Source organism: Rhinolophus sinicus, chromosome 2, assembly GCF_057876585.1.
Source record: "Rhinolophus sinicus isolate RSI-liver-muscle chromosome 2, RSI-T2T, whole genome shotgun sequence".
Taxonomy (NCBI): domain Eukaryota; kingdom Metazoa; phylum Chordata; class Mammalia; order Chiroptera; family Rhinolophidae; genus Rhinolophus; species Rhinolophus sinicus.
In genome coordinates this window covers 85,696,637-85,840,815 of record NC_142502.1, presented here as the reverse complement: position 1 = coordinate 85,840,815, position 144,179 = coordinate 85,696,637, and the positions used below count along the sequence as shown (strand labels likewise).

The 144,179-nt window shown below is 34.5% G+C and overlaps 1 protein-coding gene and 1 non-coding gene across 2 annotated transcripts; both read left to right on the top strand.

The window, feature by feature from the left end:
* Positions 1-33,364: 33,364 nt before the first annotated feature.
* On the top strand, positions 33,365-130,613 carry HCRTR2 (hypocretin receptor 2). The gene is made up of 7 exons (XM_019734592.3): positions 33,365-34,076; positions 94,047-94,225; positions 102,650-102,893; positions 107,412-107,527; positions 123,277-123,497; positions 126,190-126,311; positions 128,362-130,613. Exons 1-7 carry the CDS (start codon positions 33,854-33,856, stop codon positions 128,589-128,591), a joined length of 1,335 nt encoding a protein of 444 aa, XP_019590151.2. The 5' UTR covers positions 33,365-33,853; the 3' UTR covers positions 128,592-130,613.
* Positions 97,236-97,339, top strand: LOC141571932 (U6 spliceosomal RNA). Its single transcript, XR_012496974.1, has one exon. It is a non-coding gene; the product is annotated as a U6 spliceosomal RNA (small nuclear RNA).
* Positions 130,614-144,179: the final 13,566 nt, after the last annotated feature.

Here is a 144,179-nt window from a genome sequence, read left to right as displayed (position 1 = left end):
ATTCATGAATTATAACCATTAGAATTTAACAAATTGAGGCACCAAAGGAGGAACTGGAAAAGACGAGTACTTGCTCAATTTCAAAACACAAAATAAGATTCCAAGTGGTGAGTTTAAGCTCAGAAAGAGTGAGGTGGACTTGAAAAAATTAGCACCATGCCATTAATCAACAAGGTTTAAGGGATAACTTCAAATATACCTAATACACGTCAGCGTTTTCCACATTTAAAAATCTATACTTTGATAACATCAAGAAATCCATACCTTTAAGGTAGACTGTGAGTAACTTTACATATATTATTATTGTTGATAATAAATACACAATAATTTGCCTTTTATAAGATTCTAACTTTTCAAATTTTTTTCTGCTCTAAGAATCTGCTCAGTAGATCCAAAGATGACTTAATTTGTTTAAAATGAGTTTTGAACTCCTTCGAAGATACTTGCAAGTTAACATTCTTGTGTGACTATTAAAACTTTACAGTCTCCTAAGCCAATTTATATGATTTTACAAATTATAGCTATTAAATACTAATTTTACAATTCAAATTAATTAGTAACATTAAATCAATTCATTCAGAGAATTAACACTTAGGTCACTTTATTTAATTTTTCAACAAACAGAAAAAAGGAATTTTCTTCAGGTGAAATATAAATTTGAAAATAGTTATTGTACAAAATGTCATCAGAATAAAAAAAATAAAATGCTTTGGATGTGCTAAGAATAGAATTAATCTCATGACAACCACGTAATATAAGATCACTTGTTAAAAAATAAAATCTCTTATTCATTCAATCAGTTACTCTTTCTATAAACATTTGTCACATCAATCTTATGTGGAAAAACTCTGTATGGGGTGCTAAGGATGTAAAGAGAAGTGAGATACTCCTGCTTCCAAGGAGCGAGTCAGTGAAACAGGAAGGGAAGCAACTACAAAACAATGCAGCAAATATTATAAGCAAGCTATAAACACAGTGCATTTAGGGAGCAAAAAGCAAAGAATGTTGCTCCAAGTCCATACTCTCAGTCAGCTATTTCTGTAGACGAACATAACATGCACATGTATCTGGCTTTTTTAAAAACAGAGAGAGAGATCTCTTTAATAAAATCATCATCTATAGCATTTTCATTTCATAAGATTTGTGAGTAAACATATATAAAAGTCAATGACTGTCATAAGGATGAGTATACATACACACATACACAAATTGTTAATTTAATGAGGAATATTTATTAAAAAAAATTGAGATCCATCATTTTGTCTCTTGAACTCTTTTTTACAATACACACATTTTAAATGGGAATGAGTATCCGAGGAGTAGTGAGTGGGCTTGAGCCCTGATTGATTGCTGTTGACTATCTGGAGTGCAGTGATGCTAAGAATGATAAAGATGTCTGGACTGAGTGGGAAAGAATGCAGTGATTGATTATCTACATGTGCTATGGGCAGGGGAAAGGGGAATATTGACACTGTGCATACCCTCCCTGGAGTGGGTTAACAACAGAGATGTTACATGATTAACATCAAGGACAAGGAAGCACAGGGAGTGTGGCATATTCACATTAAGTGTTGCTGGGAAAATTTAGGTATGAACAGCATTCAAAGATGAGGTACTCCAGTAGGACACCTTTAGAGTTTGGGATCCGCTCTTAGGCGTGAGGGAAGGAGGAAAATGCTTGAGGGGCAATGGAAGGGAACAGCAGAGCCTTGCGGCAGACCAGCTCGTTTACCCTCCTTTATGTGCAACCTGCAAATCGTGAGAGGAAACAAAAAAGTATTTGGAGCTGTATTGCTTTATGTTTGGTTGGGGTGATTTTCATGAGTTATCCTTTAGCAGAAAAACACACACACAAAAAAACAGCTTTTTACCAGACACCACAGATCCATTGTGGCCATAGATTTCAAGTCACAGGAGACTTTTGGGCAGCACCAGGGGACAAAATAGTGTGCTGTGCACTTACATTCAAAGATTTTTTTTTTTTTTTAAACTGGCATGAATGACAATCACAGATTCAGAGCCTTGAAATGCTGAGCTCCACTGAGCAACAGAAGTCTTCGCTTGGTAGAATAACAATCTGGATGTAATCTAGATAGATACAACATATTCATGTTGAATATAAAATCAAATTAACACCAGTAGGTTAAATGGTGGGACTTCTTTTTAGAGTAAATTTTTTCTCTCAGCGTAACCTATCAAGCTTGACATTTCCTGTCTCTTTGCTCCTGAGCTTTCAGTCCCTTTCTTCATGAATTTTTAAGCATACAAAATTGAAGCTGACAAGCATATTTCTCTCACTTGCTTTATTTCCATAAGTGTGTATATGTGTGTGTGTGTGTGTGTGTACACACACATTATGGAGGCTCTTATAACATTAAGAAAGGGTATATGCATCAAGTCAGAAATAAGAAATGTCCAAAGTAAAAATATGATGTCCATTTCAAAGCTTTCTTTAATTGCTGCATGGTGACCTGTGAATGTCAGAATTTCTTATTGGATCTGAAATCACTACTAATGTCGATTTTCATGCTAGTATGAATATCTGTTGGTGAAGAATCATTGTAGTTTTTTGTTTGTTTGTTTTTTTTGGGGGGAGGGGAACAGGACTTTATTGGGGAACAGTGTGTACGTCCAGGCCTTTCTTTCCAAGTCAAGTTGTTGTCCTTTCAATCTTAGTTGTGGAGGGTGCCGTTCAGCTTCAAGTTGTTGTCCTTTCAGTATTAGTTGTAGAGGGCGCAGCTCATCTCCAGGTCCAGTTGCCATTGCTAGTTGCAGGGGGCACAGCCCACCATCCCTTGCGGGACTTGAAAAATTGAACTGGCAGCCCTGTGGTTGAGAGCATGTGCTCCAACCAAGTGAGCCATCCGAGAGCTCAGTGGCAGCTCAGCTCAAGGTGCCGTGTTCAATCTTAGGTGCAGGGGGCGGAGCCCACCATCCCTTGCAGACTCGACGAGTTGAACCAGCAACCTTGTGGTTGAGAGCCCACTGACCCATGTGGGAATCGAACGGGCAGCCTTCAGAGTTAGGAGCATGGAGCTCTAACCGCCTGAGCCACTGGGCCAGCCTCAAGAATCATTGTAGTTTTGAAGAAGAAAAAGACAGTTACATGTATGCCCCATTATGTATATGTGTGTGTGCCTATTTAATCTCCAATTATATAAATAGGACATTGCTATTCTTTTAAATTCATATATGGTGTATCATATTAGGAATAAAACTACCACTTGGTTACTTTAATGATTTATTTCTTAAATAATATAATATTATAGTGGTAGAAGTGAGTCCAAATGGCTATTTTCTGAAATCTGTATCCTTGGAAGGAAAAATGAAAACCAGCTCTTCTATTTGCCGTAGCAAGGGTGAGTTGAGCCTCACTGGTAGCAATGAGTGTGGTGGAAAGCCCAGAGCAATAAGGCAGTGGAAAGATGAAGGCATGCATTTGTAGATGGCAATAGAAAGGGTGTAAAAAAGACTATAGTCAAAATGTCTGACCAGTTTTGGCCACCAATTGGGTTTGAAAATGAGAGATATGGTGGATCAAAAAAATAAATAAAAAGTAACACTGAGGTCTCATGTTTGAGTAACCAGGTAAACACTTAGACTTTTATCAGAAATAAGGAAAGAGATGATTTGGGGGACAAATTAAATTTCAGTTTAGATGTAAACCATAATTGGTTCACCTATGTGAGGTGATCCATGGAAAAAAACACAAATCTGAGCTCAAAAGATTGAAGAGTCCTATAGACGTCTAGTCAATCATGAAATCATGAAATGTAGCAACATCTTTCATCACCTTCTATTGCTTCATGAAATTTGCTCAAAAACTCATTCCTCTCTCTTCCCACAAACTCTCCCCAGCTTTTAGACCATCCAAGTCCTTCAGCTTGTGCTAGAACAACTTGGGTTTTGATTAAAAGGAGACAATAGTAAGTAAGCCTTATAGTGTTCACTATGTCTTGGTTCTTTTCTAAACACTTTACATATATTCACTTTCAAAAAAAACTGTTATGTGCTGTTATTATACCCACTTTAGAGATGAAAAAATCTCAGGTATCAAGAAGTTACATGCTCAAGTTAATTCAGTAAGTTATGGAGCTGGAGTTCAGTCTGGCTTCAGAGAGCCCACTTGTAACTACTACCTAGAGTGTTTCTAATAACTGCACTGTCTTTGTTCTTTCAATGGAGAGAGAATCAGATGAGAGCTTGAAGAGGCACATCACATCCCAATTATCTCTTATGTTGGGAGGACACAAAACATGGTCAGACTTCATGGCTTAAAGTGTAGAAAGTTAAGTTATATGCCTGTTTCTCTTCTTAGTTGTGCCCATTCAAGCAGTAAAGGAGATATACAATGAGTGCCTACTGGTTCTGCTGGTCTTTGTGCTTTGTTAGACTGAGCAGTCAGGTTTAAGAATCCAAGGAATAATAGAAACTGATTTGATTCACTCTTCAGACATAGTTTACTTTGTATTGCACATTGTGCTGAAGAAAATATAAAGGGATCTCTTAGTTCTTTGATGCTGAAAGCTAGTTAAAGAGGAAAAGCATAAACAAACTTGAAACAACTGGATGTCAAGGAATTGAACCTGAGACTGAATCCCTGATTCTAAGAAATCTTGATTTTAATTAGCAGAGCTACAATATGATTATAATAATGAATTAAAACAGACAAAGACTGGCAACCTGCTTATTCTTACACTCTAACTTTCGTCATCCTGTCTACTTTTTCTAGGGGGTTGAATGTGGGAGAATAGCAAGAGGAATTCCTTTAATCAGGAAATCACAATTTCAAAGGAATCAAAAATATGTCACCACATTTATGAATATAAATTGCAGAGTGACTCAACTTACACTATGCAATTTGATTTTCATAGTCACTCTTTTAAGTGGATAGGAAATATTTTTATCACCTCTATTTTAGATATGAAAAATATGAAACTCAACAAATTTAAGTGTCTTACACAAGTTGACAAAGCTATTAAATTGGATGTTATCGAGATCTTCTGAATCTAATTTCTGTCCTTTGATATATAGCCTTAGGATTTTTGGTTAATTAGGATAGGCATTAGCAAAACAACCCCAAATCTCAGTAGCTTACCCCAAAAAGTTTCTCTTCTCACTCTTGCTTACATGGCCCACATGGTTTGGCAGGGTGTGCTACTCCATATGGGGACTCTGGCTGATGAAGCTTCTCTACCTTGCGGCTACACCATCTGGAACTTCATGTCTCCTGAATTGCTGAAGCACAGGAAGAGAGCTCTGAATGGTCTCATACTAGCAATTAAATACTTGATAATTTTTTCTCACAAACCATTATTCAGAAATAGTCACATGGTGGAAAGTCTCAGCCTTCTGTGAGCCCAGTAGGGGCAGAGAATTGGATGTGAGTAAGCATTAGAAGTCTTCTGCCATGGTGACCTTGGATAAATAATGATCACAGATATGAAAATGAGCATTAAAAACCATTATGAAATAACTTCCCATACCTGGCTTTTCTGCAATTAATTTCTATTTTTACAAATGAAAGAATCAAGGAATAAAATTCATTTAAATTACGTCCAAAACCTATCATGCATACCAGCCACATTTAAAGCGCCAACAGCCTGCAAGGCAACCAGTGAAAATCTTCCTCACACTCTGTGAAAACAACAGTCTGTTTTGTTGTCCTGAGACTGACAGTTCTTTAGGAACTGAACTTTTACGTGGATCCAACTTAATGTCAAAATGGAGCGAAGGAATAAGTATAGCAGCCTATTAATTAATTAAGTTTGCTTACTAATTAATTAAATTTTTTTCCTGGTAGCACAGCATTGAAAACTCCCAAGTTCTATTGTATTACTCCAGCTAGGTATATTTGTGACATATGTTGTAGCTAGAAGTATTGGACAATTGTAAGAGAGGGTTATCATTCAGTATTTTCCTGAACTCTGGAAGCTGGGTAAATGACCACGGCAATTTTACATCTTCGAAGTCAAAGAAACAGCATGATTTAATGGAAAAAAGGTGAACTGCACAGTTAAATGTCCTTGCTTTGGTTCTTGATTGTGCCATTCATTAAACCTCAGGCTGGTTGAATGTAAAAAAAGATACAAACATTTGCACCTGTCTTACTGGATAATTGTGAGAAATCAATGGGATTTTTTTTTTTTATGAAAACACTCTGTCGACTGTAAAGCACTAAAATAAAACTTAGTTTTTCTTGAAAATGTATCGGGTTGATATAGAGGCAGTAAAAAAACAAATTCTAAGGCACATGACAACAGGGGTCTGATCATTAAAAGCATGGTGAGAGAAACTTTTTGCTCTCAAGTTTCTTCCTTTCCTAGTTCTTATTGCTGATATTCTAAACACAGTATACTTTGTTCTTCCTTCCTCTATCCACATACAAGAAACTTAGAGCTCATTTTAGGGCTAGGAACAATGATCATTTTTAGAACCTTTTTTTTTAACATAATCAGTGAAAAACCCATGTATGTAGGAAAAAAGAATCTCTGTTTTCAAGCATGCTGAAAAGATGAAATAGTTAAAGTTATTTTGTCCTGAGACATTTGCCAATAAAAATATCCCATATGGTCAATATGATGAGATTCAATCTATTTTAAGGAAGATATAGTTTGCATTTTTGTCTCCAGCAAGTATCACGAACTACTTTAACAAAATGTATGTGAGTGGAATCCTGCAATTTAAATTGTAGAGGTGAACTTGATCAAATATAAGAATAAGATAATCAAATAAAGAAACTAATGATTCATTAAAATTAAATCTTTACTGGATACACTATGTGGCTAGTATTGCAAAGCAATATGCTTCTGTAGCCCTCATGCTAATGGGTCAAGCTAATGGAGTGAGGAACAGATGTTGAAAGACTATGTGTTTTTGTTATAAATACTGCTTTATGTGAACTGATCCTTCTGAAATATAATCCTTATCTTTAGATTTTTCTAGAGTGAAAATGTTATATGCCATTTTAAACTGCTTAAAAAAACAGAGGGTTAGAGATTTTTCTGGAAAGAAAGTGTTTTAGGAAGCAGGTACTTACGTCTCCAGCATGCATGAATATTTCCATATGGACAGCCTGTCACGGGCAAAAACCCAACCTTGCTGTATCGCTGCCCTCTCAACTGTTTTTTCCATTTATTCATTCATTCATTCAACATACATTTGTTGAGAATTTCTTTTTTTCAAGGCACTCTTTCAGGTGCTAGGAATATAGCAGGTAAGGGGATGGAAAATGAGTGTGGGTGTGGGGAGCTCTTTAAAGACAGAAGGCCCTCTGAGGAGTTGAGAGGAAGCAGATACCTAAATCAATCAGCCATACAAAATTGGAAGTGCAAATTGCATTTGTGTCTGGAAGGAGAGTATTCTACACAAAAGCCCAAGGTCAAAGTGCCCTTGGTGCATTTGTCAAAGAAGCAAATATAGTTACCTTGGCATAAGGAAATGAAAGAAGTGTTCTTAATGCTAGATCCTGGAGGGCCTCATAAGAAGGTTTCATAGAATGAAAATTGTGGATTCACTTTTAGATATCATGGCAGCTATTGAAGGTTTTGGGATTGGAGAGAGTGACATGACTAACTTAACTTTTGTTTTAAGAACTACTCTGGTCAGGGGTGGCCAGATGGCTCAGTTGGTTAGACAGTGAGGTCTGAACAGTGTTGCTGGTTCGATTCCTACATGGGCTATTGAGCTGCCCCCTCCACAACTAGATTGAAAACAACAAGCTGAGGCTGAGCTGCTGGAGGGGAGGCCAGATTGCTCAATTGGTTAGAGTGCGAGCTCTTAACAACAAGGTTGCTGGTTCAATTCCTACTTGGGATGGTGGCTGCGTCCCCTGCAATTAAAGATTGAAAATGGCAACTGGATTTGGAGATGAGCTGTGCTCTCCATAACTGAATTGAAGGACAACGACTTGGAGCTGATGGGCCCCGGAGAAACACACCATTCCCCAATATTCCCCAATAAAATTAAAAAAAAAAAAAAAAAGAACTACCCTGGTCATAATCTGAAGACTAAAAAGGATTAGTATGCAAGCAAGGGAACCTGTTAGAAGACAACTGAAGCAAGCCAGAAGGCATTAATAGTTGTTATTTAAAGGACAAATTAATATAGGAAATTACATAAAGACTGGAAGCTCAAGAAGCCCAGTTTTGATATGGCTGAACTTTATGACTCTGGTTACTGGTTTAATACTGTTTGAGGAGGTTGACAAGTACTGAGATCTTTAAATTCTTACTTTCATGTATTAGTAAAACAGAATGATAACTGACTTTCCCTCCCTATGCAATTGTGACAGTATCAAAGTAGATAATGTATAATAAAAGCACTGGGAAAACCATAAACTTCAAAGCATGGTGCTCTACAAATGCAGGGTATTATTATGCATAATTATTGGTTCTGATTTGATTTTTAAAGAACTGTTTGTGTTCTCTAGATTGGTCAAAGAGGAACCAAACCTCATTCTAAACTACAAGTAAATCTTGTTACCTAGTACCCCAAGAAGAGTAAGTGGAATCTGAAGATGGTCATTAAAGACTTTTTTTTGAAAGGACATCTTTCCTTGAAATTCGGGAGGCATAAAATTGACCAGTTTCATGGGGTAACTTTTAAAAAGTACCTCTGTGAAATGTCACTGTTGTCATTATAAAAGTGAGCCATGGTAAGGGGGGTGGTGGGAAAAAGGGGTCAAATATGTGGTAATGGAAGGAGAACTGACTCTGGGTGGTGAACACACAGTGCAATACTATATATAGATGATGTGTTACAGAATTGTACACTTGAAACCTATACGATTTTACTAACCAATGCCACCCCAATAATGTAATGAAAAATAAATAAAATAAAATAAAAATGAATCTTTACAAGCAAAAAAAAAGACAAAAGTGAGCCATGGTGGTTTCATTGACTATATTGAAATTATAGCTGTCTTTCAAAAATCTGTCTATGCCTGGGCACCCTGACCTGCTGTTTAGACAAACAACAAAGCATCATAAATTGGTGCGTTTGATTTTGAAGAATTTGATCTAATCTAACTCTTTCTGAGTGACCAGAGAACCAACAGGATATTTCTCATGGTCTCCCCATCCTTTCTTTTGTCTTATTCATCCACTCTCCTTTATTTTTTCCTCACTATATTGAAAATATTAAGGCCTACAAAAAGTTGAAATGATCGGTTAAGAAGTTATAGCTCGTTTTTGAAGAGTTTAGTCTATTAGGGTGTCCATTGCTCTGTATTTGACTAATTGTTCCCTCATAATTAGATTCAGTCCTTTCTCCAAGCTCTCCTCACTCAGATCTTCTTGCCATGGTTTCCTGGGACATGACTCCACAATCGAAAGCCTTTCATTTTAGAAACAGGCAGTGGTGAGGAACTGAGTAAAGAGAAAACCATTTTTCCAAATGTTGCCCTTCCCTCCCACCACACTTTTTTGGGTAGCATCACAATATATTATTTGCAATCACAACTCATGTTTATGAAGATTTAGATTTTATAAAATGCTTTTATATGTTATTTGTGTTTTTAAAAACATGGACACACACACACACACACACACACACACACACACACACACACACACTGTGAAAGAGCTAACATTTTATGATGTAGAAACCGAAGCATGTATACAGAAGAAAATTATAGAATCAGAAAATTAACCTATATCTTTCAACTTTCATTCCAATCTTTTTCTACTGAATCACAGTTGCCTAGAAAAAGTATATTAGTATTGTCTTGCAAATATATATTTACAAGGAATTCAATATTTTAAATTAGACACAGGTGTATCTGCCCAGACAGAGGAGGAACACAGAGGAAAGGACGGTTTAAGGAGGTGGTTACACCTGGGTTGGAATTTCTCTTGCCCCTTCCCTCAATAGCTGTTTGATATGTGCTTTTTTATTCAAAATAATACTTATTGGTCACTTATCAAGTGATGGGCATTGTGACAGAAACATGTGCCAGAAATAGCTAAGACTCTCATTTCTAGATGAGAAAACCAGAAAAGAAAGCAAATTAGCTAAGTGTACAAAGTAAAGTCAGGAGAAGGAAATACTCCTGAATTCCAGTTAATTCTTTGTCCATTATGTCCAATTGCTAATAGATATACTGATTTTATTTTTTTAAAGAATGTGACTTCTGCAAAATACATTCCTACAGAAGAGCTTAGTATTTCTTTAAATTGATACATTTCGAAAGGATAAAGTAGTTTATGGAATCAAGCTGTTGGGTGTATAAAAATCTATAACATCTATTCCCAACATAGTATCTATTCCTAAACAACCACAAGTAGACGAGTTAGAAAACTAAGGCAGGAAATAAAAATTATTTTAACAGGTAACATATTAATGGTGACTGTTATACATACACGTTTTCTAGAAGATTACAAATATGAGATATGTACAAATAAACTATTGCCAAAACAAGAGTAAAAAGTCATCAAAAGCCATATAATATACATCGAAGAATTTTTCTTCATAACTTATAAGACAGAATACCAAGAGGGGAAAATATATGGTAAAATTATGTCAGTAAAATGTTTTACATTATAATCATTAAAGACAGGACAGAAAAGTCCAATGTGGTTAATGAAGGAATAGAAGCAAGATATGATAGATGTCAAAATAGTACATAAAGTAAATTAAATGGTGAGATTTATCATCACCAAAGCTTAAAAGAATTAATAAAGATAATTAACTAAAGAATCTTTAAGAGAAATGATGGCACTTATTAGAGTACATTTCATTGGACCATATAATTTTTTTAAAGTAACATTAGTGCACATTTATTTTCTTAGACACAAACCTGTGTGTCAAGGGCTTTTGAAAACCTTAACATATAAGCAGTTGATAGAAGACAAATATATAATATTTTTTGTTTTTGTAGCACAGTTCTCCAAGTGTTTGATTTTGCATCTTTTAAATTAAAGTGGTAGCACTGAACTAAAGTGGATGCACCAAGATTAAATAATAAAGTATATTTTTCCAGCTGTGCGTGCTATCCGAACTCTAATTCTGAGTCATCTTCATTATTCCTAATCAAGGAAACACCTAAGACTAAACCCATTAAAAGTGATCAACAGAATATTTTGAAGTAAGAAGATAACATTTTTGCAGTGCACATACTTCTATTTCCATAACATTTCACAACCTGTGCACAATCTACAAATAAATAGAGGCAGATGATAGGGAGGTAGGTAGTTAGGTAAGTAAGTAGTTTGATAGATGATAGATATATAGATGAATAAAGATGCCCTTGCATTACATGTAAAACATTATAAAACGTATTACTTCAAGATAATCAACAGGAGTTTAAAACTATTGGGCACAATGTGCCACTTCAGAAATACTTTAAGTTAGCAGAACAGCAGTTTCCATGATTTGTCAATTACCATGTAATTAAAGAATGTTCTAAATAGCTTGAAAGGTCATCCCTCAAATTATCTTTAAAAAAACAAAAACAGATTTACTGAGGTACTACTGATATACAAAGAACTATACATATTTAATGTGTACAGTTTGATGAGTTTGGATCTCTGAATTTCTTACAGTATGCTCTAGAATCCCAAGGGTGTCAAAACTGCGGCCCACGGGCCAACTGTAGTCCGTAATCCATTGTTAATTGGCCCACAGCAAATTCCAAAAATATATTCAGTTTACTTAAATAAACCAGGTGAGGCAATATGTACTTCACCTCGAGTGAGTGGCCCGGCTGTTTGTGTATTTTACTGCATATGGCCCTTGGTAAAAAACATTGTAAAAAGTTTGGATATCCCTGCTAGACATTCAGATTTTTAGTTTAGGAATACTGCCATCCTTATCTATCATCACTTATTTTGTATTTTTCTTTTTTTTCCCTAATTTTATTGTTTTTAATTTTTTAATTAAAATTTATTAGGGTGACAATGGTTAGTAAAATTACATAGGATTCAAGTGTACAATTCTGTAATACATCATCTATATATCACATTGTATGTTCACCACCCACAGTCAGTTCTCCTTCCATCACCATATATTTGACTCCATTTACCCTCATCTACTACCACCCCCCCTTACCCTCTGGAAACCACTAAACTATTGTCTGTGTCTATGAGTTATTGCTTCTTCATTTGTTTGTCTTGTTCCTTTGTTACTTTCAGTTTTTTTATATCCCACATATCAGTGAAATCATATGGTTCTCGACTTTTTCTATCTGACTTATTTCACCTAGGATAATAATCTCAAGATCCATCCATGTTTTCACAAATGGCACCATTTCGTCTTTTCTTACGGCAGAATAGCATTCTGTTGTGTATATATACCACATCTTCTTTATCCAATCATCTATCAAAAGACACTTTGGTTGTTTCTATGTCTTGGCCACTGTGCATAAAGCTGCAATGAACATTGTAGCACATACATCTTTACAGATAAATATTTTCAGATTTTTTTGGTATATACCCAGGAGAGGGATTGCTGGGTCATATGGTAATTCCATTCGTAATTATTTGAGGAAACTCCACACTGCCTTCCATAGCGGCTGCACCAATCTGCATTCCCACCAACAGTCTATGAGGGTTCCTTTTTCTCCACAGCCTTTCCAACACTTGTTATAATTTGTCTTGTTGATGATAGCCATTCTAATCAGTGTGAGGTGATGTCTCGTTGTGGTTTCTGTTTGCATTTCTCTGATGATTAGTGATGTTGAGCATCTTTTCATAGGTCTATTGGCCATTTGTACGTATGTCCTCTTTGGAGAAATGTCTTTCTATGCCCTCTGCCCCTTTTTTAATTGGATTGTTTGTTTTTTGTTGTTGTTGAGTTGTATGAATTCCTTACATATTTTCCTTAGAAGGTGAAATAAAATGCTTTCCTCCAGTTTCTGTAATTATTTCAATACAATAAAGCCCACACACCCACATTTTGGGTTCTGCTATTGCCACTTTCATCCCAAATGTTAGTGCCTTTCCTAATGCAAGGTTTAAAAAACTACAAAAAAAAAAAAAAAAAAAAAAAAAAAAAAAACACACAAAACACACACAAAAAAGAAACAAAACAAAAACAAGTCATTCAACAAGGAGTGTTTGCCAGAAACTTACTGACTTGCTTCAAAATGCTTCCCATTTCTTTTCCTTTTTTGGCGGGGGGAATTGTGTGACTGATATAAACTTGAGGATCCTAGCCAACCTAAAGAAACATTTTGCTTACAGTAATAGCTAACATTTATTTAGTGTATGTGCTTTGTACCAGCTCTTTCTAAACACTTGACCTTAGCATCTCATTTAATCCACACAGTAATTGTATGGAGGTTGGTAACAATGATACCCACTTAATGTGGGAAAATGAGACCTGGAGGTAAGTACCATACTCAGGATCACTACATACAATGGGCAGAGCCAAGTTATGATCCCAGGTAACCAGTCTTCTTGCCTAAAAGCCTCACACTACCTGTTCTGTGATAGGGACTAAAGCCAAGTTAAACAGCACAGAGTACTTCACTAACAATTTTTGTTATCAAATCTAGGCTCTTGTATTCTTTTTGTGTAATTATGAGGCCCTTAAAAATAGGAATAGAATTCACAAATTAGTCAAGTATCATGTTTGGGAACACCAAACGGCAACAGATCTTGACTGGCACACGTTTCCTCTCAATTTTCTTAGAAAAATTTATTGGTGACATTACTCTTTCCTATCTCTCTCACTTTATCATAGCTCTTTCTCAATGTCATCTGCAGAATCATTTTCTTCCATGTGTTCTTCAAATATTGATAGTCTATAGGATCTTAGGCTCAGGTCTCTTTTTCATCAATTTCTAAGTGATACAAACTATTCAGCATCAATGGCCATCTGTGTCCATTAATGACTTCTGAACTCTTTTGGCTGGACCATGCTTTTCTGTGAGCTCTGGATTAGTAATTACCATTGTCTCCTTAAGAGCAATGCTAAGAACTTCCACAGGGATAAGATATGAGAATTAAACTCACTAATGTCTTCCCTAGCCAAAACTGCCTTTTCTTCCTATTTTTCTCTTTCAATTATTAGCCTTATCACCAGCATATTACCCCATGGAAAAACTACTAGTAGATTTGTTGCCTATCTCACTACATTTTCCTTTCATAGTCTCCCAGCAATTAAGCCCTGTAGATCTAATTCCCCAAATGCTGTTTTAATGTGCTCCCTCCTTCCCATTTATTTTATTACTGATGTAATTTATGTTCTTATATTCTGATACATACGTAGACTACTGTAATAAACCCCTACTTGGTCTTCATTGATTTTTTCATGTTTCACTTTAGTATCCTTTCTAAAACAAACAAACAAACAAAGCACTTTTCTTAATGTTGCTTACATGTTACAACCGCTGAGAATTCCACATGCCAAGAAAAATGGTCTGGCTCTTTCATGCGGCATATAAGGTCTCATAACAATCTTTTCCAACTGCCTTTACCTCATCTCCTCTCATACTGTATTATAGCCACACTAAACTTCTTTCTTTTCCCTGAACATGATATCCCTTTCTCATTATTATTTTTTTAATTGGACTTCACTCATATGTGGGATATAAAACTGAAAGTAACAAACAAACAAAGAAACAAAAATTCATGCACACAGACAACAGTCTAGTTGTTACCAGAGAGTAAGGTCGGGGGGGGAGGGGGTGGTAGAACAGGGAAAAGGGGGTCAAATATATGGTAGTGGAAGGAGAACAGACAATCGAATATATAGATGATATATAAATGTACACTTGAAGACTACATAATTTTACTGAACAATTTCAACCCAATAAAGTTAATTAAAAAAACAAAACTAGTATCCAATTTCTCTGATCTCTCCCCATTTACTAAGAAAAATCCTACATCTTTCATATAAATTACGACCCCTCCATAGAATAGCCATTGGTAGGGAAATTACTATCTCTTCTCTGCTTGATAGTACTCTGTTCTTCCATCTACTGTTGCAGTTGGCATGCTGAATATTTTTCTAAATTGATTTTCCAACGTAAGTTTATTGTTTATTTTTTTCCCTATGTTCATCAGGGATAGTGGCCTATAATTTTCTTGTCCTTTTTCTTGTTTGATATCACAACAATAGTAGTCTCATAAAATGAGTTTAGAAGTCTTCTTCCTCTTCTGTTTTTTGGAAAAGTTTGAGAAGAATTAGTATTAATTCTTCTTTAAATATTGGTAGAGTTCACCTGTGAAGGCATCTAGTATTGGACTTTTGTTTGTTGGGAGGTATTCGGTTACTGACTCAATGTACTTTCTAGTAATTAGTCTGTTCAGAGATTCTATTTCTTTATGATTCAGTCTTGGTAAGTTGTATGTTTATAGGAAATTATCTATTTCATTTTGGTTGATCAATTTGTTGGCATGTAATTGTTTATATGGTATTTTTTTTTATTTCTTAGGATCCTTTATATTTCTGTGGTATTAGTTGTAACATCTTCTTTTTTATTTCTGATTTATTTGAGTCCTCTCCCTTTCTTGGTGAGTTTGACTATAGGTTTCTCTATTTTTGTTTATCTTTTCAAAAAAAAGAAACTCTAGCTCTCAGTTTTATCAGTCTTTTCTATTGTCATTTTAGTCTCTATTTCATTTATTTTTGCTCTCTTTGTTATTTCATTCCTCCTATTAACTTTGGGGTTAGTTTGTTCTCCTTTTAGTAGTTCTTTTAGGTGTAAAGTTAGGTTGCTTATTTGAGATCTTGTTTCCTAATATAGGCATTTATCACTACGAAGTGTCCTCTTAGAACTGTTTTTGCTGCATTCCAAAAGTTTTCTTATGTTGTATTTCCATTTTATTTGTCTCAAGATAGTTCTAAAATTCTTTTTTATTTCTTCATTAACACATTGGTTGTTTAGTAGCATGTAGTATAATCTCCACATATTTGTGAATTTTTCAGTTTTCTTCTTGTAATTCATTTCCAGTTTCATACCATTGTGTTCAGAAAAGATGCTTGATATGATTTCGATCTTCTTTTAATTTATTGAGACTTGTATCATCACTTAATATATGAACTATTGTGGAGAAACCTCTGTGTGCACTTGAGAAGAATGTGAATTCTGCTTTAGGATGGAATGTCTGTAAATGTCTGTTAAGTCTATCTGGTCTAACAGGTTTTTTAAGTCCAATTTATCTTATGTGTTTTCTGTCCAGATAAACTATTCAGTGATGAGAGTAGGGTATTGAAATCCTCAATACTACCGATATTATGTATTTCTGTCTATTTCTTCCTTTGGATCTGTTAATATTTGCTTTATATAAACCTAAGTTTAAAGATGAACAGTATATGGTAGTAATTGTATGTACTTTGTGAAAACTTCCTCTGTATTAGTGTTCTGGTACACAGTAGACAAGCAACAAATATTACCAAACTAATAAATGCTTGAATAATGGAAAATAATTATGATTTGTATGGAATTGTCATACATTCAATATTCATCTCAGAAAATGATATACAATGTAAGATATTTAGTTTATATACCATAATCTGAGGAAAGGATACTTGCATCAATGCAAAAGCAGTAATTTATTCACATAATAGCAAAAGATGCCACATTGTTAAAAAATTCTTATTGCTACACTGAAAAAGACTTACAGTCATTAATTTTCACAATACAGATCTACAACAAAACTGACATTTTAAAGTCAAAATTGCTAATTGATTCTTTGGCAAATGCAAGATGTCTTATTAGAAAGAAATTGGAATAATTAATCTTGTAGATAAAGTACCTGATGTTTGATTAATAAAACCAGAATATCAGCTAGGGCAAATGTCAGTGAAAAGAAAAATGAAGCTTTATCTTTTTTCCTCAAGATTACTGTTACAGACATGTTTGATGGCAATATTTTTGCTCAAACTATTTTCTGTATATGTTACTCTACTTATGAATTTTGTTTAATTTATAGTTCACAATTTAATCAGTATTTTTAAACTTCAGCACACATATCAATCACCTGGAGATATTGTTAATAATATAGGCTACTCTGACTTAGTAGGTCTGGGGTAGGCCATGTTTCTGCAATTCTAGCAAGCTCCCAGGTGATTCCAATGCTGCTGGTCTGAAGACTGCACTTTAAATTGAGAAGATTTAGGACTGTGGTTCCAAATTTTGTTACAATATTGGTATAACTGGAGGATCTTTAAAAACTACTACTGCCTGAACAATAAAAGCAAAAATCAACAAATTGGGACTACATCAAATTCAAACACTTCTGCGCAGTAAAATAAACAACAAAATGAAGAGTAACTTATGGAATGGAGAAAATATTTGTAAACCATATATCATAAAAGGTTAATATCCAAAATATATAAAGAACTCATATAAGTTGTGGCGACAGAGACAGGAGTGCAGTTCCCAGGCTCTCGCTCTCATGAGGAAAGGTGCTGGCTCAGGTAGTAAATGGCCATCAACTGTGATTGCATGGCCATCAGCTGTGGCTAGTTGGCCATCAGCTGTAACCAGTGAGCCATTGGCCACTAATATAACTGCTCTTGGCTATGCTAGCAGAAAAAAGGGGACTAGCAAGAAGATGGTGGCTGAGCTAGCAAGAGCGGATTGCAGAGAGGCGGATGCCACCAGCGAGAATATAGTGGTATGACTCCCCCATCTATGGCTCCATGGGTGTTCCTGTTTGGCCTCACCATGCCCTGCATTCTTATGTAGGGAGCAGGAGCTGAGATCCCGCATGACACCCTGCATGACACAAGTCAATAGCAAGAATATAAATAATCCAATTAAAAAATAGGCAGAAGAACTAAATAAACATTTTTTTTTTTCCAAAGAGAACATCAAAATGGCCAACAGTCATGTGAAAAGATGCTCAGCATCACAAATCATTGGAGAAATGCAAATCAAAGCCATAATGAGACACCAACTCACACCTGTTAGAATGGCTATCATCAAGAAGATAAGAGATAACAGGTGCTGGTGAAGATGTCATCAAAAGGGAACACTTATACACTGTTGGTGGGAATTTAAATTGGTCCGCCACTATGAAAAAAAATAGAGGTGCCTCAAAAATTTAAAAATATACATACTATAAGATCCAGCAGTTCCACTTCTGGGTATACATCCAAAAGAAATGAAATAAGACTTTGAAAAGATATTCACTGTCATGTTAATTGCAGCATTATTCACAAGAGCCAAGATATGGAAATAACCTAAATACCCAACAGAAAAATGGATAAAAAAACATATGTTGGACTATTATTCAGCCATTTGAGAGAAAATGGATGGACCTTGAGCACATTATGCTAACAGAGATAAGTCAGAGAGTGACAAGTTCTGCATGATATCACTTATATATAGAATCTAAAAAAGTCAAACTCATAAAAAACAGAGTGTAAAATAGTGGTTACCAGGGGATGGTGGTGAGGATAAGATTGATGTTTAAGGGTACAAACTTGCAATGAGTAGTATTAATAAATAAGCCATAAAGACACAATGCACTGTATAAAGAATATAGACAACAGTGTTGTACTACAATCATCAATCATCAAACTTGTTGAGTGACTAAAACTAAAATATCCCTGTGGGGACAGAGCCAGGAGTGCAGTTTACAGGCTCTCGCCCTCACGTGGAAAGGTGCTGGCTCAGGTAAGAAATGGCCATCAACTGTGATTGGATGGCCATCAGCTGTGGCTAGTTGGCCATCAGCTTTAACCAGTGAGCCATTGGCTACTAATATAACTGCCGTGGCTGCGCTGGGAGAAAACGGGGCTAGCAAGAAGATGGTGGCTGAGCTAGGAAGCGGCGGAGTGAGGGTTGTGGATCGAGGGGATCCTGTTTCCTGTTTCTCCAACCCAGCCGCCAGCAAGACTATAGTGGTATGACTCCCTTACCTATGGCTCTGTGGGCGTTCCTTTTTGGCCTCACCATATCCTGCTTTCTTATGTGGGGAGCAGGACCAGAGACCCTGCATGACACCCCTCATGACAATCCCAACCACTAAAAAGAACGTATAACTATGCAATATAATAGCAGTGCTAAATATCACTAAAATGGCAATCATATACAATATATACATGTATAAAATTAACACATACATTTTAAATTTACACAATGTTATATATCAAATATGTTTTTAAAAGATGGATCCATTTTAGTTGCAAACACATTAATAGATACAGAAATCCTAAATAAAACAAACAAACAAAAAACCAAACAAACACAGGAAAAAACCAAAGTACTGGTACCTGGCTGTCATTACAAAACAATTTGATTTAATTGAATTGATATGGGATTTACCTGGTCATTGTGATTTTTTTTTCTGTTTTTTGTTTGTTTTTTTAATTTATTGGAGTGTCAATGGTTAGTAAAATTACATAGGTTTCAAGTGTATAATTCTGTAATACATCATCTATATATCACATTGTGTGTTCACCACCCAGAGTCAGCTCTCCTTCCATCATCACTTATGTGATCCTGTTTACCCTCGTCTACCACCCCCTGCCCCCTTCCCCTCTGGTAACTGCTAAGCTATTGTCTGTGTCTATGAGTTTTTGTGCCTTTGTTTATTTGTCTTGTTCCTTTGTTATTTTCAGTTTTATATCCCACATATCAGTGAAATCATATGGCTCTTGACTTTTTCTGTCTGGGTCATTGTGATTTTTAAAGTTTGCTGGTATTTCTAATAGGGAAGAAATTTGGAAACCACCAGTTTCAGAGATATTTAAAACCATTGCATATTTATTTTCTTCAAAACTATAAGTTAATTCTTTATTTTGGTTATTTTCATTTATTAGTTATATTTGAAGTCTATATCAATATTTGCATTAAAGTATAAAATATGAGTTCATAATATTTCACCAAAAGTCTACATAATTGATGAAAATAAATACTATATCCTGGTTGTCTTATAGTGAATGTACTGGGAAATATATGTTAATTTGACTAATAATTACATTTGTTGGCTTAATAAAAAATGTTATGTTAGGTTTGCATATACACATGCACACACAAATAGTTATTAACCTATCATTTGTTGGTTGGAAATTATAGGGAAAGACATTCTATCAAGTGACCATTGGGCATGCCTCACGATTCACCTATCCACCACCTTTTTCTCCAGGTGTTTACATCAAATACTTGAATGAAACAATTGTTCAGTAAGTAGAGGGCTAGGGTAGATTGCAGGTTGGTGGCTAGAGAAACCTAACTCTGAGATGTGATGGGAAGCAACTTCCATCCTCCTATTCAGTCTTAGTTTATGGATGCTCCTTAATTTATGGCAGGAAAATTGTGTATTTCTGAGATGCTTCCAATTGCTAAGACTTTATAAGTCTGGGGTTCTGAACTTTGTAGTTCATGGATGGGTTTCAGGTAGTGTGTATGTATGTTTATATGACTATTTCAATGGGACTGGGATTTAGTGCATATAATTAAATGCTTAAATATGTATGGGAATCACCAAATTTTAAGAACCTCCATTTTAGAGGAATACTGCATTCAAATGCCATTTGACAGACAGGGAAACTGAAGTATTAGAAAACAAAATGCCCATTTCTTGTAGAAACATTTTTTCCCCTGTTTTATTCACAACTAAGTTGTGAACTTAGATATTGTCGTGAGTGGGGAAAGTTAATATCTTTATTCAAAAATGTTTGCATGGCTACTTACAACCTAAGAACAATTACATAGTTGAATACACCAGTGTGAACATAGCCAGAAGACTTTATAAAATTGAAAATTTCCCTGTTATGTAGACCTTCAAAGCTTTTTGTTCCCTGTCATTTCTTACATTTGTAATTTTTCTAAAGTTCTGCTTTATTTTCTTTCAACCAAATACAGAATTTATTTGTAGAAAAAAAATCACTTTAATGCTAAGACTCCAAAATCTATTTGTTCATAATTGTTATTTTATTTCAAAAGAGGTCATCAATGCATTTAAACATTTAGACTAGTGTGGGCACCCAACAGGCTTCAATATTACATAGGAGGGCTTTTCTCTGAGATAGAGCAGATGTGACCACTATTTTTCAGGATCTTACCAACAAATGCAAGTGGACATAACAGGATACAAATTGAGATGGGGAAATTGTTATTATGATTTTTTTTTATCTGTGCTTTTGCTCTTCTTTTTATTAAGCATAAATACAAGAAAGATCAAATGAGGATATAGGAAAATATTTTGACAAAGCCAAACATGCATCCATAAATGAACAATAAATTAGAAATTAAGCATAAACTCTTTAAACACGAGTTTTAAATAAAGTATGTCAGCCACCATTCACACTTAGACTTCATGATATCAATGCCTCAATCATGTAAGCAATTTAAATTTGTTTCTAGTGATGAAAATGAATTTGAATGATTTAAAGTATATTCTAAGAGAGGAGGGAATTTACCAGTCCTGAATCTCTACATTTAATCATATCAATATAAAATTTGTATATTATTTTCAGAAATTGTTTGTAATATATTACTTAAGCAAGACAAATGTACTTGGCTCTCAGAAATTTGAATTGGAAATCATTTAGAATATTTGAAAAGGTTAGAGCACTTCAATGCTACACTTTGCTAAACTTTGAATTTCTTAATTCTGAGAACTATCTTTCATAAAAAATTTTTTAAAAAATAGTGATTGCAATCTAATAATGAGCATGTCTTTTATAAAAGCACCTATGAACAGTACCAGTCAGGATGTCTCACCTCCACGTCCAGGATGAAACCGCAAAGCACACTCAACTCACATTCTGTTAGCCACACATTGATTACATATATTTAATGCTATGTGTTTAAATTGATTAAATGAATCCATGGTTTTACTGCCAACTTTAATTGGTTTTATTTTGATGATTTGCCTCTACTAAATTTCAAAGCTTGGTCCCTAACTGTTATGTAAAATACCAAATAACAAACTCAGTTAAAGAACAGAAATACCTTAGAATTCTGAGTTTCTTTTAATTGTCAAATTTGTATTTGAATAATGTTTTATATGTTAGCACAAAAATCAGTCAAGGATGTCTAAAGCCTATTTTACATCATTACTAGAGTGCTAAGAAAAAAAAAGAAATAGATACTGTCTTTGTTGTCTTTACGGGAAGATATTCAGCCATTGGTATTAAATGTTTTCTATACATGTGTAGTGTTTTATTTCAGAAACACTTGTCTGAATTGCCAAGGCCTAAGAGCTATTCACTGCAGAAGTGTGCAAGGGTGGTGGTTAGACCTTTTCAACAGGCATAATGTTAATTCCTTCCAACATTATGGAAAAAAGTTTTAAAAGAAGTTGCTTTTCAAGGTGATAGAAAAAAAATAGATTGATTCACTCTTATTTTATTTTAAAACCATTGATTATTTCAGAAAATATATAAAGTTTTTGAAGAATATCTCAACAAAAGTTGACTCATCTTATTTACATAAACATGAGAGCAATTCCTAGAGGAGAGTAAAAAATGACTAACTTTATTAGTATTACTATGTCACAGACTTAACTGATTTTCCATGACTTCCAAATTGTGTGACCTTGGAAAACTATCCAAACTTTAGGTACCATCCTCACTTAGGGAATGAGGTATTGTGAGGATAACTAAAGTAATATATGTGAAGGGCTTGGGCAATACATACTCAATATATGTAGTATTAGTAATGTATTATTATTATATCATTATAGTTATGTTATTATTGTTAAGGTACTTATTGTAACACAATTAGAATTATTGTGACTCATTTTATAGATACTGTGATGAAAACTAAGAGAAATAAATTGTAATAATCCTAGTTAAGGTACATGTTTCTTAATCTACCCTTCTACTCCCTGCTATTATTCTTAACACTGACACCAACACTTCTTATAATTTAACATAGATACTGTGATTTACAGTTTACAAAGTACACATAATCTTATTTAACCCTCACAAAAATTTGTATGTAGTTCCAGAGATTGAGAAGTCTGAAGCATTAAGTTATTGAGTGACTATCTCAATTTCAAACAACTAGCAACTAGTAAAACTGAAATCAAAACCAGAGTACTCGATGAGGCTATTACTACTCTGATAGTAACCATACAAAGATATTGCAAGAAAGAAAACTACAGACCCATATCTCTTATAAATGCAGATGAAAAAATCTTCAACAGAATATTAGCAAACTGAATTCAGCAAAATATTAAAAGGATTGTATACCATGGACAAGTGGGATTTATCCCTGGAATACAAGATTAATTTAAGCATTCAGTGTAATACAATCATAGTATAATCATAGTGATAGCACAAAGGGTGCTAAAAAAATACACATGTGATTATTTCAACATATGTAGAAAAAAGTTGGCAAAATCCAATATGTTTTCATGATAAGAAAAACTGAACAAATTAGGAATCGAATGGAACTTCCTCAATTGGACAAAGAAACGTCTATGAAAATCCACTATCATCCACCTAGCATGATACTTAATGATGAAAGACAAAAAAGTTTCCCATTACAATCAGAAAAAAGATGAGGAGGTCCACTCCACTTATTCTATTCAATAATGTACAGGAAGTTCTAGCCAATTAGGAAAGAAAAAGAAATAAAAGGCATCAAGATTGGAAAGGAAGAAGTAAAGCTATGCTAGGCAGTTGACATAATATTATATATAGAAAGTTCCAAAGATTTCAGACACACAAAACTGCTACAATTAATAATGAGTTCTGAAAAGTTTCAGGATAGAAGATGAATATGCAAAAATTAGTTATATTTCTATACTCTAGCAATGAACCGTCTGAAAATGGAATCAACACGAGTTAAACACAAGTTAAAATAGCATCCAAAATAATAAAATGTTTAGGAATAAATTTAACTAAGGAAGTGTTTTATAGACTGAAAAAAGTAAAATATTGATGAAAGTAATTAAAGAAGACCTAAAAAAATTGAAAGACATCCCATGTTTTTGGATTGGAGGACTTAATATTGCTAAGATAGAAATACTGTTCAAATTGATGCAGTCCCTACAAATTCAATGCAGTCCCTATCAGAGTTCCTTTTTTTTTTTTTTTCCAGAAATGGATAAGTTGATCCTAAAATTCATATGGAACTGCAAGGGATCCTGAATAGCTAAAACAATCTTGAAGAAGAAGAACAAAATTTGTGGACTCACACTTCTTAATTTGAAAACATACTACAAAGCTACAATAATCAAAATATGGTTATACATGTAAAAGGATAGAAATAGAGAACAATGGAATAGAATTCAGAGTTCAAAGATGAATATATAACATCTATGGCTAGTTGAATTTCAGGAAGAGTGCCAAGACCATTCAATGGGAAAGAAGAATTTTAAAGTAGTTATAATGGTTATAGACTTACTATAAAGCCACAGTAACCCAGTGTGGTACTGGTGAAAAAGAATAGGGGGAATATATATCATGGAACAGAATAGAAAGCCAAGAAATAGACCCCTATATAGTCAAGTGATCTGTGACAAAGGAACAAAGGTAATACAATGGGGCAAAGTTAATCTTCTCAACAAATGATGCAGGAAAAACTAGACATTCATGTGCAAAATAATGAATCTAGACACAGGCCCTATGTCCTTCACGAAAATTAAATCTATCATAGACTTAAATATAAAATGAAGAAATATAAAAGTTCTAGAAGATAACATGGCAGAAAACCTAGATGACCTTTTGTATGTCTATGACTTCTTAGATACAATACCAAAGGCATGATCTACAAAAGAAATCATTGACTGGACTTCATTAAAATTAATTACTGCTGCTCTGTGAATTACAACATCAAATGAAGGAGAAGACAAGCCACAGAATGGGAGAAAATATTTGCAAAAGACACATCTGATAAAGAAGTGCTATTTAAAATATATAAAAATCTCTTAAAACTCAACAATAAGGAAACATACAACCTAATGGGCCCAAAATCTTAACAGGCACCATACTAAAGAAGATATACAGTGGTAAGGAAACATTTAAAAAGATGTTCCACCTCATATGTCATCAGTAAAATGCAAATTAAAATAAGATACCACTACATACCTGTTAGAATGGCTAAATTCTGGAACACTGATAATGCCTAATGCTGGTGAGGGTGTACAACAACAGAAACTCTCAGTCACTGCTGGTAGGAATACAAAATGGCGCAGCCACCTTGGAAGACAGTTCTGATGTTTCTTACAAAACTGAATATAGTTCCATTATATGATCCAGCAATTCTCCAGCTTGATATTTACCCAAAGGATTTTAAAATCTTTGTCCACACCAACAACTGCATAGAGAAGTTTCTATCAGCTTTTTTCAAAATTGCCAAAATTTGGAAGTAACCAAGATGTCCTTCAGTAAGCAAATGGATAAATAAACTCTGATACATCCAGACAATGGGATATTATTTAGTGCTAGAAAAGAAATGAGCTGTCAGCCATGAAAGATATGATGGAACCTAAGTGTATGTTCCTAAGAAAAAGAAGCCAATCTGAAAAGGCTACATAGCATATAATTTCAACTATTTGTCATTCTTTTAAAAGGTAAAATTATGGAGAATGTAAAAAGATGAGTAGTTTCCAGGGATTAGGTGGGAGGAAAGAATAAATAGGTGCATCCATGTCATTGCAAATGGTAAGATTTCATTCTTCTTTATGGCCAAGTAATACTCCATTGAGTAAATGTATCACAGTCTCTTTATCCAAACATCTATTGATGGGCATTTTGGTTGTTTCCATGTCTTGGCTATTGTGAATAGTGCTGCAATAAACATAGGAGAGCATGGTTTTTTTTTCTTCAAATTAGTGTTTTGGATTTCTTTGGATAGATACCCAGGAGTGGAATTGATGGGTCATAAGGTTGTTCCATTTTCAATTTTTTGAGGTACCGCCATACTGTTTTTCGTAGTGGCTGCACCAATCTGCAATCCCACCAACAATGCACAGGGGTTCCTTTTTCTCCACATCATCACCGGACTTGTTGTTTGTTGATGTATTGATGATAACCATTCTGAATTGAATGAGGTGGTATCTCATTGTGGCTTTTATTTGCATTTCTCTAATGATTAGATACCTAGAAAATATTATGCTAAGTGAAATAAGTCAGATGAAGAAAGACAAATACCATATGATCTCACTTATATGTGGAATCTAAAGTACAGAATAAATGAACAAACAAAACAGAAATAGACTCAGAGATATAGGGAGGAAAAACTGATGGTTGCTAGGTGGGAGGAGGGATAGAGGAGAAGGTAAAGGGATTATAAAGCACAAATTAGTAGTCATAATGTTGTCATGGGGATATGAAATACAGTTTGAGGAATATAATCAATAATGGTGTAAAGATTATATAGGGTGCCAGATGAGCACTGGATTTATTAGGGAAACTATTTCATAGACTGTGTAGTTGCCTGACCACTGTGGTATACACCTGAAGCTGAAACTGAATAATATTGAATGCCAACTATAATTACTCTCTCCATGTTATATATGGAGAGAGAGAGAGAGAGATGGGATGTGGAATACAGCATAGGGAATAGAGTCGATAGAATTACAACAGCTGTATATGATGTCAGATGGGTAATGGGTAGTAGATTGGGGAGTATCACTTGTGAGGGGTGTAAATGTCTATGACATTGTTTTGTACACCTGAAACAATAATAAGAAGAATGAATAGGTGGAGCACAGAGCATTTTTAGGGCAGTGCAAATATTCTGTATAATATAATGATGGATGCAAGTCATCACACATTTGTCCAAACCCACAGAATGTACAACACCAAGAGGGAACCATAAGGTAAACTATGAACTTTGGCAATTATGATGTGTCAATGTAGGCTCATCAATTGTAACAAATGTACCACTCTGGTGGAGTTGATAATGGAAGAAGCTGTGTTTGTGTGGGGGACGGAGGTATATGGGAAATCTGTGAACCTTCTCTCAATTTTGCTGTGAGCCTAAAACTACTCTAAAAAAAAATCAAAATCTTTAAAAATTAGAATTTAATTAATTTTCGTAACACAATAAAATGGAAAATTTATTTTATATGAAAAATTAGATCATGTGCCTTAATTGTTATATGCCAAACTCACTGATTACTACTAAGAGTAAATTTCTGTTAGCCAAGTATCCAAGTGTTATTTTCAAGGAAGAGCCCATTCAAATGTGCTCAAGGAAAAATTACATTTATGGAAAAAAACAGGGATATCTCAATGAACACAAGCCCATAGGTATAGCAGGATCTCATATGGACCAAGGAATGATATTTGGAAAGGCAGGTCTTGCACTCACACTTGCCTTGGGAGGCCAATCTTCAAAGTGGCTGAGACTAATGTTTGTTCTCAGGGAAGGGTGTTAGAATGGGCAAGCACCCCAAAAGTTTTACTTTGCACTTTAGGATTGCATTGAAACTCATTATTATTTTTTTTGTATTCTGTATTATTTTTTCTATTTTAACCATTTGTCATTGTAACAAGGAAAAAGAATCTTTAGATATGGAAAGAGTAATTGAATAGAGTAGCACATTAGACAAAAAAAATAAGTTCTTTCCAGGCAAAAGACTTAGTAATATACACGATATACTTACACATTCGAGAATTTCCATGGTTCTACATTACCAAAGGTGACAGATAATGTATACTTTTTCACATAATATTCACTTTTTGAAAAGGAGTCCCTCCCTTCAATTCAGTTCAGATCAACAGATTGACCAATAGCTACATGTAAAGTGCTGTGCTAAGTTCTGGAGAGAAAAGACGAATTAGACAACATTTATGCCATTAAGTGTATAGTATAGACAAAAACATTTATACCTGAGAGAACAAAGAAGGAGATGGATATACTTTGGAGGAGACATCACCTTGAGGGATATATAAATTTCGTATGTAATTCTGCTCTTCAACACTACTTAAAATAAAACTTTTTAAAAATATATATGAAATTTATATAACTACAAATGTGATTTTTAAGAATCAAAACTTTGCGATATTACTACTACTAATAGAGAAAATAGCTGATTATATTAAACTGTTTTTGTTTCTTTGTTGTGGAAACAGAATAGAGTAATGCCAAAGAAACACTTTGGTAATTGAATCATGACAGCTCTTCTCAAGGACTCTGCCACTTTCTAGCTGTGTGGCCTTAGGCAAATTACTTAACCTCTCCACATCTCACTTTCTCTATCTTTAAAATTGGTATAACAATTCATAAGACCTGCCTCCTCGCGTTCTGAAGGTCAATTTTGTTAATACATATAATGTGCTTGGCACAGAGCTTGACCCAAGTAAGCCCTCTATGAATGCTGACTATTCATGTTGTCGCCCAAACAAGTCACTTGCTTCTATCTGGTACCAACTGTCTCTCCCAACCCTTCCATAATCTGGTTACCACTCTCATTGTTCAGTTCTGAGCTTAGATAACATCTCGTCTGGATAGTCTTCTTGACCCCACTTTGATAGAGTAGATGTCTCTTTCTGCATTTTCAATCCCTTTTAGGTGTACACCTAAGGACATTTGCTTTACTGAATTATAAATTACTTGCTCACTCCTCTATGCTTTGCATGAGACAAAAACTGAATAAAAGAGAAACAGTGTCTGTCTGTGCTCAACATGGGATAGGAATAGAGAGGGAGTTTCATATATTGTTAAAGAACCGTGATGGGAAAATGTCATACTTGATAATGCAGGATAGGAGACAAGAAAAGCAGAGAGAACCTTATCTGAAATAAGACATAATTAAAAGAGGGAGGGGGTAAAAGAAGGGTGGGAAGAAAAAGAAACAGAAATATTTCATAGAATTTTGCAACAGATGACTTTGTTGAAGTGTAAGATTTTTTTAGGGCAGGAGATTATTTTATTCTTAGCAACAGTACTCAAGAGTTACTCCTAATAGTAACAAGCTATCAGAAGTCCCTTTCTTGTTTTTTTTTCTTTCTTTTCTACCCTCCCGCCAAACTTTGACGACTGTGTTTACTGTACGTGTACGATGCACACCCACCAATTTCAATGGTTCTGTTTATTTCAGGCCGATTCCATGCCTGTAGTGCGTGCCTGGTGCTGACTTGGGAGAAGTTTTTGCATGCATATGGAAGCTGCTCCTGACCCTGAGGCACACCAGCCTCTGGGAAGTGCCTTTTTCAGGAATTGCCTGACCAACCTCTCCTTTTCTTTGCTCTGCCCTTCCTTGCATGTCTACGAAACTTTTTTGTGGTATTAAGAGTGGGAAGGCAGTCTTTGTGAGATGGAGTCCACTGTCTTCCCTTAATGCTGGCATTTTGGAATAAACCTGCTTTTCTTTCTACCAAAAAGAAGAAGAAGAAGGAGAGGGAGAGGGGGAGGGGAGGGGGAGGAGGAGGAGGTAGAGGGGCCAGGAGGAGGAGAAGGAGAAGGAGAAGAAGTCCCTTTCTCCCTTTTTGTCTGAAAAATAGATTTCCAGGCATCCCATGATTCAGAGACTTTTCCAGAAAGATTTAGCTCTAGGCCATATTATAAGAAAATGTGGTGTTTGAAGCCTAGAGATATCAGATAATTTCTTGCAAAACTAATGCATTTATTTGGGGAATAAAAAAGCTCAGTACAGTCATTACTGAGATTGCTCAAAGTTAACTTTCGTTTCATTCTGACAGACAAAAAGGAAGGAAAACAACTTCTTTTCAAATATCAGGAAGTCAATAGTGGAACACCTCTGTGTTTCTTTCTTCAATTTTTCTTCAAAATATACAAAGAAAGAGAAATAAACTTCAAACATACTATTTCCATGTAGACAACCTTCCTCAACGAAGAAAAAATACCACAAAAAAAGATGCCTGCATTCTAAATGATGTATATTCAAACTGTTAAATTTTGAATGATACCAAATCCCCTCAAGCCCCACAACCACTACCTTCCTTGTGACAAAAAGATCATTCTATTAATCTACACAGAATCCTTATCTTCTGTCTCACCCTTCTCTAATCCATTCTCCACATCACTGCCAGAGATTGTTTAGAAAGCCTGACTTTGCTTTCTTTACCTTGCGTTTGCTCATGCACTGTTTTCTCCTGCTTTATGAAATGCTGTTCCCTCTATCTGAACACCTCCCACACCTAACCACTTAGTAATCTTCTCCTTCTCTTCAAGTGGTCTGCTCAAGAGTGACTTTCCCTGTAAGGGAGCCATCCATTTAGACTGTCTCCAAGCTAAAAATTAGGTGCTCTTTCATGTTTTCATGACACTGTGCATTCCTCTGCTCTAGAAACTCACAGTGATTCCATAATTCCAACTCTTCTAATTCACTAGTGGACTGTGAGATCATTGAGGCTGAACTATGTCTTATTGATCTTTATGACCCCAGCTCTTAGCTAAACTCCTAGGCACATCTGAGATACTTAAAAATATTTATTGAAATGGATCCATAAAGTTATCCTATAGTAAGTATGGTCTACATATCAGAGATAAGAATGTAAAATCTGAGACAACCCATACAGTCTGAGATCTCTGAGCAACCTAACCACAACCACTGAAAGAAAGAAGAAATCTGGTATTGAGTTTTATTTTCCTTCTCTTTCTCATTTTTAATATTTCAGGTTAGTAGGGGAGCTAAAATAAAGTGACAAAAATATAAGCTGGGTAAACAATTACTCAGACTATTGTGAGCTACATCTCTTTTTAAAAAAAAATATATTAACACTTAAAAAGAGTAATTGATATGTATAGCAAATGATATTCACACCATGAGATCATATAGTTTTAAATTTTATACAGCAGACATTCTCAGATCACTTTCTATATACCACATACTGTTCTAAAAATATCAATTCTTTTAATTCTTATAACAACCTTAAGAGGTCATCACCAGACAAATTTGGAACATTTTTTTACTGTCTTGTGATAATCAGTGTCATCCTTCTCCTTATATCCAGCAGAGAGATTCTGAGTTGAAGAGAATAATAATACCTACAAAACTAAAAATTATTTTCAGATGTCCAAAAATGTATCAAAAGATCTAAGGAAGGAGATCACATCAAATGAGTATTGTAATAGTTATCATCTCACAAGGTACTTGCAAAAGATAAAACAATAATAATTTGAAGATTTGAGTGGAATTTGTATATGGCATTGGAGTACCACATATTTAAAATAAATCACCTGATCAATTACAGAGAGAAGGAAATGGAATATTTATAGGACCAAGATAAACCCATGCTTGTCACAACATAAAGCAGATAACAGAACAAAATCTTGAAAATAGTCTCACTTCTCCTTAAACTTGGAAAAGAGTGATGATTAATTGTAGATGAAGACTTTGAAAAGAGCAGATTAAAGTGTAGACAAGTTGAAGAGGCATAAAATGAAAGCTAAGGGCACTGAATAAATAGCACACTGGGTCCATATTTATGAATTGTCAATAAGAAGGATTTGCAGACATTAATGAATATAGATTCATACTAAAGTTGCAACTACTTTTCCCATTTTGAAAAGTATAGTATAGGAAAGAAGAAAGTGCAGATATTAATACATCAGAGGAACCCATTATACCACAGGATGAAGTTAGCAGAGTTGTACCAATGAACTTGCATGAAGCTACAGAAGGCCTGCTTGTCAAATTTACCAAAGACAAGAGGTCTGGAAAAATGGCTCATGCTTTGGATAACAGGTCAGTGTTTAAAAAGGTCTGGTTAAACATCAAGTTAACAAAATTATATCAATATGTGCATATTTCATTCGGATATCCAATTTATATGTCACCTCTTCACATAGACCCTTTTGACCATCTATTTCTAATATGGTCTTTGGGATTCTCTACTCACTATTACTTCGCCCTGTTTGGTTTTCATCATAGCACTTATCTCTTCCTAATGTTACTTTTTTTTTTTTTATGTATTTATTAGTTGATATTTTTCTGTCTAACTTCACTAGAAAGTAAAATGCATGATAGTAGTAACTTTGTATAACTTAAGTGGAATAGGACAACTATGTCAACATTTGTCAAAAAAATAAAATGCCTATTTATTTCCTTCTATTAAAAAAGAAATTTGATGAGGTCAGAATGGGAAAATACCCTAATAGCATTTCTTGTGAAATATAATATGTGTATAATAACAGAAGCACCGAGCTGGGATCAGAAGAACTGGGTGGTTTTGCCACTGATGAGTTACTTGACTTATGGTAAATCATTGAATTCTTCCAGGAACAGTTTCCTCATCTGTAAAACAAGGCTACTAATAGCTCCTGAGAGGTTTTAAAATAATGTATATAAAAGAATTTTGTAAACCATAGTGTGCAAAACAAATGTGAAGAATGATGATTGGGAGAGGGGGCGGGTGGTTGAGTAAATGCTCAATATGAACCAACAGTATATTGTGACTTCTGAAAAAATAATTAGATACAAACATTGGTTGCATCCAAATAATAGTAGACATTGTGTACTGGCAAGACCCAAAACAGATTGCTGTTTTTCCTCTCAGTAACATATTATGCAAGATATTGACAATTGTCTAAAGGAAGACCGAGCACATATAGGTTGTAGAGATAGTGAAAATAATTGGAGAAAAAGTAAACATAAGGAGCATGGACGGGGGAGGGGGGCAGTGAGGCTTATTCTGAATATGTGAAGAATTATCATGTGGAAGATTCATTCTATGTAGCACCAAGATACAAACTAGGAATTGGTTTTAAAAGACTAAGAGGGACAGGTGCTAGTTTAAGACCTTGTTTTCATGTAAGAAACAGTTTTGTAAACTTTAGAGCAGTCCCATGATGGCGGAGGCAGTAAATGATGGTGATCACAGCCAAACCAGGGGGGCATATCCACAATGTTATCAGGAGGCTCTACTCTCAATCTGAAGTTCAGCTTAGGTGATTCCAAGGTCCTTCCCAAGTCTAAGATTATAATCAATCAAATGTGATATTCCTGTCACGCTTAATGAGAATGGAAGGATTCTGAACTCTCCCTCAGATCCCAAAATACTCTTCTTAGAGACAAAAATCAATAACTGAGAGAATGGCAGGTGATATCAGTCCTGAGTCAATGAGAAGAAAGAGCAGCTGGGTGTGGTATTCAGCAGGGGAGAGCCTTTGTGCTTTTACAGCTACATCCTACTGAGAATGTTTAATGCTGTTTTGTATGTTATTGTCTCCTTGGCTTGACACCATGAACTATTATGACTCTTGGTGTCCTTCAAGAATTTGTTGCTGTGCTTCATAGGACACCGGCTGTTGCAAATACAAATTCCAGCTGAAGATCTCTTTCAATTCAAATAAGGTCTCATTCCCCAGTTTGGAGGAGGGGAAGAGGAAGAGAGCCTTAAAGGTTCAGCAAGTGCTAAATTGGCAAAACCAAACACGTTGCAATATTTGCCTGAAATGACTTTTGCATAGTCCTGCCGGAGGAATACAGAAGCTCCTCCTCGTTCCCGTTATATTTACAACACAGAGACAAATGCATCAACAAATCCTATATTAACCAAGTGCTGACGTGTTTGTCATGTCCAGAGACCTACACATGTCTGTGTATGGTTTATAGAGACTGCACGTGAGAAATGGGAGGCGGGGAGTAGAAAAGAGGCAGATTTAACTCACAGAGAAACAGGTTAAAATAATTTTCATGACTTTCCCCCACCCCCAACTTCAGCCTCGGCTCTCCCTCCGCGGGAGGAGGCTGTGGGCTGCGGACTCTGATGGAATGAGGAGTAATTGAGCTTGAGCCCAGCCAGAGGTAGCTTCTCCTCCGGGTGTCACTGCTGCAGCCAGGTGCTAGGTCCTCAACGGCCGCTCTGCCCGGTGCAACATCGACTGCAAAGACAGCCAAGCCGCCGCAGAAGTTGCCGGGCATAAGACTCGGGAGGCATTGGCTCAGTAACTTTTCACGTCATTTTCTGCTCTGGAGCCCCTTCTCTCCTCTCCGAGCAGCCTTTGCCACCGCGAATTATCAGTGCTCATGGGGCAAGGGAAGAGCAGCTTGCAGCACTGAGCGGAACCGGACTCGAGCCCGTGATGTCCGGCACCAAATTGGAGGACTCACCCCCTTGTCGCAACTGGTCATCTGCTTCGGAGCTCAATGAAACTCAAGAGCCGTTTTTAAACCCCACCGACTATGACGACGAGGAATTCCTGCGGTACCTGTGGAGAGAATACCTACACCCGAAAGAATATGAGTGGGTCCTGATCGCCGGCTACATCATCGTGTTCGTGGTGGCTCTCATTGGGAACGTCCTGGGTGAGTCTGGTCCCGGGCAGCCCTCCAAAGGACTGGAGCGTCCCCTCCACTCCCGGCTGCAGAGTCTGAGACCCCTCCCTCCTCCTGGGATGCAAACAAAGAGGTCGCAGCTCTCAGGGTGGGGATTTTCTATTAATAAAAAAAAAGAAGAAAGAAAAAGTTTTCTGGTTTTAGGAACCACGACTGAGCCCAGAAAGGGTGATTCTTTTTTTGCAGGGAGAAGCGGGGAATCGCGTTTCTTTTGCGGGCACCTAGGTTACAAGTGCAGGGAGAGGGGCAGCGACTCGGTCTCCAGGTGGATTTTGAGTGCGGGGGAAATTAGTCAGCCTTTTGTGTAACGTGGCTGGGTGTTTCTGGGGTTTGGGAAGAGGTAAATCTGGCAGAATGCAAAGCTGTACCTCTAAGGAACACGCTTGCTTAGGCTGTTGAAGTCACAAAGGATTTGTGAGCGAGGCAGAGTGACCTTTGGCAAGGAGGTTTAGGCTCTGTCTAGAGGTTGTCATGAAAAGAAGGCAGAGTGGGGACAGAGGCAAAGCAGGAAGGTGCACTCACACACTGAAGCTGAATTATACCCGTGCTGGGAGCAAGCAGCTTAGGAAGGAGGGGCATTTGAGAAAAGTACCAAAGAGATCCCAATCATTCATCCATTCATTCGTCATTCATTCATCCACTCCATCCATATCTATATCTATATATCTATATATCTATATCTATATCTATATCTATATCTAACTATATCTATATATCCCCCACCCAGAGCGTGCTTGTTGCCAGGCTGGGGAAATATTGGTACCTATTTTTTTTTCCCCCAAAGAGGAGACCAAGCTTAATGCTAGGCTCTTTCTCTTTGTCCTTATCTAGGTTTTGCATGCAAACATACATTTCCTCCCCACTCCCGACATTTGCATAATTTTTGAGGGTTGGGCAGAGGATGCAATAGCAATTTGGTAGCTGGAGTTTACAAAGGCAGCTGAGGAATCCACTTAAGAAAAAGGAGTTTGGGAAGGGAGGGACGGGAGGGCTTAACATGAACTGTGAATGGAAGGAGCATGTACCTTGATGAATGGAGAGTGGGAGGTGTTTCAAATGTAGAGGGCAGTGTGGTGGGAAGGGCTGTTGAAAATGACAGGAGGGGGTGGGGGAGGTGAGGAGCAGATGATCTGGATTTTCAGTTATTAAAAGGGAAGAAGATGAGTGAGCTGAGATAGGCTGGGAGACTTTGAATTCCAAAGCAGATAATTTGTAGCTATAGTGGAAAAACTTACCAGGCTTTCAGCACCAACCTCATTTTTACCTTCTTTCCCCAAATGTGTCAGTCTGGACAGGAAACTTTCAAAGTAGTCTCTCACCAATTTAGCAGGCAGAGTAGTTGGAAATATACGACTGAGAGGCATTCTGGAGAAAGTTGGTAGAATAGTATTTGATAAGAGGGCTAAGACTTCTTTGAGAACTTTAGTTTGCTCTTTCTGTACTGTTTTCAGGCTATTTTTCTTTGTGTTTTTTTTTTTTTAAAGGTTAGACAGAAAGATAATCTTTTGAGGATGCAAAAAAGGTGGAATACACATGATTGGGGTCCTTTGTTATAAGAATATGTCTGCTAATAGTTATATCTTTCTTATTTCCGTTCTACTTGTTATCTATTCCTTAGGATTACAACTATTAAGACACATCACCACTTGTATAGCAACATTTCACTGCATCATGCCAACACTTAATGAGAAGTGAATGATCCAAATTGAAAATCTGCTGAGAACCTACTGTGTGCCAGACCCCTTTGTATATACTGTCTCACTTAAACCTCAAAGTGACCCACATGTGATAGATAAAGAAGCAAGACTTAGAGAAATGAAATGACTTGTTAAGGAACATGATTCAGATTCAATTCCATTTCTTTTGACCTCAGATCCAGAATTCCCCATTGATATTCTACTCTAGAGCTAGAAAGCATATAAAGAATGAATTATTTGCTCCTGGTTGTCTGCAAGCTATTAAATGTATTTCCTGTTCTCTTCCGCATCTATGTCCACTGTTAATAAATTACCACAAGGGGTTAATGACTCTATCATTCTCTCCAACCAAAACCTATCCAAAGAAGAATGTTATTGCATTGCAGTAAAATTTTGACATGTTTAACTACAAATCATTATATTTCCCTTTAATTTTCTCTCAGGCTTATGCTCTGTGAGAAAATTTGTACCTCTTGGCTGTTATTTCATTCTGGCTTTGCACAGACCTTTGCAAAGAACTGCATAGTCTTTATATCTTAACTGAATGGTTTAGGGGTCCATGCTTTCTAGTCTGGGGAGTGTTTTACACTCAAGAAGGAAACACCTCTACAGTGAGACAAACTTGTTTCATTTTGTCAAGAAAGAGAGCACTGTCCACAGCCCTAAGTGCTGAAATGGCCAATCCCGTTTAGCTTAAAAAGACAGATTTACTTAAAACACTCTACTCTTAAGATACGGACAGCTGTTTTCCTCAGCACTGAATGACACTGAAATCCTCTCTGGCTGAACTGAAACCCATTCTTACAAACATATCCCCTGAAAGTTTATGAGGTTACGTTTGACATTTAAACAAATGAGCAGTGTTATTACTCACAAGCCACTTCCTGCTCTTTGATGTCACTGTCAAATTTGCAAAATGGATTCGATTGAGACCAGTTTGTGGGGTTTTTTTGCCCCTCTGGTGTAAATAATTTTATTCAAAAAGTGGCAGGACAAGAAATCACATTATTCGTGCAAGATAAAGATGCATCGTTAGTTTTGAAGGTGAAATACCACAGTATAGGCAGCAGATGTAATCACTGACCCTTCAGGTCCATCCACCATTTGCACTTGCATGTAACTGACTACCTGGGAAATCTCAGCCTTATTGAACTTACACATAAAATATACCAGTTAGAAGTCATTTCGCCCACAGTGTCCTTTTGTAAAGTGATGTAACAGGATATGCTCTGAGCAGAATGACCAAGTCTTGCTCATCCCCACCTTATTTTCTTGTCTCCACAATTCCTCTTTCTCCTTATGCCCCCTCTCCACTATCAGATGTTTGTTTCCAGAGATCGAAAGCAGTTTCCTGGCAAAAAAAGTGGCATTTTCAAAATAAAATAAATGTTACTCTACATAGAATTTTATAGGTGTATGTGTTCTAATAAAAGACACACATGTTTAACTATAGAATTTAAGTCCTAGGGAGGAAGATGGTTATTTTTGGAAGCAGTATTTTTCTAGTATCTTTAAAATTATGCCCCATACAGCCTATTCCTATGTATATCTTGCACTATAGCCAAGTAGATGCCTCCAATTATTTGACCAGTGTATTTTGAACAATATTACGTTTTTAAAATTAATGTGTTTGGGGAAAGAGAACTCTTGGGGACATTAAAAGGAATATATTTAATGTAATTCTTACTTATTCCTTGAGTTGAAACTGGATATACAGATGGATTCCAGTCAGTTCAAACATTAAGCATTTGGAGGAAATGAGCAATTCTCTGCCTCTCTTACTTCTGCATTCAAAAAAATCTTAATTTTCACCTGGATTGTTTCTATCTTTCCTGTTGTTATCTCCATATGAAAATGAGAATATTCAACAGATTACATCAGTTCAGCTATGCTTCTCCCTTCTTGTGTGACCATTCATAAATTATTGAACTCTCCAAGTCAGTTATTTTTCCAATTGAAAATTAAGGCTGATAATGCCTGCCTTGTAGAGAACTTACGAATATATAATATATAGATATATAGAGATGTATGCACACAAATATATATGTATGTATGCATGCAGTAGATGTGTGGATATATATATATATATATATATATATATATATATATATATATGGCAAAAAATGCATGCAAGTGGGCACTTTGGTCAACATTGCTCAAGCACCATAAGCAGAAGCGTCTATACACTGATGGCAACCACTTTGAGAACCTCTTGTAATTGCAGAAGTCAAATGTGACTTGTATTTATCCTTTGTGATCGGTATATGTTGAGTATTAAAAATTTTAATAGTTTTTTCCTTTCTTAAAATGTGTATACATTTTTGGCACTATATATATTTTTAGTGTGTATATGTAGTATGTATTGAGGGGAAAAATATATATGTATAGTGCCATATATTTTCCCCTCCCTACATAGTAAACACTAAATGCCCATTTCTATTCCTTCATTCGTACTGTTGAAGTCTCTCCCTGATGTGGTTTGCAGCCATCTTCTGTCTTCATGGCCATTCTGTGTTTCTGTATCTCTTTGTCTCTTTATGTTCTAGCCTTTTTTCAATTGAGTGTTTTCCTAAAAGCTATTAGCAAAATGGAGTTGGCACATTACTCTGCTTTCCCATACCACCTCCACCCACCCCATCCCCTGACAGGTGTGTTTAGTGCCTTTTCACTAACTACTTAATAATGCCTTCCCATCTCTCTGTAAAAGTCATTCCTATCATGATATTTTTTTTCTTTCTCTCACAGTTTAAATTTGCCTGCACTGGGTACCATTCACTGAGTTTTTAAATTGTTAATTGGTTGGTCTATCACTGTTAATGTTTTAAATAACGCCCACATACACACAGACAAACACACTGATAATATGTTGATTTAACTCAGTTAAAGCACACTGCCTATTAAGTAATTTACCCAATAACAGTTAAGCTAAGTTGGGTGGGTGGGATGGGAGGAACATCTGTAATAAGGTTGCTTCTTACAGAGTTAATCTTATGTCCCAGAGATGGAAATGGCAGAGTTATACTGTATGGAGGGGAAATTCTCACTACTTCTAAGCCTAAGAGATTTTTTTTCTGCTTCATCTAATGTCTAATTCAGCTTTGTGGGTGTTTGTAAACCCACCCTTTCCTACACAGGAAGCAGAAAGAGGTTAGAGATAATACATTACTAATCTCTGCCAGGACTCCATAGAAGTCATGAATAGTGACAGTAAAAGGTAATATAAATATAGCCATTAAGCTTTAAACCTGTATGGTTTTAGTTACAGAATGCAAAACATGCTTAGCTGAATAAGAATTAAATTGATGCCTCTACGTTTTTACTAAAACCATAACAACTTAGTTTTACCAGGTAAAATAAGTCATGTTTTCGACTTAAACAAAATCTCAGTGATAACTTTTTAAATGTCTGTCTCATAGATAACATCAACATTTATCATGGATAGACACTAATAAGATAACATGTGCTACTGGTAATTTGAATGTAATGGAGTCTTCCTATATTTGAAGAAAATTATGAGAGAAGTAAAATAATGAACATGATACCAATTTTCAAAAGAGGCCAAATATAATATTCAAATACAAATACAGCATTCCAGTTTCAAGTTTTTTCTTGATTTTATTAGGATATATATATGAATTTTATATGTATTCATACGAATTTGTATTATTTCATATTTTCATATATTAGAATATATTTGCAAATCCTCAGGTACTGCAGCTACGTTAGCATTCCAAAGTCCCTGAATCTCGCTCAGCAACTCAAATTTCACAAGTATCCACTGCCGGTGTTATTTCACTGGTCAGGGAACATCTTTCCATCTTTCTTCTTGTAGCATTCTGACGTATGCCACACCCTTAGTGATGTGGCTCCAGTAAGCGATGGCTCCCTGGTAAGGTTCCGTCAATGGCATGTGATAGGTGAAGCTCACGGTATTCATCTCCAGTTCCTTTTCTCACTGCAAAGGTAAATGAAGAAAATTTATCGAGTACTATATGCCACGTTCCACAGTGAATATATATATTTCACTGATGCCTCATAACCAATGTTTAATGAGAAGATTAATAGCTTTATTTTACAAATGAGAAAAATAAAATTCCAAAAGCTATTTTAACTTAATCCAAAGTTTAGTCATACAATAAATAGCATCATTAGGTTTCATATACAAATTTATCAGATTCTGTGGCCCACTTGTGTTCTATACTTCATCCTTTCTCTCTCCCTTGCTTCTAATTCTGATTAAAAACACAGAGGAAAAGAAAGTGGAAATGATGCTTAGGTGTGCCCTCTAGACAATTTACGGAGTTGTTCTGGCATGTCGTCATGGTATTTCTCCTGATAGTTCAGCTGTGAGTATGAGCTCATTTGATAAGTTAGTCAAGGTCAGACTAAAGTTACTTTACAAGAGAAAATTTCCAGGTAATATAGGTGCTGCCAAAACTGCTTTTGCCGGTTCAGGGGGGTGACTCACTGGATAAATGTTAGATAATTGTGGCCGAGGATCATTTTGTCATTTATAGTACAATCCTTAGACACAATTTAAGATTGAGGATCTAAACATTGAATATCTCAGATAATCTAATGATCTTTTTATTTTCTTTTTCAGTTGTCAAACGCATACATGCATTTTGTTTTATTTTCCCAACATAATTAATATTTAAAAAACAATCAGAAGTCTCTATTTATTTGACTGAACAGGTCAATCTTTATATCACACAATAGTGTTCCTAAAACATAAGGTGTTATATATGTTCAAAAAGGCATTCACCATCACAGTAGACATAAAATGACCTTTATGTACTGACAGTGGAATCTTTTGAGATGCTATTGGATAAAATACCTGACATATATAACCTGTATTTTAAATAGCTGACTCTTAGGAGTGAATTTGTTCATTTCACCTTTGTTCTCAATGAGAGATGACCTCTTAACCAAGTAAATATATTTGATATAAATTTCATATAGCAGTCAATTCCTTGCCAATAGAACTATTTTCTCATAAACAAAAAAACAAACTGTTCAGAATAAATATGTACTTTATTCTTTAAAATATTTTGGGATTATTGTGATTGACTATTTTCCAGTAATTTGCTTTCATTATTAAATACATATTAATATTATATTTAATACTTATGTAATATTTCACTCTCCAAAAGACATGTTGCATACATCATCTCATTTATTCTTCACAACAATCTTGCAGGTAGGTCTTATTTAGTGAAAAAATTCAAGTACTTGAAGTGATTTAAAATCTTTTAAAAGAAAAGTTTGAGTACATGGACATATCAAAGGGTTGTGTGTCAGCTTGGGTAAAGTTTATGTTTTCTGTATTAGAAGAGGCCAAGATAAAGGAGGCTAGCTATCTTTGTCTGGCCTTCAGCAATGATGTCTCATACCTGATTTTGGAAACATCTGCACATAGATACATAGTAACTAAATTCACAAACCTCAAGAAAAAGAAAATACAAAAGAGTTCCAAAGTTTTCATGTTAAATAAGAAGTTGCTGTTACAAGTCCTAGAATACTTCAAGTCCTTTCAATCATCATAGTCTCTTTCTGTAGACATATCTTTAAGATAGTTTTATTGGTCTGAATAGGTAGGCTATGCCATAGTACCAAATAAACCCTGATCACAAAAGTTTATTCCTTGCTTATTTAATAGCTAATGTGAGTTGGAGAGTGTTTCATCCAATAACTCATGATCCAGGTGCCCTCCATGTTTTATGTACCAACTTAACAGGTGGCTTTTGTGGTAACCAGCCTCTAAGATGGCTCTTAATGTGCCTGCATCTTCTGGCATTCACACCCTTGTGTAATCCCTTCCCACAATGTGCCAGGATTGATCTGGGTGACCAACAACATACAAGATTACGTGACATACGTGAGAGTATGTCACTTTCAAGATTACATTATAAAAAATTACAGCTTCTGCCTTGAGCCCCCCCACCCCACCCCACCCACTCTCTTGCTCTTGTATTTTTTTGCTCTGGAGAAAGTAAGATTCCTTGTTATGAGCAACCCACATAATAAGGAATTGAAATATCCATCCAACAGCCATTGTGGAAATGTGGCCTGCTAACAACTTCATATCTGATCTTGGAAGGAAATCTTTCTGCCAGATTGAGTCTTGAGATGACTGTAACAGCACCGTTCCCCAGCCCCCAGCTAGAGTGAAACTTAATGACAGATTCTGAGACACGGCAATCTAGCTAAGTTTCTCACCGATTCCTGACTCTTTAGAAGCTGTGAGATAATAAATATTTGTTGTTTTAAGTTTTTTGTTTGTTTGTTTTTAATTTGGGGATAAGTTATGTAGTCTCTAAAGCTGTCATGGTAGGAAAAGAGTGAACTGGAAAAAAATATACTGACTTTTAAAGCAACACATATCAATCATGTCCATAATCATTCGGCTAAAACCAATTACATTGTGTCACCCTAACTGCAAGTGGGGCTGAAAGTGTAAAGGAAACCTGTCTCTGTCACAGAAACCATACAATAGTTAAAAGTATTTTTAACTTGCATAGACTCAGAAAAAGGGAATTTAGAGGAATCAAGTATCTAAAGGCATAAGCCTAAAATAAGCTGATAGATAGATGCACTCAGCATTTTGGATCTCTGCCAATCAAAGTAACATAATATTAAGAAATGCTGTGGTAATTAATGTGCCAAGCATCTAGGGTACAAAGATAATAGAAACCAAGGAACCTACTTGCCAGTGGGACAGACAAAAATATTGATAGATTATTTCAATATAATGTGGCAAGTGCTCTGATTGATGGGTTACAGGGTGTAGTGAAAGTATATAAGAAGAGCACTTAGTTCCATTTGGAGGATTAGAGAAAGACTCAGGAGGAAATGACACCTAAATTGAGTTTTAATGCATAAATTCAAGTTATACAGGTGAAGAAAATTGGGTAAGGATGTTCTAAGCAGAGGAAACCACATGAGCAAAAGCAAAGACGCGTGAAATAGCATGGACTGTGAAGAGAATGTTAAGCAGTTGGGTAACTCAAGTGTACCTGTAGATAAAGGGAGTCTAGAGACAAAGCTGTAGCATTAGACAAGGGTTCAGTTACAAAAGACCTGTGTTTCCCACTGAAGAGCTTGTCTGGCTTTGATACTATAGTTTAAAGGAAGCCCTTAGAAAATTTTACGGAGAGTGCCATCATTGCTTTGCATTTTTCATGAGAGCGTTTTGGGGTTAATAAAGGATAAATCCAAAGGGAGAAAGATGTGTGAACATTTTCACATTAGAGTTTGTGTCCTGTTTGGGACTCATTAAATCAAGCCTACTTTAATGGAAAAAAAAATGATAATAAAAGATGTAATCAAAATTCTCTAAATAATTACTTCTTTGAGGCTTTCTACATGCTGCATAAGGAGGAAAGAAAAGAGAGAAAATGAGGAAAAAATAAAGAAAGGGAAAAGGAAGACTAAAATATAGACAAAAAGTGTAACTATTTTCACATTGGTGACTGTTTAAATTTGAGAAGAAATTTCTCTTCAAATGACTTTTCATATTTCTTTCCTGAAAGACGTATGCCTGACTCTTGTATGCCATGGTTCTATTAATATTTTCCAATATTCTATAATGTTTTCATTAAAATTATTTTTGTAATAACATATTTTGGGGGTTTCAATCAGTCACCTATACGCCTACTCATCCATCATTTTGGCCTTTAGATCATTTTATGACCTCACACTGAAACCCAAAAAATGAAAAATTTGAGATCTAATGAAATCCCCAATTTTTTTACTCTAAATTACTTGCAACTCCCCAAATATAGTCATTTGAAAATTTATCTTAAATGGCATTTTTGTCATTCAAATAATCAATAAGATATCACATTGACCCTAGGTCAACCATTAGGGAATGACAGAGAACATGTCTCTAAAAGTTGACATGATAACACTTCAGAATTTATAAACCTGTGATTAGTTTAAAAGACTTTCACACAATGGAGTATACAGATGTTCTATTATAAAGTTGTATACACCTGAAATTTATTAACCAATGTTACCCTAATAAATTCAATTTAAAATGTCCATATATATATGGAGTTTTAAAAGTAGAAATTAATTAATTAAAATATTTGCTATTACTAGCTCACAATGGGAATATGGCAATGATTAAAAGTTTTAATATTCTTTTCTAGATTTTCAGTGAGTTTTTATTCCTACTCAGTGACTCTAAAATGAATTTGGAAATCATATGGTTTACAACCATATGGGGCCTTCATTTTATCACTACAATGCTATAAATGGGGTCAAAAAAGCACTGTCAATAATAATTTATTTCCTCAGTTGAGAATGAATTTTATGAGTCACCCACTTTGGTAAAGAACTATATTGCCTATAAATACTATTTTGAAATGTGCAAATTGTGCTAATCTTTCTGGGAAAGAAGTAGAGAGTTATGGTTAAGTGCTTTCTTGAAATCTGCAAATTGTGCTAATCTTTCTGGGATAGAAGTAGAGAGTTATGGTTAAGTGCTTATGAGACCATTTTGTCATTGGGTGAAACTGAGTCAGCTTTTCATTATGAAAAAATAGCTTAAAACTTAATCTCTCCAATTAGGATACTTAATATGGAAGTTTCCCAATTTTAGAAAGCTTAAAAACAAATATATTAACAAATCTCACCAGCTGGTGCAGGAAAAGCTCTTCATAGTTATTGGGACATGGATGTGCTGAGGCTTGATTTACAGTTCAGAGCAGGAAAGCCTGGGAAGGCCTTGTTCTTAGAAGTCATCAGAGATGGTGATGGTGATTCATAGATTCCTGAAAGTCAGTAAAATTACCCTACTTTATGGATTCATGTGTTCCCCTCCCACCTAGCATAATGAACTTTGCAACTAATCACTGAAAGAAACCCAAACTATCTCAGTAGAAAAGAGAATAAGAACTTAAGAACTTAAAAACACATAAATAAAAACATGCGCATGCACACACACACACACACACACACACACACACATTTTGGGGATTGCATTGTATGGCTAATAGGATTTTAATACACTCTTGTGGTGTTTTTTTTGTTTGTTTGTTTGTTAGTTTTCATGCAGGATGAAGAAACTACCTTCTAAACTTTAAAAATGCCAAAAGTAGATATAAAGCCTTGACTTTCCCAAGGTCGAGATATTTTCAACTATTCCCTGAGTAAATGAACCAACTTTTAGGGAAGCAAAAATGATACATTCACTAGAGATGAGAAGGTCCTTGATTTAACATTCACGTAAGAATGAGCATCTCTTGATCTCATTGATCATCGTAGCATAATTTATTTTCCTTGATCAGACTCAGTATATTCCTCCTTTAGAGTCCTCACAAATCTCCAACCTCCTCTGACCCTCTCATGTCTAGCTACTTCTCGGTTCACATGTCAGATCTCCCACCAAAGACTGGCAGAAGGCCCAGTCTGAAACATCATCCCCCTCACGTGCTATGATACCATCCCATTTGATTTTGTCATAGAACTTATTACTATTTGAACTTATATTCTTGGTTTATCTGTTGTTGTTTTTTTCTGTTTTTTTTCCCCTAAGTACCATGTAAGTTCCATGAGACGAGATCCTTTATTTTTCTTTTTTGTGGGTGTATCCTCACTGTCCTGAACAGTGCCAGGCATTAAACAGCAATATTTCAGTTCTAAGAATTTTGTTTTTTTAAATTAGTCACTGTAGGCTTTAACATTCTTCGATATAAAAATTTAAAATAAAACCTCAGTAATTTGAATTATGTTTGTGATACTGCCAGTCAATATCTTTAGGAATACACACATTAAAATGAGTATTACATAACTACTAAAGTAATGATTCAGGAGAACATTTGGAAATCTCTCCCCAGTACTGAGATCCCCTTGACATTATCATGAAAGTATTTTGCTCTTCTCATGAAAAGCAAATGGGATTTACAAATTGTGTAAGTTTGTTTGTTTGTTTTTTTCCTCAAGGAAGTTATACCAAGATCTTTCCAAATAACACGATACATTTCTGTAATAACTAGGGAGAGCATGTAATGTAAAAAGTCCTTACTTAACCCCTTTCCTCTTTGTTTCAAACTAATTCTTAGATGTTTTTTATGTTTTTATAAAAATCTAAGGAAACATTTGACCATTTGTGTCCCAAATGAGGTAAGAAAACTGAGACTGTGTGTTACCATGACTTCATACTTTCAGCAATAAAAAGGGCCATTATCAGAGCTCAGGATGTTTCGTGAATGCCCACAGCTTTAGGATTCCTTTGTCATTCTGCCCACTGCCAGGGACTTATGACAATTCTGCTTGTAGGTCCACTAGATGAAGCATACAATTAAAGAAAAATTGTACTTTCAGATGGAGCGCAAGAGCAGTGTTGCTAGTAACTGGATGGTTTTAACACTGCATTCAATGGGGAATGAGGAAAACAATAAACCTTTTTGACTAACTCTGGTCCTCAGTATCTTGAAATATCCATCAAATTAAAAATGTATAAGAGTGATGTCTGGCCCAGAGAAGGGAGGCTTTGCTAATTGTAGTAGACCCTAGACCAATTGAACCAATTTTATCAATGTTTCTCTTTATTGTGAATCAAGTGAATTACAGTAGAATTTATATGTTAGGCTTTTGGGAATTGTTATATTGCCCTATTTACATAACTTTTCAACAAATGTATGCATTTGTCATTTACCATCATAGTTAATCCTATAACAACCTGTGTGGCTGGACTACTATTCACTTTTTTCCCAGGTAGTGAAATTTAGTATTAGTTGTTTGAACAGATTTGCATATTATTTCTTGGCTTCCCCATTCCTGAACACTAAATAAATACAGTGCTCTGTTCTCCATTTAATTCCTCCATGGATCATCATTTCTGCTATTAGTGTGCATAGCAAGTTGAAAACTACAATATGAGCAATTTAAGGAAAACACAAATTCTCTTGTACATTTTTTTGGTAAACTGAACTGTAAGGGACTGGAGTTTGAGTGACTAATCACCACTACCTCAGTGATCTATAAGTCATTGTAGGTACCTGGCCAGAGAATGGGAAAGAGGAGCAGCAGCAAATGTCAAACCTGGCATAAATTTTCTCTCCTGGTGTATAGGAGTTCATAAGACTTCTCTGAGTCACATTAGCAACAATGGCAATATCTACAGTTTGTTGGTTTGAAGTCATGAAAATACATCTTCATCATCCAAATGGAGGTAAAAACAGAATAGAGAAGCAGAGAGCTCTGTCTAACTGTACCAGCAAAAGGTGAAAAGAAAAATAAAGCAGCTTGAACCAAAGACACTGGTTTTCTAGGGCTTATCTAATTTGGCGCTATTTCCTTATTTCATTCAGCAAATACTTATTGAATACGCACAAGGTGTAATATGTTCTAATACACTCTGTGAAGCAAACACAGAAGTGAAAGAGGCATGGTGCTTGCTTACAAGGAATGTCTAATCTGGTGGGAGAGACTAACATGTAAACAATAGACCATAGCATGAGAATTATTGAAGAGGCATACACTACGTGTTAGAACATAGAAACATAAAAGTTGGATCTGACTTGGGGTAAGAAGTACTCCTGCACTGAGGAGGTAGCATTTGAGGTATAGTTGGCATGTGAGTTTAATTCTGAAAAGCTCCAAAGGATGAAAAAACACCTAGCTGGTGAAGTAGCAAGAATGAATTTATGATTGCTTGCAGGTATATAAATAACTTTGCTGAAAATATCATTCAGGGAATTCCTGTAAAACGCAGGCTTCATGAACTTTCCTGGGTAATTTCAAGTAATAGAGACTTCAAGTAATTTCCTCTGATGCTTTGCATTGCTGTTATGAGCGTCTTTATTTTGTAGATCTCTGCCACACAGATACCTATTGTGTTATCTCATGGTGGATTCAATTTACAAAGTTTGAAATCCTTGTGGATTTCTTTGAAAGTGAGTCTTGATATACCAGAAGTCCCAGAGGAACATTAGTCTGCGGCAGTGGTAAGCATGAGAGGAAGTTGTGAGAGACGAGGTACTGGAAATCCAGTCAGGATCCTGTTGAGACTTTTCAGGAAAGAGTAAATGTGAGGGTAACACCAAGGCAGTGGAATTGAACAGATGAAACAAACAAAAAAAAAGATATTCTGGAGATAGATATTGGCAATTCATCAAATGTAGGGAATTGATGGGAACAGCAAACAATCATATGATTAATAGACATGTTTGCCCAAAGAAAGAATATTGATTGCCCATTTTTCTTTTTCTTCATATAGACAAGACTTATAGAAGAAAATCAAGTGCTGTGTGTAGAAGGGTCAGGATGAATTTGGCCAAGGCAGGATGAATTACAATTGCTAGAGGAGTACCCATGTGTAGCTATTCGGTAGGAAGTAGGGCTTGATCAGTCACCTGCCATTCACAATTAGTTGGTTGCTCTGATTTTTTTCTTTGTGGCTAAGCAAGCAGTATATGCAGTTTATGTGAGAATTACTTAGACTATGTGTTCTGGAATAATTGAAAGCATACAAGGAAATGTAAATTTCTTTATAAGTCCATCAAGTAGCAAGACCTATTTTGCAACACCAAATAAATTCATTGGTTAAAAATTGATTTTCTTCCCCTCCTTTCTTCCACCTCCCCCACACCCTGTTCAAGCCATTGTTTCTCAGTCTAGTTGTGTAGGACACAGCTCCCAGGCCCATGCTGGTATTATGAGCCTTGAACTCCCCGGGACTGAGGCAGTCAGTCTCCAGTCATCGGTCGGCTGCTCACAGCAGCACACGGTAGCCCACTGCAGCTCTCACCAGCTGGTAATGGCTTCCAGCCACTCATGGAAACACATGGTAGCTGGCCACACCTCACACCAACCCCTGGCTGCTCACAGCTACCCAACTCCAGGGACAGCTGTTGTTCACAATCTTAGCTGTAGAGAGTGCAGCTCACTGGCCCAGGTGGGAATTGAACCGGCAAACTCGGTGTTAGGAGCACAGTGCTCCAACCTCTTGAGCCACTGGGCTGACCCATATTTATATATTTTTGATAACAGCAAACAAAATACACATAGCTCCTTCTCTTATGAAACATATTTTAGTGGTGATATTTAGGGTATATTTTGACAGTAACGGGATTTGCTGACGCATTGCATATAGGTGTGAGAAAAAGAAGAATCAACATTTTCATGACAAGTAAATGGAAATTGATGCCATTTATTGATATATGGGATCCTGGGGAGGAGCTGGTTTGAAGTAGGGAAAGGGAGAGAATCAAGTTTAGTGTCAGATAGTCTACATTTGAGATAGTACAGAGAGGTGTATGGTGAACATTTGGGTATAAATAAAGTCAAGAGTTTAAGTAACAGGTCAAGCCAGGTGAAATAAACCTGTGATTAACAATCAGTGTCATCTTTTATGTACATATCGTCTTACATGTTCCCCATGTATATGAAAGACTGTGGAAGGAACTACATAGTGAATAGAAAATTCTTTCTTACATTTTATTTTACTCTTGGCTTTCTCCTGTATGAAATCATCACAGCTATATTTCCTTGAATCATGAAAAGAATCACCTTGAGCTATGCGTGAAAAAACAAAACAAAAATCCAAGGTACATGATGAAAATTATGATTTCAGAACCCATACCTAACTTATTGAGTTAGAATTTCAAAGGGTGAAACTCTAGAATCTACATTTTAAATAGGGCCCCAATACACTGAATCTGAGAATTTCTGCCACAAGAAAAAGTAAAGGGAAGCTTCCCATTACATGAGACCTCCTATTTTGGGAGGCCAAATTGAAAGCCAGGTGCTTTTACAATTGACACAAATCCAATTGTGTCCATGAAGAGCAACAGAGGAGAGAAGATGAAAAGACCTGCTTTAAAATGGGATTAGGCAGAAAAACAAGAAAATGCAGAAAAAGACCAAGAGGAGTTAGAGGAGAAAAAAAAGAAAGGGTTAGAGTTGTGGGAGTCCCAAATGTTTTCTCAGTGATAACTTCAAGGGACAATTATGCAACATTTGAAGCAGAGATATCAGTGTGAACATTGGCTCAATTAATCATTGTAGTAGTTGGTGCACATTTTTTGTTATACAACTTCAACATAAAAGAACATTTTAGAAGTCTGACATGATCAGTAGACGTCACTGTATAAAGAACTAGTAAAGCAAAGATTAAGAAATATTCGAGAGAAAAACAGAATGAGTACTGCAAAGTTTTCTTCCGTATTTTCTATATGAAGTCATTATTTCAGGATTGAAATGAAATTTCTCTCCTTTTACTGTGTGTCCCTTCACCCATTAAACAAAATTTACATGAGTTATGCTATATGCAATAAATGTAGTCAGTTATGTCATGGAATGAATCAGAGCATTGTTATGAGAATCAAAGGTGTTTGACCACACAAAAGCATGTGAAAGATTAGCTCTGATTTAGATCTAGTGGTTCTGATTTATTAAATTATAAATGTTAGGAGTTGTTGGACACAGAATAGATACTAGGATCCTGCGAAATTGTAAGAACATCAAAAACTTTTTGGCAATAATATTGAATATATGGAAATACTGGATGGGTAGGATTAAGACAAAGAATAAAAACTGTTCTCCAAGGGTTTATACACACTAAGATTTTAGAAATGCAATTTTTTACTGAAATATCCTTAATCCTCTATATGGAAACAAGAAAGAAACATAAGACTCTAGCAAGTTCTATCTAAATCCACTGCAGACAGATGGTTACCTACCCTTTTCTTCAATATATTGGAGTTTGCAAATATTCAACGTCCAAAGAGTAGCTGTCACAAAAATATAGTGAAAGATTTGTAAGACTTGAGATATATTTGGTAGTAGTAGGTTAAAGAAGATAATTTTTATTTTGAACTAAAATAATTCAGATTTGGAATACAAAAGTCTAATTTTTTTCCTACACAATATATGTTGTATATATACATAAAAACCATGGTATAGTCACATGCATTTTAAAGAGTTATTAGTGGCATTAATTATAGATAATTTTATTCTCCTTTATATTCAGTTCAAGCTACTCAAATTTAAAGCTTCCATTTTCATTTTGAGAAAAATATTTAGGATCTATCTTGTCTTTTATTAAGAAAGCCATCATCTTCAACTTTCCTGCAACTGGATCCCAAGTTATTATTTTTTGTTTACTTAGAGTATTCATGAATTAAGTTATGTATTAATTGATAAAGCATTTAAAACTCATTGTTTACTAAATTTAATTGTCTTCCTGTTTTGCAGGCAATCTCTAAGTATTATATGTTAATCTATATGTACACCCTGAATATAACACAGGAACAGGATATATGTTGTCATTTTATGCTCATTTTTCTATTCAACGCTATAATTAAATGCTTAAAGTTCTATTTTTAGCGCTGTATGAGTATAAGAAAACATGATCTGTGAGCAGATTTAAGGAAAAAAATTACTGAGGGTTTCTGGGTAATGATTGGAAGGTTATAGGGACTGATTCATTTAGAAGGTCATGGACTACCGTTTTCTCAAGAGAAAATGTCAGCATCCTGCAGACTGGATCCTGACATTCTCCAAAGATCTAATTTTGGTGTTGTGCTACTGTTGAATGGATATAAATGAAATCTGAATAATGAGAGAACATTCATTCATTCATTCAACAGTTATTGAGCATCCATTTGTTGCCGGGTACTATCCTTGACACTAGAAGGAAGAAAGATTAAAAATATATAATCATTTTCCTTAAGGAGTTAATAGTCTACTGGAAAGGACAGAAATGCAATATATTAAAGAAAAATATAATCTGGTATCTACTATTAAAGAGATATGAATAGTGTACTGAAATATAGCATCTTATATATAAAATTACCTTAATGGATGAGAATGAAACATAGACAGAGACATAAAGGAAGTGAATGGCAGATGTAACAAAAGATGAAGCAAATAATGCTATCGACGCAGGGTACAAACAAGCTAAACTTTGGCCACCTCCAGCTTTTAGGGTCCTGAGAATCACACAAAAAGTCCTTGTTCTTGAGAATTTTTTTCCCTTCCACTCCAAGTGGCAATCTTAGGGTTTATTCGCTTCTCTAGCAAACCACAGTTTATGGAGGAGTTTCTACTGCTCCCATCTCATCCTCTTGTTTACCTATGAGACTCGACTAAGGTATCATTATCTCCAAATTTCTCATCAAATGCAATAGTTTGGTTGTTTTATTATTACTTCCCTTTAAGTTAATTTCTAAAAATAAGTCATTTAGAGTTAGCATCATTCATTTTATAGACGTAGGACTATGCGAGTTAATTCCGTTAACTAATGCTAATACCATTTGCTTTCTGACTTCTGCATGTCCTTTCCTTCTCTGTTGCTGCCTAAAGACTGGTTCTCAACTTGTTATCATCTCAGCATTGCAACATAAATGGGTGAAAAATCTCAACTTGGTTTGCTGTCCCAGTAACATTGGGCAAAGTTTTGGTTTTTTATAACAGATTTAAAAACATAAGATTTTTAAAATAAGGTTTTTGTTTCATTTGTCTAAATTGCCTTTATTTTTCATGGTCATAGATAATTGAGTTAAAAGGACAATATCTCCTACATTTGTATTATTGACTTAACATTATTAGGAAAGGGAAGTAGAATCTTATAAATCTTAGAATAGGAATTTCTATAGTTTGCTTATAAGCTTAGGTTTTGCTTATTTGCAGTAACTTCAGGATGTATATTATTGGAAACATTGGTGATTTGCAAGTTTATTTATTTAAAATTCTAATAGGAGAAAATATTTAAGTAACTATGACTTCCCTCTAAAAGACAATAATGCTTTATATTTGAACAATAGCAAAATAAGTAGAATTCATTTTAAACATGTGAATTCATATTATAAATCATTTTCTTTTTTAAAAAGAACAAGTATGTCATCTGGAAACCCTGATCAGTTGGAGGAATTTGAAAATGATTCAATATATAATTGAAAATGGATATTATTTTCAAATTATTTCAAATCTGAAAATATATTTAAGATACTAACTGATCTCTAATTATATGTCATTACTACTTCCCTATCAGCACTATAGGACTTAAAATATTAATGTTAGAGTCTAATTTTATAATAAACATAAAGTCATAGAAATAAACTTGAGACTTACTTTGGGAAATTCTGTTCTGTTCTGTTCTGCTTCATAATGTTCAGTTTCCTTAAGTTTGGTATTGAATTATGTTTCTTTGTCACTGAGTGAGCTCGTGGTATGACTATTGAAACACCAAAACAATGAGATATTAATAACAGCTCTTTATCACTTTATCATGTTTTCAATAAAAGAGATGTTGGCCTCTTGAATTTCTATAAAACAAAAAATGTATGCTTTTAATGATAATATAATCATTTGGGAAGACACAATTAGATTACAAACACACGTGGAATGATTCATATAAAGTACTTTAAAATCTAATAATGCAGACAGAGACATGTTTCTTTTAGTCATATTTTCCAGTAAAATTCTCACCAAAACACTTTGAAAATGATAATTGTGCAGTCATCAACTTTCAGAGTAATAGGCAGGAAGAGAAAGGAATAACTGAAGAAGATACCCAGTAACAATATAGTACAGATAGTATAAGTGAAGATAAAATGAAAAATCAATAGCATATTGATTTTTTTTAAAAAAAGAAACATTACAGTATAAAACCCTCAGAAAGGGAAACATCTTTCTCTCTCTCTCTCTCTCTCTCTCTCTCTCTCTCTCTCTCTCTCTCTCTCTCACACACACACACACACACACACACTTAAAATACTAAAATGAAAGGAAAAGTTAAAAATGTATTTAGGTAAAGGTTTCATGAGGAAAGTGTTGTATCAAGACATTCTAGGCACCCAAAGCAGATTAAAACAAAAACAAAAAAACAGAGAAAATGGCTTAAATTAAAATCAGAAAAAAATAGAGTAGTTAGAGTACAGAAGATAAAAAGGAACACAGTCCTGTATATCTCAAAAATGCCTAACATGTCAAGAATTTAAAATTTCACTTATAGCATAGGAATCTATAATATATACCTGTTGCTTGTTGCCTTGCCAACAACTACATCCCCTTGCTTCACATATCAGGAATACCTCTTCCTTTAGGAAACTGTCCCTTTGACATTTCATGAAAATGTGGAGAAGAGAGGAAAGAAACTATCAATCACAGTTCTACTGCCTCCACTTCCACCCCCACCCTCCACCACCACTGCCATCCCCACTGCTTAAGATAAGAGACAGAAAGGACCAATAATTTCCTGTTCTCCAAACACAGTCTTTGTCAAAGGGATGATAATTTGATCCAAATGGAAATAACTAGAGTTTGTCTGTTAGATTTTATGTATCAGTTATGGGAGATAAATGCAGCTTTATTACCTAAGCTTTGCTACTTAGGATGATTAAACCTAAAGATGCTGAAGAGCTTCCCTTTGTCACACAGAAGAAAATCATCTGTAATAAGAGAATTAGACCAGCCTCCAGAGATACAGACTAAGAGATGGAGAGAACCCTAATGATATTGTTGGAATCCCTAGATCTAGTTAGACCACCCCTTCCCAGGTACATGAGATTTATTTTGTTTACATTCATTAGATTTGGATGGTTGAACTGAAAAGTACTGATTAAAATAGGAACCAACCTGTATTATATAGACAGTGAGAAGGAAGAAGGAGAGAGAAAATGAAAGTACAAGAAAAAAACAGAGGCAAAAATAGAGAAGGAAAGTGAGAGGCTCTGACTACCTTTATTCTCTGACATAGTTTACACTCCTCAGAGATTGCTCTTCTCTAAGTAAAAGAATGAAGATGATACATGTGCTTGTAGCCTGGGTGGTCCTCCAGCAAGCCTTCACTGAATGAGTCAAGGAGTATGTTCTTCCCTCAGGAAGCTCAAGTCTACCTTTAAGTCTAGCCATACTGTAACACTAACAATAAACCTGGTCTTTCCTATAACCCTAACTGTGCCCTAACATTAACAGTACTTCCTCTAAACCTAACTTATTATTAACCCCAAGTTATTAAGTTAACATTATTATTATTAATATTATTATTAACTTAATATTAACCCCAAACCTAATTCTGATTTTGGTTATAGCCATGACTTTATCATCCCCTAACTTTGACCTGAAAACCAACTGTAAAGCTAAACCGAACCTTAACTCTAATGCCTAACCCTAAAATTAACCACAATCCTATCTCTATACCCAACTGTAAAACTAACCCCAACCGTATCTGTAACTTGAGCCCAACAGCTAACTAATCCCAAACCTATCTCTAAGCCTACCTCTAACCTAACATTAACCCCAAACCTATCTAACAGTAACCTAACCATAATGCTAACCTCAAACTTACCTCTAATTCTAATTATAACCCAAACTCTATCCTCCCCCAACACTAACTCTTAACCCCAAATCAACCTCAGACCCCAACCATCACGCAAATTTCAATCCCATACCTAACCCTAAATATAGCCCCAAATATAACTCTAATCAAGAGTCTGAAACTTAACACAACTTTACCTTGAACCCCAACCATTTCACTACACTTAATTCTACTTATAATCCTAACTTTAATATTGGCACCAAACCTATCTCTAACATTATCTATAACACTAACTCTAACCTCAAACCTAACTCTAATTCTAATTCTAATCCTAACCTTAATCCAACTCTGCCTCAAACCATAGCCCTAAAAAATAATCCTAATCCCTTTTCTTACCCTAATGTTAACACTAACCCAAAATCGAATTCTAATTAGAAACTTAAATTTACAACTAACCCTAAACCTACCTTTAGCCCTTATAAAAAAACTCAGACCTACCTCTAACACTACTATAAATGCAAACTACATGTAATCCCAAACCTAGTGTGAAAGTTACTTCAAAATTTATCCTTTGCAAAAACCCAAGCCCTACCTGTAATCCTAAACTGATACCCAACAATAACACAAACCCTTATCTCTACCTCAACCCTAAAACTACCCACAACCCTAAATGTCACAAGAACTTTAAGTCTCAAATAACCCCACACCTATCTCTAATCCTATCATTTACCCCAAGTCTATCTTTATGTCTAACTCTAAAACTAACTCAAAACCTAATTCTTACCCTAACCTTAAAATTAATTCCAGCACTATTGGTGCAAGTGACAAGACGGGGCGGGGGTTCCAAAAGAAAAATCAGGTTATTCTTAACAGGAGAAAAGGAAATGGATGCTGGATGGCAAAAAGCACAAATGTTCACCACAGATTTTGAGGAAGAATTTCTCTTCATTATCATCTAGCCCAGCTTTCTAATTTTAAGAATGAAGATTTTGTGGGTTTGACCATTTTTTAAATGCAACATGGTAGAAAGTTGGGGATGGGTCAGCATCTTGAAAAATTGATATCTACTTAACTAACGATCTTTAGAAGAGGAAGGAATGAATACTTTCAGAAATGTAAACAGTAGCCTTCTATCTTGGGCAATGTAGGTGCTTGCTCAGAAAAGGTGACTCATTACTTTGTTTTCTTTCTAATTCTTTAATATTATTATTATTTTTTAAAGTTTGTGACATTATCTCCTTTCTTTTCCCAATCCATCCACCCTGAGTACACATATCCAAATTTATATATTAGATTGGTTTTTCTAGTAATACATTCTATTTCAAAAACAAAAACATTGGGAAGGTGAATACAAAATACAATTATACATTTAAGGATAATAGTGTTCAATGTTTTTTTGTGCACTTTAAAATAATTACATTTGTTTCATTTTTAGAAAAATGACAAGGAGATGTAATTAGGGGATAATTTAAAGCTAGGGAATAAATGTTTACTATGATTGATGATTTGAGAAAAATATTATATTAAAATTCCAGGTTTCTCCCGTTTCTGTGAATCAAATGAAAAATTCATAAGGGAAGGATTTAATCAGTCAGTCAAAAATCTAAATCCATCAAAACATTATCCATTCACTGCATACCATCAATATGTTCAGGACTTGAATGAATACATTTTTAAAATCTACATTTTGTGCCATGAACATGAATGAGTACAGTGGTGCTTGAAGGTTGGTCTTTGGTGGCTGACTAATCTGGGCTCTCACTCCCTGCCCCAGGTGGACCTTCCTATCCACCTGATTTCTCCACCTAGAAGATTCATACTCATAGCAATTAAGATAAAAATGTTTATCATTTATAATCATGATCATTTAGCTGAATCTAGATGCTCTTTTACAATATGTGTTCTCTATCCTTAAAATGTTGTTTATTTTTTTTTATTTTACTATATTGTTTGTTTCTGAAAATCTTTTCTAGTGATTTTGAAAGACAGACTTGCAAGCTTAATTTTACAATTTTTTTTTTTTTTAAATGTATCCATTGTTTAGTAAAGACATCCACTGCTCCTTCTCCCTCTGGCCTGCTTATAATTTTTCATGATTCCATATATCTCTTTAAAATTTCCTGATCCTATTCTCAAAATTAAAATCTATAATTTTTAGTATTTATCATTTCTGACAAGGCATTTAGTATAATTTTTACTCTTCTTGTCTGCAATTATAGGCTCAATATATTTTATATAATATTATAACATATCCTATGAATCTTATTCTTTATTATACCTTATAGTATTTTCTTTGAATTCTGTATACATATTTACAAAGTATTTATTGTTCTATAATATAATTGGTTACACAATTCAACTATAGTTATTTGTACTTCATTTTTCTAGTGTTGATATTTTGATTTACATATCTATATAATATATATATACACATATATATAATAGATATCACTAGAAATATATATATATATATATATATATATATATATATATATATGTTTTATGGATCCAAATGCCCCTTTTCTTCCAGACAGTATGATTTTCTTAGCTTTGCAAGTGAACATAAGATTGACTGTGCATAAAATTCTTTAGTAATAAAGTTTTACTATCAGATTCTGTACATATTTTTATTAACATCTTTGTACCTTAGTGCTGTGAAGATATAATTTTAGTTAGACTTGCTCATTTTGCTCTTTGAGAATTAGCATGTTTTTCTTCCTCCCTGGTAATCATATGAAATTATATGAATATATTTCATATGATATGAGTCATGTTTAGATAATATTTCTGTTTTTTTCTTAGTGCTAAATTTTCTTAATAGTGCATATAATTCTTAAGCTGTATGTCTGTTCTATTATTACCTTCCCTTACATAGTTTTAGCTCATTCTCTTTCTAGAATTCTGGAATATTTCTGGAATACTTTGGAATATTGAATTCTGAACAAAATATTGAATATTGAATATTAAATTTTCCAGAATATGAATTCTGGAATAATTCTCTGCACAGCTTTAGTTCTAGTTTCTAGTGCCTCTAGAGTGTTTTTAAATTCTTCCCTTGAATTTCATGTCTCACTATACTGTTTTATTTCTAATTCATCGACCTTTTGTTCTCTGCCCTCGTGTCACTTCATTCATGAGTCCTTACTCTTCCAGAGAGACCACTGTACTCTTCCATTGTTGGAAAACTCAAGCAAAATGTTTCCCAAGATTTTCATGTTTCTTAGAACAATTTTTAACTGTGCCCTTTTTTTGAGTCTTCATTCCAAGGTTTCTTTGTCTTGTTTTCTTATGTAACTTTCCTTCCCTGCCTCTATCATTCATATTTAAATTCATAGATCATTATCGGGGAGCCCCTAATGGTGAACTTCAGAGGAGCTTACCTTCCTTTCCTGCCAATTTGAGTGCTGGCAGCGTTTCCTTCCCAGATTTAATACACAATGTCAAGTTTATAAGCACTGTACTATCTAAATTTATGAAATTCATGAGGCAGACTCTCTGGACTAGTATTGAAATATTTTCTCTACAAAATATGAGGTAATCTAACTCAACTAGAAATAGCTACATTTTTAAATTCTTGAAATTAAATTGAGCCTAAAAGACTAAAGAGATTGTCTTATTCAGCAAACATTGATCCCACCTCGCTCCCTCTTTCTTGACTGCCATTTGCACTTTTCTGCTTTTCCATCTCCCTACTCTTTGCCTCCACCTTACATGCTTTAGTGGGTGTAGATCCTAGAGTTGAGCTGATAAGAGTAGCAATTAAGGTAAACATGTTTGGTAAGTTTTCTAAAATTTTAGAGGATGAGCATCTTCTTTTCTCCTTTGGTCATTGAAGGTCCTTGTGTATTGAAATTGCATGCAGGGAGAGCAGATGCCTCAGGCTTTCTCTGTCTTCCAATTGGTGCCATTTCTCCTATTTCACTTTAGGCAGAGAATCACATGTAGCCCAAGAATCTCTGTCAGCTCCATCAGTGATGCAATTAGTAAATTCCATTCAGACTTAGACTTTTACTCTTTTCTTTTTTCTGTGTTTAGGTCATACTAATTATTGAGGCAATCATGAACAGATCACTTAGAGAAGCTATATCAAAATACACATGTTCACTTCAAAACTATATGTGTATAAAATTTTAAAAGTAAATTTCAATGACAAAATTCTAATTTATAATGGGAAAAATGAGATAATTATTTGTGCATTTATAAATACATTATTAAATAGTAGAAATAATATGTATTTTTTTTCTTACTTAGCTATATTGATTTATTAGTAGCAGAAAAAAGGGCTAGGCAAAACTTATTTAATGAGTATAAATGAACCCATAAAGGACATATACATTGCTTAGGGAGAGTTTACATAAATTTAAGAATTACATTTCACCTTCTACCTATTTGGAGGTTAATGTAATAGTCTATACTTTAATAATATTTTGGATTGACCTCATTTTTACCAGATTATTTAGATTCACAAGCTAAAATTTTACAGCGAGTATCTAGAAAAGTAAGCAAATATCTAGAAACATCTACTAACATCTACTTATGTTGGTCAAATATAAGTACTAATTTTGTTGGTTTTGAAATGTTTTTTCACCATAGATCTAAGTAATTAGTTTATTTAAGAAGCAATTTTAATATCTGATATTTAAAAATTTAGAGATAAAACAATATTAAACAATTAAACAAAAGTTTCTGCATTCACAGTAACATTCAAGGTTATATGAGAATCCATAGCCTCTCAGATTTGGGAATAAGAGTAGAGAAAATTTTTCAAATAAAGTAACATATTAATTGAATTTTAAAGAAGAGCTTTGATAACCTGGATTAATATATTTTTTTTCATTTTTATTTTTGCTATTCAGAAAATAATACTTACTAATTACATAGATCTCTTTTCTTTCATCACCTGTTCTTTTTTTAAAAGTTAAAGTTTATTGGGGTGACAATTGTTAGTAAAGTTACATAGAATTCAGGTGTACAATTCTGTAATACATCATCTATATCTCACATTATGTGTTCACTATCCAGAGTCAGTTCTCCTTCCATCACCATATATTAGACCCCATTTACCCTCTTCTAGAACACTCTTCCCCCCTTACCCTCTGATAACCACTAAACTATTGTCTATGTCTATGAATTTTTGTTTCTTCATTTGATTGTCTTGTTCTCTTTTTTTGTTTTCAGTTTTATATACCACATAACAGTGACATCATATGTTTCTCTACTTTTTCTGTCTGACTTATTTCACTTAGTATTGTAATCTCAAGATCCATCCATGTTGTCGCAAATGGTACTATTTCATCTTTTCTTAAGGCAGAATAGTATTCCATTGTGTATATATACCACAATTTCTTTATCCATTCATCTGTTGAAGGTAATGGTTTGGACTTTGGATTGTCTCCATTGCGGAGGGCCTGAGTGCATTTAATGTGTGAGGAGAAGGGTAAACTGTACATTTAATGATCAAAAGTGTTGAATCAGACAAAACCTGCTGACTGATCATCAAATCTAGTTCCTGTTCTTCCTAGCATTAAGCCAGTCTACAATTTCTGACTTCCCCAACAATTAGGTATGACTATGCAAGGGAATTCTAGTAATCGATGTTGAACAAAAGGTGACAAACATCATTTCCAAGCTTGTACTTGTACAGAAACTCCTTCCATGGTGATCCTCATACTCTGTTTTGCTTTGACATGATTCTGCCAACACAACCACATTTGTGTTGTTTCCATGTCTTGGCCACCATAAATAAAGCTGCAGTGAACACTGGTGCACATATGTCTTTATGGAAAAATGTTTCCAGATTTTTTGGTAGATACCCAGGAGAGGGATTGCTGGGTCATATGGTAATTCTATTCTTAATTATTGAGGAACCTCCACACTGCCTTCCATAGCGGCTGCACCAGTCTGCATTCCCACCAACAGTGTATGAGGGTTCCTTTTTCTCCACAGCCTCTCCAACACTTGTTACTATTTGTCTTATTGATGATAGCCATTCTAACTGGGGTTGGGTGATATCTCATTGTGGTTTCTATTTGCACTTCTCTGATGATTAGGGATGTTGAACATTTTATCTATGTCTATTGGCCATTTGTATGCCCTCTTTGGAGAAATGTCTCTTGAGGTCCTCTGCCCATTTTAATTGGATTATTTGTTTTTTTGTTGTTGAATTGTATGAGTTCCTTATATATTTTGGATATTAGCCCCTTATCGGAGGCATTGTTTGCAAAAAATCTTCTCTCATTCAGTTGGTTGCCTCTTTATTTTGTGGATGGTTTCTTTTGCTGTGCAGAAGCTTTTTAGTTTGATATACCATGTTTCCCCGAAAATAAGACCTAACCGGACAATTAGCCCTAATGTGTCTTTTGGAGCAAAAATTAACATAACACCCGTTCTTATTTTACTATAAGACTGGGTCTTATATACTACAATATAATATAAGACCCATTCTTATTTTGCTATAAGACCGGGTCTATATTAATTTTTGCTCCAAAAGATGCATTAGAGCTGATTGTCAGGGTAGGTCTTATTTTCGGGGAAACACAGTAGTCTCATTCATTTATTTTTAGCTTTTATTTCCCTTGCCTTTGGAGTCAAATTCATAAAATGCTCTTTGAACCCAAGGTCCATAAGTTTAGTACCTATCTTTTCTTCTATGCAGTTTATTGTTTCAGGTCATATGTTTAGGTCTTTGATCCATTTTGAGTTAACTTTGGTATATAGTGACAGGTAGCAGTCCAGTTTCATTCTTTTGCATGTGGCTTTCCAATTCTCCCAGCACCATTTATTGAAGAGGCTGTCTTTTCTCCATTGTATGTTTTTGGCTTTTTTGTCAAAAATTATCTGCCATATTTGTGTGGGTTTATTTCTGCATTCTTAATTCTATTCCATTGGTCTGTGTCTCTGTTTTTCTGCCAGTACCTTACTGTTTTGATTATTGTTGCCCTGTAGTACAAGCTGAAGTCAGGGAGTGTGATACTTCCAGCATTGTTGTTTTTTCTTAGGATGGCTTTGGCTATTTGGGGTCTTTTGTTCATCACCTATTCTTGCTCACTCCTTTTTCGCTCATTCACAAAATTAAATCCCATTAGAAAGTATTTATTGAATATCCATAAGTATAAGATGCTTCCTTTTGTGGAGGTGACAGACCTCCATTAAAGGAATAATCTGAATCATAGCCTTCATCATCTTTGCCTTATATGTACATGTCTGACTTCAGAAGCTGAGCTATTTTCATAAATTACTTTTCTCTGGATAAAGCCCTGTCAAAAGCATGGCAGGGAAAAATGGTATGGTAGTCAACCTCCCCTCCCTCCCCCCCAGCCCCCCCACACACATGCCCCATTTGAGCTTCAGTGGCTCAAATTTTATCTATGTAATATTTGGTTCAACATCAAAGTTGTTTTAAATATATTTTCATTGCTTTAATAATGTGAAAACAACTAGTTTAGAAAGTCACTTACATCATTCAGAGTTCTTCGGGTATTATTGATATGTTAAAATTAGAATTGGAAATACCAACATAATTAGGTCAAGATACCCTAAACTCCATCTCTAGGATTGCCTCTATAAGGAGAAAAACTGTGTGCTCTAAGCTTTGTCCTTTGTCCTATATATAAACACTCATTTGACAAATAGCATGCACACCTCAAAGCTTGAGAAATAGTTTATTTTTTTTCTGATTAGTTGCTATCTCTCTTATTAAACAATGATAATCAATGTTATTCAATATTGTACTCACGTTGTTTTTTTGTTTGTTTGTTTTTTGTTTTTTACCTTGTTGGCCTGTCATGTGCCAGTTGTGTTATAAGTACACAGGATAGAAAATTAAATAGTTGGGGAGAAGCCCTCTCTTAGTGGAGCTCAGTTCTATTGCGAGTTGAGAGACAATGAACAAAAGCAGTTAGTAAAATATGTACATTAAGATTTTAGATGGAGTGAAGTGCTATGGAAAAAAATAAAATGGGAAAAGAGAGAATGTCTTATGGGTATGGGTTCACTTTATGACTGGATGGTCAGAGTAGTGCTCACTGAGAAAACATCTTCACTGAGCAAAGATCTTCAGAAGGGAGAAAAAAAACAAACACGCAGATATCCTAGGAAAGAACATTCTCAAAGAAATAGCTAGTACAAAAGCCCTGATATAGAATTATGCACAGGGTATATGAGGAAAAGTAAGGAGTTAGTATCAGGGAAAAGAGATATATTTGGGGACCATATGGAATAGCTGATAGGAGTTTGTAAGCCATTGCTAAGACTTAAGATTTTTTTTTTCAAGTGAGATGGGAATCCATTAGAAGGGTTTGAGCACAAAAGTGAATGATCCGATTTACATTTCACAGGATCACTCTGTTGCTTGGTTGAACATAGGTGGTGAGGGTATATATCAAATGCTATATTGACTCTACCTTATTTGCTCAATGATTTGCTCTCCATCCTGACTTGTATTTTTGTGGCTTTTTTCATAAAGGCTTTTGCTATGCTCTATCAACAAGAAATGATCTCATGATTGAGATTATGCCTGGGAATTTTCTTCACCTTGTTTGAAAGAAAAAATTTAACTTCTTATTTATATTTCTTTTATGAAACTATCTGTGTGTTCAAAAGATGACCAAAGATAAAGTATGAGAAAAGATACTGGTTTTCAAACAGAAACTGAAGATAATGGAAACCGTGTGAGGTTATTAGTAAGAATTTAATAAGTATTTGGTTTGTTTTAAAAGAAAAATGACTACAAAGAATAAGGTGAAAAAACAAAAACTACCTGTCAAGATTAGCAAAGCTTTTAAAAATATCAACAAACTGAGAATTAAGTTTCATGTCCTAACTAGTTCAAAAATAACGACAGCAATAATAAGACATGTGAAATTTGTTGAAAACAACAAAGGTTATATATGCATTATTATGCATCAGAAATATTTTATCGTTTAATTAATTTAAAAACTTTTTAATATGACCTGTTCCTTTTATAAAGATCACATCAGAAAATAGTAAAAGTAATTGAATGATTAGTACTGAACAATTTTTTGTATTATTGACTTAGGGTCAGTTTTCAAGTTCAGGATTTATCATGTAATGTAAAAAAGTTTAGAAGACAGGTGACTTCATTATATTCCTATCTTTACAACTAATTGATGTGTGAGCATATAAAACACGCTAAACTTCTTGGACTTGGTATGTTTTCATATAAAATGGGAGGATTGAAGATAACTTCCAAGTTACCTCATAACTCAAATAACCCTTGCATTTAGATATTCAAAGTCACAGGTTATTTAGATTGAGTCCTCTTACTATGCTTTATAGCAGGGTTGGAAATCAATTCTGAATTCAGTTCAGTTGATATTCGTAAATAAATAAACACATTTTACTAATAAGGTAAGGACAATTTATGTTACAAGTGTGGTTCCTAGCTTGTAGAATAAAAATACTCAACCATGAAAGCATTTGGCATTCTAAATGAAATACGTAACATACAAAATGGAGTGTTTTCTTTGCCTTAAAGTTAAATGTAGAAATTAATAAGTTAAGATTTTCAGTTTTCTATGAATTTAATTATTTTCTCTCTTTTTAGTGGTTTACATATGTCTAAAAAAAATATAGACGTGATTTCTTTTAAACTTGCCATTTGAAAGGAACTAAAAATCCAGTTAGATTATGATCACGTAGGAGACAAGGTCAAAATTTTGTGGGCATGCATCAGGACAAAAAAAGTGGAAACAATAGGGAGAAAATTTTAGCTTACAATAGGGAAGAACTTCTAAGAATTGTTGTAAATGACATACAGTAATAGACTGAAATAATGACATCATCTCCCAAACACTTCAAATGTTTAAACAGTTCACGGTAACAGGGCTATTGTACTGAAGATTTTTGCCTTGCGTGGGAGGTCAAACAGGTGACCTCTAAAGTTTCTTCTAACAGTAAAATAGCCCAACGTACTTTTTTGTGTCCTCTACAAGTATTTAATATCAAGTGAATACATGCAATAAACCATTGCTGAACGGTCACTATATCTGCTTTCATTAAAAAACATCTGCTACAACTACAGATATTGGAAAAGAAAACAACAACAGTTTGTAATCTATGTGATCTTAGAACAAATTTAGCCTTTAAAATCATGCCAGACTTTCTTCTTTCAATGTATCTTTCTTGGATCTAGCTGAGCTTTAATGACATTATCGTGGGATATGGTTTGAGATTTGTATTATTTGGAAAAGTTTTGAACAACCACGCATCGTTACCTTAATGGGGCGCGACGTTCAATCTTTTAAAAAAGAGCTATCTTTTGTTTAACAAAAGAAGCAGAATTCTGAATTTTATCTGTAAACCCCTCCTTAAGAATGTATTACTCGTACATTTAAATTTGCCTCTTTGCTGATTAGATCTAAACGTTCAGGGACATACATTTTGATGGGAAGAGGAAGGTGATGCCAGGTTGTTTTCCATGCCATCTATTGATTTCTGCTCTGGTACATATGGATAAAGTTGCACCTCACACTTTAAGCTGCTGTCACTCTTGCCATTTTCTTTTGTGACTTGTATTTCAGGACCTCCAGGAGAAATCTGTAAAGGAAGTCAGCCATGATAAATATTTATGGGTATAATTAGATGAACTCAATGATGAGCTATGTTTTAATCAATACCAGTCTTAGATGAACTATGTAAATTAATTAAACTGACATCTGTACAAAAGCATTACTTACTTGAGTTCACATAGTCCTAAGCAGAGTACTTAGAATATAAGGACTATCTTGAATTACATTGTCACTTAAATTATGTCTTTTGGGTGTTAACTGAAGGCCCTATTATGGATACTGTTGCTGAGGCACCTCTTAGAAAGGAGATGTGAAGTACTGAAAAATATTTGCAAATTGAAAAATTATATTTATTTTATTTACCATAATTCTTTTATTATAGATGTATTTTCTAAATTAACTCTTTGTCATATTAAGTTGTGTGCTATGATAACATAATGATAAGTTAATCCAGACTTTTAAGTTAATCACTTAAAGTGGAGTCTCTAAGGGAGTTATAAACAATTATGTTCTACCTTATGTTATTGGCACGCTTCATGAGATATGATTTAATCTCTACCTGAAGTTACATACTAAAGAGTCATACAATAAAGGAGGTTTAATCATGTTGTTTAAGTATCCTTGAAAACAGTTTATTGATTAACAAAATTTGCTTAGAAAAAGACTGTAGAATACCTACCTTATTGAATGGAACAATTTTCCCACAAAATGTCCTTTGGTTTCTTTTAAAGAATGATACCATTCAAAGCTATCTAACTCAGCACAGCTTCTTTGATGTTAACAAATAAAAGAAATATATAGGATTATTAGAAATGTGTTATTTTTTTTAGGCTGGTATGATAATAGATATAGCATGGCTGCAAACCTTAAGTTACTAAATACAACTAATAACACAGTTATTAGAATAGAAGTCTTTATTTTATTAGTGCTGTAATAGAAATTTTGGGTTTATTCCTAGCTCAAAATGACTCATTTTGAGGGAACCTGCTCTCCAAAACCATAGGACTGGATGCCCAGCAGACATGAACACTGTAACCCTGTAATTCTGACCCACACTGAATGGACCAGGACTGGATATCTGCCCCAAGGCCCTCAGAGATTTTCTTCACAAAATAGATGGTATCAGCCGAGAAGTGGTAGCTCTGCCACTTCATCTCTGCCATGACTTACATTAGAATAAGGTGGGCGTTCATATTCCACTGTTGCAGTGGAGATCTGAGAAACCCACACCACAAAGAGAGGAAAAAAAGGGAATAAAATAGTTAAGTGAGGACAGGAAAGAGAACGAGACACACAGAGATGGCCCTGATGGTTTTCATTTCCTGATCACAGTCTTTTCCTGTGGCCAGATATAAACATGCCTCTGGGCTCTGAAAGACTTGCTTGCAACCTTATTTCTATTCATTTAATAAGCTAGGGTTGGTTTCTTTTACTTGCAATGAAAAGAACTTGACCAGTGCAATCTGACGTTGCCACATTCTCCTGGATTTGAAAGCCCTTTTGGACATCAACTGACGTTTTTACTTCTTAAGAGAATTATCAGGTCTATTTTATTTTATAACATTCATTTGATCATGAGGCCACTGAAAATAAATAAAAATGTTAAAGGTACAGTAAATTTCAAACGATGAATGGCATGACCTTCAATCATACAAGTTTTGGAAAGCATAAAATGATTATAATTCATATCACTGCTATAATACCTGCGATTAATACTCTGCTTGGGTCTGGAAAATGCTTATTTCCTAAATATTGATAGGAAAATATGGACTTTTTTTCTTATTCCTACAACTTCTTTTTTTCTTTGTATTTCTTTTAATTTGGGGGTTATGTGTGGCCCGTCCCTATCTGCTGTGGAGTCGAGACAAATTCCAAACACCTTGGTATTTTTAAAAGCCCTTCATGATCTAACCCCATCTTTTTGGACTTTCCTTCCCAGCTCTTCCCTCCAGCCTTATTGGAATTCCCCTCAGACCTTGAATTCGATGTTTTCCCTTGACCTTTGAGCCTTGAAACACATGGTGTGTATAGCTTCTTGGCCTACTCCCACTTCTCCTTTAAGTCTCAATTTGAGCATAACTTCTTTTGGGAAGCTTTGTGTGATTTCCAAGGTACTGGGACGAGTACTTCCACAGCATGCTGGACTGTGTGTCACAATACCTACCTCATTTTAATGTTAATGTTTATTCAATGATGTCTTACTAGCTAGGCCATGAGTACTCTGAGAGTAGAAACAATGCTGTCTTGTCCCCTGTTTAGTACAGAGTCTCTCTGTAAGTAAGTGCTCAACAGCAAATACAACCACAAATGTCAAATTGATACACACACATACAGCAATACCTGTCTTTACTGATATCCCATGAATATGCTGAATGTCTAGCATTTATTCATAAATTCCTAGGTCAATACTGAGGATGAAAGATGAATACAGCATGTTTTAAGAACCCCATCATGGCTGCAGTTCTAGCCTGAGTGGAAGGTTTATTTCTAGTGTGAATGGAGGAATTTTGTCTCCTCAAGGCTACAACATATTTGGAAATGACACTAAAGTAGACATAGATACCTACTCATGTCATTTCCCATTTTTTCTTTATTATAAGCATCTCAACTTTTTATAAGTGGCAATTTGCCTGACTTCAGTGATGATTCATAATTTTTCCAAAGCAACCATGTCAATCCTGTTTCCCTTTCCCAATGATTGGTATGGAGGTGGACACGTCAGTAACTTCTAGCCAATGTGATTTAAAGGGAATTCAGTTTTGGAGATACTGATATAGATTTTGCTCTCTAATGGAAAACAAAAGCACTACCAAGAGATCATTTTTAAAGATCTGTTTTTATTCTTCCTGGCTGGTTATGAGAAAGTCTGATACCAAGATTTGAGGTAGATGTTTTGTAATTATCTGATGACTAACTTGAGAATAAAGAACCATATGCTAACGTGGCAGAATAGAAAGAGACTGAGTCCTTTTTACTTCACAAAGTGCTGATCTGACCCTGAGAAAGAATGTATTTGGATCATTGTTCAATAATAAGTGTCCTTGTATTTTAAGCTGCTCTCTGCAAATACACACATCATAAATGATGCATCTTCCTTTGGTCCAGGCAAGATGTACCTGACAAGAGGTCACTTAATTTAAAATTCTAACTCTTTAGGCATCCTAAATAAAGTCAGTGCCTCAAAAAAGATACTGCAAAACTGTTCATGTGTTCAATGCAGCTAACTTGCTATGCTTTTTCATTGGCTATATATACACTTTTTTTTTCTTTTTTTTTTTTTTCCTTTCCCATTCACTGTGGATCAGATTTTGGCTAGGTGACTTTCAGGGGAGAGAAGAAAATTAAAGTACATAAAAGGAAAAGAGAAGTAGGGGGTGAGAGGGCAGACAAAAAAGAAGACCAGCAGGTCAAAGTCAAACCCTGGGTAGGAATAAGAAGCTGCCAGGGTGGAATATATAGGCCTGAAGTGTTGGGGAACTTGGGAAGGTAGAATGAAATAAAAAAGAAAGAACATGAAATGGCAGCATGTAGAGTCTCATGGAGAATAGAGGGTTTGTGGCTGTTTAATAAAGGTCAGGTTTCAATAAGGTGACGGTCAATCTTGTGACATCTTAAAATTATCAACTTATAAAACAAAGCACAGTTTTTTAGATGATTTGCTCTAGGTCTTGCCACTTATTAAAATTTGGGGGGAAATTAAAAATGAACTAGCAACTTCATGCTGACATCAGCAAAGTGGCAGAATAGGAAGGCTCAAACCCTTCTTTAGCCTCAAACAGAGAAACCAACTCAACTACAATACATGGACCAGTTCCCTTTGTGAGAATTTAGAAACCAATTAAGAGGTTCCTGCAGCCCAGGCAAACAAGAAATGAGTCATGTCAAAGCTGATAGGAAAATTTGTGTCACTCACTCACCATAGTTTAGTCTCACAGCACACCGCGGAGCAATTGGAAGGAAATTCCCTGATTCTGGCTTCTCTCCGGGAAAGAAGAGAAGACAGAAACCTGCACCCAACTTTTAGACTTTAGGGTGCTGCCCACAGGACTTGTTTCTGTCTTGCCTAAATCTAGCCACTATAGGCAAGGGCATCAGGTTGGGAGCTGCTGAGAATAGAGGCAATATTTGGACTAGCGTGCACTCACTCACAATAGTTCTTCCCCCTGGCTCAGTGGGGAATGAGCATGAAAAAAACCCCAACACCCAGCTTCTCCCTGAGGAAGGGAAGAGTTAGAGGTGTATCAACATTCCAACTTTTTGAGGGACTGCTAGAGGCACTAGTTTTGCCTCACCTGTCTCAGAGAACTGATGGAACACAGCATAATCTAGATGCCTGAGGGTCACTGAGAACAAAAGAGAGCTGGGCAGCTAGTTACTGCTCCAGAGGACCCACAGTACAACAGGCAGACACCAAAAGGAGCAAGACATTACAAACTCATGAAACAAAGAAAATGATAAATCCCTTGATTTATGAGTTTACATGCACACGTCCAGAGAAGACTCAGCTACAGAGAGGTTTGAGAGGCCCCCAGAATCTCTAGCTGGGCTAATTGAAGGCCATTCGATGCACAAAGTCAGTCCATAAAGACTGGGCAAGGTGGCTGTTGTTTTTTTTTCCCCAAATGTGTGGAATCCATCACAAAGTGACAAGACACATGAATAAACAGGAAAACTTGGTCCAATCAAGGATATTAAATACATCTCTGGAAACTGATCTTAAGGAAATAGAAGTATATAATTTATCGGAGAAAGAATTCAAAGTTACCATCATAAAGATGCTCAATGAGCTCAGAAAAACCATGCATGGGAAAAAAAAAACAAAAAACTCATAGATAGATAGATAGATAGATAGATAGATAGATAGATAGATAGATAGATATCTCCAAACAGAAATTCTGGAGCTGAAGCATACAATAATTGAAAAATTACAAGAGGCATTCAACAACAGACTTGACCAAGCAGAAGAAAAAGCATGCTTAAAGACAGGTCACTTAAAATAATCCAATCAGAAAAGCAAAAAGAAAGAATAATGAAAGAGAATGAAGAAAGCCGAATGGATTTATGGGACATCATCAAACAGACTAATTTACACATATGGAAGTCCCAGAAGGAGCAGAGAGAGACAAAGGGGCAAAAATCTAATTTAAGGAAATAATGGCTCAAAATTTACCAAATCTGGGGTGGAAAATGGACATCTGAATTCATGATGCCTAAAGGACTCTACATAGTAGAACCCAAAGAAGAATACATCGAGAAACATAATCAAATTATCAAAAATCAGAAACAAAGAATTTTGAAAGGATCTTGAAAAAAAGTAACTCATCATGTACAAAGGAGCCTCTGTAAGACCATAGATGGATTTCTCAGCAGAAACCTTGCAGACAAGAATATTCAAAGTACTGAAAAAAAAAAAGAAAAGAAAGAAAGAAAGAAAATAAATAAATAAAAATAAAAAAAAACTACCAAAAATAAAAAATGCTAATAACAAATATACCAAAAAGGAAATTAAGAAAGCAATCTCATTTACGGTAGCATCAAAAGTGAAGAAATACTTAGGTATAAACTTAACCAAGGAGGCAAAAGATTTGCATACTGAAAACAAAATACTGAGGAAATAAATCAAAGCAGAAACAAACAAATGGAAAGAAAACCTTGTTCAAGAGGTAGAAAACTTAATTTTGTTAAAACACCCATACTACCCAAAGTAATCTACAGATTCAAGGAAATCTCTATTAAAATCCCAATAGCATTTTTCTTTTTGCAGAAATGCAAAAAAAAAAAAGAAAACAAGAAAAAAGATAAGAAAATCTGACAAAAAATATATATAATAGTTATATAAGAAAAACTAAAATGATGTTCAAAAACAAAGAAGGCTTATATAAATGAAGAGCTATTCTATGATCATGGGTAAGAAGATTCAGTATTGTCAAGATGTCAGATTCAGCCCAATTTGATCTATAGATTGAGTGCAATTCCAAGTAAAATCCCAATAAGTTACTTTATGGATATCAGCAAACTAATACTAAAGTTTATATGGAAAGCTAACAGACCATAATAACTAACACAATATTAAAGGAGGAAAACAAAGATGGAGGACTGACACTACCCAGCTTCAAGACTTACTATAAAGCTACAATAATATAGACAGAGTGATAATGGCAAAATAATAGACAAGTAGATCAATGGAACAGAACAGAGAGCCCAGAAATAGATCCAAATAAACATAGTTAACTGATCTCTGACCAAGGAGCAAAGGAAATGCAAAGGAGCAAATAAGCAAATGATACTGGAACAACGGGCTGTTTACATGCAAAAAATAATATTAATCTAAACACAGACCTTATACCCTTTACAAAAATTAAACCAAAATTGATCACAGAACTAATGTGAAACATAAACATAGGAGTATAGAATTCCTAGAAGATAATATAGGGGGAGGGGGAAAGTGGATGACTTTTGGTATGTTGATGACTTTTTAGACACAACACAAAAATGCAATCTTTGAAATAAATAATTCATAAACTGGCCTCATAAAAATTAAAAACGTCTGCTCTTCAAGAGTCAGTGTCAAGAGAATGACAAAACAGTCCCTAGACTGGGAGAAAATATTTGCAAAAGACACATATGATAAATGATTGCTATCCAAAATATACAAAGAACTTATAAAACTCCACAGTAAGAAAACATACAATCCAATTAAAAAATGGACCAACGACCTTGACAGACACCTCACCAAAGAAGACATATGGATGGCAACCAAAGCATATGAAAAGATGCTTTACATCATATGTCATCAAGGAAATACAAAATAAAACAACAACAAGATACCACTACATACCAACAGAATGGTCAAAGTTTGGGACATTAATAACACCAAAAGCTAGTGAGGATATGGAGTAACAGAAACTTTCATATGTTGTTAGTTGGAATGCAAATTGATATAGCCACTTTGGAAGACAGTTTGGCAGTTATTAAAAACTAGACATAGGCCCACCATATCATACAACAGTCTCACTCCTTGGTATTTACTCAAAGGAGCTGAAAACTTATATCCACACAAACACCTGTACATGGGAGTTTTTATGCTTTGTATAATTGCCAAACTTGAAAGTAACCAAGATGTCCTTCAGCATATGAACAGATAAACTGTGGTATATCCATAAAATGGAATATTATTCAGCACTAAAATGAAATGAACTATAAAACCATGAAAAGACATGGAGGAAATTTAAATGCATATTCTTAAGTGAAAGAAACCAATCTGAGAATGATAAATACTGTATGATTCTAATAATAGGACATTCTGGAAAAGGCAAAACTTTGGATACATCAAAAAGACCAGTGGTTTCCAGGAGTGTTAGAGGGGGAGAGATGAATTGGTGGAGTACAATGGATTTTTAGGGCAGTAAAAATACTCTGTATGGTAGAATAATAATAGATACAAGTCATTATACTTTTGTCAAAACCCTTAGAATGCATAACACCAAGAGTGAACCCTAAAGTAAACTATGGACTTTGGGTGATTATGATGTCAATGTAGGTTTATCCCTCGTAAAATTATACCATTCTGGAGAATGATCTTGATAATGGGGCAGCTATGTTGTGTGAGTGTGTGTGGAGTGGGGGCAGGGCATATATGGGAAACCTCTGTACCTTCCTCTCAACTTTGTTGAGATCCTTAAACTTCTCTAAAATATACATATATATATATATATATATATATATATATATATATATATATATATATATATATAGCAAATGAACTATAACTCAATTTAAAAATGTGGAAAGAGCTTAAGGAGACATTTTTCCATAGAAGTCATACTATTGGCCAACAGGTAAATGAAAAGATACTCAACATCACTATCAGAAAAATGCAAATCAAAAACCACTATGTGATATTACCTCACATCTGTTAAAATGGCCATTATCAAAACAAACAAATAAACAAAAACAGAAAATAACCAGTGTTAGCAAGGTTGTAGGTTAATTGGAACACTTGTGCACTATTGGTGGGCATGCAAAATAGTGCAACTGTTATGGAAAATAGTATGGAGATGCCTCAACAAATTAAAAATAGAGCTATGATCCAGCAATCCCAATTCTGGGTATTTATTCAATAGAATTGAAAACAAGATCTAGAAGAGATATTTGGACTCCTGTGTTCATTGCAGCATTATTCTCAATATTCAAATCATTAGTTTCAATTGTCTAGAGGTAGAAACAACCTAAGTGTCCATCAGTAAATAAAGGGATTAAGAAAATGTGGCATGTACATATAATGGAATATTATTTAGCCTTATATACATTATATGCTGCAAGATGGGTAAACTTTGAGGACATTATGTTAAGTGAAATAATCTTGTCACAGAAGGACACATACTGTTTGATTCCACTTTTATGAGGTTTCTTAAGTAAACTCAGAACCAGAGAATAGAATGGTGGTTACAGGGCTGGAGATAGGGAAGAATGAGGATTTTTTGTTCAGTGGGTCTAGAGTTTCTGTCATGCATATGAAAAAGTTCTAGATATCTGCTGTACAGCCATGGACATAGAGTTAACACTCTACATTAAAATTTTGTTAAGAGAATGGATTTCATGTTATGCATTTTTTTTACAAAAGAAAAAAAGAACCAGTTGCTAAAGAATTTGCCAAATATACTTGTAATAACTTGAATTCACATAAGATGCTGCTTAAAAACAAGAAATAGTAGAGTCTACTTATTTTGTGAATACAAGTATATATCTATTGTCATTTTAGTGAATTTTTACCGAAACAGAGTACATAAAGCATTTTTTTCCTTCTAATGACCCCCTTTTTTTTCTGGGTTATTTTCCTTTTTTTTTTTCTGAACTGCTAGTTAATTTCCCTGAACTATTGACACCATATTTGACATTTTTAAAAATTCTCAGTTAGCAATTGGAATCGTTTCAGCTGTATCTATGTGATGCCAAGCAATTAGTAGATTTAGTCAATTCATGAAAACAGTCCATCTGGTTACTTTGGTGAATAGGCCTTTACTCAACTCTCCTTTATGCCTTCTCTGAATTATCATTAATTCTGTAAGCATGAATTAAAAATACAACATTTTATGGAAATTCCTGAAAGAAATTTTACACCATTAGATGGGATGCATTCCCTCTGTTTGAGGTTCTTTGATCCCAATTAACTTTTAGAAACAAACCTTATTTGCAAAATAAGTTTTGGGACACAGGGGTCAAGGGCATCTTTTTATGGCTATGTGTCATTACTGTGTTACTTATGTTAACGCTGGTTTCTAAATTTGATTCTAAGTTTATTACCTGGTGATCTTTTATCACTTGAATACTTTTCATACTATGATTTTTCAAATTTCTATATGATGTGCAATCCCTCCGTATTTAGGATAAACTGTAGGTTCAATTAAAAATCTGTCTATTATGAAGGAAGCTGAAGAAAGACTCTTTGACAGTTTACCTGACATACAATGTAATCACACTTAATTCACATATATCACATACTCACTTCTACCTAATTGACCTTTTTAGAATAATTTTGTTCATTATCAATAAGAAAATTATTCATATCTAACTCCATGAATAGCATTCTCATTCCCAAACTTCTATGAGTTGAATTATTGACCATAATCCAGATTAGCTGTGTCAGTGCTCTAGTCTCAATGGTGACCCAAAGGCATATGAGTTGTTGCAAGTTTGGTCTGTGTAGGCAAAATACATAACTCAGAAAATGCTTCTTTTTTTGTGTGTAATTAAAGTTTATTGGGGTAACAATGGTTAATAAAGTCACATAGGTTTCAGGTGTATAATTCTATAATACATCATCTATATATCACATTGTGTGTTCACTATCCAGAGCCAGCTGTCCTTCCATCACCATATATTTGATCCAGTTTACCCTCATCTACCACCCCACTCCCCCCTAACCCTCTGGTAATCACTAAACTATTGTCTGTGTCTATGAGTTTTCGTTTGTTTAGAAGATGTGGTACATATACACAGTGGACTACTACTCTATCATAAGAAAAGATGAAATAGTGCCATTTGCAACAATATGGATGGATCTTGAGATTATTATGCTAAGTGAACTAAGTCAGACAGAAAAAGTCGAGAACCATATGATTTCACTGATATGCGGGATTTAAAACTGAAAACAACAAAAGAACAAGACAAACAAATAAAGAAGTGCTTCTTGAAAGCTTCTACTATGATACGTTCCAGAACCTGTGCAAGGCATAGAGAATAAAAATGTGAACACAACTCAATCACTCCCACTTATTCATTCAACAATGTTCAAGTACCTAGTAATTGCCAATACAGTGTATTGTTATTACATATACATATGTGTTTTAGATATATGAAGAATTATATTGCAGTTCATAAAATGTAAATGCATTTAAACACTTCACTGTAATCAAATTACAATATTTTAATTAACAGAGACTAAAAGTATAATTTCTGTTAACTATAACTTATTTTAAGTTTAACTGCTAATAAATGCCATTGACATTCTTTGCCTTATGGAAGGGCCTATGTACTTGAAATGTTTTGTAAGCCCTACATCATTTGCTTATCATTGACAAAGCATTTTCATAGGGCACTCACCACAACACTGACAGAAAGACAGTCTAGACTGTTTTGTGCTTCTATCCTAATTGAAGCATCAATGTGCAGTAGGAGGAATAAACAAGATAGTTTTAAGTTCAGGGACACTGGGTTATGGAATCGTTGGAGATTTATAAGAGGAGCAGTTATCAAATGTCACCAATGCATATGTCTTTAGAGTGTGTTGATCCTCATGTCTTCTCCATTATTCTTGAGGTTCTGCTTTCTTATTCTCCTCCTTTTTATCTTTTTTCCTCTGTGGCTTCATGAGCTTCATTAAACCCATATTACAATGTAAGGTGAATTAAAGTGCTCTAAAGTGCTATTTGTTCAGGATGGAGTCGAGAAGAAATAAAAATGAACTCTATGGCATAAGGGTAGTGTAAAGGCACCTAAATTCACTGAACTTATGTTTAACCTCTGAACAATATAAGCTGTGGGGTGATGTCAAACCCCAGAAGATTCTTTGCAGTATCAAAGAACTCATGAAAATGAGATGTAGAGATTGCTGAAGCTTTTTCTTTTTATTAAAAAAGTAACTTCCTATCTCAAATTTAATGCATCTATTTTTATAAAAGTGACAGAATTTTATTTTTAAAATATGAGTGAGGTAAAATAGGGGGAAATCAGCATACTGTAATAATTATAATTGATGTTTAGTGAGTATTTCTATTAAATGTCAGGCATTATTCTATCACTAGGATTTCTTCACTTAGCCCTTAAATAATTCTACGAGGTAAGTACTATCTTTATCCTGGTGTTACACATAGGGCTTAAGAGAGGTTTAAGTGACTAGCCAAGGTTATCCATTAGTAATAAGTCATTGACACTCACTCAGTTGTCAAATATTTATTGTTTACTGGGAGTCAGGCATGGAGATATGAACATGTTATTTCAATCAATTTTCACATTAATTCCATGGAGTAGAAATTAGTGCCCACATTGGTTTTAGACCATTGAAATAGATTGACCAAAGTCACAGAACTGTTCCATATTGGAATCTGAATTGGAATCCAGTTCTGTCCAAGACTAGTTTTTCTTGAATGTGTGTGTGTGTACACGCGCACACACACGCATGTGCGCACACACCCACAAATCTGTTCTCATTTTCTGTAACATGAAAAGCATTAATGTTATAAGATGTGTTTGCATGGGGAATTTAGTACTGTCTAAAAATCTATCAAGTGCAATATACCTAGCCAGTCACACAGAACTAAATATTTGGCTATTGACTGTTCCTGAGTGTTCCTATAATTGTTTAATATATGAAAACCGTATTATTCTGAAGACAGATATTGCATCACATGCCTCTCTAGTTTCCCCGTGGTACATAGTACTTAATTCAAAATAGATGCTCCAGGTTACACTTGGTGGAGAAAATAGAGGGAATTAAAAACAAAAGAGTCAATTTCTATTGTGAATAAGGAAAGAAGGAAAAGGAAAGATAAATGGAATTAAACTAAAAATGAAATTGAGATTTAGAAGTGTAGATAAATCTATATAATGAAGATGTCAATATTCTGGGACAGAGAGTTCAGAGAAGATATATAAAGATGGGCACAACAATTGTTTTTTAGCCAAATAACTAGTAACTTGACAGTTGAAAGGCAGGAGATTATTTAGGCACTGGTTAGTGTCTGAAAGATGATTCAGGAGGTTTTTGTTTGGGCCTATGGCATTGTGGTGAAAATAGACAGTGAGGGAAGAGTCAGTTAAGACTCAGAACAAATACAGAAGTCATGGTTGAAGTAGTAAGAGGATTACTAGGACAGTGATGAATAACAGAATCACAGCAGAAAGAGCATGTGAAGTTACATCATAACATGAATAATGAATGGTAGGACCAGGGAAAAATAAGTCAAGCAGAATGGGGGTGGAAAAGAGGTTTGAAATTTGTATGTAAAAGTTCAAAGAAGGAAGTTAAAGCCTGGAGAACAAAGAATTTTTACTTCCAATTTGGATAAAAAAGAGAGTTTAGTAGCAAAAATCAAAATGTAAAAGTTCAATATGTGATTTGTAGGTGTTGGCCGTCCTGAGCATGTGAATTCAGTTTTTGATGCTGCTTCATAGCATCTTTATCTTGGAATATAGATTGAAATGTAAGACTTTTGCATCTTACAGTTTGTTGAGAAGTCATGACCATAATATTCATTACATTCATTCTTCCTCATTGGAACCTCAATGATTTCTTCAGTGAACTAGTTATAATGTTGATAGACCTAATAAGTGAACCCAAAATTTTTCCAAAAACATGTCCCAATCTTGGGCACCAAACAGCATCTGAGAGCTGATTCCCATTCCAGTGTTCTGCTAAGCTCTCATTCAACTTGCTGTATCGAGTGAAAACAATTTTCTAAGACAATAAGTTTACTGTACTCTTAAACCTTACTAGATTAAACAATGTTTTCTCTTTTTTTCTAAAATGACTTTATATAACAACATATCAACTGAAACTTTTCCAAGCTTTCTCCATTCTATTTTAAATTCTAGAGATAATAAACTACTAAGATTTGACCAATGACCATAAACTTAATAAAAAAAATTTTATGGGTGGTATTTGCAGTAATATCTCTAATAATACTATAGTAATAACAACAATAGCAACAAAAAAGAGCTTGAGATGGCAGGATCCTTAGAGCCACATTACTCAAAGTATAGTTCATAGGCCAGGAGCAGAAACCCCCTAATAAAGAAACTTTGAGAATTTCTTCAAAATGTATAATATGAATTAAAGAAAAAATGAATTTATGCATGAATTTAAATAAAATTCATTTAAATGAATGAAAGTGAATTTTTAAATGTGTAATATGAATTAACAAAAAGGTGAACTCGAGAAATTACATTATTTTTCTGGAATATATATCCCAGGATGTAGAGGGTGGAAATATTGAAGGAATTAAATCAGAACACTTTTCACCATCACCTAGCATAGTGATGCATAGCATAATAGCATATATTAGTTACCATATAAATTTTCACTTAATATGAAAGGATACATGAATACTTGGAAACAAATTTTAAAAACCCAAACCATAGTATACTGTTTTGTATTTTGCACAAAATGAACGATCATATGTTAAAACATGTGTTAGTCATTTTTTGCAAACTGAAATGTTATCTTTAATAAATATGTATTGAAACTATGAATTAATGAATAGGAATTCAGGTCATCTGAGCGTCATTACCCAAGGAAATACTTCCTTTCTAATTCATTTCTAGCCAACAAGACCAAGGCCCATCCACATATTAGCCCCTGTGATTTCCCGACTTCAGGACCAACTACACATCCTTGACCCAAACTTCAGCATGTATGCCTGGGATAACAGAGAATTTGCTTCACCTCTGTAGAAAATCCTTTATTGACGTCTGTGATTCAGTGATTAATATTAGGTAATTTAACATTTTCTATGATTAGTGCAGGCAATTGCTACTTCCCATAACTCCTATGCCCTTAGGCTCTTTCCTATGCCATTTCCAGACTGGAAATTCAGAGATGTGGTATGAGTAAGCACCAAGAAAAATACACTGTTTTGTTTTTTTCTGTTCTTTTTTTTTTTTTTTTTTTCCTGAAGAACATGATCCAGTCAATAGTCTACTTCTATTGGTTATCTACACACATTTCAGTACTTAAGCAAAAATGCATACAATTTGTAAATAGCAATTCCTTATTATTTTAATAATAGACACAGACTTGGATGTTCTATTAAGGGTACTTTTTAATCTTTGACCAGCAAAAAGTCAATATTCATTATTTTTTAATGTCACTGGGGAAAAAATAGACACATGTGGAAAGAATACTCTCTTTTGAGAAGAAAAACAAGAATAAAATATTCATATAAAATTATACAGTGGATCATTCTCTTTGTTTTAATAAAACAAAGGAACACCCACTTTAACAATTGAAAGTGTCAGGGTTGTTGATTTCTAATTTAAACTATGGTACTTGCAATTTTTTTTAAGGAAAGGAAGCAAGGATTTGTAAAAACAAGTGTCTACTTTGGGTCTTTTTAAATTAGAAATGTATGACTCTAATATGGCAGGTTCATTTATTATAAAGTGTTATTTGACCAAAAAATATGAAAGGAAAAGAAGAAAAAGCAATGAACTCAGACATTAACGGAAAAAGATTGTCAAATCTTGCAAAATTATGAGGTGGTAAAATGACAAGCTAAAGACAAGCCAACATGGGCTATTTTGACATGTCTTCTCTTTAATAAATGCCTATCGTCCTAGGCAAGTATCTTTAATCATACATTTTGTTTCTGTTTCTCTAAATTTAAGTACACCATAGCAAATTTCTTGGTGTACATTCCTTAAGCACATCGAATTTAAGATAACCAAAATGAAACTCACAATCTCCTCACCTCCACCCTGCTCCTCCTACTGTGATTAATTTCTCCATCTCTGTTAATTGACCACCATCTTCCACAGAACAGATGTGTCCTAACCCATTTTTCTAAACACAATTTTGTATAACAAATTATTTCCTTTTTTTTTAATTTCCAAGAGCTAGTCTAACAGAAACATTTGGCTTCAGCATATAATTAAAAACTTAACAATACTAATAGTGGCTTCAGAAGCATCCTCTCTTTGTCAATGTGCAACTATTTACATTCATTTGCATGTAATTCACTTTCATGCCCATTCACTGGAGTATGAATATTACTTAGTCAAATGGGCAATTAATTAATACAATCTTTATATATTCACTTATTAAAATGCACCACACAATTCCTATTTTCTTGGGAGTTCTCACTGAATCCATGGGATGTGAATTTTGAGCAGCTGTGGCTGTTTATGCCATTGTTCTTGTTCTCCTGAAGATCCAAGTGGACATTCATTTTTTTTGTTTGTTTGTTTTCTCTCCTTGCATCAAGTTGAAATTTAAAAATCTCACTTTCTTTGGCATGCTATCTAAAAGGATTTATTTTACCTTACTCAGTGTGAGTCCTAAAACTATGAACTTTTTTTATCACTGATTTCAAGTCAAGTTTTAACTATCGAATAAAGATCAGTATCTTAAGTGAAATTTTAAGATAGCCAGTGCTAGAAGTCTTTGTTTTTAGATGACAGAGATAACTTGTGGATAATTTTATTAAGTTTCACCCTGTGGAAAAACACAAATTTTAAATGGAAATCTATGGTGCATTCATCTTGTAAGCTCTGTACCAGGTACTTTTATGAGAAGATAGGTACAGGTATCTCAATCTTACATATGTCAAAACTGAAGCACAGAGATGGTAAGTAACTTGCCCAAGGTTAAAGGATATTGAAGCTGGAATTGCAATTAGGTTTTTAAACTCCAAAATGTGTGATCTTTACCGCTATAGAATCTATTAATGTTTGAAGAGAATAATCACACACACAAAAAAGTTAGCAACATCATTGGAACAAGTTCTTAAATTTAAGACCTCGTAAATTAGTATTTTGAACATTTCCTGAACACTATGATAAAGTTGGAACACGTAACTTAATTTGCCTCTTTTTCTGCTACTGTTATTGAAACCCCATAAAACATTTTGATGATGTTTATTATTATTCTACACAGTCAAATATAATTAATATTTAATCACATATTTATCATTTCTATTCTACATTTTCGTATTTCCAACTGAGATCATTTTCTTTTTGTTTAATTCCCCTTAGTTTTTCCTTTGGTTTGCAGATGTTGTTGACAAATTCTATCAGCTTTTGTTTGTCTGAAAACATCTTTATTTCACTTTCATTTATCAAGCATATTTTCATTGAATATACAATTGTAGATTGTTATTACTTTCTTTCATTGTGTTCAAGATGACATTTTATTGTCCTTTAACTTCCCGTTTTTAAAAAAAGAGCTGTCAATTCCATTATGATGCTTTGAAGGTGATGTATTTTTTTCTCTGAATTAAGATTTTTTTTCTTTGTCACTGATTTTCAACAGTTTTACTATAATGTAACTGTTTGTCTTATATTTACCATACCGTGTTTTTCTGAAAATAAAACCTAGCCAGACAATCAGCTCTAATGTGTCTATTGGAGCAAAAATTAATATAACATCCGGTATTACATCACGTTACGTTACATTACGTTGTTATGTTATGTTATGTTATGTTATGTTATGTTATGTTATGTTATGTTATGTTATGTTATGTTATGTTATGTTATGTTATGTTATATTAAAGACCCGGTCTTATATGATAGTAAAATAAGACAGAGTCTTATATTAATTTTTTCTTCAAAAGACGCATTAGAGCTGATTGTCCGGCTAGATCTTATTTTCGGAGAAACACGGTAGTTGATAGTTATAGCAGTTCTGAAATCTGTGGATAGGTGCCTTTAATTAGTTTTTTAAAAATTATTGGATAATATCTCTTCTTGGTTAATATCTTTTAAAATATTATTTCTGCCTCGTTCTATTTCTCTTCTCACACATTGAGAATTTAATTACATGTATTTTTGAATTTTCAACATGTATTACTCATATTCGGTCCTGCATTTTCAATCTTTTTTCTCTCTTTTTTAGTTTGAATATTTTTCTATTAGCTTGGATAGTTTTACTAGATGGGTTTGTCTACCTACTGTTAAATCTGTCTGTTGCATTTCCAGTTAACATATGTAAAATACAGCATAGGGAATACAGTCTATAATGTTGTAATAATTATGTATGGTGTCAGATGGGTACTAGATATATTGTGGTGATTACTCTGTATTGTAATGTAATGTAAATAACTGTCTAATGTCTATCTTGTATATCTGAAACTAATAAAATATTGTATATCAACTATAATTAAAAATAAATTTAAAAAATATCAAATATAAAGGGAACGTTTGATAAATTAAACAACCCTAAAATTACAATACATCAAAGGGTATGAAAATACAAGCCACAGTGTGAGAAGATATTTCCAATGTATTTACTTGAGAAAGGTCAATTTGCATAATTATCTCTTATAGTTAATGGTCTTTGTTGTTGCTGCTGTTGTCACTGTTGTTGCCTTTAATATACTTTTTATTGAAGTATCATATGTACAAAAGTATATAAGCCATACATAGATCACTAGAAAAAGTGTGCAGATGCTTATAACTAGACCAAGAAGTGTAATATTACCAGAATACCAGAAATTCTCTTCACATTTTTCTCCCCACCAACATGCACCCTGCAACCAAAATGAAAACCATATCCTGATTTGTAATACAATAGACTAATTTTTACCCATTTTTAACTTTATCTAAAGGGAATCAAAATGCATATGTTATTGTGTGTCTTTCACTCAACATTATGTTTGTAAGATCATTCATGTTGTGTGTGTTGCTATAGTTCTATAATTTGCCTTGCTGTATATATTTTAATGTATGATTAGATTGCCACTTATTATTGATGGATATTTTAAGCTCTGCAATTTTCCTTTGAATATTTTCCAATTCTTTATTAATATTTTACATAATATCATATAAGTACTTGAACTTATTAGTCTACTTATTTAAATGTTTCAGAAAGCTTATTTTTCTTTTTTATGTAAAGACTTTTCATCATGTGGTGTTGCCATCTTGTATGCCTGATGATTTTTTATTGAATGACATTTTGCATGAAAACTTCTAGAAATTATGTGATACTCTATATGGTTATGTTCTCCCTCAAAGTATTTTCCTTTGCTTTGACAGACAGTATTGGGAAAGAAAACCTCATTCTAGTCAGTAAATGAAGGCATTTGAAGCTGGGCTTCACTCTTAGGAGAGCTTGTCTCTTTCAAGTTTATCCTTGCTAGAGTTTGTCCTTGGGGGTTGCAGCTGAAAGCCGGTTGTTTACTTAGTTGACAGACCTTGAGCTCCAATTGTTTCCATCTGTTCAATAAAACCACTCAGGTTCCTGCTAATTAGTATCTCTATTCTGATGAATCCCCAATATTTACCTGTAACTGAATTATGTCTCCTGAAAAATAGACCCATAAATCCCCAAATGCCAAACTGATATTGATAGTAGGGTCACTCACAAGTATTACAAACTCATGTATACAACATAGAATCCCTCATCTTCTACCCTACTTCCAGATGAAGCCACCTCAGTCTCCTTTATACAATAGGTCAGTGAGCAACGTGATCTTCCACTCAAATCCCAAGCAATATACCTGGTAACTACTCTCATTCTTCCCATTCCCTCACCCTTATATCTAATCCCTCACCAAGACCTCATGTTTCATCTTCATTATTATTTCTAGAAACCATTCATTTTTTTTTCCTTTCTTTTGTTACCACCTTATTTCATGGAATTATAAAACACTACCAGAATTGGTCTCCATGCTTGCAGTTTAAAAGTATATATAATATTCACATTCCCCCAAGTCATCTTTGAAAAATAAAAATATGATTTTGTCACTCCATTGCTTAAAATCCTTCACAGACTCTTCATAATCTGTCGGAAAGTGTCCAAATGGTTTAACGTGGAATATATACTCGTATGTGTAGTATATATATTTCATGATCCATGAGTTGAGTGTGAAGTAAAGATAAACCATCTAGAAGATGAAAAAATATATAGATGGAAATTTTGGTATGGCAAGCAAGAGATAACCCTGAAATAGAGTTATTATTTTGGAAATTAGTCTCCTAGAGTTGAGAGTTGAAGTTGTGAGAGTAAATTATAAAGAAAAAGTATGGAAGAAAAAGACAAGAGGATTGAAGATATGTATGGATGAAAGAGGATTAGCATTTTTGCAAAGCAGAACAAAAAATAATTTCATTGCAAGCAGTAAAATAAACAGAAGTCAAATGTCATGGGAAGGATAGGTTGCTTGTGTTTGTGTGTATTAATCAGTGAAAAATGGACAATGGTGAAGACTGACCATATATCTCTGAAGAGTTCTGAGGAGAGGGTGGACGTCCAGATGCAATTCTGAGAGGCAGCACTGGAGACACGCACCTGTAGTGACTTACCTGTGAAGAGTGAAAAGACATGGGTAACCAGGAAGTTCATATTTCACTATTGAACAAAGTCCATTGAAGTGAAATTACAGCTACTGAATGTAGCCACTCAGAAGTGCAGATGCTAAGATCATGGAGCCTCGCCTTATTCACAGGCCAGTCTTAAATGCCTAGGAATACCTATTATAATAACAGCGCTGTTTTGGTCTCTGGCAGCTCCTTCCTATAGAGAGCTTGGTGCCTAGGAGGTTGAGCACCTCCCTGCGAGGACTCATGCCACTCACAGAGAGGTGAAAAGTCAAACCTGGTTTCTGGCTTTCCTCCCTGTATTTTTCCTCTCTGAAGAATATTTTTGGACTTGATTCTTATAAATGATTATCTCCTTTGTGTTTCTGTTTTATAACATTCTTCTATGCAGTTTCTCCCTGCCCATTTGTGTCTGGGAAGATACTGCTTTGCTAAATCCCTTCGCAGATGAATTGTTAATTGTGGTGTCTTAATTATTCGCCACACTTGCTCGCTGATATCAACACCCCAGTGACATCATTTAGTCTCTCTGAGAAGTTCTGCTTATATTAACATAATGTGCAGGTGCCAATGAAAACATATTTGTCAAATTATAGGCTTTTATATTTTCCTGGGAAGCCAAAAACTGAAACGTTTTTGACATACGTATTGCTGTATGTGCATATATACTAGTAACTTTTGTAAAAGTTTGCTTTCTGTTAATCTTAGGTAACCTTTTGTGTGGCACAATTCACACTACAGATGTGGTTCTTGGCAGTGTCCCATCTGGCAGACTTATGTTAAAAAAAAAAAAAAAAAAACCCCAAGAAGTGGCACATTTGCCTGCTGTTGTTCTGCGTACAGTCAGAAATTTATAGACAACCTTGACAAGGTGTGGAGGTGGAGAATAGGCTTGAGCACAGCATATTGGCGTCTTGGCCCAGAAAGAGAAGGAGGCAAAACTGACAGTGGAAAAGAGGGCCAATGCTACAGGGATGGGTGCAAAAGAGGTAAGAAAAAGGAAAAAAAAAATCTTAGGATTTCATGGGAAGTTTTTAGTACCCTTTTATGACTACTAGTCAACTTTCCTGCTTCTAAAATCTACATTGCGTAATGATTCTGGATGACTCCATTTCTACCTGTTTTCCTTACAGGAGTTAAATTTAAGCTATAAGCTATTTTCCATGTGTATTCAGTTGCTTTATTTGTTGTTGTTTTGCATTGAGAAAAATTGTTTTATTTCACCTTAATTCATTCCTTTGTATTTAACTGAGATATTAGCCATTTCATCCTTTGAAAAAGAAACTTTTTGGTTTAGGAAATCCCACTTGAAACAAATATATTCATTTCTACATTATAGTGATTACAAGTAATTTAAAGTTTAGAACTCATCCTTGAAGTGACAGGACAAGCAGTTTCAAAGGCTTTCACTGACACTTTGTGGCAAAGGGTGGAACTACAGTATTTTTCTAAAGTTGTTTCCCGACATGTTTATTATTTTACACGTGTAATATGATAAATAACAGTCAAGGAAATATATTACATAACTGTATACATATATTTGCAAATTAAGTTTTAAAAAAAAACCAGAAAACTGGACAATCTTTCATTAATATATCTAAATTATAATAGCACAACCTACTAGAAACTATATTTTGATTTTATAAATAATGAAAACTGTATATAAAAATTATGTGATTACTGTCTTTAATACTGCCATTAATGTTGTGGAACTACAGTATTTTTAAATAACTGTGTTTTCTTGTACTACTTCAGCTGTTTGTGAATTTTAAAAAATTGTAAAATGAGTAGTTATGATTGCTCTCAGGCATTTTCATTCTGTGTTTAAGTTATTGAGGGACATCGTTATAGTTCAAATTTCATTTTCCATTTTATATCCCCCTCTGTAATTGAAACTGATTTTAAATGCGATAAAATATATATAACTTAAAAATCACCATTTTAATTATTTTTAAGTGTACATTGACGTTGTTGGGCAACCATCAGCATTTTACATCTCCATAACATTTTTCGGCTTGTAAAACTGCAACTCTGATCCCCTTAGAAAATGATACTCCATTTTCCCCTCCTTTCAGCCCCTGGCAACCACCATTCTTCTTTTCATCTTAATGAATTTGACTAAATTCTTGGTATAAGTGGAACCATACAATTACTGTCCTTTTGCATCTGGCTTATTTCCCTTAGCGTAACATCCATACCATGTTGTAATGTTACAAAAAATTAAATAAATTTGAAAATGCTTAAAATAAAATTGATATATTTAGTACAAATGCTTTCAAGATGCTCAGTAATACACCATGTACAATGCATAATCATAAAAGCAATTATTAGTTGATATTTCAAGACCTACGTGTGTGTTTAATAAGCGATACAATCTCACCTATGCAATTTCATGTTTTTAATAAAGTCATATCACTAACAGATTAATACTTTATTACCTTATATAGTCTTAGTTTAAATTTTCCAAGCACAAGTATTGATTTGAGAGAGAAAGTAGTTTTTCCATATGTGGGTTTGATAGATATAAAGCAAAAATCAGTTTATTGAAAGTGCAGAATAAAGTGACAAAGGTGTTTTCAAACTTATATTTTATTTTCCCATTTGAAAGTCAGTTTCACCTTTGGCCCATACAATAACAGGAAAATAAGTAAGGTTGTTCCTGAAGACTCTATCTATATATTATTTTAAAAATCCCTCTTTGCATCACAACCTGCAGATGTTTCCATATATCTTGAGCCACTTTTACATGTCAGTCCTACAGAGAAAAGACAGGAAATATGTATCATTAGATTTTTATAGACGAGAAAGTCAATGAAATGAGGGGTGAGAGAGAAAGGAATAAACAGACTTTTAGCTTCTTGGCACTTCTGAATCTCAGAAATCTCTATGTCAATAAAATCTTCTAAGAGCTGGAGTTTCACTGACTGTATTCCTACTTTCTGATATCAACTATTGATCACCTAATCCTCCCTTGTCCTTGGTTAATGAAGGCAGACTTTCAAGTACAAACTCACTGCAAATGAACTTTAATATTGGTGTATCATGATCATTCAAAGAACTGATTTCAAAAGTAGTATCAAATTCATGTCTTGGGACCTATCAAAGCTTATCAGAAAGTAGTATGTGGAGAATTGTGAACAAAGAGATTTATTGACAAGTAACAAAGTTCTCTCTCTCTTTTTAAAGAAGCTCATGGGTAAATGTACCATACCAATGGCAGCAACATACTATAATTTATGAACAAATCAATGCCATGAATATTTATTTATTGCAAAGTATGTTCTAGGCCATGTTTGTGTTGGGAGAAAAGCTATACTAAACAAGAAGTGCAAAAAAAAGAGAAAGGCCAGGTCAACATGATATAAAAAAATAATAATAATAATTTTAAAAAGTCTTTGTACCAGTAGGGAAATAAGAAAATATATATAGAAATACCCGTAGTAATCTATAATAATTCTAGAATGTGATTCGTGACCAGGAATGGTACACCATCTGATAGGCTTTTAAAGAAGAATGAGGTCATGTGGTATTAGGCTAATTAAGAGAGAGTTTGTGAAATAAACTTTTTTTCTATGTTTGATTGGTTTTGGATGTTTTTAGGTAGAATTTAGTTACTTGAAAAAATGGGTTGATGTGAAGTTTGGTCATTTCCTAACAAAGCTATGGCATTTACAATGGCCTGGCCATAGAATACGTTTGCTATAAAGTGAGATATCAAACTTATCTTGTAGCTTTGAGATTTTATGGGCAGCATTGCAGAATGTAGAGGGAAAGAAAGTTCAACTAGAATTTAATGGTAGAATGGCCATCTGAGGATTTTTTACCTAAAGAAGAAAATGAGAGCTCCTGTTGAAATGAAGGAGGTACTGTAACTGGAGAGAATGATATCAAAAGATAAAGTGGATAGGAGTAAAGGTAGACAGGGGGAAGGTGAACTATTAGGAGGTTATTGCAGTACTCTAGCTAATAATTACCATAATCTGAACAGATATTTGCTATAGGTATAGAAATAAAATTACAGAGGAAGGAGATTTCAAACATAGGTACTGGGGAGAAAAAGAAAGGATATTATACTTCAGAGAAATATGAAGGCCGAGCTGAGAATTTAGGAAAAGATGGTAAATTTAACTTTGCACAAATGTAATGTGCTTTCAAGAGAAGGTGGTGTTCGCCTTATACCTTTAATATTTTGAATGGGTTAATGAATGAACAAATGGATATTTGTTCAACACAAATTTAGGAAATATGTGCATGGCCCCTGAAAGATGTTTGTGCAATTCTTGATAGCTCATGCAGAGATAGCTACTGTTAATCTGAAGCGTTTTCACAGTAAAAAGACTAGGGCCAATCCTAGTCTTTGAGAGGGCCAATCCTGCTATTATATAGAAAGGGTCTGGTGGTATTTAGCCCAGAGAAGCAAAGTCTTGGGAAATAGGCCTGGCCATAGTCTTTAATATTTGAATGTACATAATGTGAAGACCATACTTAAGATATTTTAAAATGGCACAGTGGTATTATCTAACATGAAGTCCAAATTCAAATTTCTTCAATTGTCCAAATAATGTTCTTTATAGATTTTGTTTTGTCATTTTCTCCCCAAGATTCAAAAGTAAAGAAACATCTACACAACAGAACAAATTTCTAGTAACTGTTTTCATATATAACCCAAAAAAGTATTACCTGGCTGTTAAGAAAGCTAACAAGATCTCGGGCTGTCTTAATAGAGTGATATTGACCAAAGCAATCATCCTGTTGCTTGCTGCTTTGGTTAGATCACACCTGTAAATGTGTTTGCCGTTATAGTAACTCATTTCAAGCCATTACTGATAATCTTGTGTGTTGAGAATAAAGGGACCAGGGTGATGTGGGATGCAAAACCCTGCAGTTGAACATGAGGCTTCAAGAGATATTTAGCCTGAGTAATCAAAGGCTTGGGGAACAGTCATAGCTGTGGCCTTTAAATATTTGAATGACTACCGTTATGTATTGAATTGTGTTTCTGCAAAAAGATATGATGAAGTTCTAACCCTCAGTACCTCAGAATGTTGACCTTATTTGTAAGTTAGGCCATGCAAGTATAATTAGTCAAGATGAAGTTGCACTGGAGTAGAGTGAACCTCTAATCCAATAGGAGTAGTACCTTCCTAAGAAGATGGCTATGTGAAGATAAAAACATAGAACATCATGTGATGATGAAGGCAGAGATTGGCATTATGCAACTGCAAGCCAAAGAATACCAAATATTTCTGGCAAACCACCAGAAGTTAGGAAGAGTCATAGAAGGATTTCTCTACAGTTTACAGAGGCAGGGCACCACTCATGGTTGAGGAGTTGGGGCCATCACCTGGCTTGGCCAGAAGAACAGAGCACCAAGCCACAGACAATTATTCTTAAGCTTTAAAACCTAGTAGGATTTGCCCTGCAGACTTACAAACTTGCAAACTTGCTTTAGACCAGTGATCCCTTTTTCCTTCCAATTTCCCACTTTTACAATGGGAACATATACCATAGGCTTATCCCACTATTGTATTTTGGAGATAGTTAACTTGTATTCTAGGTATCACTGGTCCATAAATGAAGAGGAATTTTGCCCTGGGAAGGATCCTACCCCAAATCTCACCTATTCTTGATTTAGATGATGTTTAGATGAAACTTTGGGTTTAGAGTTAATGCTGGAATGGGTTAAGAATTTGGGGACTGTTGAAATGGAGTGAATGTATTTTGCATATGGGAAAACATGAATTTTTAGGGACCAGAAGGCAGACTGTTATGGGTTGAATTGTGTCCCTCCCCAAAAAAGATGTTGAAGTGTGCCAACCCGTACCTCAGAAGTGACTTCATTTGGAAATAGGATCATTGTACATATAATTAGTTAAGAAGAAGTCATATTAGAGTAGAGTGGGTGCCTAATCCAATAGGACTGGTGTCCTTAAAAGAAGACAGCCACGTGAAGACAGAGACACAGAAGGACACCATATGATGATGAAGGCAGATTGATTGGCGTATTGCAGCTGCACGCCAAGGAATGCCAAAGATTGCCAGCAAACAACCAGAGGCAGGGAAGAGTCAAGGAACAATTTCTCTACAGGTTTCAGAGGGAGCATGGACCTACTGACTCCTTGATTTTAGATTTCTAGTCTCCAGAGCTGTGAGGCAATCAATGTATGTTGTTTTAAGACACCCATTTTGTTGTACTCTCTTACAGCATCTCTAGGAAACGAATACAGGTACAATGTAGAGAAATAGGTAAGGCTTATTTCTTTGCTTCCTGGGAAGAATTAAAAACCCCTGAGCAGAAATGAAAGGGAAGCAGGTATCAACTCAACATGAACAAAAACTTGCTAGTACTTAAAGCCACCACAAAATGAACTCAGGGATTTTAGCAAGTCATGAATTCCCTACTGTTGAAATTGTTCAAGTGGATGGATGGGGATTTTACAGAGGTGCTTTATATATCAAAGGGTAAGTTAGACTGAATGATCTCCTTTTCCAAAATTCTATGAACGTGTTAAGGTCCTGTCAAACAGGCATTCATTTTCACCTCTGCTTCAATAAAGGGCACAATATAATTGCATAGCATGCTGGATAAGATTTAAATCTAAGCTCTAGCACTTAACTAGCTATTAGACCTTTGACAGATTCCATTGCTTCTTTGGCCGTGGCTTCCCACCTGTTAAACTGGGATATTAATAGTAATCACTTCATGGTATTATTATGAGGATTAAGATACTTAATAACTTAAATTGCTCAGAACAGGGTATGGCACATAGTAGGTCGTATAGTAGTATTGGTTGAAAATAAACTTGCTTTCATATTGGTGAGACATAATGCATTAACATTGTCTTTCCATCACTGCCATTTCTCACCTCCAAAGTATGGAGAATTGGGAGACAAACTAGAACTTGTTATATTTTTTGGTCTGTTTTCTTTTGTAGATTCAAAATTGCATTGTTTGGACCATTTATTCACCAAGTACCAGCAGCATGACACTTTTGTCAATTTTCTCATAACGAGCTGTGATGATGTGTTAGTCAACTGCTAGGATGGATTTGTGCATAAGTGTGCTTGCGTGTGTGTGTGTGTGTGTGTGTCAAGTGTTTCTGAGAAATAAATCATTCAGCAGCAGCATTTTCAGATAATAAAAACTACAGTCTAATAAACTTCACCCGAGATTTTGGGTACTAGGGTACTGGATTTAGAGGAAGATACAAAGTTTTTCAAAATTAAATCTTCAGAAATACAGTTACTTTATTAAATTAGCATCTACTGGTGACTGAAATATAATTTCAGCTTCAGGAGTTAGTAAAAGTATTTTCAGTATATGATACTCTTAATAAATGATGTATAACTGTCAAAAATAAATCCTCATTCAGTGATTTAAATTTAACAAAATGTGCTTTTATTTCTTCATTGTGTAAGGTTACTAATCACTACATCATTTGAGTGCATAGGAGACAGCTCTGACAGATTAATGATACTCCAGGCATATTCACAGTAACTTTCAGTGAAGCAAAACATCAGTCAATGTGGTAGCAGTGCTTATACCTATATAATTCTGAAGCCAGTGATTATGGAACCTTTGGATATACCAGACAGAGGGAGGGCAGAGAGACCAGCACTGAATGCTGTTTCAATAAAGAGCAACTCAATGATATAGCTCAGCTTTTAAACATAAGGATATACTGAAAGATAATGAAGAAGGCCCAACTATGAAAGTACTGAAAAGTATGTTTGATTTAAAGTGATGTTTAGAGGCCATTGGGAGTAATTGAAAGGAGTATTGAGTTTCTAGAATTTATATGTACTTTATTGTAACTCCTTCATTTTGACAAAAGAAGTCAACTAACTCTTCACATGGTGTTTAATCCCAGTTGTTCTGTGCTTTGTGAGCCATCTATCCGTGGAACTTAGACAAGTTCCATGAATTTCCTGTTTCTCAATTACCTCACGTGTAAAATGTTGGCAATGACATCTTCCCTTGGGATCGTTATCAAAAGTAAATGACCTGAGTATATGAAATATCTAGCTCAGTATTTGGCAATAATAGGAGCTGAATAATTGTTGATGTTTGTCTTTCAAGCCTCTTCATCTATTAAAGTTCCAAATGCAGAGTTTGGGAGCAGATAAGGGTAAATGTCATCAATGAGGCAGACACTACAGTTCACTGAAAATAGCTAGCTACTAATTCATCTCAATTCAATAAATAGTTTTTGAGTATCTACTACATGCTGAGCACTGAGGAACAGAAAGAAGAACAAACAGTTATTCTTTAACTTCTGCAAAGAACCATTCAAAATCAAGTAAACATAAACACAGCTTTGTGATACATTGAGAAATGTTTACAAGGTAAACAAGCTGATTTTAAGCATGCATTCACACAGATTAACCAATTCAGTGAAAACACAGCCCAGCCTTAGATTATCTTTCCTTTTCAATATTTACTCGTGGACTTTGTAGGAATATTAATTAGCTCGATGGTGTTTCTTCATCAGTACCTATTTTCTTTGTTTAGTTACTGTCTTAGTCTGTTTGGTCTACTATAAAAATATATATATCATAACCTGGGTGGCTTACAAACAACTGAAATGCATTCTCACAATTCTGGAGGCTAAGAAGTCCAAGATCAAGGTGCTGGCAGATTGAATATCAGGTGAGGGCCCACTTCCTAGTTCATAGACAGCAGATTTTTTGCTGTGTCCTCACATGGTGGCAGGAGCAATGGATCTTTATGGGGTCCCTTTTATAAGGACATTAACCTGACTCATGAAAGTTCTACCCTTATGACCTAATCACCTTCCAAAGGCCTACCTCCTCATACAATCACACTGAGGATTAGGACGTCAACTTATGAATGTGGGGAGGACAAAAACATTCGGTCCACAACAGTTACTATTCCTTTTTCTTTCCAATTTAGTTTGTGTGGCAGTGTGGAAGAACCACCACATGAGGACGGTAACCAACTACTTCATAGTTAACCTTTCTCTGGCTGATGTGCTCGTGACCATCACCTGCCTTCCAGCCACCCTGGTTGTGGACATCACTGAGACATGGTTCTTTGGACAGTCCCTCTGTAAAGTGATTCCTTATTTACAGGTAATTGTTTTTGACATTTTGTGGGGTTCAAACACAGAAGCTACTGAAAAAGCATTTTCATGTATAGTCACGGTGCTCTCTTAAGTTAACTAGTGAGTTAAGAAAGAAATATACTTGCCCAAGGAGTTGGCAAACTTAAGGAAAATAGTACTTGAGACTTTCTGGGTAAACAAGTTAAGCTCTGGGTAACAATAAAGCAACAGAATCCTCAAGTCATTATTAAATGCTGCATAAACTTTTAACTTTTTTGATCTCTAATTTTCTGATTATAAAATAAGCAACTGGAACAAAATAATGACTGAGCCACTCCCAGAACAAATAATTGAGGATTATCTGTTTTTAGAAGTGGTTTCATTTCATACTGAGACATTAAGAGCTATGTGATCAAAGCAGTATAGTGAACAGGTTTTAATGTAGGTTCTGAATCAAACTACTAGGTTTAGAATCTCTGTTCTGCCATTCACTACACTGTATGTTGAGCCAAATACATAAGTTTTTTGTGATTCACCTATTTTAAAAGGATAATAATTTTAATTAAAGCTATTACCTATGGTTATTGTTAGTCTACTTACATAATTTATATAAATCACTTGGCATAGTGATTACCCTCTGGAAGATGATCTTATAAAACCATAATAATGTTCTCAATAAATATCAGTCATCATCATCATTAGATGTTTTATTGTGCAGTAGTGAAAGAAAATTGCCTATAACTAATTGCCCTACAAGAACTTAAGAACAAATACTTTCAGAGAGTAATTTTCTGATTGATATTCTCATAGCTCTAAAATCTTTGAGAAAAAAAAAAGTTACCAAGCTAGTGTGTATACCAGCTTTATTCATATTTACCAAAACTTGGAAGCAATCAAAATGTTGTTCGCTAGATGAATGGAGAAATAAACTGTGGTACATCCAGAAAACAGGATGTCATTCAGCACTGAAAAATAAATGAGCTGCAAGCAACAAATGAACAAGACAAAAAAACAAACAAAAACTCATAGACACAGACAACAGTTTAATGGTTACCAGAGGGTAAGGGGGGAGCAGGGAGGTAGAAGAGGGTAAAGAAGTTCCAATATATGGTGACAGAAGGAGATTTGACTTTAGGTGGTGAAAACACAATGCTATGTACAGATGATGTATTGTAGAATTGTACACTTGAAACCTATATACTTTTATTAACCAATGTTGCCCCAATAAATTTAATAAAAATAAATAAATAAATAAATAATTTAAAATGAAATAAAAAAGAAATGAACTATCAAATCATGAAATGACAAGGAGAAACCTTAAACGCTTATTAGTACTAAGGGAAAGAAGCCAATCTGAGTAGACTACATAGTGTATGCTTCCAATAATATGATATGCTGGAAAAGGCAAAACTATGGAGACAGTAAAAAGACTAGGGGTTGCCAAGGATTGGGAAGGATGAATAGACAGAGCAGAGAGGATTTTTAAAGCAGTATAACAATAATGCATAGTGGTAGATCCGTGTTATACATTTGTTCAAACCCAGAGAATGTACACCAAGAGTAAACCATAAGGTAAACTGTGGGCTTTGAGTGATTGTGATATGTCAATGTAGGTTCATCACTTGTAACAGATACACCACTCTGGTGGGGGGTGATGATAATACGGGAGGCTATGCATAGTGGCGGCAAGGGATATATTGGAAATCTCTGTACTTTCTCCTAAGTTTTGATGTGATCTTAAAATTATTCCAAAAAAAATAAAATCTTAATAAAAACAAAAGTTGAGGAAGACCACAAATAGCCCATTAATAGAAATTATATTAATTAGTCTTTTGGATCTGAAATGTTACAGAGATTAGTTCTTCAATGACCCATTAGTTCTTCAATGACCTCTTATACAAAGAAATGATGATTTTTTATGTCAGACATTATTGATGGAATATTTAAGTGGGAAATGCCATGGAAGTTATAAGCTTCATTATAAACATTAAGTTTAACTATGAGATTAGCTTGTGTCAGTTGGCTGAAAACCATGAATGGGTTACAAAAATAAACTGTACCAAAATTTTTTGAGAGAAATAGTACATGGGCAACAGAAAAAAATAATACCCTCATTTAAAAAAAAAATCTGTAAAAAATGGGTTTTATGGTATTGCATGGAAACACTGGGGAAATCATAACAGCAGAAAAGTCTTAATAGTTCATTATCCCCGTGGTACTTCCAGCAACCTTTGCATTGCTCTTGGTCCCAGTAACCAACTAGAGGGAAATTTGAGGAATCCTCTTAAGTTTCAAGGTGGCTTTAGTTGCTTAGAATTCTCTTTGCTGAAAGACTATTTCATGCTCTTTCCATGAAACAGAAGATTCCCTGGTGGAGAATGAGTGATGGAGGGATGTATCATCTTGAAGATGACGCAGTCCTGCTCTAATGCACAGTGATAACTTTATACAGGCAAAATATTCCAGATTCTCCTATGAGCACTCGATGACAGACTGAAAGCAGTGTGAAACAATGAGTGCTGTAGGGTATTGGTCTCTCTTAAAGTTATTGGCAGTATTTTTTCACATAGTACAACTGACCAGGTTCTACAGTTAAAGGAACATCTTTACCTCCTGATAGATTCTGCTTCTCTATAAACAGTGTCCAGTCTCATCAACTCCTCAGTTGATACTCTTCTCCATAGACCAAGGAGAAAACTACTGAGTAACCATAAGATCTAAGTCAGATGGAAAAGACTAGATCCAGTCATTACCTCATTCAATATTACTTCTTGATAGACAGTTGTAAATGCACAAAATATTGGCACACTAGTAAAACTAGTATCTCCAAATTCTCGCAATATTTATTTTCCGTAGAATTTTCCCAAATAGAATAAACAGTACTAATGGTCAACAAGCCATTCTTAAACTAAAGTAGTTTTTTCCTTAATTGTATTATTTTGAAACTGATGGCTTTTTCCCTGTATATGATACATATGTCTTACTGAATACTTAGAAACATATTATAAAATGCCCAGCCAAATTTTGGTGGCACTTAAGATTGTTTGGGTGCACATATGCTAAAATTGGAACCATACAGAGAAGATTAGCATAGCCCCTGTGCAAGGAAAACATGCACATTCATGAAGCATTCCATATGTTTTACAACCAATCAGCCCGAGGGTCAATCCCTCCCATTAATGTGTAAACAGCAACCAAGGCTCAACTACAACAGGAGGGAACACACAACCCACGGAAGAGATACACCTGGAGTACCCAGCTCACATAACCAGGGAAACTGTGCCACTGGGCCGCACTACATAAGGCCACTCTACTATGACTGGGAGATGTAGCAGCCCTACCTAATACGTAGAGACAAGCATAGTGAGGCATCCAAAATCGGGAGACAAAGAAACATGTCCCAAATGAAAGAACAGAACAAAGCTGCAGAAAAATAAACAAAATGGAGACAAGCAATCTACCAGATGCAGAGTTCCAAACAATGGTTATAAGGATGCTCAATGATCTCAGTGAGAACTTCAACAAAGAGATAGGAAACATAAAAATGGAGATAGAAAGCATAAAAAAAAGTCAGAAATGAAGAATACAATAACTGAAATAAACAATACATTAGAAGGAATGAACAGTAGATTAAATGATGCAGAGGATAAAATCAGTGATTTGGAAGATAAGTTAGCAGAAAACACCCAATCAGAAAAACAAAAATAAAAAAGAACTAAAAAAAATTAGGAGAGTTTAAGGGGCTTCTGGGGCAACATCAAGCATATCAACATTCACATCACATGGGGTACCAGAAAGAGACAGAAGAGATCAAAGAATTGAAAACATATTTGAACAAATACTGATGGAAATCTTTCCTAACAAATAATGATGAAAAGGAACTAAACATACAAGCCCAGGAAGTACAGAGAGTCCAAAACGAGATGAACTCAAAGAGTCCCACACCAAGACACATCATAATTAAAATGCCAAAGCTTAATGACAGAGAGAGAATCTTAAAAGCAGGAAGAGAAAACCAGTTAGTTACCTACAAGGGAACTTCCATAAGACTGCCAGCTGATTTCTCAACAGAAACTTTGCAGGCCAGAGGTATTGGCATGACATATTCAAAGTGATGATAAACGAAGATCTACAACCAAGATTACTCTACCCAGCAAAGCTATCATTTAGAATCAAAGGACAGATAAAATCTTCCCAAACAAGAAAAGGCAAAAGGAGTTCACCACCAAACTAGTATTACAAGAAATGTTAAAGAGATTTCTTTAAGAAGAAGAAAAGAGAAAGATCAAAACTATGAATAATAAAATGGCAATGACTACATATCTTTCAACCATTACTTTAAATGTAAATGGATTAAATGCTCCAATCAAAAGACATAGGTTGGCTGAATGGGTAAGAAAACAAGATCTTTACATATGCTGCTTACAAAAGACTCACTTCAGATGGAAAGACACACACACTGAAAATAAAGGGATGGAAAAAGATATTTTATGAAAATAGAAATGAAAAAAAATCTGGGGTACCAATACTTATACCAGACAAAATAGACTTTAAAACAAAGGCTATTATAAGAGATAAAGAAGGAATCCCACTTCTGGGTATTTATCTAAAGAAACCTAAAACACTACTTCAAAGGGACATGTGCATCCATATGTTCAATGCAGCATTATTTACAATAGCCAAGATATAGAGACAACCTGGGTGTCCATCAATGGGTGAATGGATAAAGAAGAGGAGGTACACATACTCACATACAATGGAATATTACTCAGCCATAAAAAGACTAAAATCTTGTTATCTGCATCACCATGGATGGACCTAGATGGTATTATGCTGAGTGGAGTAAGTCAGACAGAGAAAGACAAATATCACATGGTTTTACTTATATGTGGAATCTAAAGAACAAGATGAATGAACAAACAAAACAGAAATAAACTCATTGATATAGAGAATTGTTTGATGGTTGCCAGATGGAATTGGACTTGGGAGGGTGAGTGAAAAAGGTGAAGGGATTAAGAAGTACTAATTGGTAGTTACAAAATAGGCATGGGGATGTAAAGTATAGCATAAGGAATATAGTCAATAATATTGTAATAACTATGTATGGTGTCAGCGGGCACTAGATTTATCGGGGTGATCACCTTGTAAGTTACATAATGTCTAATCACTATGTTGTACCCCTGAAACTAATATAATATTGTATGTCAACTGTACAATTGAAAAACTATATATTATAAAATTCTGTGGACATTTGCTAATTTTCTATGATTTATAGGTTCTTTTTCTTCCAAATATAATACAATACAACCTTTAGATTTATGAGTGATATAGTACTTTGGCAAATGTTCAGAAATCTTAGAAGTCCCACAAATTTAACAAATCTTATATGAATAATTAAAATGACACTTTTATTTCTTTAATAATTCTACAAATCCATGACCATTAACATTTATTGAGTTATTTGCTGAATAATTATCATCAATTTCTTGGAAAATTATATTTCATTTTTCTTCTCACACAAGAGCAGTTGCCTACTTTTCAGAGTGATTTTTTTTTTTTTTTAACTGCAAGAAAGGCTCTGCACCTGAAATTCCAGGAAAAGAAGAACAAAAGCCAACTGAGATGTAGGTGGCAGGTGCTAAGTGGTCAGAGAGAGCCGGTCATCCAAATCTGTGATATGGCACAGTTTCTGTTTCTACTTGTCATGGATCTCTGAGGTCCTTCTGTCATACCTATATGCACACATACAATAGACTCATTCTCTGCCAAAGGAAATCTCTAAACATGACCCTGGCCACAGGGTGCCCATAGATGAACGATCAAGCATCTGACAGCAGAAATTCACATCATCTCACTTCTTCTCATTCACAACATTTATAATACCCAGTAGATTCATTTCTCAAATTATTAACTATCAGGTTGATTTAAGCTAATATCAAAATCTAAGTGAAAGATGCACCCAAAAGTGCGGCAACAAAATTCATTTATAATCACTTAGGACAAGATGCAATGTTATATCTCCCCCAAGAAAACCTTGGAAATTGGAAGCTAGTGTGTATTATACATCAGCAAATATGTAGCAGTACATTAACTATTGATTGGCAAGGGTCCATTTAGTGGATTCTACCATTAGATTAACCATAGCAGCATATTCTCTCCCATTGGCACATAACAGAGGAGGCATTGCACTTTGTAATTTGAATCATGCTACCTCTATCATATTCACCCATATTGATTAGAATCCATGAATGATAAATCACTAATCCTTGTTGAACATTTTACACTTCTAATTTCTCAGTTGGATAAATATAGCCCTAACCCCCCAACTGTGCAGATCTAGACTGTCACAATTCTATTCCCAAATAGCAAGAGTATTGGGGGGCAGTGGGTGCTTGGCATATTTACAGGGAGGAAATGGAGGTTGAGAAGAGAAGAGGACTCTTGTGGGAAAGAGACTTGAATGCACTCTAAGGCAGCACCAGGGAATTCCCAGGTGTCTTCCAATCTAAGCCTACTCTGATAGAGTTCAGCCCTTTAAGATTATAGTTAAAATGAAATTTATTTCCAAGAATTCAATACAGTTTAAGCCTTTACTTGTAATTTCTATGACTAGTCTTCACTGAAAAGTGGTCTTTTCCAATTAAAAGCTAGAACTCCATGCTTGAGAAGGGAAGAAAAAACTAATAGTACAATCATCATTATTATTGCCATAATCACAATAAGTAATAAACACACAGCATTTATATGCTAGCACAGGTCTAGGCATTTCACATCTTAACCGACTCTCCCTACAATTCCATGGTTGGGTACTATTATCATGTAACTTTACAGATGGGAAGACTGAGTCATAGAAAGGCTAAATAACTTACCCAAGGTCACACATTTATCAAGTGAGATGGGATTCATACCCAGGAAACGTGGTTGCATAATTGATTCCAACTGTATTCTGCTGCCTTTCCAGAGAGAATGAAAACAATCAGAGTGGCAAGAATCTTATCCTGTCAATTTCACTCACTTAACAGAAAAAATAACAACACATACACATTAGGCCAAAAGCTGTAAAGTGGGTGACCCAACACTGCATACGTAGCTGGCAGGAGAGTGAGAATAGATGGGTCATCCTGATGCTTAACCCAGAGCCTTTTCTCCTGTTCTGTGTGGGCTCTCTGGTCCCTTTCACTCACCCTCACCAATAGTCAGTTCATCAGTAAGGAAGGTCCTGATGGAAGAAACAGAGATACCTTTCCTTCTACATACAATACAACAATGGAGCAATACAAGTAGGAAAGAAAAAAGAAGGATGACTGGACTGCATCTATCACCTTACAGGGAGCCTTGCAACTATTCATTAATTTTTAAAAAATGTATTTATTAAACACAGAAAACACTGTGCCAGATACTGGGGACACTGTTGTGGGGAAAAATACAATAGCTATTCCTCCTGCCATAGAGATTTGTTTCAAAAGAGAAGACAGAGAATAAATCAATAAACAAAATAATTGTATTAGAAGTACTGAGAAAAAAAATAAATAAAAATTTGTAATAAAAAAATAACAGAAAAGAGAATGAGGCTTCATTTTAAAGATGGAATTTTGAGAGTGGTATCAGAATCAATGGTTCATCAAGTATAGCAAACTACATTAAATATAATTGTGTAAATATATTTAATTTATATTATAAGATCATGTGGGTATAGGCATGCTTAACATGTTTCCTTACTATTTCCTTAAATTTTCAAGTTTAAATATCATTCGTGGTGTTATTAGTTATGTAGAAATCTGGACTAGATAAGCCTATTGGCATTTTAGAAGCAAGTTGCTTGTAACTGCTCTGCGCAAACTATGAGAAGGAGATTGACACATAGAACTCTCTTTTAACATATCTCATGCCTTTCCTTGTGTGTAACATGTTAGAAATGAATTGATGTACAAATGGCCTTTGTTATTTGAAAACATAAAATGAGATATCCATGATTCGAAAATGGTAATTAAATGCAATTGCAATCAAATGACTACATTATTTTTTTAAACGATGCGTCACATTATTTTCTCTTAAGTGAAAGAGAGTTTTCAAGTTCAGGCTATGCACAGGTATGTGTTTTATTTCCCTTTGAGGATATGATTTCCTTATCAGTGGAAAAGTTTTAGGACAAAATAATGACAGTAATTCTTCAAAGAATACCATATTATAAATTAAAACATTTGCATAAAAGGTTACAGTGTTTTCAGAGCATCTTTTTCATGTTTAATGAGAAATGTTGTCTTTTTTTCTTAACATTTTGATATTATTTTTGGCAAAGTTTGTTTTCAATAGAAAGCACTGCATGAAATGTTGTTTGGCAACCTCGAAAATGGTTATTTGTTCTGACTGCTTTTCTAATCAGGTAAAAAATATTCAGAGTGACCCATTGAACCGCTGGTGCATCTCTTTCACTATGTCCTTGTTTCTCCAGACGGTGTCAGTGTCTGTGTCTGTCCTCACACTGAGCTGCATTGCCTTGGATCGATGGTACGCAATCTGTCACCCTTTGATGTTCAAGAGCACAGCCAAACGAGCCCGGAACAGCATCGTCATCATCTGGATTGTCTCCTGCATTATAATGATTCCTCAGGCCATTGTCATGGAGTGCAGCACCATGCTCCCTGGCTTAGCCAATAAAACCACCCTCTTTACAGTGTGCGATGAGCACTGGGGCGGTAAGTACATGACGGCCCCCAAGCCAACATTTATGTTAGAGTTGCAAATGTTTCCCTGAATAATCAAGTAGCATTCATTCCCATTAAAAAAAAAATTGAAAACATAGGGAATTTTGTTAGTTATTATGATTAAGTAAATAGCCACATCATTTTCTAATTACTTTTGAGCAATAAATATATAAAAATGATTTCAACCTTGAACATTTTTGTTATCTACCTCTAGCAAAAACATTTACCCCCCAAAAGCAGTTGTTATTGAATACCTTAAAATCTAAACTCAGCCTTCAGAAATCACTTAGTAAAACTATTTACAAATGTTTTTATATTAGCCCATAATTACTTAAAGTTATTACAAAGGCTAAAAGTAAGCGATACCAAATTGAATTTGATCGTCTTTAAAATCAAACAATAAAATCTATGAAATCAGTTTTCAAATATTGAGTGAAATTGTTAATCGTTTAATGTTTTCAAGAAGAATATAAAAGAATTCAAAGCACGTTCTTATCATTTTGCTTATTAGACATTTAGTTTATTATAATAATTTTGCATAGCATAAGCTTTGGTTAATTTAGGCTATTTATAAGTTCATGTTCAACTGAAAGTGTTAAAACTTGGACACGTGTGATAGTCACAACTGAAACACATCATAAGAAATTATATCTTACAATATCAGCTCTCTAAAGTTCAAACATCTTTAAAGTCTGAATGCTATTTAGCCCAATTATTAAAAATTTGTTGGGAAATATCTTCTTTTTGAGATTAATTTATGAACTGTTTCTTCTCTTTAACCTAAGTTAATAACATGGTTATAAAAGCAGACAATGATATCATAATTGTCTTACAACCAACATTACACTATAGAAAGAATCAGTAAACAATGTGGTCACTTGATTCATATCTATCATATTCCATTTGGAAAAGTCTTGTAAATGCTGTCTCACTCATGGTATAAAATAACTGAGAACTCTGTTTTACTGAAAATATTACCAGAAAGATGTAATATTTTATGGATAAATTACGTCTGCAACTCATTGTATTCATCATTGCCTATGGCTTGTTAAAAAATACAAATAGACCACAAACTATAACTTTTGGCAGGCACATTCGACACTCAAACAGAAATAAAATGTATGAATATTTATTTTAATGATATTAAAATATGTCTTTGTATATGTTCATTGTTTGCTTTAGTCACTCAATTCATGCTTCTACAATTTAAAAATCCTTCCAGAATTATATCCATACTCTCTTGATTCCTTGTTTATAAATGCAGTTTCACAGATGGATCCTATTGGAAGAAAAGTAACATTCTTTTTGCACTAAATCAAAGATTTAATTGTCTAACTATTCATTCATCCAACGATTAATGAGCATGTATATTTGTCAAACATTGTTCTGGACACTGGGAGTTCACAATCTCTCTCTTGGATTTTATTGCCAAATTGTTCTTTAGTGGTCTGAAAAAAATCATAATGGATCATTTCTTTACAGCCAAATTAATTATGGCATCTGGCCTATTATGAGATTTTGAAAGTATATAAATGTGTGTGTATGTGTATTAATAGGAACGTTTATTGAAAATATTTATTAGGCAGACGATATTAAATTATAGATTCAAGTAAACTTTAATGAATCCATTAGCTTTGAAAAGATAATCCAAGTTACATATTTTGGAAATTATTTTCACTTACTTGTCCATTAAGACCCTGATAGGTGTAACATGAAGGAGAAAATGTTGGTAGGTTTTTTTAAGATAATTAGATTAACATGTTGACTCAATAATGGACCTTAACTCATCTGAGAGAAATTAAGGTTTGTCTGTCTGATATATGATATTATTTTTTAATAAAGTTTTGTCTAATACATATTATTATTTTATCTCTGATTTCAAAGCCTGAATAAAGATCCGCATTTGATCCTTATTTGTTGGTTTGATATATGTGCAAAAATTTATTCAGATATGCCTCTATTCATCAGTTGAGTACAGACACCAATTTTTAATGTGTCAATCATTCAAAATGTTTTGTAATTTAGGTAATCCTTAAGTGCAACAAATTTCATGCAGCTACATGAAACATATATAAATGTTTTTAAATGTACTAAAGACATTGCTCATCAAGTGCAGAGAGACTTCAAAGATAGTTTCAACACATACAACACATACAATTTAAAATTTCAATTGTATTTCGAGGTTTCCAATGAGGTCAGACACTAAGTGTGAAATGAGGAATTTGAGACTATCCTGTGTCACCAATTATCTATAATAATCCCTTTATTGAAACAGCCTATCATAGCCTGAAAGTATAATTTTGCTTGGCCAATTTTTCTCTGGGTGGGTGTTCATTATGATAACACACACTCACCAACCAATTACATATTTTTCCAACTATTTATAAGTATACAGACTGCTGAATGCGTTTTCTTTCCCATCTGTTTTAAACACCAAACTGTTATCACCATGATGGTATCCATAGCAGCAGTTTAAAAAAAAAGAAAGTTACCTATCAATCTACCTTCCTCTACTCACTCAATTTAGTCTGAGGCAGACATCAAGACTTTACAGGTATGTAAGCTTCAAAGGTATATTTTTATGTGGGTTCATGTGACACCTTCTTCAAAACAAATAAAAGTTCAAAGCCACTCAGGTCCCTGCAAAGTGCTGAAGTCAATCTCCAGTTTCTTTGAATCTGGCTCACCAAATGCTGCAAGGGCTGTAGCACTTCAAAGGGAAAGGCTGTTTATTATTCCTCCAGTCAGGCTGCTTGGTTTCTATCAGTTTTTATGTAACTAGCCTGTTTGATAGGATAAACTTGAAAGGAAGTTAGAAACTGATGAGCTAGGTGTGAGAGTCTTGGGCCACAAAGAAGCTAAAAGTCACACCTCAAATTGGTCTCTTAGACCTAGCAACACAGGCGTTCTGCTGTCCCCTCTGACGATTATGGTGGAGAAAAACATCTATCAGAGAAAGTAGACAGAGTTTTAGAAGGAAGAATAAGGAGAATATTAAACTCAACTAACTCCAGAAGATAAGGCTGTGGAATCAAGAAAGTGGAGGATATTCAACTCGTAGATATGTTTAAAATATATTCAGTAAGAATTAAATGAATTGTTGTTCAATAAATGTTATCATTAGTATGGTCATCATCAAAATTACTGTTAGTTAATCCTGCCTATAAATTGCCCTTACCACATTTGATCACATAACCAATTCTTAATGCGTCTAGAAGCTCTTTCTAAAATAATGAAAAGAATAAAATGCATAAGGTGATGGCATTATCCCTCAATGACAGTATTGGAACCCATTGCCAAAATCAAAGTCAAAGTAACTTACGTAATTTTTAGAAGTGAAAACAAACTCTTGTTAGCATTCAGTTAGAATTATATTTAACTATTGCATTTAATATTCATGGAATCCATGTAGGATATTTTTTGTTTTCTGTTTTGCATTTAAATAAAAGTAATGGGATCACTTTAATAAATTAAAATACTAGGTAAGAAAAAAAAAAAAGAAAAAAAAACCAGGTAAGGAAAATATCTCTTAAAGCATTTAAAAATTCAGTAATGGATATGTTTTTTAGAACAATCTAAAATAATAAGGTTAAGCCATTGATTCATTTACTAATTGACTCTTTTATAAATGCTTAATCTGTGATAGGTATCAGTTGTGTACATAGACTTAATGGTAAATAAGAAACCACTATAATCCTAGAGGTGCTTTTACCTAATAAGTGAAATATATAAAAAAAGAAATTAGCCATGTGCACATACGTATATACACAACATACTTAAAGAGAAATTTTGTATATATTCTAGTAGGTCAATGAAAAGAATCATTATCGAATGTTTACTGCATTTATTTTTCTGAATTTTTTCCACATTTGAAAGTACAGCTGGGAATGCTTCCCATTTCTCAAGAAACATATTCTAATAAGAAGGAATCAACTGAGTTTACATTTTCTTCCCATTTTAACAAAAGCAGTAGTAACTAGGTTGTAATTGAGTCATGTATTTTCTTATAAATGCAAGTATAGGATAATTCAACGGGATATTTGTTAATTAGCCACATATAATCAAAACAAAAAGAAAGGCTCTTTGATAAATGAACGCTTCTTTGTATCGACTGGCAGCACAATTTAAGAAATGGCTTATTATTCCTCTCTGAGTACATTAAATGAAATTAAGCCTTCACATTTAGTATTTTATATATATATATATACACATACACACACACGTATGTATATATGTGTATATGTACCGTGTTTTCCCAAAAATAAGACCTAGCCAGACTATATACATATATATATACACACACACACACATACACACATATACACATATATGTATATATGTATATGAGTAAATGTAAGTAGATAATGTTGTACATTATTTTTCCCTTTTATGTATATACATGCCAATGAAATCATATAGAAGGTAAATGTGTACTCTGAAGGCAAAACACTGACAGTTTTCTTTGAATCTATGAATTATAAAATTTTATTGTTTTCACTTTCATTCCAGGTGAAATTTACCCCAAGATGTATCATATCTGTTTCTTTCTGGTGACATACATGGCACCACTGTGTCTTATGGTGTTGGCCTATCTGCAAATATTTCGTAAACTGTGGTGCCGACAGGTACGTATTTTAAATAATTTTTTTTTTGTTTTCTTCGAGATGTACTTAAAAACAAAATTTAAGTGTAGATTGAATCAGCATAATATATTTAAGGAATATATTTTGTCAACTGACTTAATAACTGTAAATTTCAAATCTCTGTGATTGATTGACAATTTTTGTCTGGGACTAATATTATAAATTTCACTTTTTATGAGAAATAACAAATAAAAATTCCTTTAAAGTTTCCTGATACTGTAAGTAAAGAACATTATTTTTTATGAGATTTATGTAATACATTTTTATTTTATGGGTTAAATCTCCAAATTTGAAAATTTTTTTAGAACAGTAAAAGAATCAAGCAAAATTTAGAATTAGAGAAACTATTTATAATGCTGATTTGAGAGTAGTGAAATTTGTTAGATAATTTTACTACATCAATGAATGTATTCATTCACTCAGTTGTTCACTCATCAAATATTTATCATGTTTCTTTTGCATATGTGTCTGAGTAAAAGCTAAAAGCTCCAGTCAGTCATTGATTAATTCATAGCCTACAGGAGGGAAATAGTCAGATGCAGAGCGAAAATCACCATAACAAATGGAAGCACAGGGAGTCAGAGGAGGGTTTAGTGTAGGGGGATCTAATTCAGAGCAGGTAATATTTAAGCTAAACCATAATGATTTGTAGGGAATCACCAACAAACATGTAATGGTTTATAAAGGTACAAACAAAATAGCTCAGCATCTTGTAAACTGTATATTAAAATGCCACATTACTTAAAGATGTATATCTCTCTTTCTCTAAACGTATTGCCAGTACGTTGAGATTTCCAGACTTGTGGAAAGCCATGCCCTTAGTCTATTTGCTCTGACATATTTGATCCAATTGAAAGAATTTATTGGGCCACTTTAATTCATTAAAATAATTTAGCAAACCTTTCATTTGGTTTTTGTCTGAGGATGAATCTTAATTTGGTTCCTCTTCAACCCTTGTTATTCAAAGCGGTTTTCAAGATCGTCTTTTACTGGTTGGATATGAGCAACAGTTGCAGTTTTCAACTCTATATGTCTCATAATTCCAACTTTTTTCTTTTCCTCTATTTTTGCAAATAAGTCATCTCTTTTATGACTTAATAAATATGACTAATACCAACCCTTATTAGTATTCTCTGCCCTAATCCTTTTAACTAAAATAACAAATGTGTACCACTGTAAACCATAAATGGTGATATTCCTGATGATTATATCCTCAACACTCTTCACCTGCCCATGAAGTCAGTGTCATGTATTTTTCAAGTGTTTGTTAGTTTTGTACCCTGCTTCTTGGTGACTATTATCATACTGGTCAGTTTTTGCTAGGTTATTCAGCTGTTAAAAAAAAAAAAAAAAAAAAAAAAGTATGTGGCTTGTGTCAACAATTTGTCTCACTTGGCTTCCATGTCAGTCCTGAGGACGGGCTGTGGCTATGCTCCACTTGTCCTCTCACTCCAAAACTCAGTCTAAACGAATAGCCTCCACTTGTCCTCTCACTCCAAAACTCGGTCTAAACGACTAGCAAGCATTTCCTGGGACATGCCATGCTGGGACTGAGGGAAAGGGTTATACAGCTGGAAGAAATATGTATTATCTCTTAAAGTTTCTGCTTTGAACTGGCTGTTATGTCTCCTCACCTTTCATTGGTCAAAACAAGTCATGTGGTTGAGCTTGACCACAAAGAAGGGAGGCATCCTTTTATCACAGGAAGACCCTGCAAGTCAAAGGACAATGGGGATCTTCTTATAAGCTAAGGCGTGAATAATAGGGAATGATATAGTACAGCAAAGTAAAAAACATAGATTTAAGGTCCAAACTATATGAGTTTAAAACCAAACTCTACAACTTAATAGATACATGAATTTTTTCAATTATTTAAATGTCTGTCTAAATTCTCTCTTTCATCTTTAAAGTGGGGTTTAAAGTTCTATAATACAGCATTGTTACAGTTACTAGGTAGATTCATTCAAGTATCTTGAGCATAATAAGTTTTTATTAAATAAAATACTGTAACAATATAAGCTGTTATTCAACCTTTCAACTAATTCTGCTTATATTTCTAAAATAAGAAGCATGTGCTGACTTGGTGTTTGTGACTACTTTCTTAAATCGATCTCTTTCATACATTTTTAAATAACATTACATTGACTTTTTATTTGTCTATCTCCTCTACTAACTTGAAGACAGTACACTCTTGCCAGCATCTTGTATCCTTCCAATTAGTACATGCTTAGCCTGTGTCAGTTGCTCAATCAATACTTTGTAAGAAAAAAGTGAGTAAAATAATGACACAGTATTAGTTTGGTGCAAAAGTTATTGCAGTTTTTGCAATTATTTTTAACCTTTTAAACTGCAATTACTTTTGCACCAACCCAATACTTAGAAAGTTTAGATAAAGGAGGACAAACAGAATCCATTGCCCAGTCAGTGAGGAAGTTGAGAGGAAAAAATAGAATTTGAAAATTTTCTTGAAGGAGAAAAAGCATTTAATGAGCTTATAGAAGTAGAAATATGTTTTTTAGATTTAGACGAGAAATGTTACATATCATAGATTCGTATATTTGCTAATTCATTTATTTATAGATTGACATAACTTTAAAACTCTTTGAGGGTACCTGAGTCTGTCTTGTTCATCATTGTATCCCCAACATTAACATGGTAACTTGCACAATGACAGTACTCAAAACCAATTTACCGCTTTGTTATTTAAGCTTATAATTTTACATTTCTCAAACTCTAAATTAAGTTCAAAATTATACTACAAGTTCAGAAATAATCCACATTTCTTTGAGTTCCTTTGATGAATTGTCCTGGTAAATCTAAGCTGCATGATTCAGAAGATTTGCAGTAAAATGCCTGGGCTGGGAAGCTGAAAACATTTACAAAACATATTGGAATAGAAAATGTCAAGTTCAGCTCAGTTCACTTTAGCAGCCACAATAAACTAAATTAACCACAAGTGGGTGATTATATAGAATTCTGCTGGAGCAACTCTCAATTTCCAGCTGTTAATGTCTGCATACAGAGTTCCAAGGCATTATGTGTGCTAAATAACACATAGGCTAAATCAAGTGAGCCATCAAATGGAGGGCCTGTCCTATTTGCTCATATTATTAGGAAGATGCATGAAATCAGCTCCATACTTTGGAATTAGTAAGTGTAACATTATTAGTGAGCAAAATGTTTGTCCTAGAAGGCTTTCTCAAGAACTTTAAGCCCCATTAAGAGAATTATTCTATGCTTTGCTATAATCTAATTAAATCTCTCTTTGAAAATGTGACTCAGAGAAGTCAGTCTTGAAATTCTACAGTCTTCTCTAAAACTCTTCTTTTTAAGACCTACTTACTCTTCGATTACTTGGCCTGTATGCATCTGTCAGCGATTTTTCCAGTTCTAGTCCTCATATAATTCAACACTTTAAACTTAATCATCATGTAAACGCATATTAATTCATTCCACAAATATTTATTAAGCAACTACTATGTATCTGGTACTGTGTGAGGAACTGGAGATGAACTATAACAGATATTTTAACTTAAAACTAAATTTAAAATGTCCAAGTTCTTTCCAATTTTGAAAGCACTTCCTTGTCCCAATTTTTATTATAGTCTCTTCTACTGACCTTTATTCTTCAACACTCTTCTAAGAGAACTTAATTAATACTTGGTGATGACAAGTTAGTTTAGTGTGAGAAAATAGAACATTATAATTGCAGAGGCAGAATCAAAAGGCAGTAACTCAATTCTACACATAGAAATAAAGAGCGTCAGTAAAGGTAACTACATAAGTAAATGTAAAAGATTATAAATGTATTTTTGTTTGTAAGCAATTTCTTCTCATATTTGACAAAAAAAGCAACAGCATAAAGCAATAATTATAAAACTCTGAAGATTAAACTAATAATTTATAAAGATGTAATTCAAAGGAAGAGGAAGGAATGAAGGTATATTGTAGGAAAGTTTTTACATACAATTGGTATTAAGTTGGCATTAATCTATAGTATTTGTCTTTCTCTGACTTATTTAATTTAGCATAATACCTTCTAGATCCATCCATGTCGTCACAAATGGCAAGATTTCATTTTTTATGGCTAAGTAATATTCCATTGTATATATGTGCCGTATTTTCTCATCCATTCCTCTATCAATGGAAACTTAGGTTGTTTCCGTATCTTGGCTAGTGTAAATAATACTACAGTGAGCACAGAGGTACATATATCTTTTCAAATTAGTAATTTGCATTTCTTCAGATAAAGACCGAGAACTGGAATTAGTGGGTCGTAAGGTAGTTCTATTTCTAGTTTTTTGAGGAACCTCTATACTGTTTTCCATAGTGGCTGTACCAATTTACAGTCCAGCTAACAATGAATGAGGGTCCCCTTTTCTCTACATCCTCACCAACACTTGTTATTTGTTGATTTATTGATGATAGCCTTCCTGACAGGTGTGAGGTAGTATCTCATTGTGGCTTTGATTTGTATTTCCCTGGTGATTAATGATATTGAGCATCTTTTCATGTGTCTGTTGGCCATCTGTATGTCCTCTTTTGAAAAATGTCCATTCAGATCCTCTGCACATTTTATATTGATTGTTTGGTTTTTTGATGTTGAGCTATATGAGTTCTTTATATAGTTTGGATATTCATCCCTTATCAGATGTATTGTTTGTAAATACTTCTTCCATTCAGTAGGTTGTTTTTTTTTTGTTTTGTTGTTGGTTTCCTTTGTGGTGCAAAAGCTTTTCAGATTGATGAAGTCCTATTTGTTTATTTTAGCTTTTGCTTACTTTGCCCTAGGAGACACATCCAAAAAAATATTGCTAACACCAATTTTTAGTAGAATTAAAACAAAAACAAAACAAACAAACAAAAAACAACAACAACAAAATAAATGAACAAACAAAACAGAAACAAACTCAGATACAGAGAAGTAATTGATGGTTGCCAAATGGGATGGAGTTTGGGTATCAATGAAAAAGTTGAGAGATTAAGAAATACAAATTGCCAGTTATCAAAATAGTCATGGGGATGTATAGTATAGTGAATATAGTCAATAATATTATAATAACCTTTATAGTGTCAGATGGGTACTAGACATATTATCAGGCTGATCACTTAGTAAGGTATATGACTAAACACTATGTTGTACACCTAAAAGTAATATAATATTGTATGTCAACTGTAATTTAAAAAATACATTTAAAAATAGTCTTAGCTATTAAAAAATGGTAAATTTTGTTATATAGATTTCACCACAATAAAAATAAAAGTTGATTTTTAAAAGTTGACATTAATCTAAACAGATTGTTTAAGGTTTTAATTATAATCCCTGGGGTAACTACTAGGAAAATAACTTTAAGAATGTATGGAAAGAAATAAGATAATTAAAATGGTTTACTAGAAATTATCTGTTTAATATAAAATAAAGCAACTAAATAGATATAATATATGGAGAGAACAAATAGCATAATAGCAGATATAAATCATAGCTTCTCAATAATTACATTAAATGTAAATAAGTAAAACACTCCAGGGATTGGCAGAATATTTAAAACAAACAATAAACCATGTTCCAACTCTATGCTATCTACAAGAGATATATCTTATATTCAAAGACAAATAGGTTATATGTAAAATATTGGAAAAGACATACCAAGCAAACAGTAACCAAAAGAAAGCTGGAGTATCCATATTAATATTAGACAAAAGAGATTTTAACAAAAAGTATTGCTATAGATAAAAAGGGACATTTTATAATGATGTCAATCCATCATGAAGGTATAAAAATTATTAACTTATCTTCATTTAACAACTGAAACCTACAATACATGAAGCAAAAATTAGCAGAATTGGAGGGAGAGATAGACAATACAACAATAATAGTTGAAAACGCCAATACTCCTCTTTCAGCAATAGGTAGAAAATCTAGGCAGCAGATTAACAAGGAGAAACTAGACTTGAACAAAACTATCCACTGACTAGATTTACAGCTATCTATAAAATAATCAGTCAGAAACAGGAGACTGTGCATTCATTTCAAGTGCACAAGGAATCTTCTCCAGGCCAGATCATATAGTAAGCCATAAAACAAGCTTAAAAACACTTGAAAGTGTTGAAAAAGTACTTTCTGCCATTATAATGGAATTATACTGGAAATTTATCATCGAAATAAAATTGGGAAAATGACAAGTATCTGGAAATTAAACGTTACAATTTTAATGATCAATAGGTAAAAGAAGAAATCACAAAACACATTAGAAAATACTTTGAAATGAATGAAAATGAAAATACAATAGCAAAACTTATGAAATGCAGCAAAAGAAGTACTTGAAGGGAATTTGACATCTGTAATAACTATTCAAAAAGAATGCATAAGACCTGACACAATAAACTGCATAGAAGAAAACATAGGTACTAAACTTATGGACCTTGGGTTCAAAGAGCATTTTATGAACTTGACTCCAAAGGCAATGGAAGTAAAAGCTAAAATAAACGAATGGGACTATATGAAACTTAAAAGCTTCTGCACAGCAAAAGAAACCATTGGCAAAATAAAGAGGCCACCAACTGAATGGGAGAAGATTTTTGCAAACAGTGCCTCCGATAAGGGGCTAGTATCCAGAATATACAAGGAACTCATGCAACTCAACAACAAAAAAACAAACAACCCAATTGAAAAATGGGCAGAGGACTTGAAGAGACATTTCTCCAAAGAGGACATACAAATGGCAAATAGACATATGAAAAAATGCTCAACATCACTAATCATCAGAGAAATGCAGATCAAAACCACAATGAGATATCACCTCACCCCAGTCAGAATGGCTATCATCAACAAGACAAACAATAACAAATGTTGGAGAGGCTGTGGAGAAAAAGGAACCCTCATACACTGTTGGTGGGAATGCAGACTGGTGCAGCCGTTATGGAAGGCAGTGTGGAGGTTTCTCAAAGAATTACGAACAGAATTGCCATATGACCCAGCAATCCCTCTTCTGGGTATCTACCCAAAAAATCTGAAAACATTTAGAGATAAAGACACGTGTGCTCCAATGTTCATTGCAGCTTTGTTTACGGTGGCCAAGACATGGAAACAACCAAAATGTCCTTCGATAGATGAATGGATAAAGAAGTTGTGGTATATATACACAATGGAATACTATTCGGCAGTTAGAAAAGATGATATAGGAACATTTGTGACAACATGGATGGATCTTGAGAGAGTAATGCTGAGCGAAACAAGTCAGACAGAAAAAGCAGAGAACCATGTGATTTCACTGATATGTGGTATATAAACCAAGAACAACAAAAGAACAAGACAAACAAATGAGAAACAGAAACTCATAGACACAGACAATAGTTTAGTGGTTACCAGAGGGTAACGGGGGCGGGGGGTGGGGGGTGGGAGATGAGGGTAAGGGGGATCGAATATATGGTGATGGAAAGAGAACTGACTCTGGGTGGTGAACACACAATGGGATTTATAGATGATGTAATACAGAATTGTACACCTGAAATCTATGTAATTTTACTAACAATTGTCACCCCAATAAATTTAATTAAAAAAAAAAAAAAAAAAAAGAATGAAGATCTCAAATTAATAACATAACATTCTACCTTAAGAAATGAGACATAAGGCAATATATAGATGATGTATTATAGAAATACACACCTGAAACCTATATAATTTTACTAACCTTTTATATAAAGGTTAATACTAACCTTTATTTATATCATCCCAATAAATTTAATAAAGATTAAAAGAAAAGAAATGAGCTAGAAAAAGTACTAAAAACCAAAGCAAATAGTAGGAAGGAAATAATGAGGATTAGAGTGTAAATAAATAAAATATAAGAAAACAATAAAAAAAGTCAATAAAACTGAAAGTTTGTCCTTTTAAAAGATCAGAGATAATGACAAAACTTTACCTAAATTAGCAAGGAAAAAAGAAGATCCAGATCACAAAAATCAGAAGTGAAAGAGGGACATCACTACAGACACTACGGAAATTTAAACAAACAAACAACAACAACAACAACAACAACAACAACAACAAAACTAGTGTAAAGGAATACAGAGATACTATAAAACAACATATGCCAAAAAATTAAATAACATAGAAGAAATGGAAAGAAATTGTAAAAGGACAAACTACTGAAACTGACCAAAGGAGAAATAGAAATATCTGAATAGACCCATTATAAGTGAAATATTGAATTAGTAATAAAGAACTTCCCACAGGAAAAACCTAGATGTCTTCAAAATTGACTTCTACCAAATATTTGGAGAAGTAGCACAAAACCTTCACAAATTCTTCCAAAAAATAGAAGAGAAGGGAATATTCTCCATCTCATTCCATGAGATCAGAATTACACTGATATTAAAGCCTCACAAAGACAACATAAGAAAACTATATACTAATATACTTATAAATATAGGTGTTAAAATACTCAACAATCTACTAGTAAACCAAATTTAATATATAAAAATGATTATATATGGTGACCAAATATAATGTAGTTCAGCAAAGTAACATGGGTTTAACACATGAAAATCATCAATGTAATACAACATACTAATAGAATAAAAGACAAAAACACACGATCATCTCAATAGATGTAGTAAAAACATTTTACAAAACATAACACGCTTTCAAGGTAAAAGAATTAAGCAACTCAATTTGATAGTGGACATCTAAAAAACCCCACAGCTAAAATGATACTTTATGGTGAAAGATGGAATATTTGACTGTTAAAATCAGGAACAAGACAAGGGTATCTGCTCTAATAATTTCTGTTCAATATTGAATAGAACTAGATTTTCCAGATTAACCAGTCTAGAAATAATATTAATAATAATAAAATAAAAGGAATCAAGTTTGTAAAGTAAAAAGTAAACCATCTCTTTTTGTTGATTACATGATCTTGTATAGAGAAAATCATAAAGAATCCACATGCAAAAATATGTTAGAGCTAATAAACAAGTTCAGCAAGTTTTGAGGATAAAAGATCTATAGACAAAAATCAATTTATTTTCTATATACAAGCAAAGAATGATTGAAAAATGAAATTAACAATTTTATTTAAAACAGAACCACAAAAAATAAAATACTTAGGAATAAATTTAATAAAAGAAGTACATGTTTTTTACTCTTACAACTGCAAAATATCGTTAATAATTAAAAAGGACTAAACAAATGAAAATATAGTCCATGTTCATGGATTAGAAGACTTAACATTGTTAAAACTGAAGAATTCCCCAGCTGTTTTTTATTTTGTTTTATTTTATTTTTTGCACAAATTGGCAAGCTGGTACTAAACTTAATATGGAAATACAAGGAATAGAGAATAGCTAAAATAATCTTCAAAAAGTACAAAGTTCGAAGACTCACTGCTTAAATGATAAATCTAATTATATAGCTAAAGGAATCAAGACAATCTGGTATTTGAATTCAGATGGCCATACTGGTCAATGAAATAGAATTTTGAGTCTGCAAATAAACCCTTATATTTATGGTCAATTGATTTTTGACAAGGATGCCAATACAATTCAATCGGGAAAATCATAGTCTTGTCAACAAATGGTGCTGAGATAATGATATATACATAAGCAAAAGAATAGAGTTGGACTTCACCTTATACCACATATAAAATTTAACTTGAAATGGACTTTACATCCAAATATAAGAGCTAATACTATACAATTTTTAGAAGAAATCACATTTATTATGTGATCTTGGTCACATATCATTATGACCTTTGTTTAGGCAATGGTTTCATAAACATGAGACCAAAACCACAGGCAAAAAAAATTTTTAAATATATAAATTGTGTGCTCTTGAAATAAAAACTTTTGTGTTTCAAAGTATACCATGAAGAAAGTGAAAAGGCATCCCACAGAATGGGAGAACTGCAAATCACATATATGATAAAGGACTAGTATCCCAAATACAAAAATAACTCTTGTGATTCACCAATAAAAAGAAATAACCTATTAAATATGGGCAAAGATTTGACTAAACATTTCTTCAAAAAAATGTATATATATAAATGGCCAATAAGCACATTGAAAGATTAGTTATTAGGGAAATGCACATCAGAACCATATTAGTTATTAGGGAAATGCAAAGCAAAACCACGAGATACCTCATCACAATAGAATGGCTAAAATAAAATTTAAAAAGACAGATAATAACAACTGTTGGTGAGGATATAGAGAAATTAGAATTCTCACACATTGCTGGTAGGAATAGAAAATAATGATGCCATTACTTTGGAAAACAGTTGGCAGTTTCTCAAAATCTTAAACAAATAATTACCATGTGACAATTCGTTCCTTAGGTATATACCCAAGAGAATTGAAAACATGTTCACACAAAAACTTAAATGTGGATGTTTATAGCAGCCTTATACATAGTAGCCAAAAAGTGGAAATAATCCAAGTGTCCATCAACTTATGTGTGGATAAACTAATTGTGATATATGCATACTATTTTTCAGTTATAAAAAGAAATAAAGTATTTATACATGCTTCAATATGGATGAATCCTGAAAACATTAAGTGAGAAAAACCTTACACAGAAGACCACATATTGTAACAGTCTGTTTACATGAAATATAGAGAATAGGCAACTTTATAGCGCCAGACAGATTTGTGGTTGACCGCGGTCATAGAATGGGCCAGTGGAGAGTGACTGCTAATGGGTTTGCAGTTTTATGTTGGAGTGATGAAAATGTTCTGGAATTAGATAGTGATGGTATGATAATTGCACAGCTCTGTAAATACAATAAAAACCACTTAATTGTATCCCTTTAAAGGGTACACTTATGGCATATAAATTAGATCTCAATAAATCTGTTTTTTAAAAAGAAAAAACAAGAAAATGATGGGTTTTTAAAAATTTTTAAAAAAAACACTGAAGATAGAGGGAAATTCCTTTTAGAAAATTCTGCTGAAATTTTAGGGAAGGAAAAAAAGATAAACACACAATTCAACATGTTGCAGATATAATGGGACCTAGCCAAAAGTTGTTTGTACCTGTAGATTTTAAAGTCCATAAGAGTTCAGAAGCATAAGAGGGCCTATTCTTTGAAAACCATTTGTTGGATCCCAGGAAGGAGGGGAAAAAAAATTCTAGAAACAAAGCAACAACAACAAACAAATTGCTAATTGACTTTGTGATGGAATAATGTTGAGAGACAACAGATCTGGGAACTGACAAGGGACAGGAAGTATGGTTTGTGGGGGTTGGGCCAGGGAGAGCAGTTGTAGTCCATAGGGCTCTCTGTAGCATCTGAAAGTAGAGCTATTTACTGTGAGAATGAAGTCAAGGGCTGGGACAAAGAAAGTTATGATCCTCATCATAAAACTTAGCATGTGCCTCTAAACTCTAACAGAGCAGTGCCAAGGTCAAATAAAAACTGTCAAGAAGTCAGAGGTAAACAGAAAGAAGTCATTGGTCTTCTAAACACAATCCTCCTCAAATGGCACTGCGTGTAAGGAACAAGAAAAAAGTCTCTGTTCCTGCCAGACAGAGAAATATAAGGAGGTTATTGTTTCATATGAGACAGCACCTCTTAAGTATCAGTTGCCCTCTATTATAATAAAGTGCTTAATGAGTTAAAGAATAGAGGAAAGACAAAGAACTGTCCTCCTGGACATCTGTTAAGTCCTAAGAAAAAGCCATCATTCAAACTCTTATACCCTTCCAGCTGCCAACTTAACAATATTAAGTCTTCTGATCCATGAACATTTATTTAGGTCTCTCCATTTATTTAGGTCTTCTTTATTATCTCAGGAATTTTCTTAACTTTCTGGATACATATTTTGTCCACATTTTGTTAAATACATGCTTTTGCTGTTGAAACTTGTGTTATTTAATTTTCCAATTGTTTATTGCTGGGGTAGAACCAGTTTTTATTTACTGAGTTTGTTTCTTGCCTATTGCTAAATTCGTGTATTAGTTCTGGTGCCTTTTTTGTAGATTCCTTATGATTGTCTCTGTAAGCAATAAAGTCTTCTCAATCTCTCTGCCTTTTATCTATTTTTCTGGTGTCCTTGTACTGGTGAGGATCTCCAGTACAATGTTGAGTAGAAGTGATGACAGATTACTTCATTGTCTTATTTCCAATCTTAGAGGAAAGTGTTCATCTTTTACCATTAGGTAGGATGATGACTAGAGGTTTTTCATCAATAGTTTTATCAGGTGGAGAAAGTTTCCTTCTATTACTGGTTTGCTAGTTTACTGAGAGTTTTATGTTGAAAAAGTATCGAATTTTTCAAATTCATTTCCTTAATCTTTTGAAATGATCATATTTTTTCTTTTATTCTGTTAATATGATAAATTACATTGATTGATTTTTGAATATTAAACTACCACTGCATTGCTGTAATAACTCTTATTGATTTATTGACTGAAATCTACTATCCTTTTTGTATGTTTCTTGATTCGATCATATATTTTAAAGGAGCTTTTCATCTCTAGTCTTGAGAGATATTTCGTCAGTGGGTTCTTTTCCTTGTTGTCATATATTTGATTATTAGGATAATCAAATGAGGCCATAGTTTGTTGGAAGTATTATCATTTTTTTTTTTTATTTAAGAAAGAGTAAGAATAAGATTGGTATTGTTTATTCTCTACTCTTTGATTGAATTCATCAGTGAATTTATCTGGATCCAAACTTTCTTTGTAGAAAGGTTTATAACAATACGTAATGTTAGTGTTTGTATTTTAAATTTTCAAAGTATCCATTTACGTTTGCAAACCTATTGGTTATTCATAATATATTTTTATTCCCTTTTAATGTCTGCAATATGTTTGTCTTTACCTAAAACTTCATCCTGGTCATAAATACTTCTTAAGACAGCAGATTTCAAGCTCCATCACTTATATGATATTTTCAATTCATAGCTATAATCATACCTCTTCCAGGATGTATTTTCATGTCAAAGATGATTTTAAAGTTTATTTATAATGGTGGAATAAAAGTGGTGTGTGTGTGTGTGTGTGTGTGTGTGTGTGTGTGTGTATGTGTGTGTGTTTTCCAGATACTGACATGGCAGGGAAAAAGACCTGTCCATGTGGACAGTTTCCCAGGCTGGATTTTTCAAAGCTCTTTTATATTATTATTAATGCTTTCATATAACTACACATATGTTTAAACTTTACTGACATTTATATCACATTGTGTTTATAATGTGAAGTTTATAAATGAAAACCTTGCATCATGATGGGAAAAGATGAGCTTTATAGTCAGACAGCACTGAGTGCTAATTCTAGCTTATCAATTATTAAAGATACAGATTTGGATATTTTATTTCATTCTCCTCAATGCCTGCTTGGTTATCTATGATATGAAATTTATAATAATCTACTGTCAGGAATGCATTAGATTTTTCAAGATTATGCATAGTTCCTGGTGCTCAGTTAGTATCACTGATTTCTATTAATATTATGCTGACTTTCTCTAGACAGAGACAACTTATCAATGAGGTATTTGCATGTATCCTCAACAAAAGTGCAGAATTAAACATCTTCTGTCCTTATTTAGATCATCATCTAAAAGGGGATGTGATCACGGCTATTTTTTTTTTTTTGATTGCAGGGACCATAGCCATATTCCCTGTGGCCATTTCTGTTTATGGGAACTCTGTGTCTGATGGTTGTAGAGGTCATCAGATGCAGGGTATTGATTCTTTCCTTCAGGGGAGCACTCAATAATACAATTGCTAAAGTCTAATGATCTCTCAGAGATCATTTAGAAAACAGTTCAAGGTCATTTAGCAGACATTTATAGGGTTACCTATGCTGAAGTCCTTCTGGAACTTTCTAACATCTATTGCAGTTTCTCCTCAATTATTTTAAAGATTATTTAAAAAGAGACTTACAGAGGAGGAAGGATTCTCAGCTCCTATCACCTGCCAATCACGGATAAGAATCACAGGTGGAGCTACCACTATAATGAAAGGTCGGCCTACATGGCAGGACATACAGAGAAAGAAGATAAATCATTTTCCTTTTTTTTTAAGGCCATTATTTGAGGCCAGGTATCATTAACTTCATTTGTTCTTTTTTGAGAGAGAATAGATATGGTCAAAAGAAGCATTATATTAATTCATCTGTGTAAATATCAAAGTAAAATTCTGCTCTCAAAGATCATCTAACAGACCTCAATCTTTTGATGTATAAAACATGATAATCCATCGAACATCCATTCTGAGAGACCACAGGGACACAGTTGTCTATCCCAGTTTGCAGCCCAGATATAAAAACAACAGCTGAATGATCTTAATAGAACTAAGATGGCCATATGTATAAGCTTACTGGCACATTTTCTTTTTAAAAAAATTACACGTGCTGAATTTTATTGTTTTGTTCACTAAACACTGTCAATCTCCATGAGCTTATAATTAAGAAAATATTATTTTTGGAAGGACTCCTTGCTGTTATCAAATAACTTGAAAAGAAAAATTGTGTAACTGTCTTTACTAATTCCAGGTATTTGAAATGTTCATGTAAGACCACAGGGATTCTCAGTGTGTTTGTGTGCATGTTAAAGTGACACACCATAAAATTGGTTTCAAGCTATTTCGTAACAATACATAGTAAGCAACAGAGAATATTTTATTTTTTATTCCCTTCATGCAAAGGTTTACATTGGCCAACTCGGAGAAGCAGAAAACCTAATAAAAAGCAATAGTTAAGTCCTATCCCGCCACCTAGCAGCAGGTGGCAGTATTGATACACGAAAAATCCTTCAGGTTCCCATTGCAATTACCTGTTAGGTTTTTCTTTCAATTTTGGTATCTGAGCCGAAACAGAATTCCTAAAAAGATAATATGGTTGCCATCCCTTTACTGTTCTTCTTCTCCAGTTTTTATTTCTCTCTTTTTTTCTAATTAAGAGTTTTTTTGTTTGTTTTGTTTTAGAGCAGTTTTAGGTTCTCAGCAACATTTAACTGGAAGGTACAGAGAATTCCTATGTACTCCCCAGCTGACAACATGCACAGCGTCCCAATTATGACATCCCTCACAAAAGTGGTTACAACTGATGAACTTATACTGGCGCAGCATAATTACCCAAAGTCTATAGTTTATTTTACAGTTCACTCTTAATGTTGTACATTCTGTGGCTTTGGACAATGTATCCAAATACATGGTATAATATATAATGACATGAATCCATCATTATGATATCATATAGAGTATTTTCACTACCCTAAAAGTCCTGTGTACTTTGCCAATTTCATTCCTCCCTACTTCAGTTACTGATCTATTTATTGTATTCAGTTTTACCTTTTCCAGGATTAACATAGTCAGAACCATATATGTCGTCTTTTCAGTTAGGCTTCTTTCACTTAGTTAAATGTAAATTTAAGTTTTCTCTATTTTTTTTCATGGATTGATAGCTCATTTCTTTATAGCATTGAATATTCCATTGTCTCTACAACTTCTCTTTTTATAAAGAGATATCTATTCCATTTGCAGCTATCTAATTTAGACCTTGACAAAATTGTAATGTTTCAACTTTTTTTTGTTTTTTCCATTCAATCTCCTATTTGGCACTCACATGTATCACTCAAGCACACTCTGTTCAGTAAATGTTCTGGGGAAATAGGCCCTCAAACCTCTCAGACCACAGGAGCCTGGGGCGCTCTCCTTTCTGTGTCTTATAATCACTTCTCCAAAGTGGAACTTTGCTCAGTCAGGTAACAATAAAGGGTCTCCACTCCTTTCAGATCCCTGGAACATCATCTGTAGTTCAGAGAAAATGGAAGCCCCTGCAGCCTGTCTCACAGCCTCGAGGGCCAGGACAGCAGACCAAGTCCAGGATTAGCGCTGTGGCTGCTGAAATAAAGCAGATCCGAGCCAGAAGGAAAACAGCCCGGATGCTGATGGTTGTGCTTTTGGTGTTTGCAATTTGCTATCTACCAATTAGCATCCTCAATGTGCTAAAGAGGTAAAGTTCATTTATTATTTGAAAATGTAGTGACCTATTATTTCTTGGTTCTTAATGAAGAGCTTTGTTTTTTAAGCCTGAGAAAAATCTACACCCTGTCTAGATAGCTTGTCAGGCTAGATAACTCTGTTGTTGTTACCAGCAGGTAAGGGAAACAGCCTTGTAGAGTGCTCAGATTGTAAATTCTCTTGTCCATGCAAATTCTCTTTTAAATGGCAAACATAAAACAGATGGTCCCCTGACCTCTTCAAGCTAATTGCTAAGCCTTAGATGCAGGAAAAAAATTCTAATGAAAAAAAAAAAAAAAAAATCTCATTTACAGTTTGGAGTTCTCTTTTGATCAAAACAAATGGGTTTTCCCAAACTTTGTTTTCAAAGACATAGGGAATTGTGACAGAATTCTCTCTAAAGGATAAAAAAAAAAGAGATAAGAATGTTCTGTTAGTATTCTAATTATACTTAAAAATGTGTTTGTGAGCACAGGCACATAAAAATGACACTGTGACACATACCGTGTTTTGAACGCTTAAACAGAAAGAAAGAAAATCCATTTCCTAAAGTCATTGAATCAAACTCAGGATGAATATTAATAAAAATCAGCACTAAATTTTTCAGTCAGAGAAAGTATGTTATTTGTTACACTATAGACACACAGTTAAGTTCAAACAATTGACCAACACAACACAGCTGATGCCGGGCAATGGTACATTTGAACTTCACGGCAAGCCATTTTATGGAGAATTATCATAACTGTTGCACATAGACTAGTCCCAAGGTAATACTAATTCTGTTTATAATAGACTTAGAACTAAAACTAGGATTGCTGCTCTCACTTCTTGCTGATTTAGAGTCAATATCATGTTCCTCACAGCTGGGATCTTTGGAGAGAGCTTTGGGGGGAGTCACGCATATGAAAGGTGGTATAATCAGCTGTAAAGAGTCCTAATTGTCTTTGGCCCTTGTTTTTGATTGCTTCATGCCTTTTTAAATGGAGAAAAAAATGCAAAATGCCCTTTCGTTTAATAATATTATTTACTACAGACATCGTCTTAAAGGTAAAAGACTTTTGGCAGCTTGGGTTCTTGAAACATAAACTAGCTCACAAGAAAATGAGCTACTTTGCTTTCCATATCTTTTCATAATACCCCTTATTTTTCTTGACCACAGAAATCCTATACAAATGTATTGTGGTCTTTTGCTAGATGTTATTTTCTTCCCTTAAGAACTTAGTAAATATGCTGTGATACTGGATGAGTTTTCTCTCTCTTTTTCCTTCTTTTTTTTTCTTCCTTTTTTTTCCTTTTAGTTTAGTCAGTCTAAATTCAATGAAAATTAAGTTTACTGCTCTCTGGGTTGCTCCTTTGGATTTCCAGCATGTCAGCCCTTGTACCTTTTGTTTGGCTATTTCCAAATACCTATTTGTCCATAATATTTCACTTATTCTTCTGACTTAAACACCTTTCTCTCCAAGAAAAGAAAATTGCTTTCTAAGGGGAAAATCCATGTTTAATTTAAAATATTTTCAATTTTTTGAGCATCCTGCTCTTTTTCACAAAATACAAAAATTTTTAAATAACCTCAAAAATTATTTTTCTTTTTGCCACACACATTTACTTCAAATGTGTATCTCTTTGTTTACCCTTGCATCTACTTGTTTTCTTTCTCATATAAATTTCTAAATTCATTTCTTTGAAATCAATTAATTAATTTTTTTGCCTATCAAAACCAACTTTTTTAAAGCAGTTCTGATTTGTCTAGGATTTCAAAGATGTATTGTGGTAGAGAGTCATAACATATTACTAATTCCATTTGTCCATGTTGTTTCACACTATATTGTAGTTTTTGTAGAATTCCAGTCATCCATAAAGCATCACTTTATTCTGGAAATGCATATCTATCATGGTCACAAATCACACAATCAGTGGTGGAATCTCTGACAGGAAACGCATTATAATCCTCAGCCTATAAATTGATGGAGTAGTTGTAAGTTACCTGCTGTTGGCTAGTGAATAGAATTACATAGACAGGATATTCTAAATACAGACAAATCTTAAAAATGATCGTTAAAGGTATCATAATGAAAGATTTTTCAGAGTTAGAAATAATAAAATAATTAAAACTCATACATTTTAAGAAATTACCAGAATTTTGCCTACTGAAAACTAACTCTCCTCTGGATATAAAGACATCCCAGCGGTAAATCTCAGCATGGGAAGATTGGAGTTGAAGAAATTTAATACTTTGATCAATGCACAAATAAAAGTAGGAAGAAGTACCTAGACACCGCAATTTAGGAGTGCTTTGTAAATGCTAATGGAATAACAACAAACACTGCTCAATTGCATTTACAGACAAAATGAAAGAAATATTAATAGCTACATATTCAACTTCTGTATTCTTGCCCACAAGAAATAATATTGCATCTGCTGTTTATAAGAAAGACAGAGACCGGCTTCTCTGACCTGATTAGACTTTTGATTTATTAATCGTGACTTAGAGGTTCTGTTTAGGAGCTGAAGTTATTCTAAACTCACTGTGGTGCCATAAAGCTACCAACATCAATGTCTGCCACAGAGGAAGAGGGGAGTCAGGCAGCTTCTTTCAAGGGCTTTGTTCATCCTTGAATTGAATTATTTAAAAGGTATTCTCCAGAATCACACTAGTTATCCTGTTATTGTTTCTTTTCTTACAGAGTATTTGGGATGTTTACCCACACTGAAGACAGAGAGACTGTGTATGCCTGGTTTACATTTTCACACTGGCTTGTCTATGCCAATAGTGCTGCGAACCCAATTATTTATAATTTTCTCAGTGGTGAGTTTTCAACTGTTTTTTCTATAGAAAATCACAATTCTAACCAAGGATGAGGGACCAATGGCCTGAAGGTTTTGAATACTCTTGAACTGTGTGAAGAGCTTAGATGCCATACAAGGAGAAAAATATTTCCCTGATCTGATTTGTCTTCAGGTTTTTCCCTTATGAACAGGAAAACATGTAACCTGAGTCATCAGAGAAAGTTATCTAAGGGATTTTTCCCCCTAAAATTTGGAAGAAATGTTGAAATAGGAAGGAAGTGAAAATTGTGTGAACTGAATAACACGGAATCTTGCTTGTCATACATTAAACTTAAATTTTAAAAATGTTAGTTAATTTTATCTGAAACTAAAACAGCCTTGTTATATTATTCCCTTGGCCAACATTCGTAGCCTAATTGAGATTGAATTGGAACATTTGCACTTTTAGATACTTTTCTAAATTTACATTTTTTTTGTGGGTAACATCTCGGGTTTTTCTCAAGATCTCTCACTGACCAAATGATATTACTCCTAAATAACACCTCAACTAAATGATACATATATCTGTAACTTATTTCATCTATCTCTGTTTATGGCATCAATATAGTTATAAAAATCATTTAACTAATTATTGTTTTATTTAAAAACATTTTGCCTGATTGACTTTTAAAAATGTGTTTTAATTAGCTACATCTTTGCATTGTTTTCTTCTCTAACTGGTTGGCTATTTCTTTTTCATTTCTATCTCCAAATATATTATAATTATATATGGAGGAGTGATTTATTTTATTGCATACTTAATAAAGTATGGGCATTTTCCAACTTCATATCTGACTTTCTGGGTTATAAAAATTAAAAAGACAGCCAACTAGTCAATTAGATTTTTTAAAAATAACTCTTTGTTCAAACCTTGCATGCACCCTATATGTATGAATGTTTTATTTCACTTGTCAGAGAATCAGGTTGTATATATGTGAGGTTTGTTTTGTATTCAGTTGCCCCTTTTCATGCTTTCCCCTGCCACACCCAATTCCAGTCTCCAAAATAAAGACTACATTAGGTCTGAGACAACGGATAGGACTCTTCAGGTGCAGTGTTTGAAGGGAGAAGGGACCACGTGGAGCTGTGGTTTGTTAAGCCGCTGGGAAGCAATTGCCAAGGGGTTGAGGGTAACTAAAGCCCTGAGCCTTGCACCAAGCAGGTAAAACCTACTAGGAGTTAGTAGGGAGAAGTGTTTGAAATGGAAGCTGGAAGCCATAGAACCAAGTCCAAGTGCTATTATGTAGTTAAGACCGAAGCAGGAAAGGAGGCTGATAATCACTGGGGACTTATGTCCCTGCTATTGTGTTGGCCCTTAACCTTCATCTTCTCATTTAATCACTCAGTAACCCAGTTGGTAATTGAGGCTTGGACAAAAGAAATTATTCCCAACACTGCCATTTACCCTTAAAAATGTAATTGTTTCATTTTCATATTTCTCTAATTTCATGTCAGTTATCTAAAGACAAGGAATAACTTCAAAAGTTGTTTATTTTCCCATTTTGTTTGTTGTTCTGTCTATGCAAATTATAAAAATTTAGAGATTTTCTAAGTATTTGAAGATGTTTTTCTAGATATTTTCAATTGATTGTTTCAGTAGAACAGTTTCTTCAGAGTAAAATGCAGGGGTAATTTCAGTATAGTTTTGGCTAAGTATAAGTTTTATCATTCTTGAAATTATTAAATATTTCTGGGCTTTCTTCTATTGATGATCACTTTTATTATGTATAGTTAACTAGTTAAAAATAACCCATATTCATAAATATGAGTTTTGACTCTAAAGGAATGAAACAAACTCCAAATATCGCACATGAAAAGCAGTCTCATTATTTTATAAAAATACCTCATTGTTTCAGGAGTCTACCAAGCTTCCAGTAACTCAATTTCCTTTTCCTATTTTCCCCATCTTTGCAAAATGTTACACCTCGTTGTTAGTTTGGCTCAAGGGAGCAACTCAGTTGTACCCTATTCATGATTTGTTAAAACATTTACCACAATTCATTTTCCTTTCATTCTCCCTGGTTTGCCAGGAAAATTTCGAGAGGAATTTAAAGCTGCATTTTCTTGCTGTTGCCTTGGAGTTCACCATCACCCCGAGGACCGGCTCACCAGGGGGCGAACAAGCACAGAGAGCCGGAAGTCGCTGACCACCCAGATCAGCAACTTTGATAACATATCAAAACTCTCAGAGCAAGTTGTGCTCACTAGTATAAGCACACTCCCAGCAGCCAATGGAACGGGGACGCTTCAAAACTGGTAGAATATTTATTCATATGAGAAGGATACCTGAGTAAAACTATTATTTTTTAAAAATATCTCTGTGCACAGAAATTTTATTATCCTCATGACCTAAAGCTAAAGTTACTCTGTGGACCCATTTTTTTTAAAAAAGAAAAATCTATTGCTCTTTGGAAATAAAAATGTCAGTTTAAAAAAAATTCTCAATTTTTTATTTAAATATGTTAGACATTTAACCTTCTACTGAATTTATTTCGGGCTATTTCACTTTTAGCTTCATGTATTATGATTTGTGTCAATTAAATGTTTAAACATTTCCAATTCTAATTGTTATTTCAATCTCGAAATTCAAATTTGTTGCTAAGAATAACCAAGAGTTATCCAGTGATTTTCTTTCAACTACTAAAAGAAATAGCAATCACTAACTGAATCAACAACAGACATTTCAGTTTATAGTTAAAAAACAGAAAGTCACAAAAGACTGTCATTATGATGTGACATCTGAGAGAATATTTATATACAAAATAGCATATTATATTACTCAAAAGCTACCTTTAAATATATATATATATATAAATATACTATTAAACTTTATTTTCCATTAATTTTATCATGCATCAACACAATTTTCTCAGGTTTGTAACTTTACTATTGCTAGCATTTCTCATCTCAACATATGGCCAGTAAGACTCAGTATTAAAATAAAACTTTTAGAGTAACTATGAATACATAATGATTTCCATCTCCAAGACTTCAGCATTTAAAAAATGAGATAAAATTACACTGTTATAGTCTTTAACCAATAAAAATAATGTAGTTGGCTATGGGGAATTAAATTAAGAATGCAATTTACAAAGACAGGGGATAGTGGACTAGTAAATCACAGTTGGGTCCTGTACTGCACAGGTTAATGCCATGGAGATTTGGTGGTAAACAATTGCATTTATTTAAATTTCATAAACATTTGTCAAACACCTATCACAAAGCACCCGCTGTATTAGGTGCTAGGAAATGAGTTGGGGGTGAATGTAAACGTGCCTTTAAAAGAGCTTTAGTCTACTGAGAGAGACAGTTTGAAAGAGTCTGCAGGGCAGCAAAGCATTCTGGGAGATGGATTCCGACACAGACAGAGCAATAAAGAAACCAGCGATGCTCTTCCTTACCTGGACATTAGGGCTTTTTTGTTTCTGTTTAGTTAGTGACACAACAGTTAGTGACACTGTTGATGTCAGCGAATTCCGCCTGGGCCTTGGGCTGAAAGCCAAGTGATTAGGAGAATGGAGAGGTTTGCTCTTAACCTACACACAAATGAATAGAAATGTAGTATATTTTGTACAGATGTGAGCTCTGGGGTTCAAAGCACCAGATATTTCATATTTGTTCCTCTGCAAAATTTTTCTGATTCGAATAGTCATGTTAAAATTAAACCGAATGTAAAAGATATGCTCACTCCCAGTGTTCATGAAAAATTGTTCTTCGCATATTATAGTAGGAGGTGTTCTTATTTTATTGAAACAAAAGATATGGAGAACAATATTTAAGAAAGATTTTCATAGAAGACAAACATTATCTTGTTCTTTTCTTGCTTTTACTCAACTCATCACTTTCAGAAAGAAATCATACAGCCAAATTTACCCACAAGTTGTTTCGTACCTTATAATTGGGGATTACTTTGTGCTTTTACAACTAAAAGCAACAACTACTCTGGAATATGAGGTTTTTTGAAATTATATTGCTAATTATCAGAACAATATAAATGAAAACAAAGTAGTATAACTGTTCGTTCTGCCCTTTGTGTATTTGAGGACTTTTTCTTATTTATGCTGCATGAAAAGAGAGTTGTAATTTTCAGATTGTGATGGAAACTAGCACTTTAAATACTTTGATGATAACTTCAGATAATATTGATAATATGCCTTAATAGCTAAGTAATATCTCAGAGTAAGAGTTAAATCCTTTAGACCCTAATATATCTAGTTCTTTATCATGTAAGGAGAGAGATTGAGAAAGGGAGAGCAAGAGAGAACAGGAGGGAAGAGGAAGAAAAGAAGGGAAGGAGGGAGGGAAGGAGGGAGGGAAAGAAGGAAGTAAGGAAGGAAAGAGAGAGAGAGCGAGAAAGAGAGAGAGAGAGAGAGAGAGAAAGAGAGAGAGAGAGAGAAAAGAGAAAGGCTCAGAGAGGCAGGAGTTTGTGATTGTGTGCTGAGGACAGACTCAGAAGTCAGAATTCCTTTGCACTAAATTAGTGATTTTCAAAGTGTTGTTCCTGAATCCTCAGCATCAGCATCAGCATCACCTGAGAACAAATTAGATATGCAAATTTCTACCCTATCCCAGATCTGAATCAGAAATTTTGGGGGTGGTATCCAGGAATCTGTATGTTAATAAGCCCCACAAGTGATTCTGAGACCTTAAAATTTGAGACCCACTCCTCCAAATAATACAACCTGGCACCTGTTTATTAACCCATGTGAAATAAAGTATTTTACTGCACAGGTATCTACAACAGGGACCACTGTCATCACTACTGTCAATCTGGTTGGAGAGAAGAGGCTGAGTATCAATGTTGAATATCATTCAATGTCATCTCACTCAGAGATTATGGTTTATAAAACAATGGTCCCTGAATTACATGGGCAGTGTGAAAGAAGACTGGTTTTAAAAAACCCTTGTGTGCTTTATGGCTACCTGGATGACTTGAGTTTCTAACCAAAAAAAGAAGAAAAAAAAATCAAATTTCTAATTTTATTTTATTTACACTTACTAAGGTTAAGTTTTGCAGAAGCAGACAGTTTCTAAGTGCATATAGACTGGAAGGAAAAACAAACACCAGTACTTACTAGATATTGCAAGAGTGGAATAAGAGATTGTGTACATCTCTCTCAACATGGTGATATAGGACTCCTAAGAGATCTAGGTTTAAATCTTTTTACCTTAATGGTTACTTTAATGGAACAAATGGTAAAGAAACATGTGTTCCCCGAAGCTGCCAATCTTATGGAACAAAGGGTCAACTACTTACCTCATTATGTGCTAATAACACAAATGAGAAGGCTTCTTATAAAAAGAAAGTATTGTGACTATTTAATGCTATACATAAAATATGTATCTCTCTTTTTTATATTTCAAAGATTTAATGAAAAATGTCATTAATGTTACTAAAATTTGTTATCGATAGGATGAGATAATAATGTTATCTAATATGAAATCCATTTGAATTTCGAATTTCTACAAACCGATGAAAAGTTTGATAGTTTAATTTATTTATTCTTGGCAAAATATGACTTCAGGTTCTGAGGAAAATGACTTCTATAATCTCCAAGCCTTGGAGAATTTCTTGGATATTAAATAACAGTTACAAATCATTGATGAGTTAATTGCAAAGTGTTAGGCACACTGACATTGAATTTCACTCCCAGTGCACATTGTTTTAATGAAGATAGAGGTAAATATGCTTATAAAATATAGTTTGAATACATATAAACCTGAAATATCAGAATGATAAACCCTGAAGATGTTTATGGACACAAATTGTGAGGAGGGCTATTGTTTTAATATTAGTGTAATAATAGAATGTTTCACATTTGATATAAATCATAATAATCCATTGCATTTCAAAAAAAATCGGGATACTCATTAGAATTTAGAAAACTTCTCAATTTTAGTTAATTTTATAACAGATGACTGTTCTATTTCCTACAAATTAAAAAAAAAAGAGCAAATTCCATTAGGTTGTATGCAGTTAATTTTCAAATGGCATGAAACAAAACAATAGATTTTTTTAGAGACAATATATAAACAGAAAACACTGTTACTGTAAGTCTATGCTATTACAGAAAATGAACTGCAAAGGCATGAAAAACACTGTTATCTCCCAAGCTTGAAAGGGAATTGTTTTCTAGAGAACTATAGTCACAGAGGGCAAAAAGCTTCCTCCCATTTGCCACATATTTCTATTACTTTAAATTTTCTTTATACAGTTTGGAGTTAGAGTGTCTTTAAATTTTTCATGAAATGTATTTCTATAATTTTTGTATCCCATGTGTGTAACATATTGTCACTTGTTTAGCAATTATACATTTAAAGTTATTTATGTGTTATTTACTGTGTCTTCATGAAGACATTTTTTATGAAATCCAATGTGACAGCGCACCAACTACTGTGAACGATGCCCATTATGTAGTTTTTAAGTAAAAACCATATTGAGAATTTGATAATCACATTCACACTGTCCTCTCTATTGCATGAAAAATGTTGTTGTCCTTGATTCAATAAGTTGGATATTCACTCATAACTAGTGTCAAATCTTTGCAGTTAAGGATTCAATTAAGCCCTCTGGTACAATACTTAACCAAAATGTTTTTACCAATAAGTTTATATAACCAGGGATAATCATGATATAAAAGATTTTTAATGTTGTTTTAAGAGCAGTACTATAAGACAGTTAAAATTAATACAGAAATATTTTATAAAAATTATGTAAAACCACATATGTACATAGAGCAGTAAAATTTGGAGCTTTTATCTGAGTCAAGAAATTTAATCTTGTTTTGACAAGATTTGATATTGTTTTGACAAAAGTAAATGACCATGTGATTTTTGACTTATTATTAAACCATTAAGTACAGCATTTATATAATTACGCAATTTTTTTCTTGGTCCTTATATATAAAACTTTTAGGACTATTTTCAATTCAATGGCGCATTTTAAAATGTATATTTTCTGCTTTTCATTTACGTAGATTCTGATGAATGACAGAATCAACTACCAAGGATTTTAATTTAAAAATCCATTTTTATTCAGCACTACTTATTCAAATTTGTATAAAAAATGGAGCCGGAGTAACTGGGCAAGGCAAATATTCCACACCTTCTAGGGAACTGTGCTTTGAGGATGGGGTGGTTTCTAAAGACAAAGTAAAACTCTCAGAGTAAAATCCCAAGAAAGATTAGCTATTTCAGTGGTGAGGATGTTTTGCTTGGAGTAATCCATTATCACAACTAGATACTTGGCCACGCCTCCTGCTGGGGTCAGCCCTGAAGAAAGGACACCCATCTTCACTTCATCTAGACCAGTGACCATGAATGGGAAGTAGGGCAACAGAGAACAGTTTCTTAAAACACCTCTCTGACCTTGACCTGCTTTTTCACTGTTTTTTCACTCTCCAGCTGTAATCCTTACCCCTAGTCCTATCTTCAAGCTAAGCATGGGCTGACCCCCCTCCACCACCTGCCTTGCCCTACAGAATTCCCTAATCCTCCTTCAGCCCAACCACAGCCAGTTGGTATGCCTCACTGCCTCAGGCTCTTATCTCCAGTGGTGAACCAGTGGCAAGTGGCTAATTTGAGAACAAATGAAGGTGAGCGCAAGGAAAAAGGATGAAACTTCACATTTTTATATCCAAAAATTTTTACAATTTTACGTCTAAAAAAAGTTGTTTATTTTCTTCCCAGACTATCTGTTTATCAGTGGTCTTCTGAATCTGTGTCAGCTCCCTTTTCAAACTTCAGCTAAGCTTGCTGCCTCAACTTGGAAAGGATTCCAATTTCGATGTACTCTTTTTTTTCTCTTTAAATTAAAGTTTATTGGGACGACAATTGTTAGTAAAGTTACATAGATTTCAGGTGTACAATTCTGTAATACATCATTTATAGATCACATTGTGTGTTCACCACCCAGAGTCAGTTCTCTTTCCAACACCATATATTAGACCCCGTTTACCCTCTTCTAGAGCCCCGCTTCCCCCTCCCCCCATACCTTCTGGTAACCCCTAACCTATTGTCTATGTCTATGAGTTTTTGTTCTTTCAGATGTTTGTCTTGTTCTTTTGTTGTTTTTGGTTTATATACCACATATCAGTAAAATCAGATGGTTCTCTACTTTTCTGTCTGACTTATTTCACTTAGCATTATAATCTCAAGATCCAGCCATGTTGTCACTAACGGTCCTATTTCATCTTTTCTTACAGCCATTGTGTATATATACCACAACTTCTTAATCCATTCATCTATTGAAGGACATTTTGGTTGTTTCCATGTCTTGGCCACCATAAATAAAGCTGCAGTGAACATTGAGCACACTTGCCTTTATGGATAAATGTTTTCAGATTTTTTTTGGTAGATACCCAGGAGAGGGATTGCTGAGTCATATGGTAACTCTATTCGTAATTTTTTGAGGAACCTCCACACGGCCTTCCATAACGGCTGCACCAATCTGCATTCCCACCAACAGTGTATGAGGGTTCCTTTTTCTCCACAGCCTCTCCAACACTTGTTACTATTTGTCTTGTTGATGATAGCCATTCTAAATGGAGTGAGGTGATATCTCATTGTGGTTTTTATTTGCATGCCGTTGATGATTAGTGATGTTGAGCATTTTTTCATATGTCTATTTGCCATTTGTATGTCCTCCTTAGAGAAATGTCTCTTCAGGTCCTCTGCCCATTTTTCAATTGGGTTGTTTTGTTTTTTTGTTGAGTTGTATGAGTTCCTTGTATATTTTGGATATTAGCCCCTTATCGGAGATATTGTTTGCAAAAATCTTCTCCCATTCAGTTGGTTGCCTCTTTATTTTGTCGATGGTTTCTTTTGTTGTACAGAAGCTTTTAAGTTTGATATAGTCTCATTTATTTATTTTAGCTTTTACTTCCCTTGCCTTGAGATACTCTTAGGCCAAGGCCCCAGCACGTCACTAGGGACATTGCCTGAGGAGATACTGTTTGTGCCATTTTTGGAAGCAAACGTCTATTCCCTCATATCTTTTCATAGGGCCAACCTCTAGGCAATAACACAGATAATGCTCAATTAAAAAAAATACAAGCTGTTGTTTATTATGTAGTTTCTAATTAATTTCACAATGTTTGAGTTAATACGATAATTCCCAAAGGGTGAACCATATAAACAAAATGTTTGTGGGACTGGGAAATCCTTAGCAGTACATGGCAACATGAATCTTAATTTATTGCAGCTGTGATAACAAGAGCTTCTCCAGAAAGAAGTAATATTCCCTTTCATGGGGGCACAGATTTAAATGCTCTCCTTATATGGTTCAGATAGACAAAGTGGAGAACTTGTTTATAAAGCTGTGTCTTAGATCATGCAGAATATCCATTAAGGAATGGAAAAAATTATTATTTTAGAGTATTATCAACACATATACATATGTGTATGCATATGTGTGTATAACCAAGTGATTATATATATGTATAAAATCACTATATATGTATATGAATATATGAATATATATATACATATATGTATGTATATACATATATATGTAATATATACATATATACGTATATAATATACACATATATACATATATATGAATATATGTGTATATTATATACATATATAATGACTATATACACTGGCGGTGCCAAAAAATGTATACAGATAACTTGTATTCACCTTTTGTTATTGCTATATATTTAGTATTACAAAGTACAGTTTTTTTCTTTCTTAAAATGTGTATACATTTTTTTGGCACCCTGTGTGTGTGTGTGTGTGTGTGTGTGTGTATGTGTATTAATAAAATCACTCAGTTATTTAGTGTGAGAATATCTCACAATGTATATTAATTTTATTTCCCAGCCTTTCAAAGATTTCTTTTTTTCATCTCGTTTACTCCTCTCTTAAATTATAGCTTTTAGTTTGGTGACTAGTTTTCCTCAGGCTTTTATAAATAGCTAGGTTCCATATTTCTGCTATTCCAGACAGCCTTTTCCCTAACACCATTCCCGTCCTTCCTGTCTTCTTTTCTTTCTATTTATTTAGCTAGCTAGCTAATACTCATATGGTTATATCAATTTGGGAAGAAAAAGAGAAATCTCTAAACTTCCCATCCCTTCCAAAATTTCATGTAAATAGTCAATAAGAAACTAAGTATTTTTTATGCCACAGACTTTCTCTGTGTTGTTTACTGCTATATCACTGGTTTCTAGAATGGTGTCTGGCATATAAAAGTCATTTAATAAATGTCTCTTGAATTAATGAGTTGATAATAATCGCATGGCAGTTCTTTCCCCACTTCTTCCTTTTGTCCTGTTTTCTCCCAATTGTTTTCATGTACCCACTGGAACTTCCTTTTCACTGAGAACAAAATACCCCATAGCCTATATTCTCAGAGTTTACACCACTCACTCATACTTTCTTCTTCTTCTTTTTTTTTTTACCAAAATTAAGCCACACATTGAAAACACCAATTCCCATTCTCCAACCACCGTCAAACTGAAAAACAGCACCAGCATTCTCCTCACCAATCCTAGGTCCTGATGACCACTCTTTCATTCATAAGTAAAACCTGGCCCCTTTGTGGGGTTTTACCATTATCAACCTCTCCCTGTCACTAGCATCGTCAGCCTGTTGATCTCTTTTCCCTTCACTCACATATGTTAGCACCTAGCTTGAAGTCAGACCCTCCAGCCCTGGGTTCATAGGGATGAAGCTCCCAGAATCCATCTTTACACTTCCTAAGTCTCCTTTATGTGAAAGACTTGTATTCGCTCTTTTTTATCAAATCACTCTCATAGTTTTGCCTAGTGCAGCTCTTAGGTTGCTCTTTGTACGTTATCTCCTATGACAACAGATCCTCCTCTGAAATGACAAAAACTCTAATAGGCTATCTGAGGCAACAATCACTTATCCATCCTTTAATGTCATACTTATGTGCCTACTACAACTTTCCTTCTCAACTCCAAAAGAACTACTGGATTCTTGACCCTTTTATTTTATCCTAGTTCATCAGTCCCATCCTGGACTTACCTTGCTCCCCATCCAGAGACAAATAAGACAATCAGGTGGTATTACACTCATTACTAGATATTGTTTACTTTAAAAAAAAAAACTTACTCTTTGACCTGATGAAGATCATGATAGTCCACATGCAACCAAAAAGCCGCCCTCCTACAGCGTTGAAAACAAATGATTCGTGCAAGGCGTAAAGGCCTTATTGAGCTAGATTGCCAGGCCAGCAGAGCCAGCCACGTGCTCTTCTTTGGGATTGCCCTCCAGAGACTCACATCTCCAGGTGGAAAGTCTGCTACGGCCTTATTACAGCACTGCTTTACCCAAACTCTGTTATCATCAGCCCATATTATTTCTTCTCCTGCGTCAGAAGCTGCTCTGAAAATAATTTCATTATTTACAAATTCTCTTTAAGACTATATAAATTTGCCTAATTTGATTCTGCAAATCCTCCACAACTCTTACTTCTTATTGTCCAATCTTGGCTTTTGGGGGCAGAGGTAGGTCATCTCTTTTTTTTTCTTGGCTAGCCATTAATAATTTCCTTATTTATTCATCTTCTAAAAATAGTAAATTCTCCATTTCAAATGTGTCTGTGGCTGGCACTCTTTTACTTTATAAATTCAGTGGTTTTAGTCCTGCTGTGAGAGCTGTTGTAATAAGAGAAGTTACCTTCCCATTCTCTGTCATCATGAAAGGGTAGCAGAGCTCCCTTCATTTGATGATAAAACTAATCATATGGCAGTTTTCCTCTCCAAGAGGAGAATTCTCCATGTGCTCTGTCAAACGTTTTGGTTTTTAAGACTTGACTTAATTAGTTAAAATATGTTTTATTAAAAAACTGTACCTTTCTCTTTACTTCACAATGTAAGTATCCTCCCTTACATCTATATTCCACCAATCCTAGAAGCCCACTTTCTTCATATGAAAGTCCAGTTTAGGCCTTTAGGATGTATTAGTGTAAGGGAGCATCTATAAAGCATATTTTTGTTCTGTTTTGTTTTACCAATAGAATCTGAATATTTAACTTTAAATGATACTCGATGGTCTTTACATGTCTATTGTTGAAAGGGGCCTTTTCTTACCTTCTTTACCCTAATTAGTGTTCTTATAATGATTTATTTTGTACATAACTGGAATGAAGGGAGATCATGGAGTTCAGAAGATTGAGAAAGACAAAATATTTATTTCAGTCTCTTAGCAGAAATCCAGTTCAAAATTTAACAGCATTCTGCATATCCTTTTGGGAGATTCTTTTGGGGGAGTCTTATCACACATCAACAACCCACATGCAGGTTGAAGCCAGTCCTGAATGCAATTTGTTCAGGAAACCAAAACCACCTTCCTATGACTTTTTCAAAGAGTGCAGGTAAGCCCTGCTAGTGATGCTTACACAGGTTCTGAAGTGCAATATTTCCTCAAGATTCAGGATTTGTCAAGATGTTCCCTAATAAGATTTTCCAACAGGATGACACAGTGCTGCCCCCTCCTTTAAATATTTGAAAAAAATGATTTAAGACAGTGTTTAAATCTGATAGCTATAGAACACCTTCACTTGTTACATAGCACAGAATGCTAGTTAATATTTTATATACATATGACAAAATCACATCGCTGCAAGGGGTATCCAAAACAGACCACTGAAACAGCTTTCTAGCTACTACCATCAAAAAGAGCTTTAAATAAAATATTTTGAATAAACATCATTATTTTGTATAAGTATGCCCCAATAAGGCCACCAAGAGTTGTACAATGTAATGCTTCTGACCTCAGATTTTAGCTAGTGTAAACCATGGTCACCCATACAGCAAGACACCTCATCCAACAATGTTTGTGTTTCATTTTTCCACCAGATGATCTTTGAGGATATGTCAACACAGTGATGCTTGAAGGTGGGCATTCTGTGAATGATTTACTGGGACATTTTAAGATGGTTGCAGTGTTTGATTATACCTTATTTCCAAACTAAAATTATTGTGGCCACACTTTCATGGCAGGGACTACTAACCCATCTCTGTTTCAAATCCCTTGAGATTCTTGTTAAATTTGCAGATCCCCTGACACCATCCAATACCATATTTTAGTTGGTCTAGGGTAAAACTCAGAAATTCTAATTCAGCTCTTCTAGGCTGACATTTAACCACTGATTTATACCCTAGGACTAGGGGATCAATAGCTTCCATCAATAGACTGGACCCCATCATATTCTGAGAATATTTGTAATCCATGGGTCTCTCTGCCCACTTCTGACTGGAATAAGTAGTATTTCATTTAAGCTGTTATCCTTGTTTGCCTTCTTATGTTCAAAAAATGTCAAAATAATCCCAGTTTCATGAAAGCTACATCATATAGCTCTGCTCTGTTCTGGTTAACATAGGCTTTTATTAAAATTCATGGGTATTCTCCCAATTACAAATTTTCTTTTTTTAAAAAAGATTTTTATTAAAAATATAGCTAACATACAATATGATATTAGTTTCAGGTGTACACCATAGTTATTCAACATTTATATACCTAAAGTAGTGATCACCATAAATCCAGGAACCATCTGACACTGTACCACGCTATCACAATATTGTTGACTATATTCCCTATGCTGTATATTATATCCCCATGACTTATTTGTTTTATACCTGGAAATTTGGACCTCTTATTCCCCTTCTCCCTCATTGTAATTTTTCAATTACAGTTGACATTTATTATTATTTTATATTAATTTCAGGTGTATAGCATAGTGGTTACACATTTATATAATTTAAGAAATGCTACCGCTGACTAGTCTAGTACCCACCTAGCATTTTACAATTACCATACCATTGGCTATATTCCCTATGCTTTACTTTACATCCCATTGATTATTTTTGCAACTGCCAATTTGTACTTTTTAATCCCCTCACATTTTTCACCCTGTCCTTCAACATTCTTCCATCTATCACCCCAACAAATGTAGTACCCATCTGACACCATACAGAGTTATTGCGATAGTATTGACTGCATCCCTTATGCTATATACTACATCCCCATAACTACTTTGCAACAACCAGTTTGTACTTAATCCCTTCCCCTTCTCTCACCCATACCCCCAAATCCCCTCCCATTTGGCAATCATGAAAATGTTTTCTGTATCTATGAGTTTATTTCTGTTTTGTTTGTTAGTTTTGTTCTTAGATTCCACATAATATAAGCGAAATCACATTTCATCTGTCTTTCTCTGTCTGATATACTCCACTCAGCACAACACCCTCCAGGTCAGCAAGACAGCAAGAACCGATTTCCTTCCCTGGTCAAGCAATATTCCATTGTATATAAGTATGTGTACCACCTCTTCTTTATCCACTTATCCATCGACAGACACACAGGTTACCTCCACATCTTGGCCATTGTAAACAATGTTGTAATGAATATATAGATGCACATCGTCCCCTCAAAGCAGCATTTTGGGTTTCTTCAGATACCCAAACCCTGACGTGGGATTACTGGGTCCTTCATTATTACCTCTTACAGCCTTATAGTTGTAAAAGTCTATTTTGTCTGGTATAAGTATTACTACCCCACCTTTTTTTTTTTCTTTCCATTTTCATGAAATATCTCTTTCCATCAATTTACTTTAAGTTTGTGTATGTCTTTCAGTCTCAAGTGAGTCTCTTTTAGGCAGCATATGTAAGGATTTTGTTTTCTTGTCCATTCAGCTCTCCTATGTCTTTTGATTGGAGAATTTAATCCATTTACATTGAAAGCAATTGTTAATAGATATATAGCTATTGTCTTTTTTTTATTCTTAATTTTTATTTTTTTTCCATCTTAAAGAAGTCCCTCTAACATTCCTTGTAATACTGGTTTGGTGGTAGTGAACTCCTTTAACATTTCCTTGTTGGGGAAGCTCTTCATATGTTTTTCAATTTTAAATAGCTTTGCTGGGTAGAGTAGGCTTTGTTGTGGGTCCTGCTTTTCATCACATTGACTATTTCCTGCCAGTCCCTCTGGCCTGCAAAGTTTCTGTTGAGAAATCAGCTGATAGTCTATGGGAACTCCTGTATAAGTTACTGGTTGCCTTTCTCTTGCTGGTTTTAGTATTCTCTCTTTGTCTTTAACATTTGCCATTTCAATTATAATGTATCTATGTGTGAGCTTCTTTGGGTTTGTCTTGTTTGGGACTCTGTGCTCCCTGGACTTGTGTGTCTACTTCCTTCACCAGGTAGGAAAGTTTTTACTATTATTTCTTCAGATAGGGTCTCAATCCCTTGCTTTCACTCTTCTCTTTCTGAGCCCACTATGATGCCAATGTTGTTATGCTTGGTGTTGACCCAGATGTCTCTTAAATTATACTCATTTTTTGGATTCTGTTTTTTTGTTTGTTTGTTTGTCCTTCAATTGTGTGTTTTCTCTCACCTTATCTTCAAAAATAACTGATTTGATACTGTGCTCCACGTAGTCTGCTGGTGATTCCTTCTAGTGCAGTCTTCATTTCAGTTATTGCATTCTTCACATCTGACTGGTCTTTTTGGTTTTTATGGTTTTTTTTGTGTGTGCTTACAATCTCTTTGCTGAAGTTCTCACTAAGTTTTTTGAACATCATTATAACCATTGTTTTCAACTCTGAAAATTGCTTGCCGCTATTTTTTTTAGTTCTTTTTCTGGAATTTTCCCCTGTTATTTCATTTGGGATACCTTTCTTTGTTTCCTCATTTTGGCTGCCTTTCTGTGTTTGTTTGTGTGTATTAGGTAGCTCTGATATGTCTTCCAGTATTGGCTGGGTGGCCTTATGTAGTAGGTGTCCTTTAGGGCCCATTGGCACAATCTGCCTCGTCACTTGAGCTGGGTGCTCCAGGAATGGCTCTTGTATGGGTTGTATGTGCTCTCCTGTTATAGTTGAGCCTTGATTGCTATTGACACATCAGTGGGAGAGATTTACCCTCAGGCTGATTGGCTGTAGGGTTTGGTCATGTCTACAGCTTATGCCACTGAGTGGGATTTGTCCCAGTGGGCTCTGGTGACTGTTGACCAGCTTTTGTGTGTGCCACTTGTGGGGCTAATTGGGCAGTGCTCTGCTGTGGTCTTAAGCCAACCTCCAAGCATGTTGGTCCTAGGCCCTCTTGGGAAGGGCTTCAGTGGAGGTCTGGGTAAGCAACTGCCTGTGACTTGCTGGTGGCTACCTTGTAGGAGCTACAAAGCTATCCGCAGTTGTTTGCTGCTTGTGCTCAATCTGGAGGTGCGTGGGAGAGAACACACTATGAACCAAGGATGGGTGCCACCAGTACTAGTTCTGGGGTAACTCTGCAAAAAGCCAAGACAACTGGTGCTCTGCTGCCACCTGCCAGCTTTATCAGCCACTGATAAAGCCTCGTGTGGTACACGAGTTAGTTGAGGCAGAGTAGGAATAGGTGTGGTCACCAGGTTAATGTAGACTCTGGTTTTGTGCAAGTGCTGAGCCTGAAACAACTCAGCAAAAGTTTCAGAGCATACCAAGACCAGTTGCCACCCACCTGAAACCCATGAACTCCAATAGTTTTCCAAGAAACAGTGCAATGCAGGAGGGGCTGGCTGCTTGCAGAGAAAGTGTGTCCAGAGGTGAGAGAGTTGTGTTCAATGAGGTCCCAGCTGAGTCCGCGGGGTGGAGCAGTGGATACCATCAAGCCAATGAGATTCAGATTTGGCCTGTTGGGGCAGGCTCAATATAGGAAAGATGGCGTCCACCTTCTGGCTGCTTGAGAGAAGGATCTCTCACCAGGAAAATGCCAACTGTCCTCCCATCCTCCCCCTGAGCCACACACTTCAGCCTGCTCCCCGTATGTCCATGAGGCTCCTTCAAGAGTCACTGACCCTCCACTGGAGCCCAAGGTGAGTGTCTGTAAGCAAGTGAGTCTGTGCAAAGGCCGTTTAAGAGGATATTTGGGTTTCCTGCCACCTTCAGTCTCACCCAAATCTGACCCAAATGGTCAGAATCCCCACTGATGTTGTGGGGGCTCCTCTTCCCAGCACCAGTACTCTGGGTTGGGGAGCCTGTTTGGGGGGCTAGAGTCCCTTGCTCCTATGGAGGAACCTCCAAAACTGAGATATCTCTCCTGATTCTCAACTGCCACAGGGAGGTTTGGGGCCCATTCCATGTCTCCACTCCTCCTATCTGTCTTGAAGTGGCTTCTTTACATTTTTAGTCACACCAGTAAGACTTCTGTTCAGCTAGACTTCAGATGGTTCTTCAGGCTGATTGGTCTATAATTTAGTTGTAATTTTAATGTGTTCAGGGAAGGATGCAGGCACAGTGTTTATCTACTCTGCCATCTTGGTTCTCCTCCATTTTTATGTTTTCTCATTGTTGAAGTTCTCCCTGAGATCATTAAACATCCTTATAACCAGTGTTTAGAACTCTGTGAATGGTAGACTGCTTGTCTCCATTTTGTTTAGTTCTTTTTCTGGAGCTTTGTTCTGTTATTCTACTTGGGAAATGTTTCTTTCTCTCCCCATTTTGGCTGCCTCCCTGTGTTTGTTTCTATGTAAAGCTGTTATTCCTCCTAGTCTTAGCAGAGTGGTCTTATGTAGTAGGTGTCCTGTGGAACCCAGTGGTGCAGTCTCCCTGGTCACCAGAGCCAGATGCTCTAGGTGTATCCATTGTGTAGGCTGTGTGTGCCCTCGTGTTGTAGTTGAAACTTGATTGTTGTTTACATGTCAATAGGAGGGAATGACCCTCAGGCTGATTGGTTGTGAGGACTGGCTGTGATTACAGTAGAAGACCTGTCATGTAGGGTCTGACTCTACAGAGCAGAGTTCACTTTAGGGGGGCTCTGATGCCTGCCAGTCTGCTCCTTGGAGGTGGCCGGGTGATGTTCCTTTTCAGTCTGAAGCTGGTCACTGGGTCTGCCAGCCCTGGGGC

Excerpts from the sequence above, each read along its gene's own strand:
- HCRTR2 (XM_019734592.3), top strand. The coding sequence starts at position 33,854 with ATGTCCGGCACCAAATTGGAGGACTCACCCCCTTGTCGCAACTGGTCA. Across the intron at positions 102,894-107,411 it reads GTGCGATGAGCACTGGGGCG|GTGAAATTTACCCCAAGATG; the intron begins GTAAGTACATGA and ends CTTTCATTCCAG. Across the intron at positions 126,312-128,361 it reads TATTTATAATTTTCTCAGTG|GAAAATTTCGAGAGGAATTT; the intron begins GTGAGTTTTCAA and ends CTGGTTTGCCAG.